The following is a 130,666-nucleotide window of genomic DNA, read 5'->3' as shown; positions in this document are numbered from 1 at the left end:
CAGAAGGTCAGAGGCAAGAGTTTTCCCCAGGGTTTATGAGTAGTATTGATGAACTCATAGTGGGTGTGTGCTGGCTTAGAGGAGGAGTGGAAGCCACGAGGTGCACAGAGGCATGATATAATGGAGGGGTTGGGAGAACTGGATGCCTCGGTGAGATGGGTGGGGTAGAAGTTCCAGAGAGCTGAGATGCATGGGTTTGGGTTTAACATTACACAGGGGGACCTGTTCTGAGGGATGACAAGGCTCAGGTTATTTTCACAAAAATTGGCTGTTCAAGCGGAGTAGAATGCAAAGTTCATCTGTTAACAATTGATAGAAAAGACAAGAAAGGATCATTTTGACAACGCTGGGCTTTTAAAAATCATTGCCAATGATTCAGTGGGGAGGGTTTTTACCCATGGTCTTCAGGGGACAGCTGTTATATTGTACACTGTCCAATTCATTAGTAAATTCTGTTGGCTTTGAGTTCAAAATATGTCCAGATCCTACTATTCTTACTGCTTCTATTGCTACCACCATTGACATAGATACCTGCAGTCACATCTGAATTGGTCTTCCTGCAAACAGCTTTGTTTCCCTATAGTCTAGTCTCAGTAAGTATAGCAGCCAGAAAGATTCTTTTAAAGCATAAGTTCAGTACTCTCCAGTAACTTCCCATCTCATTCAGAAAAAGCCCAAGGGGCTTTCTAGACCTAAATATCCCCCCACCTCCCATCTTTTCCCACCTCTGCCCACCCACTTTATTCTTTGCTCTCATCTTCTCCTTGCTTGGTAGGCTTCAACCTCACGGTTCTCCTTGCTCTTCCTGATCACTGCCTGAATGATTTTACAGCAGGATATTTTCACTCACTACTCTTTCTGCCTGGTAAGTTTTCTCCCATGAGTCTGTGTTGTTTACGTCCTTACCTCCTCTGGTCTTTGTTCACACATCACCTTCTTCCTAGGGCCTTCCCTGACCGTCCTATTCAATATCGACTTCATCCTTTTCATAAATGCCACCCTCCCTCTTCTGATTTATTTTTGCCTTAGGACTTCTTATCTGACATCCTATATGTTTTTCTTACTGTTTGTTGTCTCTCTCCTTCAACTTGTGGGTAAACATCATTAGAGTAGGCATTTTTTCTGTTTTGTTGTCTTCAATACATGGAATGGTGCCTCGCACTTAATAGGCAATCAATAAATGAATTACTGAAGAAAGATTTGTTCATGACTATAAAGTGAAATTTTAATTGAGTGCAGGCCTAGATAAAGAGAAAAAGGATAAGGCTACATGATTAAAAAGTCATTTTCTCTGGGAAAAGAAAGAGAAAATGAAAAAAGAAGGAAGAGAGGAAAAACTTAAAAACTATTGTTTACTGGTAGATCCTGAATAGTCCAAAGACTGACACAGATCAAAGGTCAGAGATAGATTCAGTATGATAGTGATACTGTAGAGAAAAAGGTCAGAGATGAAAAATAAAGGAATAAGATAAGGATTTAAGAAATCAACTGGGCGGGGTACAGTGGGTCACGTCTGTAATCCTAGCACTCTGGGAGGCTGAGGCGGGAGGATCGCTTGAGCTCAGGAGGTCAAGACCAGCCTAAATAAGAGCTGTAGTCCAGCTTGTGGTGTGTGCCTGTAGTCCCAGCTACTCAGGAGGTTGAGGCAGGAGGATCACTTGAGCTCAGGAGTTTGAGGTTGCTGTGAGCTAGGCTGATGCCATGGCACTCTATCCCGGGCCACAGAGTGAGACTCTGTCAGAAAGAAAGAAAGAAAGAAAGAAAGAAAGAAAGGAAGGAAGGAAGGAAGGAAGGAAGGAAGGAAGGAAGGAAGGAAGGAAGGAAGGAAGGAAGGAAGGGAAAGAAAGAAAGAAAGAGAAAGAAAGAAAGAAAGAAAGAAAGAAAGAAAGAAAGAAAGAAAGAAAGAAAGAAAGAAAGAAAGAAAGAAAGAAAGGAAGGAGAGGAGAAAGAGAAAGAAAGAAAGAAAGAAAGAAAGAAAGAAAGAAAGAAAGAAAGAAAGAAAGAAAGAGAGAGAGAGAGAGAGAGAGAGAGAGAGAGAGAGAGGGAGGGAGGGAGGGAGGGAAAGAAAGAAAGAAAGAAAGAAGCTTGTACTCCGAGTACATATTCTAGGAAAGCCTGTAATCTAATTTAATATCCCTCCACATTCATATAAATTTAGATTGTAAGGAACTGCAGAACATCATTAGAAAGGTTGTTTTTAAAATCATGGGATTAGATTTAAGTAGGTCAGTTCTTTAAAGGGGGCTAAACACAGATTACAAGATACGTTTTGGTAAAATAGGTAATGAAAATGATTACTTCAAAAGAAGTTTTCTTAATATAAAAAAGGGGAAAACGTTGTGTCTGTGCTTATTGAAAATGTATAGTGAGAAAACTGTTAGGAGGAATGGGCATGTTGGGGAGGATGGTGGGGGAAGGTAGTTAAATATAAACCTACTTTTATTTGTGAACGGATTTAATCTTGATAAATGGTACCTTTTAAAGCAAATATCCTGTTATGACCTTTAAAGTTCAAAACAACATATTTATGTTTCAAAATCTAGGTTATAGTCCAGATGATTTTGAATCTGGGAGAAACTGTTATACTGACTATTAATATGACAACAAACCACACAATATTAAAAAGCTAGTTATTAAGGAGAAAATAATATGTAATTACTCAAACCAGGCTTTAATAACTAGAAATTTGTAAATAAATTTGTTCTTTGGGGGCTCTGCCAGGCAGTATTCCTCACAGTAACTAAAACTTCCTTTTCTATTAATTATTAATAATAAATATTTGTTTTACTGACTTGAAAGACTCTAAACATGTTATATTTATTTTTAAGATATATGATTATCAGAAAGGGTTAATCTGTACTCAATGAAGTATAAATAAGAATCAGATTATGTCTATACATATAATATTTCAATGTTGATATCTTCACCATAAGAATGGTTTTCTTTTCCAAAATAGCAGGAAAGAAATTAGATTATTAGAAATTTTCTCCATTTACATTTTTTACCCATTAATCACTCTGAAACATTTGGCTTTCACTGCTGTTTGCTTGTAATAGAATCTGGTGCAAGAACATAACTTTGCAAATGTGCAGTTGTTACACCTTGCAGAGTGTACAATCTTGAGCTCATTGCCACAGAATATCAAAATCATGAATTAGAGAAACAATATTTATTATATGAGCCATTGCCTGAAAGAAAACTAATTTTGAGACTAAAATTCTCAAAGGCAGAGCCAGAGCAGCAGAGAGCCATACACTTGGACCACACAGCACTGGCCTTTGAAGACTTGGTTTTACTGAACTGTGCTTTGGGGGGGAAGCTTCAGCCAATCTTCAAGGCTACATAGGAAATAGCCCCATAAAATCTGTTCTTGTTAGAGATATTCTGTACTTTACATGGTGGCCTCTTTCTATAGACCTTCAGGAGAAATTTATTTTTAATTTCAGCCTCAATAAAAATGTGCTTCTTTTGAACATTTTTAGGGGACACTATTGTATAACCTATAAGGCTTTTCTTTTTGCATTGGCTATTAAACTTTTGCTAAACCCAAGGCCACCCATAGCAAGGTCAAGAGCTTTATGGTATGCATTTTCATGTTAGCCTTTTTCTACTTGCTGTTTAGGTTTCTATCTCTAGTTTTCTCTCCTGCTTCTAACTAACATATGTTATCAGGTAGTATGTTATATTTTCTTTTAAGCAACCTTAAATCTTGGTGGGACAAGATGAGAAATAAATATATTCATTCATACATACATAAAATTATGTTGTATTTAGTCATTTGGGTTTTATTTTGTGCTTTCCAATCACTTTGTCACCTGAAGAAATATGAGACCTTTGAATTTAGAATATTAGCTTCCGGGAGGGCAGAGAGGATTCTTTATAATATCTGGTAAACATCAAACCACACTATCATCACCAGCCAATAATTAACTGTTAGTGACCTATTTGGTACATTGCAGAAAAATAGTCTTTGTAATGTATACTATGATCTATCATGCTGACCATTCTTTCTATAATAATTTGGTCTCTGGCACAATTTATTTACCTCTCCCTCCTTCTTTTGCAACCAATTGTTTATTCTTGCAGAGAAAATTTTTACTTAATTTTGTTTAAATTTTCTCAATTTGTGGATAATCTACAATAATTTCTGAATCCCATCCTAGGCCTATGGGCTCAGGATGTAAACTAATGTTAATAGTCCCTGCCCCTGAGAAAAAAGTAATTAGGTCAGTTAAATCCACTGAAAAAAGGTCCATGCAACCTGTTCAATTCTTTGTTTAGCCTGGATAAGTAAGGCTTGACCTCTGTGTGAGAGTCCTTAGATCTCTGGCTAAGTACAGTTGAACCAGACACGCCACCTACTGGGAAAAGCAACCTGGAGAAATTAGGGCAACAATTAAAAGGAGAGTGGATGGTGGTGATGGTTGCACAACAATGAGAATGTACTTAATGCCGCTGACCTGTACATTTAAAAATGGTTAAAATGATAAATTTTATGTTATGTACATTTGATCACAATTTTTAAAAATAATGACTAGCATTAAAAAGTGTAAGAGACAAAGAAGAAATTAATACTGTTATATTCATATTTATATTATTTTTATGTTCATGATTATATTTATATTATTATAATATTAATAATCGATACCTACATAGTTCTTACTAGGTGACAAGTACTATTCTAAGGATTTTACCTAGAAATATAGCCTTTGTTACTGTTTCCCTCAGACTACTCACAAAATAAATGTTTTATTTACATTTTTGTCTGTCATGTCTGTAAACAAGGTTGCCACATTTCAGACTTTCAGAAAGCCTTTTAGTTAGTAAGGAGGAACTTTGATACAAGGGAGTTGAAATAAATAAAATGGTAAAGCCATTACCAAATTTCATGACGATAAAAAGCAGGTGAGGGTATGAAATTATCTGTACATCATTCCTGAGACATTGAGAAGCTGCCCCTAAGTGTAAAACATGAAAGTGCAGATGAACTGGAGGTGGTTTAAATGTGGACCAGTGGTAAAACAAAACAAAACCATCACATAAGCACTTTGAAATCTTGCCATTCTCTAAACATCCCCTGTAATTGTCTAATCTCTTTATTAGTTAATTTCCCGCATACAACATACTCTTACCCATCTTCTCCATGCTCCAGTGCCATTTTCCTATCATCCCAAGCAAGTCAGAACCCTGTCCCATGTGGGCGTCTTCCATAACATTTCCAAAGGCAACCCACTTATAATCTGTTCACCACCATCTATCATTCACAGTTTGCAAATTAGAGACATGTTTTGTATCTGTGTGTCCCTTCCCCCCGCCTCAGATTGTTGGGTCCATCCAGGGTAGCTGCTGCCGTTATTTCTTTTGACTTGGCAAACACACTGGATCTGTAGACAGGTTGGAGGAAATGGAGGGAGGGACGTGGGTAAGTCATTATCAGACTGTACAGAGAGAGAAGGGAGAAGAAGTAGGTACATCAGGGAAAGCATACAGGAGTCTGAGGATAAAGGTCTTACACTTCCCTGGTTTTCATTGACCCTTATCCCAATCCTCTCCTTTGGGATTCTGCACAGATTTCCTTCATATACATCCACCATCCTCTTCAAATCATCTCGGTCAAATCTTCTGCTCCAAAAGCTTCCACAGTCTCACTCCATCCCACATGGGCTATTCCTGTCTTTTTTCTACTCTGGTTGTAATCTGTCACACTTACTAGGCTCATAGTCTCTGTTTGCTTATTATGTTTGTCTTCTCTATTCAACTAGATGATATATTTGAAGGGACAGAGACATGTTTTTGATTTCCTTTATATACTCCCCCTACAATATCTATCATAGTGCTTTTTTGTGTAGCTAGAATGAGCTTAATACTTTTTAAAAAACAAATTAAAATGATGGTACATCTAGGGAGGTTAATATTAAGTTTTCTTTACATCTACCAAATGCAAAATACATGCATGTGTTTTGGTGGGGACAGTTTATATAAACCAGAGATATCAAAATCTTAAAGCTCTATAGTCTCTTCCAATACAGTAAATATCTGGATATGAAAATCCTTTTTGTTATCTGGACAGTTACCATGTAAATGTCACTCCACACACAGTCATGTTATTTATGTCCCATGACGTTCACTATCTCTAGGCTATGAGAACATAAGAACTTGGGAGAATTAGGCATTCAGAATTTTCTGTAAGATACCTCTCTATTAGGGAAAAAAAAACAAGAAAAATGGTAACATGGAATTTTCAGATATGTTTAAGTATGTGTTAGGTCCACTGCATTGGGGCATGTGCCAATTGTAGAAACAAAATCCACTGCCCTGGGAATTGCTCCTTCTTGGTCTATCCAGAGACGTAAATAATGAAACATTCATGGCTCTTGGGATGACCCAAGGTATTTGACCAGTGGTTTTTGCCTGAGTTTGCCATAGTGGTCCTGAACCCAAAATATGGCTATTATAAAGTTATTCTAAAAACTGGAATGAAGTTTGTTATTTCTTTTAACAACTTGAAAAAGATCATTGAGAGATAATTTCATACTTCTTCTCACCCTTTCATATTAGTGACATGTTCTCAGCTACACTCTTCCAACTTTGAATTAGGATAACTGATAATGTTTAGGATTTTATCTGTTGGTTTCTCCTTCCAAGTCATAATTGCACTATGAGTCATTTAACTGCTTTCCATGGCAACCAGTTATGATATAACAAACATCGGACTATGTTATGTCACTGGAGTATATACTGTGAAGCCAAGTTGTGATTTTATCTAAATGACTTCAAAGAGAGGGAAAAAAAGTAGAAATGCTTTTTATTTCAAAATAAGAGAAGTTGTAATATTTCTACATAGCATCAGATATAGCCCAAACATCTCATTGATTCCCAAACAAGTATTTTCTAGATCAATTAATAGGCATCAATTAATATTTATGTCTACTTGTCTGGGGTAGGATGAATTATAAGCATTATAATTTCTATTTTATGGAAGAGAAACCAGACTGAAAGAGAGGCTGGGAGTATGCTCATCTGGTTTCTGGTTTTATTTCTGACACTAACAAGCCTCAGCCTTGGGTAAGTAGTTTAATCTTGAGGGCCTTATTTTTCTCATACATAGGCTAATGAAGTTGGGTCTTATGCTCCACTCCCATCTAACCCCCTGCCTATTACTCCACATGGTTTTCTTGCCTCTATTATACCTGAGTTAGATTCTAGATCAAGAGAGATTCGGTCCAATTCTTCAATAGAAAGACCCATGACTAGCTGCATAATTTTGGGGGCTCATTACAAAATCTTGGATTCCTTGTTGAAAATTATTAAGGATTTCAAGATGGTGACAGCAGAGCATTAAACTAAGCATGGGAATGAACAGATTGCACATCTATGAGGCTGGCCCTGGAGAGAACAAAGGAATGTTTTCTTTGTCTCTTTTGTTTTTAACAGAATGAAAATCTCAGAAATGTTGGTGGAACAATGACATGAGCCATGAAAAGGAAGAAATAATGGGAATACAAATATTAGAAAGCCAATGTTTTGTGGATATTTGAAATTCTCATATATATTCACAGGGCTCACCATACCTATAGGTGCAATAGTAACTCTGGCAGTTAGTTTTTAAAGATGTTCCCAATGAACTATGCCTCCTGTTATGCATGCCCTATGTAGTTCCCTTCTACATTGAATCTAGGCTGGCCTGTACCTTATATTAACCAACAGAATGCAGCAGAAGTGAAGCTGTACCAGTTGTGGGCCTAACCTTTAAAAGTACTGGCAGCTGCTTCTTCCAACCTCTTGAAAACTTACTTTTGGGAGGCTGAAAAACCATATACAAAGTCACCCTGTTGGAGACATCAATGGATAGACGGTGTAGGAAAGCCATATAGCGAAAGAGGACCAGCTGTCTCAGCATTCAGTTATGCCTCCAGATGACTCTGGATGTGGCCATTGTCTGACTGTAACCTCATGAGAGACCCTAAATGAAGCCAGCCGTAGAAACCACTCAGTTTAGCCAAATTAACCCATAGAACCATAAAAGATGATAAATTTATTGATGTGTCTTAAAGTTATTTTTAAAATTTATGTTTTAGTTGAAAAATAAAAATTATATATATTTATGGTATATATGTTTTGATATATGTACTTATTGTGGGATGATTAAATCAAGTTAAGTAACATACGCTTCACCGCACATAACAATTTTTGTGGTTTTAAACACTCAGTGTTGGGGTGGTTTATTTCACAAATATAGATAACCTCAACAGTGACTGTCTATCCCATGTGACTTCAAGGGTGCCAGTTCCACAATGTCTGTAGGACCATTGGATGCCGAGTTCCCGGGGAAGAGAGTGATGAAAGGGGACGTTGCTGGGGGAAGAGAGAGGAGGAGGTTGAGGCCTCAGAGAGAAGGGCACTGAAAGCAAACTTCACCTGCTTCCCAGTTTGGCTGGGGGGCTGTTCTAGCAGGAATGGCTCTACATTTGGACCAAAAGTTCCAGTGTTCTGTTTTACATGTATTTAGCTTTCCCTTAGGTGAACTGCATGCTATGTAGTGCCAACTAGAATGAAGCCAACGTTACATGTTCAGTTCTCCCTTGGTTATTTTGGTTCTGTTCCACATCTAATGACCACTAACCTTGAACATAAATTTGTGCAATCAGTCCCAAGGGGGACCAGGATAGATTCACAACTTCAATGGCACTGCTGAAAATGTGCTTGCCTGTTTCTTTACTCATGGAGAGTCAGAAGAATCATTGCCATCAAGGAAAGACAGGGCATTTTAGGCACTTATTTCATATGGTAAGATTGTTTTTCTCTCCACTGTCAAGAAAAAGCATTTAAAAGTATTGTCTTTGTTTCCTTTGCTCTTAAATCATAATTCTTTTAAAGCAAAATGTAGGAATAAAAGTTATCCAGGTCTATAAATGGTTTTCAAAAGTACCTATTTTATTAATGTGTATAGGATTTAAAAGAGCTATAATGAAGCATGTTAAGGCATTTTTAATCATTGTGAAAGATAAGTCATTTTCTTGTTGGTTCTTGATATTTTCCCATCTATATTCAAATTAATGGAGAAATATAGCCACCATCTCACTTAATGGTAGCAAGGAGTTATAGAAGTTTCTTATAAAATTTTATTCTTTAATAGAAAAAAAAGAGAAATAGTAGGAAATTGTTAACATTTAAAATAGTCACAAAATACATTGCTCGCTCTAAATGGTTTGATGTCTTAAAGATTCTTTCCTGTGCTTATGAATATTCAATTCTAGTAAATATCACAGCCAAAGAGTTCCAGGCGAAGTGCAATACTTTGATTCCATGTTTTAGGAATGATGCGGATAAACCTAGAAATGATTGGGGGGTTGAAAATGTTCTTCACGTGTCCTTTGGTATTACTATTTCCTTCGAAAATCTAGAAGCAAAATAATAAGAAAAATATTTAATGACAGTATAAGTGGGTATGAAAATCTTAGATAATTTTTTATACTTTCAGCTCAAACAGAAGGCATCAAAGAACACTTACAACTATCCCAGAGATAGTCGTCAGTTTATGAAATCACATGCCAGATAGACCCTTGGAGGGATTTCATCCCACCAGGGATCTGAACCAAGTTAGAGAACAATAAAGAAATCTGCCGTGACGCTGTGGAGCAGCTGCCAAGCATCTCTGCCCTTAGCCCCTTTGTAGCTATGTGACTTTGAAGAAATTACTTATATTCCCTGATTCTCCAGCTCCTCAGACAAAATGAGGACAATAAAATTTTACTTCACAGAAATTTTAAAGATGAGTGTAAACATATGACAAGGTAGTGGCCACCAAGAAATGGTTAACTATTACCGACATTTAAAATGTGGCCATGCATTTTTATTTACTTACTTAGGCATATACATTATATTCTTAACTGTTTTATGGGTTTCTTTTTCCTCCATCCTCAGCAAGCTCCTCAGGATTTACACACCACAGAAGCAAAATCACTATTTATTTATGACAATGACCCTCAGCCTGTTATGAAGACAACCTGGTATAGTGAGAAATAAAACAAACCAAAACAGACAACCCAGGAGTTTAAAAAGGTGAGAGTTGGGTTCAAATGTATTAACTGAGATAAGTGCTGAGCATTTGATAAGAATTAAGTAAATATCAGTTTCCTTCTGTGTGCCTCTCCTACTGCCTTTAGCACAATTCTCATTCCTGGAATACTAGGCACATCGCCTTAGCTTTGCCTCTGGTAGTATTTTTTAACCACAACACTAGGAAGTAGAATTATTTAGGAATGTAACGGAGTAGTTCATTTTGCAGAAAATCTAGTCTCCTCATCAGTAAGGATACTAATTGTTTTCTGTTTAATAACAATATGATGCAAAAAGATTTATGGCTTGGATTTGATCAGTTCACAAATAACAAGTATATGTAAGGCAATGCCAACATGGTGTTATTTCACATAACCCCTTCTGGATGCCTTCACTATCTTTCTCAATTAGAGCTAATTAAGCTTTGCAACATCCCCTAGTGTTTTGTCCTAACTATTTCATGGGAGGCTTTGTCAAAGCAGAAAGGTGATGTGCATGGTCCTTGTCCCAAGACCAGGCACCTGAAGAACTAGGATTTAGAAGACTTAAAGAGGTGGTACAGGTGAGTACATATTTGTCAAATGAAAGATATTGTTATTGTCATCATAGCACAGTTTTCAAATTGCTCTCTCTTTGCCAAAGTGCCACTTTACCTTGTCCACCATGGCGGATTTCTGCCTGTAAGGTTTCCATTCCACTCCCTGGTCACTGTAGTGGATGGTGTAGCTCTTCACATACATTTCAGAGGACAGAGACTTGCAGCCCTGCGTTGTCATCGCAGTTATCTTCTTGATTTTGAGTAGATCAATTTGTAACCACTGTTTGTTGTTGTTTGCCTATGAAAATGACAAAAACACATGGATAAGAAGGATGTTAAAACCTTTGCTTTTTTTTTTTTCAGACCAAGATACTCAGAAATGCACAGAGCTCAGAAGGATTTTGTTGTCACATTCCTTATGATTCACTGTCTCCTAGAAACTTCCAATTTCTTGTTTTTTGCCACAGCATTTCTGTTATAGTATTTCATACGCCGCACACAATTATTTGTTGTTTGTATCCCTTACTGCGTGAGGGAGAGGTTTACTTAGTTTCACTCCCTGGTATTCACCACAATGCAAGCCACATAGTTGGTGTTCAATAAATACTTGTTGACTGAATGAATAAATTTATTTGGAAAAATTATTGAAGTACTAAATTATCTATAAGTATTCTCTTAAGCAAGTTTGTTTAAATACTATGATGATATTACTGCAGGGTTATCTGGGAAAGATTTGGATAGCATTGTCTCTCTAATTTATTTTAGAAAAGCTTAACTTCTCTTTTCTATCCCTTGCTAATGTCGAATATCAGAAATAGTCCAATTTCTTCTTTTCTGATATTTCAAATAAGTGGGATATTTGAGAGACCTGTTAAAACCATAGTAGTGGCTTGTACACAGAAGTTGTCCTATCTCTGGCCTAACAAAATGCCTAATCACATGTTTGATGATATGTACTTGGAGAAAGAAGACCAGAAAGACTACCTGAGTTTTGGAGTAATCTGAGACAAATTCTCACCTTTGGGAGATTTATCATGTCTCATAGTTTCATTCACTTCTATATGAAATGAGTAGTTTCTCAATGTCACCCATACGTGCATGAGTGTATGTGTATAAATGCATACACATACGTATATCTTCACATAGCATATATATTTTTAAAGCAAATTAATTGAATTAAAATGGTTGTAGTAGAAAATTTAAGTCTGTAATATCCTCTAATGACATCTGGATGGTGTCTCAGTGTGTCTTCAAACCAAGGTTGCACCAGTGATACAAGGTATACAAGGGCTGTCCGGAAAGTATCCAGCCATTGTTAATACAACAAGGACAGTTATGTGGTTGAATACTTTCCAGACAGTCCTTGTAGGTAGCTAAAGGATTTTTGTAGGCATAAAAGAGGTAGAGATGCTTTAGTTGTAAAGAGACAGACATAAGTATATGTGCCTGTATATGTCTGGCTTCAATTTTCAGCCTCTCTGAAGAGACCCTATAAAGATATTTCATGCAAATGGAAGGCTAAACAAAACAAATATTTCTAACTCAGAATACCAAATTTAAGATGACAGCATTAAACATTAAAATTGGCGTTTCATCTTTGGGCCTTTATTACATTGCAAAGAGTAAGAGCAAATTATGTGGAGAGCAAATATTTTTAAAGATTATAAAATAAAGGGTGTGGTGACAAGGTTAAACCATGAACAGGTCTAAAGAGCATCTGAAAAACATTGGATGTTATAAAGTGTATAAACATACTGCAATATAACATTATTATTTTTATTATTTTAACTAGGTGTCAGTTTTCCCCTCTGCAAAATTACAAATGAGGTGTTTGGGCTGCTTCAAATGGAGGAAGGAGCCATTGGCCTGTTTACTGGAAGAATAAGATTCCAGTTCTGATTCTGCTACCAGACTAAGCTAAAATTACTTAATCTCCTGTGTATTTAGACTTCAAAGGAAACGTCTGGATCAGATGGATTGCTAGTTGGTACTCGAACATTTCGTGATTCTGTGATGGACCAGAATGAGTTTTGAGATACAGACATTGGTTCTCAAAACTATCTGTGTGGGGTCCAAGCTTTCCTTTTTACCCCATTAGCACCACAAATCTTTTTTACTTTCTAGTGGTCTACTTTAAAGATAGGTCCTGGAATTCTATAGAAAGTCAGGGAATCAGAATGTAGGTGTCTTTTTCTTTCTTTTTTTTCTTTTTTGAGGCAGAGTCTCACTCTGTTGCCCAGGCTAGAGTGCCGTGGCATCAGTCTAGCTCACAGCAACCTCAAACTCCCGGGCTCAAGCAAACCTTCTGCCTCAGCCTCCCAAGTAGCTGGGACTACAGGCATGCGCCACCATGCCTGGCTAATTTTTTCTATATATAGTTTTAGTTGTCCAGATAATCTCTTTCTATTTTTAGTAGAGATGGGGTCTTGCTCTTGCTCAGGCTGGTCTCGAACGCCTGACCTACAGCAATCTTTCCGCCTTGGCCTCCCAGAGTGCTAGGATTACAGGCGTGAGCCACTGCTCCCGGCCTAGTGTAGGTGTCTTAAGGGAAGGAGGCAGTATGCAATTCAGATTTAGTTGGCTGACGGGATTGTAAAGTTACCCATGCCATTCTGATTTCTCAGGTTAGTTGAAGAATGAAACAAAAATGAGTCAACTGTTGATAGTTACCCTAATATTAAGTTATCTGAAATACTTAATGGGCTAATATAAGGGGCAATACAATTCTTTGGAAAGTGTTTAACTTAGATCACTGATTTATAACCCTGGATCATCTCACTTTGCCTCCAATTGTTTCAAGGAATGTCACAAAGCTCTTTAGAAATGGAAATAAAAAAGTTTAAATAGCACTCTTAAGAAAATGAAATATTGGTCGGGCGAAGTGGCTCATGCCTGTAATACTAGCACTTGGGAGGCCGCGGTGGGAGGATTGCTTGAGCTCAGGAGTTTGAGACCAGCCTGAGCAAGAGCAAGACCCCATCTCTACTAAAAATAGAAAGAAATTAGCCAAATGACTAAAAATAGAAAAAATTAGCCAGGTATGGTGGTGCGTGCCTGTAGTCCCAGCTACAAGAGGATTGCTTGAGCCCAGGAGTTTGAGGTTGCCGTGAGCTAGGCTGATGCCACGGCACTCTAGCCCAGGCAAGAGAGTAAGACTCTGTCTCAAAAAAAAGAAATAAAGAAAGAAAGAAAGAAAGAAAGAAGGAAGGAAGGAAGGAAGGAAGGAAGGAAGGAAGGAAGGAAGGAAGGAAGGAAGGAAGGAAAGAGAAAGAAAGAAAGAAAGAAAGAAAGAAAGAAAGAAAGAAAGAAAGAAAGAAAGAAAGAAAGAAAGAAAGAAAGAAAGAAAGAAAGAAAATGAAATGTGGCTAAATTGTGAAGAAAAAATAAGAGATGATGTTGCAAATCTAAATCATTTGTTTATCACTAATGTAAAGTGACTAAATCAGGAGTTGGCAAACTATGGCCTGTGGGCCAAATCTGGACCACTGCCTGTTTTTTGCAAATAAAGTTTTATTGGAACACAACCATGTTAGTCCATTTACATATTGTTTATAGCTGCTTTTCTGGACAACGGTAGAGTTGAGTAGTTATGACAGGGAATGTATGGCCCACAAAGCCTAAAATATTTACTATCTGACTCTTTGCAGAAAAATTTCACCACTCCTGGTTTAAATCAAGGCTAGACCAAGAATCACAGAGATAATAACTCTTGTGAGCCAAAGTTAGAGCTAAAGTTATCAAGTCAACAGATATGCTAGATTCTTGGACCTAGGATTTTAATCTGCAGAAATACGAGATGATATTCCTGCTCCCTAGACACTGCCCCACACCCCCACCATGTTCCCTGTAGTGAGGGCCTTTGTTTCCTTCTGGAGAGCTGAGAGAATTCCGTGCATAGAGCATATTTCACCTTGGCTTGCCAGGCATTCACACGTCCCTGGGCATTAAGACGGGCACGGGAGGGTTCCCAGTAATCTCCCCACCAAGATTTTTTAAAGGAGGAAGCTGTGATTTGCTTGTTTTCTATCTTTCCACTTTCCATACCCAGTGGTGTGGAGCATCCTGTCAAGAGAAAAGTAATGTAATTAATTATGCACTATCAATATTCACTACATAGCATTTCGCACTGCAGAGAAGACAAGAAATAATACAACAAAAATAATGATCACAACAATAAACATTTATTGAATCCAAGTGCTAAACACTTTTTAGATTTTATATGTAGTATTTAACGCTCATATCTCCATTTTACAAATTAGAAAACAAAATATAACAAGAAACAATAACTTGCCTAAAGTAACAAAGCCAGAAGAATCAGAAACTGAATTTGAGCCCAGAGTCTGACATCAAATACCACATTGTAAACATTTAAATGGAACCTTCTTTCTATGCTTTGAAGTAGACAATAATCCTAAACTAGCCATATATATATATATATATATATGTATATTTGTATATATATATAATATACTCTGTTTCTTCTTCTTAAAAAAAGCTAGAAAGAAGATATAATGGACCCTTGGTAGTCACCATTTAATATTTTCCTTTTCAACCCTTGGAAGGTAATTCATGTTATATACCCTTGGGAATTTTGCCAAGGTGTAAGTTGAGCCTTATAGGCAGCAAGACTCACCTGTGACTATAAGAAACATAGCTAGTGAGTAAGACTAGTTGACTGCCCATCACCTCTGTGACACTTTGTCCTTGCTAGTAAAGCATGAACAAATTTTCTTGAAGTGATACCTTACTTTTTCCATGAAAAAAAGGCCCTAAAAAGAACACCTATTACTAATGGTAATTATAAAAGTATCAAGAAAGTGAAATAAGAAGAAAATAATGTTTCTGGTATAGAAAATAGATGTTTTCAATAAATTAAGAGTTGAATGTCACATTTTAGGGTAGCTTGCCTATGATTTGAACACATCTGTCATTTATACCATATACCATAGGGAAACAAACAAACAAAAAAACAGTGACTTATAGAACTGTTTTCAAGGCATGCTCCTGCCTGTATAAGATTTGTGTTTTATATGGGAGATGTTATATACTACTTACTGCTAGCTGGGCATTGGCAAAATGCCCATATCCATATCTCTCATGAATTTCAAGGGTATGTATGCTTTTCATATCTGCTTTGATAAGAAATTGATTCCAAGGTTCGGCTACTTTCTCCACTGTGAGTCATGGCTGCTTCTCTCCACCCTGAGGCGAGGTGCTCTAGCTCCCCAACAGATGTGCCTATTTATTGATCCCCCTACAAAGAAATGTTGAGAAGCCAGATGGGCCCTTGATAAACCAAGCCCCACCTGGCTTGAGGTGAGCCCCATCACCTTACCTTTTTAACCCGAGAATGCTATTTTTTATGTGTGCTTTGAAGTGAAATATATTGAAAAGCATTGCTTTAAGAGTCCAAGAAGAATAGTTGATAAAACTCTTAAACATCCTTATTATATATGGCAGAATTTTATTATGACCATTCATGACTACCTGGATTTATGTATACCAAGGGTCACATTACAGCCCCTGAAATATTGCAGCTTACATAGAAAAGATTTGAGTACCTACATAGGGTACTAAAGAGAATATAGAGTACAGTCTTGATTTAGGAAGTCGGGAAGCAGACTCAGATTTCAAAAACACTCACTGAACACTAAATATATGCCAGTAATGTTGCTAGATACTTTCATTACACTAAGTCTGAGTGACCTGGAGGATTTTGGAAGAGTCAAGCCTAGGTTGAATCTCAGGTAGTTTTTATTGAAAATGGGCTGATGGAGGTAATTCCAAATTAGAGCCTTTACTTGGAGGGTTATAGTGGTTCATCCATATCATCCAGGCATTGCTCAGAAAGGTAGTGCCTGTCCTCTGGCTGTTAGAGCCACTAGATCATATGGAGTGTTGGGAAACAGGGCTAAGAGACATGAGAGGTTTCAGGAGTTTGGCCCCTTGAAGGAATCTGTGGGCATGTTAGTTCACAGACTAGAGGCTGTTTAGCAACAAAGGGAGGCATTCTCAGAGGATGTCTGCAAAGCAACATTTCTTTGAAGGTGCAAGCTATCGCCTAAAGCTTATTACAAGGCAGAGCTCGGTTTGGGCCCAAGGCTAAGAAGCTGATTGAAATGCCTGCCTAGCAGACAACGTGCAGCTGGAACTATCTTAAACTTCAAGGCTATTCCTGCTTCACTTCTGACCACATGTCTCTGTATTTAGAGAAATAGATTAGATTAGTATACAGACTCAGTGTTCCTGCTTTATGCATTTTTATCTTTAATTTGTATGCTCAGCTAGGTCTATTCTTAACTTTCGGCTTAATGTGTTTATCTTAGAAAAATTTCATGACCGTCTATTCTTGTAGACAGAATTAGGTAAGGGTCCCTTGAAACCTTTGGGGAGCCTTGAAACCTCAACAAATGAACTGTACACATATTCTTTAACCAAGGACAACTGCTTGCTGTAATAATAAATACTGATGTGGGATTTCACTCAGGGCCTCACAGCTCACAGGAATGCTGGAGGACCCCTGACTCATCCATTACTTTAAATTACACTTTGTCTCTGTCTCTATTATTTCCCTGTCTCTATTATTTCCAAATCTCTTGTGATGATCCTGCCTGGGACCTGTTTTGCTGGGAGAGTAGCTAGCTCCCAGCAACTGAGAGTTTACTTGAATGGAACCTGCATTTTACAAAGGTTTTTCTAGGAGCCTAAGTCATTGAAAAGAACTAAAAATTCTACTCATTCTCCCACACCTCCCAAATCTTAATTCTGAGTGGCAGTGAGAAAATAACACATCTTTCTTCCTTACCATTCACTTCACAACCTTGCAGTTCCAATCGAAGGGTAGGTCTGTTATAGGATCTAGTTGGAGAGATCCTAATATATCTAGCCACAATAGGTGGGTCAAACTGATTCTCTTTTATTGAAGATGCATCTGAATTGCCATCAAAATACTAGAAGAAAAGAAGAAAGCTTAGTCATGTAACAATTCTCAATAAAGTGATTTTATAGTAAAATTTTAATCTAGAGTTTAATATTGTGATATTAAGTTTTCATGGGGCCTGAACCAAATCAATTTGGTCTGAAAATATAATTGGGGATAATTTTAAGAAGATGGTATAGATGTAGTTTGTCCTATTTCTCCTGCTAAGTACATCTAAAAACCCTGGACAGTATACCTAAAAGAAACATAAGAAGACTCTGAAAGGAGAGAAGAAGGCAGACTGACTAGGGTTCTTAGAAGGAACAAGACAGTGGTGAGTTCCCTGGGTGTTTCTTGTTTTTTGCTTTGCCTCATCTATCCCAGACTTAGAGATGAAGAAGGCAGCAACCTGGAAATACCAATGGGTACAGACAGAAAAAGCCCCAACAAAAGCCTGCTTTCTGTAGCCAAAGGACCAGGTAAGGGCAGCCTTAGCAAGACAGAAAGCTTTTGAGACAATAACTTCCCTACTTCAGCCAAACACCACCCAAGCCTGTTGGCCCTCCTCCACCCACAGCAGCAGAGGCTGAGCGGGGAGCCTAGACTTCTATGTTCATGAGACTAAAGTGGCATCCCGACACCCTCATTGGGGTTGTGTCAGCAAATGCCACACAGGGACCCAGGACTCTCATCCCCTCCAGCCCTTAATGAAGCTCCTTCCCCTGCAGTACCAGTGGAGGCCACATGGGGAACTCCCATCCCCCACCCATTAGCAAAGAGGAGCAATTGCCTCTAAGGTGTCAAGGGAGTGGGAATCTGGACTTTGACTGCCACCTGGCAGTAACCAGGCTGTGCCCTGTCTCTTTCCCTACCAGAGCAGTGGTAGAAAAGCCAGCTAACACAGACTATAAGGACAGATACCAGTAAGATTGAAAACAGAAAAAACAATAGAGAACAAAAAATCAATGAAAAAGCTGGGTCTGTGAGAAGATAAACAAATGGACAAATCTCCAGCAAGACTGACAAAAAAAGAGGGGGTGCAAATTACATTATCAGAGATGAAACAGGCAACATCCCTGTACACATCAAAAGGACAATAAGGGAATGCTACAAACAACTCCACACACAAATTTAACAACTTAGAGGAAATGGACTGATTTATTGAAATATACAAAATATCCCAACTCACCCAATATGAAATAGATAATTTGCATAGCCCTGTAACCATTAAAAAAAATTAAATTTGTAATTGAAAAACTTCCTCCAAAGAAATCTCCAGGCCCAGATGGCTTCACTGGCAATTTCTACCAAATGTTAGAAGAACTAATACCAATTCTAGACATTCTCTTCCAGAATGTAGAATAGAAGAGCATGTTTACCAATTTATTTTATGAAGCTAGTATTACTGTAGTATCAAAACCAGAAAAAGACAGTCCAAAAGAATAAAACTACATACCAGTATCTCCCATGAATATAAATGCAAAAAACTTTGAGCTATGGACTCAATTGCAATCTGCGTTCTCATTCCAAATACTAATTAGTAAGAACCATGATTTAAGATTTTGCATGATTTGTTCTAAGATATATTATAAATTTATTAGAAATAACTAAATTATAATGTGGATAATAGTAAATGATTTGCATAAAATAAAAATTGAAACAGATTCAATGGCAGATAGATCCCTTGCACTTAGATAGCTTTCTTTGGGGGAAGGGAGTTTAGGGAAGATGGGGAGAGTTAGGCCTCCTGGCTGAGCCAAAGGAAGATCCAGCAGGGGAATGTCATTCCTCAGGCATGGACCCCCAAAAAGTCTGAGAATCACACTGCCTCAGGGTATTATTGGCATTAACACTACTATTTCCTTCAGGTACACTGAAATAAAGAACAAAATAGAATGTAATAGTGAAATCAAAGCTCTTGGTAACCAGTTTTTAGCACAAGCTCCTTAAGGCATAAGACCAGATACTCTACTCTGCTGTGCACCATCTGCCAATCCGAGAAGTCTGAGTATTTTTTGTTTGATGATAAAGTGATGTTTTTCAAATGTTGTAGGGTTTTGAATTTTCAGTAATCCCGCTTATCTCTTTAATTTGTGATGCATAGACCCATCATATTAGCACTTTTCTCCATAAGACCCTTAGAAAGCCATTCGCATTTCTAATACCCAGAAAAGTTTTTATTTTTTTTAAAGACGGCTATTAGATATAGTCATAATAACCCCAGACTGAGTCTTGAGATTCAGATAGAAACATGCACACAAACCATCACATTCCTTGTGCTGTTCCCTTTGAAGATCTGCCAGTTGGTGTGGTCAGAACTGTAGGCCACATTGAACTCTGCAGTATACAGGGACTTCAGGTAGTGTTTGGCACCTTGGGTCTGGATCCCTGTGATTACAACTTCCTTTTGCATGTCCACCTGCAATACAACAAAGCCAGTAAACACAACAGTTCTTGTCTATGAGTCACATACTGTCCTAATGAATTATACAATTAATTTTCTTTAGAACTAAAGAACCAGCACCTAAGGTCTTAGCAAACTGATAAGTGACTAAATGAAATCCATATTTGAATACAGAGTACCTGGACTTGAATCCCAGTGCCAGCACTAACTAGCTGCTTGTTACTTTGGGAAGGTGATTAGCATCTCTCTGCCTCAGTTTTTTTCATCTATAAAAGGGTATATTACTAGAACTAATCTCAGAGGGATGATTTTGAGGCTGTAAAGTATGTAGAATAGTCCCTAGCACCTAGCAATTGCTATTTCCCTTAACAATATTACAAGAACAACAAGAAGAAATTACTAAATCATTGTCATTTTTATTACAATAGCAGTAAATATTATCAGGCTATTAAGACATACCTGGATCCAAGGGTTAGAGCCAGATTCTGTTGCAGGTTTTTCTACACTCCAAGCATTATATGATCCAATGTTGTTTAATCTTGCCAATCTAGGCTCCCAATACCCTAAATATAAAGGAAGAAAAAAAATTATCCTGAATTTAAGAAAACCCAAACAATTAGCAATTTCTCAAATGAGTTTGATCAAGGGGAAGACCAGATCCCTGGAGGACCTGTGTTGCAGTTAGGAGATGAGGCAGTTGACATGGGCCTTAGCTGCTGAGCCAGTCCTTGATGAGCTCTTGGCTTCAGATCTGTGTTTGGTCAGCTGTCAGCCACTACCCACCCGCTTTCTTGCACATGAGAGGTGTTTGTCTTTTCTCAGTCATGTTGATGTGTCTGCTGCGAATATGCCTGCCTCACAGGAACACATGGAAGAGGATCATGAGCCATGGGAGTTTCCCATGGCTCATGATCCTCTTATCATGACCTCCTGATCTTGGGAAAGGCTTTGAGGCAGAATGAGGAAACTTAGGAGGAGTTCCTGACACATAGTGGGTGATCAACAAAGTTTCTTGAATAAATGAATGGTTGGCACAGGCAAAGGGCCATACTAATGGGGACTGTATTTGCCTGGCTGTTAAGACCCTGTAAATCTGGCTGGAATGTTATATGTGCAATAAAACCCATAAAAGATGAATGCGAAGAGTTTTAGGAATGGGCACACGGTCATAAGAGTAAGCTATCTACTTCTTGCCAAATCCCTACTGCCTATGTAGAGATACCAATAAACTTTAGCTCCTGGCTTTCCCTAGAAGAGACACTGGGAACATTATATACCAGAGTGGGTGGTGGTGATAAGAGTATGCTAACAGGCTTTTAGATCCTGCCATAGTGTTCCTTCCTCTACCAAATGATCACCCCAAATGGAATTGCTTCACTATATTGTGGTAGAGAAATGCCTGTAGAGAAGAACTGGCCCATAGGCAGGGTTGTCATGTATAGTTTCACAGGTTATGTACTGCACAATTGTAGAGGATGCCATTCACAGGATATGGTGCTATAACTTACCCAGATGCCCAGAAGCCTTGATCTGTGTATCAGATATGATACCAGTGCTTAGTCCCATTGGCATCTTACATTCTATGAAAAACAGAAAAATGAATAATTTTTGCTTATAAAATTTTTGCTTACAAAGTAAAAGCTCCATGGCTAGATATTATATCTCTGATGGGTCAGTAATTAGATATTTTTCCCTACCTTGTATGACACTGACTTAAGCATGTCTTATCATAAAATGGTAAATGCCCTAGCAAGACCAGTGCTTTAATAGAAATAATGACATCCTGGAGGAAAGCAACTGAAATCCTGAAATACAATTGGTTTTTACAGTGATTTCCATCTGCTTTTATCTTAAAATAAGCTATTTCACAATGTTAAGTAAGTACTATCCCTCATGAGACTGTGTTCTCAAAAGTTTTCCTGGAAGTTACAAAGTTATTTGTATATTGATCAAGGAAGGGATACCAGCCTCTGTGCTACCTGGATGTTGGGCACAGTGCTTGGTACTCAACAGGTGCTTAGTAAAGCCTTAATGAATGGATAGATGGGCTGGGCATGGTGGCTCACATCTGTAATCTTAGCACTTTGGGAGGCTGAGGTGTGAGGGTTGCTTGAGGCCAGGAGTTCAAGACCAGCCTGGGAACATAGTGAGACCCTGTCTCTACAAAAAATAAAAAAGTTAGCCAAGCATGGTGGCTCATGCCTGTAGTCCCAGCTACTTAGGAGGCCAAGGCAGGAGGATCTCTTGAGCTCAGGAGTTTAAGGTTACAGTGACCCATGATTGGACCACTGCACTTCAGGCTGGGCAGCAGAGTCAGACCCCATCTCTTTAAAAAAAAAATGAGTAATGGATGGAAACATTGTTTCTTGAATACTTGAATACTGAAATGACAAGTTTAGTGACTATGTCAGTCATTGTTGAATTCCTGTTACCTTTCCCTCCTCTACCCTAGGAACCTATAAAATTTCTTACATCCACTTTCTCAGGGATTGTAAATCATGAAGAATGCTCTACATTGGTTTCCCAATTAAGAGGAATGCGTTTGATCTGCATGATGTGTTTTCAGTACAATCAGACCAGGGGCCAGGATAAAAGCAACTATGGCTACAGATTATGCCTTTATCACATCAGAGTTCTCACAGTTGAATATTTGCAATCTAAAAATTGGTAATATTCTAGTAATAGGCACTCTCCTGCTAAAAAAAAAAAAAATCACATGACTATTGAGTGATACCTTTGTCTATGACAAGAAATGGTGTTTGCATCCCTGCTTTCTGGTTTTCTCCAACCTCTGTGTTTAGGAGCCACCAACCAGGTTTTGATGGCTTCATTTCAAGAGTTTTAAATGCACCTGAAATAGAGAGTTAAGGACATTACACACCCAGAGCGTAACAAGTTAACATTGTGGCTGATAGCTCTCCAAGAATCTTAAAATCCCTGTTTCACAAGAGGCTTTACAATAGAATTTAAGAGTTAGTTATCCATGTCTGTTTAGGTAAGACTACAGGTATAACAGATAAAAACAAAACAACAACAGCAATATACACACACAGATTACTAAAAATCAATTGCCCTAGGATTTTAAAAAAAATCACTACCACACCTCACTAGAAAGAAACTTTCACTTATCTAAATATGTCACAAGTTAACTCATACATAGTACAGCTTCACAGTCCTAAGTATCAGAGTGATCTTGAATGATTCATCATTGGGTCTCTAACCTCTTGTACATGTTTCCTTTCTCTCTCTTCATTTTGCTTTTTTCTGTTTTTTTAATATGAGAAAATCAAGATAAAACACTCTTCCTCTATGTTTTTGACTTTTCTGTAAAGCTCTTACAGATTTGGATAAAGATTTGCATAGATTGTTTCAGAAAATCACTGAAAGAATGAGATTTCTAAAACCTCTGATTGTCCATTCTGGTATTTAATATTACACTCTGCCAGTTAACATTTAAATTTTGTTAACTATAATTTGTGACCGTTTCCAAGATTGTGGGTGAAAATTAATAGATGATGGTCATCCCCTTCAACACACTGAAAAAAGATCTCCAGTTTTCCTCTCTCCAACGCAAATATTTAGGTTTGGATATTTAGATCGAACAGCCAGTCCCAGCTTCTCAGTTTATTTTGCAGGCTCATGGGAAGGACAGCTGATCTGCTAATACTTGGTAAAAAGATAAGGAGTAAGGTTGCCCTAATCCTCTCTCTCTCTGATCTTAATAGCGTGGGTCCCTCTAGATGTATTAGTGAATCACTGGCATGTGTAAACCAACAAGAACCCTCTTCTTCCCTTCCTTTAACCAAACTAGGCCGGTTTTAACTTCTGTGCCTACACCTAAGGCAGGCTCACAGGATGACTTCCCCACCCAAAGTCCTGTCAAGGGGTGGCCTTCGCTAGATGATCAAGCAGCATTTGTGGAAAGGAGGCTGCTTGTTAAAAAATGCAGACTCCTGGGAATTCTGTCCAATATCTACATTAAAGTCTCTGAGAACAAAATCTCTGCTTTTGCATCTGCATTTGAACCTGCTTCCTAGGATTTTATGATGCCCACTGAAGCTTGAGAATCTGGCATCTGGCACTCACACACCTATTACACAAGCAGGGAGATCTACAAACAACTCATTGCCACATAAACATTTTTTCTGATGATTGTAGTTCGTTTAAATCTATACTTATCATTTTGCACATGAAAAGCTCTAAATACTTTTGTTCTTATTTAGCTTTTATACAAAGCTTTTTGTATCCTTTAAAAAAATTTTTTCTTTCCTCTTCAAACAGCCTTATGAGTCAGTTTAAGACTATGATTCCCATGGTCACTTGCTCAAAGATATTATTAGGGTGATAGAGCCAGGAGTAGAATTCAAGAATTTGGAAATCCTAATAAGTTTCTAATCTCGCTCCTGACAGAGATAGCCTCAGCTGCCTGAGACCTGTGAGATTCATTGCGTCACCTGTTGAGATCTGATCTTTGTGACAAATAGTGGCTTGGCCTGCATACAGCATAGCATCTCTATAGAACCAAGTTGGGCCACACATTTATCCTGTGTGGTACTGCAAACAGCACACACGCTAGGTGATGTTTTTGTGCTCTGTATACAGTTTTGGCATATAGCTTTGCCTAGGCTTTGTGCCAGAAGCTTGTGTTCTGATCCCGTAGAAGGACAATGCACGAGGAGGGAACGAGGTAGAGTTACAGATGCTCAGATTGCCTTCTCCTGGTCTTTCTTAGCAGTAACCTTTTTCCATCACCCACTATTTACCAGGCAGAAGGGGCCAGACCCCTAACTGGTGCTGTTGATGGCCATTTTCCAGCAAGGTCTGCCCATGGAAGTGAACCACGTGAATGTCTTGGGAGCCGCCCACATTCAGCAGGTGGAACCTCACCCACTCTTGCTCGAACATTCTCAGGCCAGGCAAGTTGTAGATCATCCCATTAATGGCTGAAAGATAGAGAGATACAACCAATTCAAAACCTGTATACATCAGGTTGGCTGGTAAGGAAACATGGTGCAACCCACTCACTGCCAGTCTTCCTCATTTCTCCGCATTCCCGGGCCCGCCCAGGATAGAAAGGGCCCTACTAGATGTCATATCGGTGAGAGGCTGAAGCAGAACCACCAGCCCTTCTCATGTCACTCCCACCAGCCTATAGTAGAGGTGCAGGTGAGCTCCCTTTCTAAGTCATTCATCGCTCTTTTCCCCAGACTCTGTGCTTTACTCATTTATTGTTCCCATTAATGGTCTGAATTTTCCTTTGCTACAAAAAAATAAGAACTAATATAGGCAGACAGAGCAAACTCCAGGGGTTAGAGTAAGTAAAGAGATGTCCAGCATGTCACCCTAAGGCCTCCTACATTCAGAGATCGTTCCAGGCAAAATTAGGAAGTTGGCATTTATCTTTGGTGTACGCACCAACCATAGTGAGTCACGTTTATTCTCTGATTGATATGATAGCTCCTCTGCCCCCTTCCCAGCTTAGATGTCTAGGATTCCCAGGTTTTACCACTGTCGCCTTAGTGAAATATGTGGGCTTTATAAAAAGGTACCTGATATACTTGATCATTGAAGAAATGTAACACAAAACTTTAATGATAAAGCTTAGTGCTACCAAGCGTTTAACTGGAGCTAAAATGAGAGAAGTTTTTTTAATTCCTTCTTAAGTTAAATCCTGCTGTGGAATTTCAGGAACCAGACAAGTGAATTTTTGGAAGGGGAAGAGTTTAGATCATTTGGGCACCCTTAAAATTATATCAGGTATGGGAACACCTATCTACATACTGATAACACCGGCTTGTACCCCTCATCTTGGTTACTGTTTCAGTTTCCAATTTACAGGCCACATCTGGGATGGATTTCTGAGTAGGCATACTTTCCCCAGTGTGACCACCAAATGCTCTCTTGCCACTATCCTCCCACTGCCTGGCTACCTAGTTTCCTATCTCATTTTGTTCTCATGTGCTTTGGAGCCACCTGGTAGCTACTAAGAGCTAGAACTGTTAGAGTCATGCTTATTTTAGAAAAGACACATGGGTGATCATTTCCTCTATACAAACACTACTCCTTTAGCGATCAAGAAATAGGTTTATTAACTTTTAAAACTGCAGAATAATGTTACTTCCTTTTCAATATCTGTTACCGCCTGAGGCACACTGGCTTCTTTTGTTTGCTGGTTTGTTTTGCAGTAGCCACTGTGTGCTACCTTTCAGACTCTCTCTATTCTCCTTCACCTGCAGTGTCCCCTGCCAGGTTATGTCAGCCCTCTGAGATGTTAGGGAGCTGGTTTTACTTGTAGCCCCTGGTTCCTCAGAAGCATCTCATGTCTAATCTTGTGAATATCTAAGGGCAGGAATCACCATGACCCAGTGTGATTTAGTTCAGAGATTAGATCAAAGTCAGAGGAAAATACCATGAAACTCATGGGAGTTTTTTACTTCTGAGGATGCAAGTCTCCAAGACCTTTTGGACTTCTTTTCATAGTACCAGCTCTTCTTTTCATCAAAGACCATAAAAAGTAAGACAAATTCTCTCATGTCCATGGGCATGTTGCTCTCCTTATGAAGTGTTCCTTTATGGCAGATCAGAAGGGGCCCTATCAAGCCCGAGTGGATATCTTTTTCCTGGAAGGCAGGAAGAGTAAATTGCATGTATTCTCCCTTTCTCAGGATTTTCTTTGCTCTCTGACAATCACTGATTATACAGAAAAGGAAACTTTCTTATAAGCTCTGAATTTGAATTTTATAAAGGAATAGCTTAATAAGCCTGGATATTTATCATCTAATTCTGTTGCATTCATATTCCCTTCCTCTGACTGATCTTTTATCCCAATAATGATGATGGTAATATTGATAATATAATGGATACTATTTATTGAGCATCTACTATATTAAATGCTTTGCCTATAGTATCTCATTTAATCCTGATAATTTCATATGATAAATATAAACTCATTCATTGAATAAATATTTACCAAGTGCTTACTACATGCTATGCACTATTATCTCATTTATAACTTTGGAAACTAAGGCTGAGAGAGGTCAAATGATTTTTCTAGGGTCATGCAATAAGTGACAGGGTAGAACTTTAGATCTAAGTCTGTGATCTTTCTACTATGCCTTAAATGAAGGAGTCTTTTTAAAAAATTGACATATAAAATTGTATGTATTTTACTGTATATATTCACAACATATTGAAGTATATATATATTGTGGCATGATAGACAAAGGAGTCTTGACTTTGCAATTCTTTCATTAAGAAGGAAAATTGCAAATAAATGTCTTCCTCTGTAAATGCAGGCACTCTAACTTGGGGCCAACCATTTAAGGGATTCTCCCTCTTCTCCACTGAATAAATGTCTCTCTCTCTTTCTCTCTCTCTCTCTTTCTGTCATCTGAAGAGCTGCATGGAGAGTCCCTGGTTACAGTAACTGCAGACTGTTGTTCACAACCCACACATTCCTCATGAAAAGCAAGACAGATATTTAACAGGAAATAGCCCCAATCCTTCCATTTGGTGGACTCAGTTTATAAAGTCAGGGGAATGACAAACACTATCGATGGAAGTGCCTACCGGGTTCACAGCTGAGTAGTAGGCCCAAGCCCGGCAGGCGGAGCCAGGGCTTTCTGGCCCCGATCGATCAGTGGCGTGCCACACGTATGTGTAACTGCTGTTTGGTGGGACAGCATTATCTTCCTTAAACCATTCAGGAGAGTCGTCTTCATAAGTCTTTCCCTCTGATGATTTTTCATAGGAAAGTCCGTGAGCATGAAGAGAATATGGTCTGGAAGCTAAATTTTTAAAACGAACCTAGGAAAAGGAATGATCCACAAATATACTCAAGCTTAACAAAAATCTAAACCTCAAAATGTCAGCATTATAGGCCAAAGTGGATGGTTGTGAAATCAGAGCTAAGATATATTGAGTGCTGACAATCACAAAATAACTCGTGTATATTATTTCATTTAATTTTCACAACCATCCTGTGAGATCGGGCCCAAGTAGTTTACCCCAGAAACACTACAGCATGTTTGTTCTTAGGCTCCAGGATGACATGAAATAACAGTGATAGGTGCTGGAGATGTGAAGATGAAAGAGGCGTGGTTCTTGCTCAAAAAGCTTTCAAGCTACTGGTGAAGAGAGACATATACATGTAAATCCAGCTACAAATCCGGAGACAATAGGTGCTACACACAAAGTAAGAATGCGTTGAGATGAGAATGCCGTGGAGGAGCAATTTCGTGGAATGTCTGTGAGAGGTTGGAACAATTTAGGAAAGTTCTCGGGGGAAACAGAATTGGTCCTTGTGGAATGAACAGGAGCTCAGCAGTGGAGAAAGAGGAGAAAGACATTTCAGGCTCCTGAACGGGCAGAAACATGCCTGTAAGGAGAGGAGTAAAGGAAGAGTTTGGGGGACAGCAAGGATCTGGGTATGGCTGGACTGTGGAACACACAGGGGTGGGTGGAACCTGGTGAGAAATGAAGCTGGAAAAGGACCAGGTGGGGGCCAGATGGCAGAGGACCTTCAATGCCGCCCGAGGAGAGTCAGACCCACGAAGCTCCTCCTCATCTTCTCTATTAATATAACTTCTAGTGATTAAAGACTCCCTAATCTTAAGAGAGATTATTGCCTCCGATATCTTCATGGAACATCTAGAATAATTAAGATTCTCATATCCCTATGCACCTATTTGTCTTTTTAAAAAGAGCAAATGTTCACTGAAAATTTGGTGAATGCTTAAAATAGGTAAATTAGATTATGTGTTTGGATCTACAATAATTTACTCTGGATTCCAGTTCTTTCCTTTTTTTGTAAGTGAGAGGCTAGAAAGGATGGGGAAATAAACTTTGTTATAAAAAGCAGCTGTAGATCTGAAACTGGACACAGGATTTTGAAAGAAATGACCAAGACTGGGAAAACCCTTAGGAAACCTGCTCACTTTTGGAGGGCATGGACAAACTTTTACTTCCCTTACTAATTTTCTTTAACTTCACTATCTTTTAAGAACACCAGGAGATATTTCTAAATTGCTATTACTACCCCCACTACTACTGCCACCACCACCACTACTATGAAACTCAATTGAAGTGCTCCTGAATATATTAATTTTCTGTGTTAACTTTACATAGTAATGTTAGCTTTAGATAAAAATAACTGTGATTTTCCCAAGATTATACAGTTTTCAGCACTTAAAAAAATTATGAGACCACTTTTCTTTGCTTAAAATTTCCAAAATTTCCAAATTGCTTGGGAAGGAGTCTATGAAAAGAAATGTAATTATTTATTAATCCTGGAAAAGGAATAAATCACCCATAGTTCTTTTGCCACCTTCATCTTTACAACCTTCTGGTGCTTGTGAAAATTCCTCTGATGATCTTAGAAGTGTTCCCAAAAGATGACTTACTTGGATGACGTCATCCACTTCGGCTCTAATAACAGGACCAAGAATGCCAAGATGCTCCTCATACTCTCCCTGAGGATCACGTTTGGTAAAAGTGCTGTCAAGGTACTTTCGAAAAACTACTTTTTTGTATATGGCACCCTCTGGAATATCATCAGTGTCTTCATTATCCATTTCACTGAAATAACAATAGCATTTGTTTAAAAGAAGAAATTAAAGACTGTTCAAAGAATTTAGAAAATTATCTCTGTTTCTAAATATATAGGTTATTAGGTTATTAAGCATGAAATGTCTGATTTCCTTAAGTACTAAGTTTGACAGTTGATACATCTGACATTTCACTTTGACCCTTGTTTTATTTTTATTGTGAAGTTACATCCTCAGTCTTTCAAATGCATGTTTTGGTGTGATTATCTTTCAAATTTTTTTAGAACAATTTTTGTGAAACCATGGATAAGTCAAAAATTCATGTTATTTTCTAATATGAGTTCTGTTGTGGAACCAATGCAGCTCAGACAGCCCCAAATGTCAACGAAGTGTTTGGGAGGGCTATAGCTAATGAACGCGCAGTACATAGACAGTTTGAGAAGTTCCATTCTGGTGATTTTAACCTTGAAAATGAGCCATGTGGGCAACCTGAGACCAAAGTGGATAACGATGAGCTGAAAGTAGAAGCAAATCCATCTCAACCTAAATATGAATTAGCAGGAAGGTTTGACATTCCTATTCCAACAATATTGGACCATTTGAAACAAATCATCAAGGTAAGTAAGCTGGATAGATGATTTCTGCATGAATTAAATGAGGAGGGAAGCTTGCCTTTCTTTGCTGTCATGACACAAAGGTGAACCATTTCTGCACTGTACTGTTACATGTGATGAAAAATGGATTCTTTTTGACAATCGCAAGCATTCGGCACAATGGTTGGATAAAGATGAAGTGCTGAAACACAGTCCAAATCCAAATGGTCATCAAAAAAAGCTACTGGTGTCTGATTGGTGGTCCAGTGCTGGTATTATTCACTACAGCTTCACAAAAACTGGTCAATCAATCACAGCAGATGTCTACTGCAACCAATTGGATGAAATGATGATGATGCTTGTGATTAAGCAGCCGAGATTGGTCAATAGAGAACAGGCCAATCCTCTTGTAAGACCCCATGGTACAAAAACCAACACTGCTCAAATTACAGAAGGTGGACTTGGAAACTCTGGCATCCACCATATTCACCAGACCTTGCACCAACTGACTACCACTTCTTCCAGGCTTTGGACCACTTCTTGCAAGCAAAAATATTCAATTCTCAATAAGCTGTGGAAAATGCCTTTGGCGAATTCATTGCCACTCGCTGTGCAGGCTTCTTTGCTGCTGGCATAAACAAGCTACCATTAAGATGGCAAAACTGTGCTGAGAGTTTAGGTGCATACTTTGATTAATTGTACCGCTTCTTGTTTGAGATATAATAAACTAAATTTGTGATTCAAAATCAGACATTTCATATTTAATGACCTAATAATATCTAGAGAAGGTCTTCAATAAATACATGATGGCCAAATGAATGAATATGTAAGAGAAAAAACTTCAAGCCAGTAAATATCTTTCAACTCCCAGCTCAAATATCATTTCTTACATATGTCTTCCTATGATCCTTTAGACTAGGTCAAGTTTCTCTATATCATTCCTTATATGTCTATAGTAGTAGTATATATAGTAAATTCTTATAGTATTCCTATGGTATATATAGCAAATTATATATAATTTATTTGAGATTATTAATATCTGATTCTTTCACTAGGTTATAAGTCCTATGAGGTCAGCTATTGTGCCTAGTTTGTTCACAATACTTTCTTCAGTGCTTGGCATATTTTCTGGCACATAGTAAACACTTACTCAATTTTTGTCAAACACATAAATGAATGAAAACATATAATCATATATTAACATGGCAAATTTTAACATCAAAGGCAAACAAAGCCATGCAATAGGACAGTGCCACAGCTTGAGGATATCAGGTGACGACTGATGGTCAGATGAATTAGAAGGTCACACCTGTGAAGGACACTGGATGGATGAGTGTTTTGTACCCTGAAAGTAGCTACTCTCCTCAAATTTGCTTTTGCTAAAGACATTTTTCCCAAGCTTATTAACACTGGACTGGACAAAGATATTTTTGGATATGGCCCCAAAAGCACAGGTAACAAAAGTAAAAGCATACAAATGGGGTGTGTCAAACTAAAAAGTTTATGCACAGCAAAGGAAACAATTAATAGAGTGAAGAAGAGACTTATAGAATGGGAGAAAATATTATTAAACCACATATTTTATAAGGATTTTACATCAGAAATATAAAGAACTCAACTCAATAGCAAAAAAACCAAATAACTTGATTAAAAAAGGGCAAAGGACCGAAATACACATTTCTCAAAAGAAGACATACAAAAGGCCCAAAGGTATATGAAAAAACACTCAACATTACTAATAATCAGAGAAATGCAAATTAAAATCACAATGAGAGATCAACTCACATCCATTAGAATGGCTATTACAAAAAAGACAAGAGGTAAGCAATGAAAGGATGTAAAGAAAAGGGAAACCTTGCACACTGTTTTTGGGAGTGTAAATTAGTACAGCCATTATGGAAAACAGTATGGAAGTTTCTTAAAACATTAAAATGGAACTACCATACAAGCCAGCAATCTCACTCTTGGGTATATATCCAAAGGAAATGAAATCAGTATGTTGAAGAGAAATCTGCACTCCCATGTTTATTGCAGGATTATTCATGATAGCAAAGATATGGAATCAACATAAGTATCTGTCAACAAATGAATGGATAAAGAAAATGTGATACATATACACAGTGAAATACTATTTAGCCTTGAAAAAGAAGAAATGTCATTTGTGACAACATGGATAAACTGGGAGGACCTTGTGTTAAATGAGATAAGCCAGGTACAGAAAGACAGGTATCACATGATCTCACGTGTGAAATCTAAAAACATTGAATTCATTGAAACAGAAAGTAGAATAGTGGTCAACAGGGGGTTCAGGGGAGGGAAATTGGGAAGATGTTGGTCAAAAGATACAAAATTTCAGTTAGAAAGGATAGATTCAGGAGATCTATTGGATAATATGGTAATTATAGTTAATAACAATGTACTGTATACCGGAAAATTGCTAAGAGAGTAGATTTTAAGTTTTCACTAAAAAAATAAGTATGTGGGGTAATTCATGTTAATTAACTTGATTTAGTCATTTCACAATCTATATATATTAAAACATCATTTATACCCTAAAAATATACAAAACAACAATAAAAAAACTATGGTATAACCATACTATGGAATACTAAACAATAAAGTGAATGGACTATTGATACATGAAATAACCTGGATGAATCTCCAGAGAATTATGCCAAGTGAAAAAAAATACCAATCCCCAAAGGTTGCATGTTGCACAATTCCATTTGTGTAATATTCTTAAAATGACAAAATTACAGAAATGGAGGTCACATTAGTGGTTGCCAAGGGATAAGGAAGTGGTATGATGGTGGGGAGGTACAAGTGACTATAAAAAGGCAACAAGAGGGATTTTCCTGGTGATGGAAATGTTTCTTATTGACAGTATCAATATCAATGTACTGGTTGTGATACAGTATTACAGATTTGCAAGATGTTACCACTGGTCGAAGCTAGGTAAAGGAAACAAGAATCTCTCTGTATCATTTCTCTCAACTATATATGAATCTATAATTATCTCAAAGTAAAAAAAAAATTTAAGAATATAAAAAATAAGGCACATCTTTCCCCATGTAGCTCATCAGCTCAGTCTAGGGCCAAAGCACGTCAAATTCTCCCACTGACTCTCAAATTTCCCAAGCCTATGGCAACAAGCCAAACGCTCATCCAGTTAACCCATAATATTTGTTATATACTATGAGACATCAACAGAGAATCTCTTTCTGCCTTTCTTCCAGTCTTTCTCCCCTACTAACCCCATCTTTCCAGACTCTGAGCACAGCATACAATCTCACAGAGCACATGGGGATTGGCAAAGGAACTTTGACTGCCATAAAAGTGAGTTGTAGGCCTGGGATGGGACACGAGACTTTGAAAGAAGTGGTTCTACCCCTTTCCACTCTGGACAGGCCCTAAATCCCATCCTCTCCGGGCCTTGCTTAGAAATCCTCAGATAACTAGTTATTCTCACATAGTAATGGGTGTTACCTTAAAATTGGAAGTCATGGAAACAGAGTTCTAATGTGGAAATGTCAGGCATCAGATTAATGAGCTAATTTGTATAATTCACAACATAAATTGTGTTTGCCTACTCTAATTATACTTTGGTTTTTAATTGATTAGTGTAACAGCTTTTGTGAAAGTGGTGGGCCATGTCTAGGCAGTTGATGCATAGTCACCATGCTAGATCCCTAAGAATCTATAGTTGACTAAGCCTTGCTCCTTTCCTTCTCTCTCTGTATCTTCATCCCAGAATAAAGAACCCAGCCCAAGTGACTGTCTTTTTAAAAAATTTCAAGATGTTAGGGGGGTACAAATGTTTTTGTTACAGGGATAGCTTTTATAATGCTTTGGTCAGGGCTATACATGTGCCCATCACCCAAATAGTGTTCATGGTACCCATGAGGTAGGTTTTTACCCCTCTGCAACATGACTTTCTACTCCTAAGCAAAACTGAATTGAAAATGATCTAAAAAAGAGATCATTAGGATCCCTTAGAAACTCTAATGTAAACAAGCAAATACAAAAAGAGACTTCCACGTCACAAACTTGGATTTGATGCCAACTTCAATTAAATCATATTGATTAGTATATAGCTATGGATAGATTGAGTTCTGCACTGAAGCAAGAATAAGAGGTAGGAACATGTGTAGTAAGAGAAATGGACATAGGAAAAGGCTTATTTAACTACAGAATAGCATAGACTTCTTACAGTGACTGTTGTTATATTGTCCAGGTATCATCTAAAGTAGAGAAGCTAATCTTGGAATTAACAAAGGAAATAGTATAGGTTAAGTTTCAATAGGAGAATCAAACCATACTTAGCATAATTTGCCCAGAATTATCTCCCTAGATTGTTGCAGCTACTTTTTTCAGCAATAGTAGAAAACTGAGACTATAAAAGGAGAAAACTAGCCAAACCTTTGTGCAAATTTTGAATAATCCCAGGATATTTCTTCTGCAGCAATATAATAATTTCTTCTGTTTCCATTGTTGCTGCGGAGGTACCATGCTGCGATGTTGTCAGGATTTCTGGAGGAGTTGATGTCTGTCCTAATATCAGTTTGGTAGGGGTCACTATAGGCCACATAATCAATTTCAACATAGTCTTCATCACTGCCCTGGTCCTCCTGCCTTGGAATAATCTCAATATAATCTCCATCATCTCTACTGAGGCCTACTACAACCAGTGGATTCAATTCCTTTGATATAAAACTGTCATTGAGTGTAGGAGATGGCATCTGACCAAGGTCTGAATAAGAAAAAGTCTCATTAAATTCTGGAAGAGGTAATGACTGACTAGACTCAGAAGAGTAGAATGTGTGATCAAGGTCTGGAGGAGGTGATGTCTGCCTGAGATCTGGAGGAAGGGTTGTCAGACTGATGTCTGGAGAGAGAGCCACCCGCCCGAGGGCTGAAGAAAGGGGTATCTGACTGAAGTCTGGGGAAACATTTGTTTCACTGGGGTCTGGAGAAAGCGTCATCTGGCTGAGGTCTGGGGAAAGGGACATTTGACCGAGGTCTGGGGAGGGGGTTGTCTGACTGAGATCCGGGGAAAGGGGCACTTGACTGAGATCTAGGGAAAGCGTTGTGTGGCTGAGGTCTGGAGAAAGCGTTGTGTGGCTGAGGTCTGGAGAAAGGGGCATCTGACTGACGTCTAGCGAAAGCCTTGTCTGAGTGAGTTCTGCAGAGAGTGTCATCTGGCCAAGGGCTGGGGAGAGGGATGATTGCCTGAGGTCTGGAGAAATGGTACCTAGGTCTGGGGAGAGGGACGATTGGCTGAGGTCTGGAGAGATGGTACCCAGGTCTGGGGAGAGGGATGATTGGCTGAGATCTGGAGAGAAGGTACTCATGTCTGGGGAGACAGATGATTGGCTGAGGTCTGGAGAGATGGTGCCCAGGTCTGGGGAGAGGGATGATTGTCTGAGATCTGGAGATAAGGTACCCATGTCTGGGGAGAGGGATGATTGGCTGAGGTCTGGAGAGATGGTACCCAGGTCTAGGGAGAGGGATGATTGGCTGAGATCTGGAGAGAAGGTACTCATGTCTGGGGAGACGGATGATTGGCTGAGGTCTGGAGAGATGGTGCCCAGGTCTGGGGAGAGGGATGATTGTCTGAGGTCTGGAGAGATGCTAGCCAGGTCTGGGGAGAGGGATGATTGAGTGAAGTCTGGAGAGATGCTAGCCAGGTCTGGGGAGAGGGATGATTGAGTGAGGTCTGGAGAGATGGTAGCCAGGTCTGGGGAGAGGGATGATTGGCTGAGTTCTGGAGAGATGGTAGCCAGGTCTGGGGAGAGGGATGATTGAGTGAGGTCTGGAGAGATGGTAGCCAGGTCTGGAGAGAGGGATGATTGGCTGACATCTGCAGAAATGGTTGTCTGCCAGACTTCATGTTCCAAGTATGGGGACATTTGACCAATGTCAGCAGGGAAGGACTGGTGACTTAGTGCATAGTCGAGCATCCAGCTGAGCTCTGGAGGAGAGGATCTGTGACTGGAGTCTGTAGTAGAGTGCGTTTGATCAGGGTCTTGAGTAGGGAAAGTTTGATAGTGTTCCTCTGGGAGCACTGTCTGATAAAGATCTGGAGGTGAGCTTGTCTGACTAGTGTCATTTAGGGGATTCTGATTGTGGTCAGGAAGTGAGGCCATCAGGTCAAGATTCATAGAGGGCAATGTCTGATTGAGGTCTGTGGGAAGGGATGTCTCATTGGACTTACGGAGCAACAATGAATGATTCAACATTTGCTCTGAAAATGTGGCAGAGGCCTCACCTCTTAGAGGGTGAAAGCCCCTGGGAGATAGAAGAACATGGTATCCAAGCTTCTCTCCCTTTTTCTTTTTTCGTGTCTTAATGAAAAGTGTGCTTTTCTTCAATCCACTATTTTTTCCATCCTGTCTTACATGTAGGTATTTATGTCTAACTCTAGAGAACTTTGGTTCACCACTCTGATTCCCAGGCTTGTTTATAATGGGGGTGATTTCTGAACCCCAAGTACTTGAGACATTCTGGGGGCTGGTCAGTGGCTGATTAACAGCCATGTCTTCCTCAGTATCTTGGATTATTTCATAATTACCTTTCTGAGAAACCAAATGCCATTTCCCATTCAAAATCTTAGATGGATTCTTTTCTTTTAAGAGTAACAGATCATTAGGAAGGTCCTCCCAGGGCCCCATCCCAGAAGGAGAACCATTGTCTTGGCTGAAATGTCTCCCAGTTTTACGTGCTAGTAATTTCATCTGAGAGAACCTGTGCTTTGCTGCTTGGTCTCTTTCTGCCTTGGGTCCCTTATGTTTAGCCTGTTGTTGACGTCTGAATCCTCCTGCCCCACGTGGAAGTAGGCTTATCCTTGTGACATCTGACTGTAGAGGATCCTCACTGGAGTCTTCAGAATATGGACTGGAATGTTCTGCCATGGAAGAGTTGAGAACTGAGTTCTTGTCTAAGCCATCAAAGTGTCCCAGAGGGTGACCAGCTGTGGCGGCTCCTGGGTTGGGAAGGGTTTTCTGAGGTCCTGCGAGATCACTGACAATGAGACTGCTAACATTACTTGGGGAAGAAGAATTTGAACCCACAGCTGTATCTGTAATTGGGGAAATAAATTCAGAGCTGTTCTCCAGAGCTAGGGCAGTGAGATTGAACTTGTCTTCCTCCTGATTCAATGATGAGTTTCTGAGTGACCTAATTCCTAATTCTGAAGCCAATGTATACTGGTAATCGTATTCAGCATCACTCCCATCATCATTACTTTCTGGAAAATCGTGCATTTTCCTTGTAGCCAGGGCTGTAGAGGATGGAGGTTCGTAAATCTCATATGAGTCTTCATCATCATCTAGGATACATTTAACATCCCTGAATCTCAGCCTGAGGTTTTTGCTTCTTGGACTAGAATTCATAGTAGTTAACATCCATGTTCCTACAGAAGAAAGACAGAAGAGCAAGCTGAAAGTCTGGGAAAAGATATAAAAACATGAGAATCTGCTGTGAAAGAGTAAAATCTATACAATGCCAGATGTAATTTATAATGAACTGTAGTCAAGAATACTCAAGTGTGGTCTGTGGACCACTGCTAGTCTGAACTATTGATTACTAGTTCACAATGACATAAGGAGAGAAACCAAGAATAAAGTATTGAGGAAATTTTTTTAAAAAAGCAATTTGACATTGCTGTGACTTCTAAGCACATGATAAGTGCATTTACCTCATTTAACAGAATATAGACCAAAAGTATGGTTAGTGGAGATTAGGGAGGAAAAAAAGTCTTTCAGCACAGATAGTTTAAGAGTCACTGTTTTAGAATACATTAAGAAAGTGGTGAAGCAAGAATAAAACGGACTTTGAATATCATAAACATCTTGTTAAATGGCACACCTTGTTTGAGAATTGGAGTTGGGGGGATAATGATGAGGTATGCCCCAACAAGTAAGAGACATTTAGATATTTCTAAGGAATAAGGAATTCAGGTGGTCCTCGGGCAATTTTGAATCTCTTTGAAATGGTGTGAATTGCTGGCACACTGAAGAGTTCTTGGGAAGTCTCCAATAGTTACCACTTGTTAAGTGTCTAATGAATGCTAGGTACTTGACATATTATTATACAATTTTAATGCTCAGAGCAACTCTGTAATGTGTTACCATACTGTTTTTTTTAGATTTCAAATACTAAATAACTTGAGGTTCAGTGAGGCCAAGTAACTTGTGCGAGGTTACACAGTGATTAAGTGGCGAAGCAGGATTTGAACTTAAGTCTGAGAAGCTCCAAATCTGTCTCTGAGGCAACCTCTAAAGCACCACATCTAATGATTGCTACCCCTAGGGTGGGGTGGCCTGAAAAAACTGAAAAGGGAATTTCAATAAAAGAAATGTTCCTTTGTGGCTGAAATATTTATGTTTCTTCCTCAAAGTTATGCCTTATCTTTCCACTGTTGTATGTCTTCCTATTTTGCCTAGAGAAAGATAAATGGGACCCACATTAAATGACTGGACCCACTTAAGTCATTAATTTCTCAATTATAAATCATGAAAATCATTTAAAGGAAAGCTTTCAGGGGATCAGGGAAATAAACACAGGAGCCGGGGTAGTCTGGAGAGCTGGAGCAGACCGTATAGACCAGAGGTTCAAAGCTAGCTTCCTCGCTAAGTGTCCAGACTCTTACTCACCAACATTATCCATTGTGACAGTCACAGATTCTCCACGCATAGGGAAGAGGGTCAAGGTGTCCTCATGCCTCTTTTCATAGATGAATGAGTGCCCAGTGAAGTGAATGGTCAAAATGTCATCCTGGGTCCCCACACTGCAGAAGTGCCACTGGACAGTGTCATCAAAGCAGAATCCTAGAGTGGGTATGCTCTCAGGCACATAGCCATTGATAGCTGAAAGAGTAAAATATGCTAAAATGCCAGGCCTATGCCAACAGAAGAGCACATGTCTATACCTATGATAAATGCCCCAGTGTTGATTTGGTAGTGTCAAAGCAGTGATTATCCAAGATAATCAGCTTTGCCAGGTCTAACATCACTAAAGGTCAAACACAGAATTCTCAAATGAGATCATATTCTCCTAAGTTAGTTGAGTGAGAAATATTGGGAAAAAGATAAAGCCTTCCATTTGCATTGATTTATTCATTCATTTGTCAGATATATATTAAATATTTTGTACTCCACATACTGCCTGTAACAATATTCTAATAATTCCACCTGCAGGAAAAGCATAATATAAGAAATTCATCTTCTTGACACATTGGTCATTGGGCAAGAAGTAATGTCCCTAAAAATAAAGCCTATTTAGTACATTGTGTAATTTTCATTGTCCCTTCTTATCATCCATATAATCTATAGTCTTCATTCAAGTTTCCAGTTCATATATTTTCATTATCTATAAGAGAGATACTGCTTTAGGCAATATATTTATTTACTTATTTACTAAGCATGGTAATAAAAGCAAAGGTATAATTTCTATGAGGGCAGGGCTCATGTCTACCTGGGTTACCTATAGTCCTAGTAACTAGTACAGTGCCTGGGACTTAATAAATATTTAAGTGGATTCTTAACTGTTTGTTAAATCACTGAAATAATGTGTTGTTAGTTTGTACCTCATTCTAGATGTTTTCCTAAATGATCTATAGTTACACTGTCCAATATGGTAGCCATTGGCTACAAGAGGCTACTGAGTACTTGAAATGAGGGTAGTCTGGATTGAGATATGCTATAAATGTAAAATATACGTTGGATTTCAAAGACTTGGTAATAAAGTAAAACTCATTAATTTTTTAATATTGATTACATCTCAAAATGATAATGTTTAGGATATATTAAGTAAAACACACTATTAAAATTAATTTTACCCATTTCTCTTTCATTTCTAATGTGGCTACCAGAAAATTTAAAGTAACATATGTAGCTCATATGTAATTTCTATGGGACAGCATTGCTCCAGAACTATGATAAATTCACTGCTAAAATAAAATTATGCAAAGAAAGCTGAGGATAACCCCTGTTTGGAATTATCTGTAATGGCACCTGTCAGTTCTGATAGTGTTCAGTTGTCAGTCTTCTGAAGCTGTATGAACATACCTTGGAGAAACTGTCCTCCTAGGTATGAGCACCTATTAGAGAAGGTGATCAAGATGATGCTCAACTCTGAGAAACAGCTCAGCTATTGTGGAGAAGTTTGCTTCCAGTTAGTTCAGTGAAATTGCTGTCAGACTCCCATGGCAGTGGTTTTGGGCACTGATCTTTAGAACAGCAGAGAATGCCTGAACCCTGGCTCAGAGAATTCCTTCTGTTCTGAACTTCTTACTGCTCACTTCAGACTTCTTGCATTGCTTTTCCAAGAGATTCTTGGGTCCCCATACTCATTTTTCTCTGCTTTGATTTGACAATCCATCTTTGGATTACTTACCTTATTTCTGCCCTGACCATATAGAACATTTACCCTGTGCACGTGTTCATACGTGTGAACATGCACACATGCACACACACGCATGCACACACACGCAAACACTGAGCAGGAGACCAACCATGCTTCTAAGGATAACAAGCCCTTGATCTCTTGCATGAAAAGGTTGCTATGATGTCATCCAGGGATTTCATCACTAAGTCTTTGGACTGGAAGTGAGGATAAGAGGTGCTCTTTACTGAGTGGATTCTAACCCATATCTCTGTCCATAGGCACAGTCATAGTTCAACCACAGGAGTGAAAAATTTATGGACAAAAACAATGCTCAAACTTACTGCTCATGATGTTTGATTCATAAAACTTGGGGTCATCACGTTTCACCTCATCAGGATTTTCACAAAACTTGTTGATATTGTCTTCAATGTACCAGCTTTTGTTCTCATCAAACACAGCAAACACAGCCTGCTGTTCAATGTCTGCTGCCCTCTGGAGGGTGAAAGTGCTGTGTTCAGTGATTCATGTTCTAGTGGATTCCCTGCAACACCGAATTCTCAGAAACCAAAGGGGCATGGTGCTTGGGGTCACCGAAGCCACGCAGTTCAGGCATGTATGATATATGAGTGCCCATTGTGTACAAAGCACTTGTCAGAGCTCAAGCTACTATGTAAGAGCAAACAGAGAAGATCAGAAAATTTAGAGACTACAAAATATCCCAATAGAAAAAGTCTCGTTTCACCATAGCAACTGAAAGTCGGTTTATCTCTGTAATTGTGCACCTTTCAACATGAATGATGGACTAAACATGCTCCAAACAGTTGCAAAGATTAAAACAGATGACGGCAATAGAAAAGCCCTATGCCTCCCTGTTTCCTTTCCTAGCTCAATAAATCAGGATTTTCCAAGTGTTCATTTCTGATTTTTCTAGCCATATATTTATTTTGTATGCTTTTGGATAAAATCTCTTTTATTATAGCTTAGCATAATTGTTTGGTAATTTTGGGTTAATGATATGAGACTATTATTCTTTAATGGAGATAAACTCAGAAAATATTTTTTCCCACCCCCACCATCCTCCAAACTCAGAAAATCTTTGTTCACATTCTTATGTATAATTTAATCTCAGCAGAGATGGACCATTATCTGGGCCCAACTTCACTAGAAACTATGTCTCCAAATGTACTTGCTTTCAGAGAATCTCTCCTATTTGCTCCTATTGCAGGTCTCTAAAAAGAGCAAGATTGGTACAGAGATTTACACTTTTACCAGGTGGTATGTCACTGAGCCCCAAAACAACATTTCAAAATTTTTGGAGGGGTTTTACCCATAAGATGAAAGGAAGAAATTATGAGAGGCTAAGTGAGTTGCTCATCACACAGCCAATGCCAACAGCCTGGAATTTGAAACTAAAACAAAATACATTATCATACTGTAGACTTGCCACAGTTGTGCTAAAGAGGGACACTTGATAGTTATTGTTCTCTAGAAACAAAAGCCTCATTATTTAGCAAGGAGACCTATCTAATATATTCCAGCCAGAAGAAACTCCCTGAATTTCTGAAAGGTTACTTCAAGGACAAAATACCTGTATGCCTCGCTTGTCCAAGGATCTGCTCTTACAAATTAGAAGTAGTCCTATTAGCCCAGAGGCAATGTCCTTCATGATGTCCACGTCACTGTAGTACGGTCTTGTTAAGCACTGGGCATCATTTTCTGTGGGTTCATCAAACTCTAGGATGTTCCATTTATAAGTATAGGTTTCCCCTGGTTTTACTGCTCTGATCATGGTGTTACTGCCTGAAAGAAAATATGTTCAAAATTTTTTTCATTTGGAAAATTATTTCATGATAATAAATAAACAAATAATTGAGCTCTCATGACCAATGAATATTGCAAAAGTAATAATTCTTTTTATATTAAACTCTTCTTGAACCTAAGATAGCAGGTAGCCATTAGATATTTCTCCACTAGACGCCGCTATGACACTAATAAAAGATACCATGTTTTGTAACTACTAACAGAAAAGATCCCCAAAGTGAAAAGGGTTTTTTAGGGTACTCTTTACATGTATAGTACCTGACTACTCTAATTATACCACTGAGCAAGGAGGACAGTAGAAAAATATGGCAGCCTCTTAGAGTTCACTCGTTTGACTCAGCAGAAGTGAGAGATTCAAACCTGAGGTGGAGGAAGAGTTGACTTCGTCTTCATAAGGAGAGAAGGTCACTCCATGAGGGTAAATGCTATAGGGACGGCTGGCCATATTTTTGAATGTGATCTGCAAAGTTACAGCAAATTTATTTTAGGATTTAAGGTCGATCATTAGAACTAATATAGGATGCTAGCTTTGCACGTTAACCTTTCGGATGGTGTGTGTGAGTGTGTGAGGGTGGTGTGTGTGTGAGTGTGTCTGTGTGTGGGGGGGGGTGTGAGTGTGTGTGGTGTGTGTGTGTGAGTGTGTGTAGTGTGTGAGTGTGTGTAGTGTGTGAGTGTGTGTGTCTGGTGTGTGTGCGAGTGCGGTGTGTGTGAGTGTGTGTGGGGTGTGGGGGTGTGTGTGGTGTATGTGAGTGTGAGTGTGTGTGTGAGTGTGTGTGGTGTGTGTGAGTGTGTTGTGTGTGTGGTGTGTGGGGGTGTGTCGGGGGTGTGCATGAGTGTGCAAGTGTGTGTGGGGTGTATGTGTGTGGTGTGTGTGTGGTGTGTGTGGTGTGTGTGTGACTGTTGTGTGTGTGAGTGTGTGGGGTGTGTGTGTGTGGTGTATGTGAGTGTGTGTGTGTGCCGTGTGTGTGAGTGTGTGTGTGATGTGTGTGTGAGTGTGGTGTGTGTGTGGTGTGTGTGTGTGTGGTGTGTGTGTGTGGTATGTGTGAGTGTGGTGTGTGTGGTGTGTGTGTGAGGGTGTGAGTGTGGTGTGTGTGTGTGTGGTGTGTGTGTGGTGTGTATAAGTGTGGTGTGTGTGTGTGGTGTGTGTGGTGTGTGTGTGTATGTGAGTGTGGTGTGTGTGTGGTGTGTGTGGTGTGTGTGGGGTGTGTGTGTGTGGTGTGTGTGGTGTGTGTGTGTATGTGAGTGTGGTGTGTGTGTGGTGTGTGTGGTGTGTGTGGGGTGTGTGTGTGTGGTGTGTGTGTGGTGTGTATAAGTGTGGTGTGTGTGTGGTGTGTGGTGTGTGTGTGTGTGTGTGTGAGTGTGGTGTGTGTGGTGTGTGTGAGTGTGAGTGCACATACACACAGTGGGAAAATCAGTTCTGTTTATTTGAGCAGCAACATCCGTGCATCACCTGAAAGGAACATTTGACAGAGAGTTTCACTCATACATTAAGGTAGAGAATGGAAAGAGAAATCTGACCTTAGAGGACAGGTAGGAGAAATGACATTTGCCTCACAGTACCACCTCCCAAGGTGGTCCCCAGGCCCCCTCCACCCTCCTTCAGCTTGGACCACATCTCACTTTGAATCTGCTCCTTTTCATCTCTAGACCGCAATCCCCTTTTCCTGCCCCCCAGCTCTCCCAGGACAGTGACTTTACAGCCATGTTGCTGAGGGGCACTCATAAGTAGCCAGATCCTAAATTCCCAATAAGGTATTTTTATATTTGCTAAGAGCGCCTAAAAGGGATCAAAAGTGGGTGAAAGGAAAGAGCCACAGAGAAAGGCTGCTTTTATCCTTTTGTTATTTTTCAATGAATAGAATAGGCCTGGTCAGGGGCATTATTCACACAGGAGTCCTAGTTAGGCTCTTTAATCTTCAAAAGAGAACCTTAACCTTATCTTCTACTTGGTTGATTGTCAAAGAATTTTAATCCTCCTTAATCTGTAGACTATCTGCATACTAGGAGCTTGCCAAAGGTGGTAACCTTCCATTCTCTGCTGTCCAGCTATTATCTACCATAATATTTCAGGAGAATTGTCTGAGGAAAACTCCATGCTGTTGATACATAGCTAAGTTTACCTTCACCAGAGACTGATCATTAGAGAGCAGCATAGCTAGACCACATTAAAGAATCATTTTTGTTCCATTGTGTTTACTGATATGGTCTCAGCTACAACGAGAAACATTATTTTAAAAAACTACGCAACTTTTTAACTGTTATGTGAGTTACAGGAATTTGTCAAGGATGCCATCCACTGCACACACAGCACCCTCTTTTGAAGGATCCATGGAAGAAATTCCTCATCAGTATCTGGGAAAACTGTGCTTCCTTGATGGATGCTGTAAATCTTGCCCTGACATATTTCCTTTTTTACTTTGGCTGCTATAAAGCTTAGGAAAAAATTTGCAAACAGCCTTGTAGGATCATATGGTCTGTATTTTATTACACTTATCTATGGCTTTATTTTCTGTGTTCCCATATTATCCTTTACCCTAATTATTAATACATCAACTTTTTGTTTTATTCTTTTATAATTTGATAAACTGTCTCAGATACTGAGTAATATTGAGTAGGCTATAAATAAATGCAAATACTAAATATAAACTAAAAGCTGCATTTGAATTTTAAATTACATGAACATCTTTTTATTTTAAAAAATGAACAATTAACGAGATACTCTATAATCTTTGGCTATTTAATTCCTCTATGGTTCTATATTTCTGTTACTTACTTTGAGTGTGTCTCTGACCTGGGCTCTGATAACAGGACCCAAAATCCCATCTTCTTTGATATTGGGATTCTCTTCACGTTTGGTGAAGGATTCATCTTCGTACTGTTTGTAAACAACTTTCTTATAATGTTTTCCAATTTGGTTTGAGAAATTATCCAAGTGCAGAGACCTGTATTTTCTTAAAGTAAAATGAAATTAAAAAAACATCAAACTACTTTCTGAAACTCCAGTAGGATGAAGAAACCCTTGGGCTTAGAAATTCTGTTCTTAGACTAGCTAAAATGCTAGTTCTGTAAACATTCTTAATGTAGTTTGCAAAGTCCTGATGTTTTCTATCTAGTTGGAAAACTGGAAACCTCTGAGTTGTCTCCTGCATCACTGATAAAGTCACAGGTAAGTAGTTAGAAGTAGCTACTTAGATCTTCCTGTCACTTTCATTGCTATAGCAGACCTTAAATATCTCTGGGGAAAAGTGTACATTGGGTGAAAGGTTAGGATACACTAGGAATTTTTCTAAAGTCTTTCCTATCACTTAATCTGTGGTACCTTATTGGCTTTCTAAGTATTTCCCAATCTCTGATAGCACTTTTCCAGCCCAGGAAGCTTTCACTATCTTTATTAGTCACGATTCTGTGCTGTTGGGCTACCCTTCCACCATCCACCCAATCCTGGGTGCTGACTGAAAAGCAGCCCCTTCACCCATCTGCTGTAGCCCTGGAATAAATAATTTGGGGATAGCAACATGAACCACTTTTCTCCTGCCCACTTTATTGCCCTAGTTTGCAAAAGCAGAAGCTTCATGTTAGAGTAACTATTTTATGAATTTATTTTGCATAGTGAAAAACACTGACTATTGCCAAAAAGTCTTAGATTCCCATCTCAGCTCTGTTACTAATTATATAATCTTGGCCAAGTCTTTTTTTTTCTCTTTTTCTTAGTTTAATTTTTTGAATAGGAAATACATTCACATGATTTTTATTCCAGTGAAAACTCTCACGCACATCTGATATCCCCTCAACTTGAACTCCCTAACTCTCCCTGAATTTTCTTGGAATTCACTTACATTAATGTCATGTGTATAATTCTAGAATATCTTTACTCAAATATGTGCAAATATGTCTTTCAAACAAGCAAATATAAATATTTCATCCCCCATTCCTTTAATAAAATGCAGCTATTTATACACTCTATTACAACTTGACTTTTTAGTTTAATAATATATCTTGGAGAACCTTTTATGTTAATACATAGAGAGTGTTCACATCAGTTTTTGCAGATGTATTATATTCCATTGTATGAACGTGCAATAATTTATTAAACTAGCTTTCTATTGGTGGACATTTTGGATTGTTTCCAATCTTTTGCTACTACTAACAGCACAGCAGTAAATACCTTAAACACACATCATTTCACCTGTGAGCAAGTAGACAGATTCCCAGAGTGAGATTTCTGGGTCACAGGGTACATGTATTTATAACTTTTGTACATATTGCCAAATTATCCTCCAGAATGCCTTCACCAATTTACTCTGCCACCAGCAATGTATGACAGTGCTTATTTCTCACAGCCTTGCCAACAGATGATGTCATCCGGACTTGTGAGTCTGATAGGTAAAAAATAGTATTCCAGTGAAGTTTAATTTGCATTTCTCTTATTATGAGTGAACGTGAATAACTTTTCAAGTGTTTAAAAGCTATTTGAATCTCCAAATTTCTTAATTTTTCTAACCTATTTCCTTGTCTATAAAAAAAAGAGCAGCATCTAATTTGTAGAGTTGAAGTTAAGCTCTTAGAAAGGGTTTAATACAGTGCTTGGCAATGGCAAGCATTCAACAGGTGGTAGCTGCTGTTGTTATTACTATTATTATGCTGAATTCCCTTGGTGAGTTTGGGGTTATTCAAGATGAATTTTGCACCTGAATGTTTATGGCAGCACAATTCACTATTGCAAGGACGTGGAAACAACCCAGTGCCTGTCAATTCATGAGTGGATTATTAAAATTTGGCATATGTATACAATGGAATATTACTCAATTATAAGAAACGAAAGTGATCTAGCACCTCTTATATTTTCCTGGATTGAGCTTGAGCCCATTACCCGCAGTGAGGTATCACAAGATCGGAGGAATAGCCTCCACATGTACTCACTGTCAAATTGGCACCAACTGATCAACACTATGGTGCTCACACGGTAGTAATATTCTCCAGGGATTAGGGGATTGGGGGGGCAAACTCACAACTAATGGGCATGGTGAGCATTGTAGAGGGGAAGGGCAAGCCTCTAATCCTCGCTTGGGTGAGGCAAAGACATAAAATGTAACCAAAACGTTTGTATCCTCATAATATCCTGAAATTAAAAAAAAAAAAACTTGAATGGAAACCAATACACGTGTCCCTTTGAGAGCTGTCCACTCATGACATTTCATCATGGCACATCTAGGACCCTACGGGACATGTCTTGAACCTTTGCACAGTGCCACAAACCCCGACGACTCACTTGTCCATATTTGCTGGTACTATAGGTGCATAGTCCCAGATGACTTCTTCCGCAGCAATGAAGTATTCCCACCTTTTAATGTGCCGCCTTTGCTCAAGAGTCATTTTCTTAGGCATTCTGGTTTTCTTTGGGCAGTTTTTAATGTTGATGTAAGCCTGCATCCCAGCTGAGTTAGGATATAAAGACAGCAAAAGAATTTGAGAGAAGTTAAGATCGATCAAAATGCATACCTTTTAAATCAATTTTGGAAGGTTTACATAATAACAGAGAAAGTAATGCTCAGGTAACTTGTTGATTTGGAACACTTTTAGTGGAGTGCAGAAGGGGTGGAGAATAAAAAAGCAAGGCAACGGCAGAAAGTGTTAGGGAAAAAGTTTGGAAAGATCCCCTTTGTTTTTTTCTGGAACAGGATGATTGCTTAGCATTTCCAGCCCCTTAAAATTCTGTGACTTAGGGTCTTGTTGAATTCTCATTTTTCCTGTCATCTGTTCCCTTATCTGTAAAATGAAGATAACACTAATACTTTCTCAATGAAATTACTGTTTAGAATTAAATAACAATACATAAATCACTTATCTTCAATAAATGTTAGTTTTATTGTTATTTTATTATTATTAGGACCTCTATCTTCCAGGGATATTGTGACAATTTCATTATTTCAAGTATCATTTTGATTGCTCATTGTGAAAAACCATGAAATGTTCTCATGAAGTATCTCTTCCTCATATGTGTTGCTTATACATTCTTTTGGTAACAAAATGGTTTTCTACAGTGAAATCATTAACTTAGATTTTAGTCTTTGTTTACATCTACCCTCCTCCCAACAGTTTTAAGCCAAAAATGTGTAGTAAAGCAATTAGTTATTTTGTTTACATGATATCACGTAACAGCTTGGGCTGATTTTTTTTTTCCCACCTGAGTTCACTGATGATCTTTAAAGCCCACCCCTCAGCTGTTTAAATATTATGTACTATCCATTCAACACACATTCATTAAGTCCCTCTCTGTGCTGAGCTTTGTGCTTATTCCACCGTAAAGGCTAAATTTTTCATGTTAAAACTTTTATGCTTTCTGTAACTTGGTGCTTCCGTATATTTGCAGATGTTTGTCTTGTTCTAGCATCTAGGTCTTTCCCTTTGGATATGTATGACATATCCCCAAGAAAGAATACCTCTGTGTATGCATTTGTTTCCTGCCTCTTTTTGCTTTTTGAGGAAGTTGAGACCTATTCAGCTTTTACTGCATTTTAAAAAATCTTTGTCAATTCCTTCACTTCCTCCCTCCCCAACCAATGGATTGTAAGTCTAAGAGCAGAGTATCTAAACTCTGTTGTTAGGAACTTGGGCAGGTATGTGTAGGGGGCAGGTGGCTTAAAAGGGCAAAGGAGAAGGAGGGAGATAGTGCTTGGGAAGAAAGGAGCCTACGGCCCGGAGCAAGACTGTCAGAAGAGTTTCTTGCCTTGCAAATGTTTTGGGGTGAGAGAAGATATAATCCACTTTCCCTCTGTGCTCACAGTCATATTTGCAGTGGTGGATGTAGCACTGACGAGGGTGATGGCTGAGACCTTATGATGGTTCTGCTCCAGGACCTGGCCATTGAAATGAATGGAGAACATTTCCGGCCCAGAGCTCATTCCAATCAGATGCCAGCTGACGTGATCATGGGCACAAACCGTTATATCTGAGAGAAAGGGAGAGACAGAGGCCAAAACAGGTATTCAGTCCAGTACTCTGTGATCAAAAATTTACTCACCAAATATGTATTGAGAACCTGCTACATTGGGTCACACCAATCTGGTCTTAACGCGAGGGAGTCACCAGAACCTCCAATAAGGCTGAGCTCAAGGGCCTCATTGTCAAGGTTGGGTAGAGGTCAAAGCTCTGCCTCTGGGACAGAAGATGTGAAGATGATGTGAGGATTTTCTGTTGCTCCTTTACTCACTTTTTGATTGTTTTAATGACAAGTCAATGAAGTACCATGTGTGTTACACACTCTCCTTAAAATGCAGTGGACAAGTCCTCATCATGATGGGCCACTGGGACCTTTTCATGGATGAAGTAATGACAACTGAGTACAAAAGCTTGGTTTTGCTCCTTTGCTCCCATAGAAACTGAGAAAATGCTCATTTGTTCTATGGGAGACTCCAACCCTGGCTTCTTGGCTTAGGTTTTAAATTTCAGATCCATAATCCCTAGATACTATATAATGGGGCAGATAATCAGCCCCTTGCCCTGGCTGGGGCTTGTCTTTTTTAGGAGGCTATTGTAACAAAGCAGGCATTCCTGGTATCACTGCTGAAAACAGAAGGTAGAAGGTAGGAGGCTTTGGTGGAAGCATTTATCCAGCCCAAAAGAAATGCTCATATTGAATTCAGGGATGAACACATCTGCATTAGCATTGATCACATTTATTCAATTTATACTGCTCCATAAGGCAGATGGTTTTATAAGCATTAACTATTGTCAGTTTATACGGATGATGTTTCCCTACCCTGTCCCTCTTACCCCCAATTATTCTTTTTCAACTATGAGTTCATAAACTCTCTGCTCTGATCAAGTTATTAATTTTATTTTTGTGTATATGGCGTTACTTCTTTTTTGGCTTCAACATATTTATACAGATTGTTCATTATGCCAGGAAATAGATGTTAGGATAGATGGTTAGTCCACTTTTGTAAGTAAGCATATTGAGACAACTAATTTCCAAGGGTTACACTAGAGAAGTGAGTGAGGTTTGAACTCAGATCTCCCAAGGTAGAGGGCAGTTAACTAAGCCCCAGATTTGCAAACTCCTGGTATTAGAACTCAGAATCAATACCCAGAGTCATATGAGTATGTTTTAAATAATCCAAGTAGAAGATGGAGTCAAATGAAATATAATACAATTTAAAAGGAATACATACTCTTAATGATATTTGTTTTTGAGTAAGTGAAGCCATTTGTGCCTGTCAGATATTAGAGAACAACCTCTACAAAGTTTAATGTATTGAAATATGGTTTGTGTATTAATAAAGTGATATTTTTATTTTTCCATTTTTTCCCTCAGGCTGGTGCCATGTACACCCTGGAGCCTTAGTTATAAGTCAGTTCTACCAGAGAGGAGTATTAAATAGAAGTGGTGTGGTCTAGGTGGAAGTCAGTTGTTTTTCCTTTTAACAGTTGCTATGACTTTGCTTTCTCACAAGAGTCTACATGCAACTGGAAAGAGAAAACACCCTACATGCCATTGAATATTACTCATTCATCACTTTTTGAAATGCTAGCAGTATTTTTGTGTATATTTGGGGATTACTCCTTATCTCCTGTTATCTTCACCGCAAGTGTCTTCATTGCATTCTTCCTGTCAACCCTTCCTGCTAGGCATTGACCTTGAACTTCAGTAGAAGGAGGCATGGTCACCATACAGTAGGGACCACAGAGCTAATGGAGAGAGACTGAGCTGATATCCTGGAGGTCTTTTTGGAGGTGCAGGCCAAGGTGAAACCCACTCAGATCACTACACCTAAGAAGGCTGCACATTCCTTCTCTTGCATAGCTTCTGATTTGTCTGTTGTATTTTCTGCTTTTTTAAAAAAAAAGATGACAAAATCTTGAGAACTACTGCACTGGATTACATTACCTTTCTGATAAGGAGTTGCAAAACAGTGTGTCTGGTCAACTTCCCTAGTGCTTTGCAGAAAACAACAGGACCAAAGGTACTAATGATTCTACTGCTGTTGATGGTGCTCGGCCCACATGTTACCTGGCATTGTCCCGTTCACATAGCCATTGACAGTGTACATTAGCGATGATGACTGGCTCCAGCTCTTGCTTTCGTCAAACACAGCAAACAGCAGCACAAGTTGCTTCTCAAACATCTTCTGAGTCCCATCCTCACTTAGGGTGCCTGTGAAGGAAAATACATGTTTTCAATAGCATCCCAGGTAGAATACTCTCATCAGTTTTCCTAGATAACAGAGAGTTTCGGACAAGCAACCAATCACAATGATATCAATTTGAAGTAGTTCTTATTTTTAAAAACAGCATCTTTATCAAGTAACATGGTTGGAAGGTTATTAAAATTCTGGTGCCATATTGTTTTCTTTGGCACCTTGTAGGCTTGGAGAACAGAACTTTACAGGTAAATTTTATCTGGTGCAGAAAGAAACCATTTGATGACTGCCAAGCCTCTGTAAAAGTATCTGTTTCCTCCAGTCTCAATAGGCCAATATGTAGGTACCTTAGCTGAGTTGGTAAAAGTATCACACCTCAAGTTTAACGCTGTCATCTTGTTTGTACGTGAAATGGGGCACTAGAGGACTGGTTGGAAGTATCAGGATTAATCCATTCTCATATGAGGAAAAAATTCTGTTGAGAGTAAAATGAAAAAAGAGCCTTTTATAAGTTTTAAACTTTCTTGGTGCCATCACAGTATCTTTTATATATTGGGAAATGAAAAAAATGTATTTGTATAATGGATAAATACATCGGGAAGGTATGTGGATATGGTCTGTGTGGCGGTGAGTCCATCACATTATTTTCACGGTACAGTTCATTGTGGTTGTTTGCTTGTTTTAATGAAAGATGACCTGAATTCTCTTGGGGTAAAATCCAAGCTTCCCCATAAGAAACCCAGCCAATACAATTCCTTATAAAGCCAGTTGAGTATGTTTGAAACCTACCACTCAAAGTGTTCAGTTTGTTTATGAGAAAGGAAGATGGAGTTTCATGTATTTATAGACCAAATTACCAACCCAAACCTCAGATATGTCAGGTATGTTAGCAAAAGTTCTTTCCAAGAGCTATCCCACCAGAATACAGGCCAGTGCACTTTCAAAAAGACTTTGTCCTTGAGGTAAATGTTACAGATCATACAAGCCTGGCATCAGAACATACTCTCAAACAGGAATTTATTTGGGAGAAGCTTCAGGATTGAGATTAAGAAAGAATTAAAAGAAACAAAGGGGGATCCAAGTCCTCAAATATCAGGGGGATCCAAGTCCTCAAATATCAGGTGTTTTTTCTCTTGTCAAACAATGATCTGGTTTCTGCACCCTCTTCCTCTGCTTGAGGTACAAGAAGTTGTCAAGATGCTCACAAGCCTCGTTCCATTATAGAACTCCTTACCATTCCAACATCTTTGTTGTTAAGTCTTTGTTGTTGTTGTTGTTGTTTTTACCTTTTTTACAGATAAGCAGAGGTCCAATCAGTCCAGAGTTGAAGTCTTGTACCAGATTCTCATGGGAATAATAGATATGTGTGAGGCAGGGAGGGTCATCGTGGGTAGGCCCACTGTCCTCACTAATAATCCACTCATAGGTATATTCTTGGCCTGGAGCTATTGCATCATCCATCTTCTCCACAGGGGATGTGTGGTCAGGGTAGGAAGCACCTGGAGAAGTAAAAGCCATGAAGACAACTGGGCAGTTTCTAAGGACTACTTTTTTACCACCCTTAAATCTGGGGAAAACTAAGATAAGCTCTCTAGAGATGTACATATCTTTCCATAGTGAACCTTTATTATTTGGAAAGATTCATATATATCTACGTCTATGCCCATGTAGTTATAAAGTTGTTGATACCATGATGATGGGAAGAATAAGAAATGTTACTTGTAAATTACAGTTTAGCAAGTTAATTTTCCAGGGCCCTCTCTAGGACTCTGCCCTCCAAATTAAGAATTCCAGCCACTTTGGCTTATCTAAAGCCCAAACTCTGTTTTCTCAACTCACAGAGACTGAGCTGACCATCCTTATGCTATTCCCTGGAAACTCTCTTGAAGCACTGAAATTGGATACTCATAGGGCCCACCTGTTTTTTTACTCTTCTCTCACAGGTCACTCTCTTGACTTGCCTGTCATTCAATGTCTGAAAACTTTTGTTTCATATATTTTGTCTGCCTGACTAGTTGTTAAGAAAAAGGATAAATCTGGCCCCTCATGTTCAGAAGCCAAAGTCTGAGGTGCTAAATTTCCATATGAACTATTTTTATATTGCAGCAAAATCAGCTTCCCTTGTTTAACTGTACCTTCCCCCACCTTGTCTTTAGAAAATCTATTCCACTCAGAACACTCTGCATGAGTTTGCATGGTATCAGCATATGTTTGGGCTGTCCAAGTAGGAGTGGGGAAACAGGCACATACATTCATCAATGGGGCATTCAGGTACTACAGTGATGTGCATTATTGTACTACATGACGTTCTGAACATGGAAGCCATCAGATGCAAAAGTGGAGTAGGTATATCTAGACTTACTTATTGCACAAAATCCTTAACATGGACCTCAAGTCTATGTATGATTTGCCCCTACTTCTCTCTTCAGTCTTATCATGTGTGATTCTTTCCCTTGTTTACTATGTATCAGTCACTTGGGTCCCCATCAGTTCCCCAGACATACCAAGTTCTGTCCTACCTCACGGTCTTTGTGGATATATTCCCCCTGCCTAGAGCACTCTTCCTCCTTTTTTTTCCTTTTGATAAATGTGTGCTCATCCTTCAGATGTCAACTTAAATGTCAGCTTACTCCTTCCAATTATCTCTGATTCTGCTACATATTTTTTTCTTTTATAGCACTCAACACAATTTGTAATTGTTTATGAGATTATATGATGAATTTCATTTTCTCCTAATAGATTATAATATTTACATCCTGCATATTTTGGTCACCAGAGTGTGAGCTCCTCAAGAGAAAGTGCTAGATTGTCTTTGTCTAGTAGCTCTGGTGCCTTCCACAATAGCTGGAGAAGCATGGAACATGAGCACGGAGAAGATGCTCAATGAACATTTGTTGCACTCCTAAGATTCAAGGTCATGTGGGCTAAAGCCAAGGTCACCAAGTGATAGCTCTTGGGTGTGTTTTGTTAGGATTGCATGGTATTAAAACAGATTAAATGCCAACATTAAAAATCTGGAGATATTATCTAAGAATCTGGATTGTTGGTTTCTCTTTAACAAACAAAAACACAAAAAAGAAAAACCCTGGAGATCTGATAACAATAGGACCAAACTCCTGCACAGAATTTGGCTGGACCTGGGTCTTGGCTACTCTCTTCTTTTTGATCATCAGTCCCCACTGGACCCACTTTTTCATTGAATTACTCACCTGGCTACTTTAGCCATCTGACTTTGTGACCATTGCATTAGGGTAAAGCTTAACATTGGACTCTGTTGTGTCTTTTTTTTCCCTCCCCCAAAATGGCTTGACACTGAAAAAATGACATGCCCTATAGGCTGAACTTTCACTTTGATGATAAAAAGGAATTAATTGTTAAAATTATCAGAAGCTGAGAAATGATAAAAGCTTAAATAACTCATAAATAATGAGTTATAACATTATTCTAATCTAAAGAAGCAGGAAAAAAAAGTTTATGAGGAAGAGACTCCACTGATAAACAGGGAGCATAATCTCTGAAAAGTTACAAAAGAGCTTTGGTAGCAGAGCACAAACAGAACTGATAAGGAGAGCTGCCCTCTCAGGTCAATCTCGTGTATGAGCTGGAACTAGCATGGCTAGTTGTTGAGTTGCATGATCCTGAATCAAGTACGCCAGTCCTTATTCAACGTTTCATGCTACACGGCCTCGTGAAGTTAAAAAATCACGTTTCTAGACATGAAGCTTCCACTGATCCAACTATTAAAACATAGGGGGGTTGTATAGTAGAAAATGATATTCTTTCCACTGCCTTCACAAGCTCTTGAAAGGACAAACTGTGATGTTCTTTGCAGGGTAAGAGATAACATTTGAAGTTCTTCCTCCCTTTCTGTTTCTGGATGAATGCTGGCTCATCTTTCAGATGTCAGAATAAATGTCAGCTTACACCTTCCTTGATTTCCGATTGTGATACATGTTTTTTTTTTTTTTAACAGCACTCATCACAGTTTATAATTAAATATTTATGAGATGACATGATTAATGGTATTTTTCCTGCTAAATCGTGGGAGAAAGTACATGAACTTTGGGGGCAGAGTTGTAATGTCTTGGTTGTATCACTTGCTAACTGTGTGAACTTGGGAAAGTTTCTTCCCTTTTTTTTTTTTTGGTTTGAAAAGCAAATATTTATTTCTCACAGTCTGGAGGCTGGGAAGTCCAAGATCAAGGTGCCAGCAGATCCAGTGTCTGGTGAGGGCTCTGTTCCTGGTTTGCAAATAGACATCTCCTTGTATCCTCACGTGTTTCTGTTCTAGCCAAGTATTAGCTTTGAGCAAATCACCAAGAATCCAAGAATTCTTCCTGACTACTATGGACTCCCAGATGCCTTTTTAAAGTCCAGACTTCTCACTGGAGCCCCAGACTCCTTTACCAAGGCCTCCCTGACATGTCACACCTGTTCATTCATTTCACTTTGGCCCCATTTAGCTCTTTCTGTTCTTTGAACAACCAAGCCCATTTCCACCACCAGGTCTTTGCTTTTGCTGTTCCCTCTGCCAGAAACACTTCCCCTTAAAGTCTTAGCATGGCTGGCTCCTTCTTATCATTCAGATCTCTGGAAAGTTTCTTAACATCCCTTTTAGCCTCTGTTTTATCATTCATAATTTAAGATAATATAATCTTTTTTGTAGAGATAACATTATCCTTTTGATGGGTTATGAGGACTGGAAAATATATGGAAAATGTCTGGCTCCTAACAAATGCTGCCGCTGTCTGCGGGAATGTGCTTTAGCATTTTGGTTAAGTATTTGCTTTCCCAGCCATTTCACAATTAATACAGCCTCTTTCCTTTATGTTTTACTTTGGTTAAGATATATCTTAAGTGATCTGGAGTTCTTGTAACACATGTGAGAAAGATTGAAATTGGTGACTGTCTTGGTTTGGGCTGCTATAACAAAGCACCCTAGAGTGGGTGACTTGTCCACAACAGACATTGAGCTCTCCTGGTTCTGGAGGCTGCAAGTCTGAAACCAGGGTGCCAGCATGGCTGGGTTTTGGTGAGGTTCCTCTTCTAGGTTGCAGATTGCCATCTTCTTGTATCCTCACATGGCAGAAAAAGGCAAGAGACCTCTCTGGGGTCCCTTTATAAGGGTGCTAATCCCATCCTGAGGGCTCTACCCTCCTGACCCAAATACCTCTCAAAGTCCCCACCTCCTAATACCATCACATTGGGGGTTAGGATTTCAGCATATGAATTTGTGAGGACACCAACATCCAGTCCACTGCAGTGATATATCTATCCTAAAGGTGATAAAAACTGCTGATAAGACAAGGTAACTGCTCATAATTGCCAGAAAAATCAAGAAGTTTTAGAGCAAGGGGAAAATAAGGCATAGTCTGTACTTTCTGATCAGTCCTCAGTCCCTCAGTTCAGCAGTGATGAACAACATCATCATCACCATCATCACCCACTGTGTTCCAGGCTCTGTGCTAAGCGCCGGGCTGCAAATTTAAGAAGACACAGCCTGAGCTCCTGAGCGGCTCAGCATAATCAACAGCAGGGCACCTGCTGGTGTCCTTGCCGTGATGGGTTTTATTTCTAGATTTCTGCGAGGGTTGCTCAGTGCAGAGGCCACAATTAGAACACAGTGTTTATCTGCAATGAGGACCAAACAACATAAATATCTAAGAATTACCTAAGATGCCATAACTCTTGTGCTAGATATAGCAGTGTGACTGATTTTCTAATGATATCAAACTTATTTGTAAATGGTCAGTGTTTCGCACCTAGGTTTATTTTAACACCTAGTTTTTTTTTAAAAAAGTATTGTATATGTTTGTGTACAACATGAGGTTTTGATATACATGTGAATAGTGAAAGGTTGCTCTAGTCACACAAATTAATGTCCGTGTAGTTTACTAAGGTAAATTACTCAGAATTTCACATACCTGTCAATTAAATATAAGATAAATTTCAAATAATTAAATGGATGGTTTTAATTAAGCTTACTACTAAAAGGTGAATTACGGGCATCTTAAAACAAATAGTGTTTAGGATGATAGGGAACGTGGTAAAAAAACAAAAAACAAATAATGAACAATATAGATTTGCACATGGGGTATATTCTGTGATTATACTGAGGACTACTAATGAGATAGTTGGGGGATAATTTTAACAATGCTTTTATTCTTCTCACTTCAAATTATTTTACCTTTAGCCTAGAATAAAACAGGCATGTTGCATCTTTGATTTTGCAACCTACATAACATATGAAATATAAACAGCTATTTGGAGGCAGCATTTATGAAATACATTTTTGGTGAATCTGATTTTGACTTTGTAATCAAAATAAAAAGTTAAAAATCTAAGCTGAAAAGAGGGGGAAATGGACACGGACGACTACTGTGCTAGAGCACAAAAAGTCCTTGTTCAGCTTCTTGCTAGAATAAATTCTTTACACAAGAATAGCCCTTCATTTTATATTTACTCTGTTCTGTTCGTTTCCTGCTCAGTCGATAGTCAGCTTTGTAATTTATTTACTCTTGTCATGAGGTACTAATATTTGCCAAAAGGCTCTAAGTATTTTTTTTTAATATAAAATGGTATGTACAAGCTTTGGGAAAGCAAAGTTACATAAAGAGAATTTTGGTTACCCATTAGGATGCTCATTCAGTAAATCTTCCTTTGTTACTTATTTTTGTGAAAAACTCTTTTCCTCTCCATTTAATAAACTTAGTGAATGCTTCAGGGCATTCAAAGATTCAGAACATTCTTTTAGAAGCTACAATTTAGGCAATGGGCAATTAATGTGTTGTAAAGAGCTTGATTCCATTGCACAGGGCTTGCAAGTCTCTGGAAGGGGAGCTCATATATTTGTGATTTATGAGAATTATTATAGTAGCTATTACAGTTTGTTTCAGGTGTTTATCATATGCTCAAGGAAGTGTCTATAGAAGACCAAAGTATTCAGATGAAAACTGAAAAATATAATCACCTATGTTATATCAAGCATAGAATGTTTTGGAAAAATCTAGAAGACTAAGTTTTCAGGTGGAGAATTTGGCAACACTTAGATGCAAGGAACAATCTCTGGTGGCAAACATATTTTATTCAGAGAGTTGGCTTACCAGCAGATGGCTAAATATTATAGAGCTAATTTTGTGGTAGAATACATTTAAAATATGAGAATGTAAATCAAATAAAAGAATACTAAATTTACTACGAAACAAGCTTTTTAAAGGTAATTGACCAAAACAGCTGTGAAAATATTATTGAACAACTAAATATATGCAAAGATGTGGTGTTACAATTAAACAGTTCAATACATGCTAGTTACAGTTTCTGAAAATTTAACCTCAAATTGAAACTCTTTTAGTAATAAAATGTTTTAAAATGATTAGGTATGGTTGCAGATATTTTATTTTCTGCTTTAAAGACATATTCTTATTAATTATGTTATTAAAGGAAATGTCCTTGTAATTGTTTTTTCAAATCATGATTTGCCCATCCTGTCAAAAAAGACTACCCAGTCTTGTCTTATGTATCATTGTGGTTTCTCAAGCTTATTATCTCAATCCCCTACCATCCATCTCTTAAATATCTACCTTTGAGATAGAGAAATCTGGATTTTCATGTAGCTAGTTCAGCATGGAGTTAGTTTATCCCCACTCCTGAAAAAGTAGCTCAAACCGTAGAGGGAGGCTACCTGGAAGGGTGTCAGACATGAAGAAGAGGATGTTTTATTTTAACACAGAGGGCATGCTAAAATGAACAGAAGACTTGTCTTTTTCCATGAAGGACACTGTCTACTTACTAGATTTGCATCTCATTTCTGAGAAAAAATTTACTTTTCCTTCCAATATATATTTACCTTTCTTAGATTCATGGGACCAGAGGCAATATTGTATACCAATAATCAGATCTCCAGTGGAAGGAGTGGGAGGATTTTAAGCAATTTCTCATAAATGATTGCTGGCCATAGAGGGATATAGGGACAAATAAACAGTAAAGGAAAAGGGGTAGTGTTGCAAAGTTCATTCACTGTGCAAACAGTTCAGCTTGGGTACAAAGTCTACAACTCTTTTTCCCTTATTTAAAATGAAACCTGCCTGTGACATTTTGACATTTGGGGGTTTCTCCCCTCCTGTTCTATATTGCTAAACTACTGTGCAATCATCTGGAAGCCTCATAAGTAGGTTAGGTGGTTGTTCATTACATCACTGTATGATTTTTAGGAACACGGGAGAAACTCCTGTACACACCGTCTTGCCCAGAGTCTTACCAAATTCACTTTTGAAGGTGTCTGAAATTTCATAATTAATGCTTCATTGTTTTTCTTCAAGCCAAAGATTAAGTGCTAATGCAAATACTCCTGGGGAAGGTAATTCGCCAACCTATTATCAGACACTCATACCGTAGGCGGAATGAGTTTGATAACAATTTACATTGGGAATAATAAATGTAAAAATCACTTTCCAACTAACAAGTTTTCAGATAAATATTAAATTACTTGAACACATTTTGATTGAAGAATCATCTTTACTATCATAGATAATATTTACTGAGTGCTTATGATATGCTAGGTATTATTATTCTAAAATTTCATGACAACAAACTTGTGTGAGATAGATATGATTATTATCCCCATTTTTCAGATGAGAAAGATCAGGCACTGAGAAGTTAAATAACTTCCCACAAGTCACATAGCTAGTAAGTATCCAAGCCAGGATTTGTCTAGTTCCAAAACCTGCACTGTAAACCACTCTCCTACTCAACTCTCTCTCTGCAAAGGCATGATGGCTGGAACATGTGGGGAAAGGAAGGATATTTGTGAACCATGAGAAGTTTGAAGTTATTTAAAAATGTTATTATACCAACAACTATATGAGAATATGGATACATTTTTTTATACCAGTGCCTGACAGAACTCTACCAGGGTTATTATGATCTGATCATCAGCATAATGGGAATAATTAAAACAATATTAACAACAGGTACTTACTATCAAGTGGCTAATGCAGTAACTTTCATCACCATCATCTTTATGATCATTGCCATCATTGTCATCATTATTATCATCACTATTTATTGAGGACTTATCAGGAACCATGTTTAATACACTACCCAAATGATATCATTTAATCCTCCAGCAATCTCATGGGTGGGCATAACCATTTCCATTCTATAGATAAGAAAACTGAGGCTCCAAGATGCTAAGGTCATAGAACCAGAAATGATAAAGCTAAAATTTGAACCTAAGTCTGCCCTCAAAGCTTATGACCTTAATCAGTATGTTCAAAATTCCAATATTACTTCTGGGACCACCCCCACAAACACCACTTAATGAGTGTCATCTGTGTGCCAGGTTAGCCTATGTCAGGCTAGTCCTATGTCACTATGACAATGGCTCATGGGCCAAATCCAGCCAGCTGCCTGTTCTTGTAAATAAAGTTTTATTGGGACACAGCCATGCTTATTCACTTACATAGTGTCCATGCTTATTCACTTACATAGAGTTGAGTAGCTACAACAGATATTCTACGACCTGCAAAGCCAAAAATACTTACTATCTGGCTTTTTACAGATAAGTTTACTGAACCTTGCCTTAAACCATCTTGCAATGTGTTCATTATTATTCTCATTTTAAGATGAACGTATTGGAATTGAGGGAGATTAGGTAACTTGTCACCCAACTACTAAGGACCAAGAACCTAGAAAAAAAATGGATATCTACAGGATTCCAGAACCTTTTTGGTTTCTTCTCTTGAAACTTATAGCAGCAACAATTTTTACAATTAGCAGTTTCAAGAAAGGAGTTTTCTCTAACAATACGTGGTTAACAATATGGTTTTAAATGTTTGGCATTGGTATTAAAGAGTTGTGCATTTTCCCTTGTTAGAAGGATATTAAGTTCCTCTTACCTTCTGAGAATTTACTGTACTTAATTCCTTGAGGATGGATGCTTAAGGGCTTGTCTGCCTTATTCTTAAAGTGAATTTTCATGATGTCTCCAACTTCAGCATATAAAGTGGGCCCAAGAAGTCCTGTGAAAACAAGGATTTAAACTATGTCTATATTCAGAATCACCAAAGGCAGAGCTGCTAAGCAAGAAAAACATACAGACAACATCAAAAGTGATTGCTGCTATTACTTCTGGCCTAGACATTGACCTGTTTATCTTCAATCTGGAAGGTTTTACCAGTTATTAACTCTATGTTATGTGTAGTCAGATAAAAACAGGATGGTAGAAACATTTGGCCTGAACCCAAAAGAAGTCAAGAGAATAGGAGAAATAGTTCTGACTATGTCCAGCCTGCTCTGACCCACTCTCTTTCCTTAGAGATGGTTTTCTTTGGTTAAGAAGAGAAGGACAAGTTTTCAGTGATAGAGGGGGATGTAAAGGAGTGGCCACTTTAGATCTCTCTGAGGTGGAAAAGCTGAGAGACCTAAATGAAGTGAGGGAGGAAAGCACAGAGTGCTCTGCCCCTGAGGCGAGTCAAAAGCCCTCAAGGCAGGAGTGGGCTTGATTTATCTAAGGAACAGTAAGAAAAACAGCATGGAAAGAGAGAGGAGATGAGGTGGGTGGTGAGGGTGCAGAACCTGAGGGCCCTATGGGCCACCGTGAGAGCTTAGACTTCTAAGTGAAATGGGAAATCACTGGAGCTTTGGGCAGCAGAGGTGTAGTCTGACATGTATTAAAAGTTCATCTTGTAATAAAAGAGAAGAATTCATCTTCTGCTGTGTTGAGAATAGTCTGTGTAGTGACAAGAGCAGGAGCAGCGAGATCAGGTAGATGGGAAAGAGACAGTGGTGTACGGGGCCAGCACGTGTAGCAGGAAGGTGGTGAGAGTGGTTGGATTCTGGACATTTTTGTAGGTAAAGCCAACAGGACTCGCTGATGGATTGGATGTGGCTTTTTGGAGAGAGAAGTCAGATGACGCCAAGGTTTTGGATCTAAACAACTGAGTAAATGATGTTATCAGTTACTACTGTGGGGAACACAGTAGGGACAGGAGGTTAGGGGTACAGAAATAAAGAGTGAGATTCCACTTACTACATTTCAAGTGCTGTGTTAGGTTCTGGGGCTACATGGATGAATAAGACACAGTCCCTGTCTGGAAGGAGTTCACAAGCTGGTTTGGAGTTAGATGTATGATAGCAGCTACTGCTGAGATATGGGCAAAATACTGCAGGGCAGAGAGGATGAAGGATGGATTCTGTTTGGGGAGTTAGGGAAAGGGTTGATATCTGAGTCAGTTTGAGTAATCGTACATATAAATGGACCTCTGTATCCATGGTTCTGCATCCATGAATTCAACCAACTTCAGATTAAAAATATTTGAAAACAACAACAACAACAAAATAACAATACAACAATAAAAATCAATACAAATAAAAATATAGTATAATAGCTATTTATATACCATTTACATTGGGTTAGGTATTATAAGTAATCTAGAGATGATTTAAAGTATATGGGAGAATGTGCATAGGTTATATGCAAATACTGCACCATTTTATATAAGGGAGTTGAGTATCCTGCATTTTGGTATCTGTGGGTGGTCCTAGAACCAACCCCCTGTGGATACCAAGGGATGACTGTACTAGAACTTTCCAAAGTGCAGTCCTTGTAGTCTCTGTATCAGAATCATCTGGGGTCTTACTAAAATGCAGATTCCCAAGTACCACCTCAGACTCAATGAATCTGAGTCTCTGCAGGTGAAGCTTGGAAATCTGGACTCTGACATATGCTCCCTGGTGATGCTGGTGTCCTTTGAAGCTTGAGAATAAAGCCCCATTTCAGACAGGTGACAGGGATCAACTGCTCTCACTTCCAAGCTGTTGGTAAACTCTTGTGGGATTGGCTTCTGCCCATTAAGAGTTATAGAAGCAGAAAAAGGAAGTTAAAGTAGTCAGAGTTCAACAGCATTTATTTGCAGTGGTGAAGATGTTATAATAGAGCTTTCGTTTATTTCTACCCTTAATGCATTCAAACACTGTAAATCCTTACATTAATCATCACAACAAATCTTTAAGGAAGGTTCTAAGATCCTCATTTCATAGATGAGGAAACTGAGCCTCAGAGAGTCTAAATATCTCACCTAATATCACACAACTATAATAATAAGAGGCAGGGCCAAGATTTAAACTTAAATCAGTCTGACTCTAGACACTGAGATTTAAACCACCTCTTTATACTGCACCTCCACCTTGTATTCATTCATCATTCAACAAATATTGAGTGTCCACATTTCCTAGGCATCAGAATTGATATGGTGCATAAAAAAGTAAAATATATACATTCTATACCTTCATGGAGTTTATAAAATTAGAAAAATTTTATAATTTTTATAACTTTATATGTTTTGTATTAGGAAAGACAGGTTTTTAACAGATGGTCACATAAATATTTAATTATTAACTGTGGCAAATATTATGAAAGAAAAGCATAGGGTACTCTGAAGAGTATTTGACAGAAGGATCTAGTCTAGTCTTGGAGGCAGGGAGGCAGTCAGATCTGGGAAATGCTTTCCTGAGGAATTGGTGCTTTAACTGAGTTTCAAAGGCAGAGGGGCAAAGGGATGGGCAAGGGCATTCTAGGACGCGGGATTGGCATGTGCAAGTGCCCTGAGGGGGCAGAAAATGTGGCCTTCTCAGAGAACTAGCAGATGTCATGGGGAAGGTAGAGCGTAGTAGGTAAGAGGGGGAGGCAGAAGGTGAAGCTGAAGGCATCAGCAGAGGTTCACATGCAGGGCTTTGTAAGCCTCTTAGGGTTTTGCCTTTCACTTAAGAGCATCTGGAGGCCATTAAAGAGTTTTCTTCAGGGGTGCAACATGGACTGGATTTTCTTTTTGAAGTCTCTGACTCCATTTGTGGAGGATTATCTGAGGGGAAACTAGAGTGGAAGTTGCGAAAACAGACAGGCTCCAGGAGAGAGATGCTGGTGCCTAGGATTAAGGTTATGGTGGTGGAGCTGATGAGGAAAGAACACATTAGAGATGTGTTTAGGAGGTTAAATTGTCAGGACTTGAGGATGGACTGGATATGGGGTGGAGGATGAGGGAGATCAGTTGCCATGGTTCTGCTTTGGGGAGATGAGGGCACCGTTGTCTGATATGGAAGACATTGGGGGGGGGCTTTGGTGGGTATAAAGGGCAGAATAATGCCCCCAACCCCCAGAGATACCAATGTCCTAATTCCTGGTACCTGTGAATATGCTACTTACATAGCAAAAGGGACTCTGCCTGTATGATTAGATTAAGGATCTAAGCTAAGGAGATTTTCCTGGGTTAGCCAGTGGGCCCACGTAATCACAGGGTCCTTATACGAGGGATGCAAGAGAATCTGAGTCAGGAAGAGACTGGAAGTGCCACCTGCTGGCTTTGAACATGAAGGAAGGGGCCATGAGCCCATGAATGCTTCTAGTAATTAGAAAAGGCAAGGAAACGATTCTCCCCTAGACCCTCTAAAAGGAGCACAGCTCTGGCCAACACCTTGATTTTTGACCCAGCGAAACCCATTTTGGACTTATGACCTCCAGAAGTGTAACCATAGGAGAATAAATTTGTGTTGTTTTAAGCCACTCCATTTGTGGTCATTGGTTATAGCAGCAACGGTAAACTACGATCTCTGGGGCAGAGGTCCTATCTTTCCCTGCTCCTATTTTTCCACCCACAGTTGTCAGTTGTCCTAATTCTTTCCCTGAACTCCCGGTCCTGGAGTTTATACTGATCTTGTGCCTGAAGCTTTTTGTTTGTTTTCATGTGAGCTCTGCACAGGACTGTGGAGATCACACCGTTCAAGCCTCATTTTAGTGAGGGTTAACAAAGCCTGGGAAGGGGGGAGGGATGACAAGGGCAGCTTGCCCAAGGTCATCAGTGATCCGGTAGCATTGCTGGGACCAGAATTCAGAGTTCTGGACTCCTGAGCCAAAGCTTCCTCTATACCTTCCACAGGGCAGGTTCAGAACCCTCACCTTTCTAGAATAGTCCAGAGGTCTACACCTTTTTTGGCTCCTGACATGTCTGACTCCACTGGCTGACCCTGTCTCTTCTGGCTGCTGTCCTCAGTCTTAGAAGTCCCCCTGACTACTCTCACCTGCCTAGGCCACCAATGAGCCCAACAGCATGCTGACTAACCTGTCACATTGTGTGCTGCATTTGGTTGCCATGGTTCCTTTGCTTGGTTGATTTGTTTGTTGGTATCACATGGCTGCAAATGCCAGATGCCAAGAATAAGTCTCCTAAGTTATTTAACCTAATAAGACCTCTTACTTCAATGGACAGTTTGGAGTATTTATTCAGCCTCCCATCCTGCTTCTTCAGAATTAAGGCAAAACAAAAAGATGTTTTCATAAATGCAAAGCAAATACCTTCACACACGTGGGCAAACACATAGCTAACTGTTTTTTGAGTTGTTCTTTAGCTCCTCCAACAGCCTGATGGCCTGAGACCTCTCCCACCCTCTCCTCAGTGCCCAAAGCTGGATTGGAGAAAGGAATGCTCTACCTCAGGGCCTGCGGAAAGCAGAGCAGCATGTACCCAATTCTGTGCAGTTGTGGAATTGGAAAGAACTGCAGGAGGTCAGCTAATCCAGTCCCCTGCTCTTAGGAGAATAACGCGTTACATAACATAAGGCAGTGCATTGTTGCAGCTATTTTAAAATTCCTTTGGAGACAAACATTTGGAGTGTTCCTTGAAAAGATGCAGAGACTCAAAACTAGCCATTTTAAAGCCCAAGACAGGATTCCTGAATATGTGCCCAGCCTCCCAACCAGTCCACATATCCACAAAGCTTATTGGACAGTCATCTTCAGACCCCTAGCCCTGCAGCCTCAGCCTAGTCCCCACCACAATTATAATAACTTATAACAATAGCTCATGCTGCAGCACTGAGGCCCATGACTTATTCAGGCCTCAGCTAGACTCATACCCACCAGATGGGCGGAGTAGGAACCAGGGGAAAAGTACAAATGACACAGGACTAGGCTGGGAAATGGGAGAAGTCACATAGCTATTGGTAGTGTTCAAATCCAGATCTTCTCAATCAAAATCTAAGGCTTGTCCTGCACACCAGTCTTGCCTCCTTGTATCAACTACCACAGGGATGCAAAGATGAGTCAGATACCATCTCAGGGGGTCATAAGTAAGCGACGTTGGAAGTTCAAGAAGGGGCTATATTAAAATGGACATTGAAATGCCTTGGTTCACATAAAACAAATACACCCTGAGATACACGGGGGTTGACAGAAAAGTAATGTTTAAGGTGCAAAGGACTGGAACGTAAATCAGAGGCTCTTCTTACCAACTATCAAGGTCCACTTCTAATTAATAAGGTTAAATCAGGAAGTCACTGTACAACTTAATCATCTGCAAGGACTTTCATTACAGCATTCTCCTCTTCAAAAATTATCAATGCCTCCCTAGTGCTTGAATGTCCTGGTATGACATTGGTCCTTTCTATCTCTTATGACACTCAGCACAATGTCTTATACAGCAACAGCATCAAAATTTTGTTAACCTGGCAAAAGCCACAAAAAGTACTGCTCTAAATACCTGCCCAATTCCTCTTTTCCCAGGGCTAGTGAATATATTTCTCAGCTCATTTTCCCTTTACCCACCTACATTTAATTAAAGTTCTCAAGTATCCATTGTACATGCTAAGCTTGGAGTTGGAGCTATGAAAATGAACAAACTGCAATAGTGGGCAGGAGATCTTTTAAATCCCTGCCCACTGTGATAAACTTTGAATCTGAAACCTTTGAATCCCAGCACTTCTTGCTGCTTCTGAGTCTGGTTCCATCAATTATCCTCTTTCAGATGTCTTCATCTTCTCCTTTTTTATTGGATTCTTCCCTTAAATATTTTAAGTCTCTCTTTTTTTATAAAATGCGAAAGTATTCTTAAATCCCTCATTCCCCTTCAGAGCTACCCTGTCTCTCCTCCCTTTTAAAGCCAAGTTTCAGAAAAGAGTTATCTGTAAGTTCCTTCTGCTTCAATTTCCTCACCTTCCGCTTACTCCTTAACACGCTGTCCTCTGATCTTGACCTACTATTCCATAACAAAAGACCATCTGTTGGTCCTTCTATTACTAGCTGTTGGTAGCATTTGACCCTTTGTTTCCAGGATGCCACATTCTCTAGCTTTCCCCTGGCTTCTCTGGACAGACTTGGTGGACTTTTCTTTCTGGGCCAATCCCTTGGACCTTGCTGCTCCTTCAAGCTCTGTCTGCAGCCTTCTCTTCTCATCATACTCTCCTTGGCTGAGCTCACACTCTCCTGAAGCTTCATTTACCATGTTTGTTCTGATGTCTCCCAAATATTTATAGCCAGCTTATATCTCTCTCCTGAGGCCCAAACTTCTATGCTTATCTGCTCATTGGACACCTTGAGGCAGATGTTTCACAGACACTTTAAACTCTAAATCTGAACTCATCACCTTCTCTCACAAACTTTCTCCTTTTCTTCTAATTTCTTACTCACTGAATGGCACCATATCCACTCTGCTGTTCAAACCAGAAACCTTGACATCAATCCTAATTCTTTCTCTTCCTCATTATCTGCATCCAGTTAGTCACCAAGTTTAATTGACTTTAGCTCCTAAGTATTTTTGGACTCCATCTGATTTTTTCCATCCCAGCTTCCCTGCTGCTTTCTTACCCGGATTGACACAACAGCCCCATAACCGGCTTCTCTGGCTCTGGACTTGTCTTTTTATGATCCATTCTCCACGTTTGGACAGAATGATCTTCCTAAAACACAAATCTGGGTCTGTCTTTCTCCTGCTTAAATCCCATCAGTGACTCCCTATCTTCCTCAAGATAAAGCTCAATACGGCTCCCTGATCTGGCCTGTGTCCCCATCTAGCTGCATCTCTTGTTAATTCCTTCCCCAAGGTTTGTACTCCAGCTGTGCCGATCCAGTCACAGTTCCCCAGATATACCATACTCTCTCACCCCTAAACCTTTATATAAACTGCTTCCTTGGCCTAAAATGCATTTCCCTCCCCACCCCCCACCTCCCTACTTGGCTTTCCAAGATCCTATTCTTTTTTCAGCTATCAACTTAGAAAGACTTTCCTGACCACCAGACTGGACATAGGTCTCTTGTGTCCAATTATAGAACCCTCATCATAGTTCTTCCTTAAAACTGCACTGTAATTGCTCGTCTTCCTGTAGGTCATCCCTAATAGCTGGTTGGCTCCTAGAAGTCAGAGTTCATCCCTTATTCACCTTTATATCCCCAGATCCTGGAATGTGGTAGGTTCTCAATACATAATTATTAAACAATGGAATAAAAGAATATTTAAATGCATATTTATTTAAAATTAAATGAATATATAAATAAGCATATACAAAGAATGTATAAATGAGTAAAGAAATACAGATATATAGATATCCACAGTACCATGACATATATGATCTAATAGAGGTATAATTAATAACAACACCAATAATAACAATAATATAGCTAACTTTTATTGAGTGCTTATTATGTATTAGCATTATTATATAATAATTACTTTTTACTAACTCAATTGATTCTTGCAATATCTCTAGAAGGTAGAGATTAGTTCAAGGTGCTGGGAGTGTACAGAAGAGGGAAGAGTTAATTCTGCTGGTGGGAGAGGGGAGTTATTTATTATAGCTTCAGAGAGGAAATGACCTCTGGGTGGGTTGTAGGGAAGGCCATGGTTATGGGCAGAGGTTGGAATCCTTGGGGAGAAGACCTGGTGGGAAGACTGAGAAGGAATGGTAAGAGAAGTCTAAGAAAAACAGGGGAAATGACACTAGCAAAACCAGGAAGAGAGAGAGAGAGATTCAAGAAGGGAGAGCATTAAAAGTCCTAGTGATGTCCAGTGGTAGAAGAAACTATGGGTTCTAGCGTCTCAGAGGTCATGGGTCCCCTTTTGTGAGGGTGATTCCAGTGGATTCACTCATATTAAAGCAGATTAGGGAAGTAATGTAGGAGAAGAAATGTAGAGAATGATATAGAATCCTCATACAGAAAGTTGGCAGAGAAGGAGAGAAAAGAAAAAGGCAGGCAGGGTCAAGGGGAGATATTTTTTCTTTTCCTAGATAGGAGTTAATCTGAATGTGTTTTTGTTTTATTGTTGATTTTTGACCGAAGGGAAAACCCCAGTTGAGGAAAGATAGAAGGCAAAGGGAGATCAGAAAAGGCAGGACAGACTGGGATGAATAAGAGAGGTGGAAGGACACGTCTGGGGAAGATGGCAGGTCTTCACCTGTTTGGTGGGAGGATGGGCGAATTACTGACAAAGGGACCCAACTGGAGGAAGTTCTCCTGTGATGGCCTCTACCATCCCTGTGAAATACGGCAGCATAATTAAGATGCTAGATCCTAGTCAACCAGTTTCTTCAATAAAAGAAGAGTGAGGAAAAAAGGAGAGATTTTCTTTAAAAGTCATAGCCATTGTACATACATGACACTAAATAAACAGGAGACTAGATAGGAAAGACAGATGCAGAAGAATCAGCCATACCTAGTAGTTCCTTTGAACAAACCTAGGGAGCCAGATGGAAGCAAACAAATCATTCAGTTAAGGCACACCTGTGCTCATTAAATTAGCCCACAGGCTCCACAAGGGCAGGATATGAGTCTGTCATGTCCGCTGTTACATCTCCAGCGCCTAGTTCAATGCCCAGCACAAAGCAGGTACTCAATTAATAGTTTGTTAGATGAATGAATAAAAATTCAAACATTTAAGAGTTTTTGTTTAGCTGTTTTGATCAAGGTTAAAAACAGAGACTGCCTCATGGGCATGTGACTTGTGCCATTTCACAGGGCCCCATGCTCAGAAGGGGCCCCTGCTTGGTTTAGCACATTGCAGTCATTGTTTTAAAATTCTCAATAATATGAACAAGAGGCCCTGAGTTTTCATTTTGCACTGGCCCCCACATAGTATGTAGCCAGTACTTGTTAAAAACAATACCATACATATCTATAAAATGTCACTAAGTACATATTTTAGATACATATGAATGTCAAACTATCCATGGAAATTTATCTTATTAAAAAATATATTTCAGGCCTACCTGAAATGCTAGATCGTGGTTTTTCTTTCTTAAAATATGCTTCATACTCTCTGTAGACAATTTTCTTAAAGGAAGTTGCAAAAGGATTCAAACTGGAAATAAAATCAAAAAACTAATTTGAAAGGTATATTTGACATCTACTTCTCACATTACAAAAAAGTAGTCTCTCACATCTTCGGACTTCCAGTAGAATACCAGTATTTTTATTGTATTTCAGAAACCCAATGTTTTATAAATATGATCAATAAGTAAAGCTAACAAAATAATTATTGGTCTCTTCAGGAATATTCTATTGTGCTAACCACTCTTTCATAAGTTAGGCTGCCCTATTACTTCTTCTCAGAATCAATTTCCTAAAAAGAACCCAAGATTATAGTGTGAACCCAAACTTTTGGTTTATGTTTTAATTGAGTAAAAATAAGACAAAAGCCTTTATGAATATATACGTGAGCTGTTTTTTAACTGATCAATCAAATATAGTTTTACTTTATGGGGCAACCTTGTAAACAAGTAGCGATACGGTGGACCTTACTTATTTCTAGCTGAGAGGCAAGAGTGGCTAATGGGGTAAAAGCCTTGCAATTAATAGTAGAAACAAACAAATGAAAAAACTGACTGGGAAAGATTAACTTATCGAGGGAGATACAGTTGATAAATGGGAGAACCAAGATTCAAAAAGGTAAAACTACTGCCTTCGTGGTAAGGAAACCCAGAGAGAGCGGGCAGCAGGGAGAGTGGTGGGATACTTTTCTGTTCTTTCTTCTGTGCCTCTAAGGATGGGCACATCATTCCTATCCGTGATTCACAGACGAAGGTGAAAGGGAAGAGAATTGGGGGAAAAGATCTTACAAATACCTAAATCAGTTGGCCACATTGGCTGTTCCACTTCCTAAAGCAGAGAGTGTGGCCCAGTCATAATCAGGGCATATCAGAGTGGTAGATCACCTGCACTTGCCATGACTTCTATGTAGCACAGTGGCTGGGGCCACAGGCTGTGGATTCAGCATCTGGGTTTGAATCCTGTATCTATTATTAACTGTATAACTTTGAAAAGCTTACTTAGTCCATTTATTGCTCAGTTTCTACAACTGTAAGATAGAAATCATAGTAAAATCTCCCTCACTGAATTTTTGTGAGTATTAAATAAGTTAACACGTGCAAAGCCTTTAGAGCTGGCACATTATAAATACTCAATACATCTAGTAATGTTACTTTCAAAGTTTAATAGAAGTTGGTCTTTAGCCTCCAGGTTTTCCCATCAAGCAAAAAAACCTATAGTTCTAGCAATGCCCATAAGTTAATGTGTGAGATACAAGAACTGTGTTAATATCTGTGGACAGAATTAAAGGAGGCATGAGTTATAACACTTTTAGAATGGCTAGATATTGAAGGCAGGAGACTCTTGGTCACTGGAAGCATTCAAGTAGAAACTAGACAACTACTTGGGAAGGGTATTGGTGCTAAGGGTATGGGGAAAAGTAGGAGGTTAAAACATGGAAGTTGGAAATCAATCAAATGACTTCTTAAGACTTCTTAAAACCCAAGAATCCTAGGATTCTACATGATAGTTTCCCTAATGTTAAAGTCCATTTTAATCTACTTTTTTTAGTACAATTCAAAAGTAATTTTCCTTTCCTGCTCCAGATCTTTAAACAAAGAAATATAGATGTTAAATAAAATCTTTACTATGAAAAACCAGTCTTTCATGTGGAGTAATTTCAATAGTTATGTTTCCCAATATGTTTTACTGTGTATATTGTGTATTCATACTGAGGTATGTCTATTTGACCTAAATAATTCCTACTGGAAAATAATCTATCTGAATAGAAAATTAAAGATGATATGAATTCAAACAATATGAATGCCAAATTTTCTATTTATGATGACTATTTGAAGAATTTTTTCATAAAAACAAAATCATATAAAACTAGAACCCTAGAGGTAATATATACATATATATATATTTTTTAAATCTGTTAATATATACATGTGAATGATTGAACAAGTTTCCTTAAGGAAATTTTTGAAAGTGTTTACCCTTGCAAGAATAATAGATATATTTTACCTTTAAAAGGCATTGTCCTGCTAATATTAAATGAAATAAGTGGACAGATCTCTGCTTTGAGCTAAAATACACTTTGGGAAAGTATGGAGTTGTCTATGTTGATATTCCCCTAGTGAGTATCATTGAGCTCTAGGGGCAGAATAAGTTAGAACAAGTTCTTAAGTTTAAGTAGCCAGATACACAGATTAGATTTTTCATCTGACAGTACTACAGAGAAATGATATAATTTGAAGTTCAACAATTTTGAAAGCTTCCCTGGGCTATCTTGCTATGGTTTTGACTCAATAACTAATATTGGAGGAGTGACTCTTCCTAGAATCTTGGAAACTCAGCCACAGAATGAGGGGACATGTTGACCAGTCATGGCTCCCTGTGGACTCACCATGTGAATCAGACCTTTGCCCTTTGTGGTTCTGCCTCCAGCATTCTGCATGTCATTGTCAGTGTCAACCACAGAAGAGAGAACAAATTCCCAAGCATAAAGACAGCATGCTACAGGAAAGTCAGCAACCACGTTCACGTTCTATCCACGAACAGGCAAGATTAATGTTGGAAAGACTGATATTTTCTTTGAGGTTTTAGTTTATGACAGTTCCCTAAGAATGTGGGAGTGACCTAGATTATCACCTTGAAATACAATATTTAAAATGATTATTTTTTAAAAGGAGGTACTTCTTCTTATTATAAAATCAACATGGTATGTAATGTCCTCCAAAATAACCCAGTTATAATGAAATTTTTAAAAAGGTTAATGCCGTTCACTGAAAGGTCTCAAAATATTACACTATTTCTTGGCAGATCACTTGTTTTTGTAATTATAAAAGAGGAACATGTCTTTCACAATCACTTAAACTGTGGTGTTAAGTAAAAAAAAAAAAATGAGTCACACAAGGAGGTTCACCACTGAAAATATAAAAATTTAATTAACTGGAAAGATAGACTCCATGATTTGGTTAATTTCTGGCATGTATTATTTTTAAACTTTCAATTAGAAAAAAATAGTTTGCAACTCAAAAATAGAGTTTTGTATGACTTAGACCTGATCTTAGTTACATATGCCTTTTAATAGAATTTACCACAATAGCCAGTGTAAACCATATATATCCCAGGAAGTGATGAAGAGTGATAAAAAATGAAGAGTCACATTCAATAGCATAAATAAGTCAAATATGAAGCAGAAAAAAAGGTGAAAGTACAAAAGTGTTATACTTCCATGGACTGATGATATTTTGAAAGTCATTTGTAAGAAAGCAACAAAATTATATGGCAATAGTTATTCAGTTATTTGCTTCTAATAAAACACAAGGTGTATGTCTTTAATTGTAGAAGATAAAACTACGTGGACAATGAATAAATAATATGTAACTAGAAGGTCCATAAAAATACTAGACTACTAAAAATCTGAATGAGGAGTTCGCAGGAAGGGCTAACAAGGGAGTTAAGCGCCTGGTACTTTTGAATCAGTCAATATAGTAAACCAACAATCAAGCGTACTAACAAAACTGTATTGAAAACTGTATTGAAAACAGTATTGAAACTGTATTGAAGAAGAAAGTGCCTAACCAATCAAACTGAATGTTTTCTATACCCTCAAGATGATAAACTATATTATTGGAGGCAAAATTAGCATCCACCAAGTTTATATCATTCATTATACTCTATTAGTTGTATTTGATTAACTGAAATGAAAAGAATAAATGCACAGAAATGCCAAGAGAATGTTCTCTAAGGGAAATAGCTCATCCTCCTTAGGGAAGCCCACCCGGATGCCACACCCGAGTTACCTTAGGTTTGTGGGCTCAGGGCGGTAGCTCCAACTGATGTGCTCAGCGGCCACGTAGAACTGCCTTAGCTGCGCTGCCTCGGCCCCTGGGCTCCCCCAGCCTGCCCGGCTGGTGCCCAGGACCACCAGGACCCAGAGGGGTGGGCAGCCTGGGAACATGGTTCTTTTCCTGCTCCTGTGGCTGCCACGGCCCCGGCCCTGGGCAGGGCTCGCGCAGCCGCTGCCGTCTGCGCTGGGGGACCCGCTGCAGTGAGCTCCCGGGGCTGTGGGTGGCAGCGTCCTCCCGCCCGGCAGCTCCTCCAGACTCCGCAGCCGCAGCTGCCGCGGCTCTCGCTCCCTGCCTCCCTCCCTCCCTCCCTGCTTTCCGGGCAGGGGCTTGGCGAGGTCACTGTTCCCGGTGAGATATCAGGGAGAGTAACTGGATTAGTGACTGTTTTGCTACAGGTGAAGAAAGGGCAGAGATCAGAGGCTTAACAGGTGGGACAATGCCCAGATGAGCCGCCAGACAAACCTGTATTCTTCCATTTGCACCGGCTAACACCCCTGGAGCAGTAGCCCCTGGAGCAGTAGCCCCTAACTGTCCACCGTAAAGTCCGCCTGGGTCAAAGAGCACGCTTGCCAAACTCTCTGCGACTCCCCGTGCAATGGAACCTCATGCCCTTAGCCAGATGGCTCTCCTGATCTGAGGAGGAGGGAATTGTGCCCTGCTACTGCGCACACAAACACTATTTGCAGGTGGTGAAGAAGGAAGGGACTAGCACATGAACAGGCCCACTGCTCTGAGGCGCTTTCCTGGCTTTTACCAAGGCACACCTGTCTTGGCAAGAGCCTGTCGCCAGCTATACAGCAGCATAGCACAGGGCTTAAAAGAGCTTGACTGAGAAAAGCAGTCATACGATTTCAATTCCACTTACTAGCTGTTGTCTTGGGCAAGTTAATCTACCTCTGGAGTCAGTTTTGACATCTGCAAAATAGGCATGGTAATAGTGTTTCCTGATAGGATTGTTGTGAGGATAATAGGATACTGTAACTCTATAATTCCCAGCACTTAGAAAGTACCCAGCACATGAATATCACTATGATTATATTTTCCTGCCTTCAGGGCCCCTTACGTTTCTTGGAGGATCTGGCTGGTTTTACACTGTCTTAAATCTTACTCTGCTGTTGATAGGGGATCTGAGAATTATATTGTCTAAAGCATCATTGTGACTTGTCCCAGGTTCCCTGGGTCTGCATGCCTCCTAGCTTCTGCCTGGTGCTCTATGCACTCGATACATTTTATAGATTGTAATCTGGCACCTCACATGAGGTCTCCATTAACACTACCAGGCTCATCAACAGCCTCTCCCCACACCCTACCTCCAATATTCTGTCTTTGCTCCTTTGCTGATATGATTCTACCAATTTAGAATGCTCATTCTCTTCCTCTTTGGTTGGCCGTTCTTTTACATTCCAGAGTTTTACCTATCTCCGTGATTCTGGGCTCCAATGGACATTTCTATTTTATGAACTCTTAACAATGCTATTCAAATTATATATATTCATGTTGATCACTGTTTATTATTCTATGTGGGTGTTTATTATCTCCCTAACTAGAACATAAGCTATTCCAGAGCAGGACAACGCCTTATACTTCGGTATTTACAGTATCAGTGGTTCCCACAGTTAGTAGGCGGTCAGAATTCCCTGGGGAGCTTTCACAAAATTCAGATTCTGATTCAGGAGACAAGGTTGGGAACCGCTGTCCTATAATACCTAGCCTAGTGAGTGACATGGCATAAGCATCAGAGATGCCATTGGCAGTGTATCAGAGAAACTTTTGAAAAACAGTGTTCCTAAATCCCAAGGCTACTACCAAAATTCTTGCAAAATTATTGTAACCTTTAGTTAGACTGCCTTACCGTTTTTATTTGCATGTTCGTGTGTCTAGTCTATATGGCATATTCATTGCATTACATTTCACAGGGACAAGATAACTATAGTTTGGTGCTCTCTAATTTTTGGCACCAGTTTCTGGTAAGTACTATGTAACTTTCAATGACCTATTTTTTAAATACGAGATTTAAAAAACATGTAAAACATATCTGTTCTTCTCTGTAGAATATGAAAGTGATGAAGACTTTTTTTGCTTCTCTGGGTTTTCTCTTGGGGTAGGGGTTGTGCAATATGTATTTGCAGACTGATTGAAGGGTCCAGCTGTAATTGGAACAACTGGAATTGTGTATTTAGTTGATGCTAAATGACATGATGGATACAGACCTTATTAAATAAAACATCAAACAGAGGAACATGGCATTTGGGGAGAATCCTTTTAATTATACATTTGAATATTGGTCTTTGTGTCCATTGAGGGGGAGTGACGGGTGACAGGAAGGTCTACGGTGACATGTGGCCCCCTGTCTTGATTCTTGGTCTTCTGAAACCCCTGGTGCCATTCAGAGGCCTCTCTGGAAGCCTCAAAAACAGCAACCACTGGAACCCCCAGAAGATTCTATAGGAATTCCCTCAAGTTAGAAATGTCACCTGCCTTCCAACAGAGTAGAGAAAGCTTTCCTTCAACACAAAAATAAAGAGGTATTTTTATTTCTCCACGGTCTGGTCTTCTTGTGAGTCAGTTGCTCCAGTCTCTTTGGGAACTGGCATTTCAGGTGACAGCTACGTCAAAACCCACAGACCACTGTGGAAACATCTGCTCCTGGTCCTGTGGCTTGCGTTGGAGGAAGAGGAGAGGTGGAGCAGGAAGGGGTGGTGGGTGGAGAGTTTGGGATTGTGGTACAATCCTTCTGTTCTGGTCCAGAGCTAATCTAAGGAAATTCCATGTCCTTTATTCACAAGTATTTATTGAAAACTGTAGCAAATACACTACAGATAAGTCAAGTCTAGCAGGAAGCTCAATGTTCACAAACAAGATTCTGTGGAGGCTGTTGAATGAGGTGACCAGGAGAAGGTGAGGTCTCTGAAAATGAGACAAGGGTAATTTCAATAATTATCTTTTCCTTAAAGAAATCGGAGAAAGAAATTTCTCATCATATCTATCCACTAAGGTTCAATATAATCTTCTCTTTCTAGATTCCAGATATTCTACCATCCAGGCTACTTTTTGTAGGTAACTCAACTACTCACTGAGTTTTTTGGGAGAGGGATAGTACCAGATTATTTTTGTTTCCCCAGCAGGTAGCATAGGGGATTGACTCCATAAAGGTTTGTAAAATTTTTCTAGTAGTCCTGACTTCTTCTCAGGCAAGGCCATAGTGTCAATACCACCAGGCAGCCAATAATGGGAGTGTCACACATTCTGAGACAAGCTATGCCTTGTTAGAACACTTCTGTACTGGAGGAAATGGGAATCCTTATATGAACTCTCTGTTTATTGTCCCTTAATTCTATTGTCACTTCTCTATTGTCATACCTGTCCTTTGTTAACACAATTTCCTTCATGGCCTGAAAATTTAATACATGCTTAAAATTTAATACATTATTCTATAAAGAAAAGTCATGCTCTGTATTCTTCGTTTTTCCTCTACTGATCTATTTTCTTCAAAATATCATCGTAGGTTAACTTACCCTAAGGACTTGGGTCAAATGCAGCATTTGTAAAAACTCCGTATGTTCCCAGGTGGCTAAAGAATAGAAATACAAAGATGACCTGCCATATAGCGGTTAGTCCTCAACAACACAGTCTCGCACATAGTATCTCCAGAAACTGTGGATTCCCACCCCACCACTTGAATTCTGCTTTAAAAACGAAAGAAAAATAAATACCAAAAGAAATATTTGAGATCCCACTTAACAGCTCTGGGTAATTTGTATTGTATTTTATACCCACGCTAAGTTATTGTTGTTGCTTTGTGTACTGAATACTTGCTCTGGCCTCTAAGGGGCTGTAGCTTCTTCTTGGTGAGAAGAAATAGTTCCAAAATTCTCAGCCTTGATATTTGATAAGCTAGCAGTTTTCAAAGGGGACAGCCTGCCCCCTAGAGGCATTTTTTAAAGATTTTTGTAATGATCAAGAGTTCTGATATTTAGTGGGCAGGCATCCCAGGTGCTGGATGTCCAAATAGGAGTAGGACACAAAAGAATTGTCCCACACCCCACATATTTTGGAATATCTGCTCAATATTCATATATTCATATAGGTTAAAAATCTCTGAGCCTGGAAGTCAACTGCTTTATGTATAAAGTGGTTTTTGCATCTTTTAAAATGCAATTACCATATGAATTGAGGGAAGTTTATAATAGGTTTTACAATTCTTTATCAGAGTCATTCATCATTTTGAAAAATCAGGTTGGTGTTGGCAACACTTCTGATGCTCTCTGAGTCTCTCATACAGTGTTGTCCTGGTCTGCTGCGTGGCTATCGCCTGCACAGCGATTCTACTGGAAGGTGAAAGCTTCTCGTGACCTCACAGCATCTGCTAGTGTAGCACCTAAGCTTCAGCATTTTGTCTTTATTATAAATCACTTTGCCTTTTATTTCTACTTTATATTATAATTAGGGCATTTGTTGATTTTAAAAACATTATGTATAGTTAGGATATATTATGTGTATGTTTTACTTCAGAATAGAAAAGAGGATGTTGCAAAAGACTTATAAAAAGGAGGCAGGCATTGTGCATGATCATTCGGACATGGAGTGAATTAGAAAGTCAAACAAAATTTATTCATTGATAAAACATTTTCATCTTACCTGTGAGGGTTCAAGGGGCATTTCCCATCTTCTGAAAAAAGTGAGAAAATATAAATGATTAATTTCAAAGAAAAAAACAAGATGAAGGAGAGGGTCATTAATGACAGAAATTATTGGTAAAAGTCGGTAGACTAAATTTAAGATAGGCTCATTATGAGAAGTGTATTGGGAACAATCTCTCCCTGAAAGGTAGGACCTGTTCTAGACTAAATTAAACATTTGATAATATTTATCTCTAGAGTTGTCTTATTTTCTTCCTCCTTCATTTCAGTTAAAAAAAAAACCCCGGTCCCCACCTCAGCCTCTTGGATATTTTGTATCTATGTCTGTATCTATATGTCTGTCTATATATCGGATTGTTTTGTTGTTGTTCAGAATCTTGCAATAGATTCCTTTGGTACTTGGGGGCCCTCTGTTGCTGTGTCATGCTCCCTGAGTCCTCAGCCAGCAGGCTAACGGCACAAACAACTCCATACCAACACAACAGTGGATGTTTTTCCTCTGAGGTAACATATGTGATCAGGCACCGCCTGTCTTAATCCAAACAACAGACTCTGATAATTGAATCTGCCGACATGGCTGTAGCATTTTCATCTTATTTGGCCATATAATACTGGGAAATCTGAAATAAAATTGGGATAAGCCCAGGAAAAATGCCCTCTCGTGGAGAAATGAATTTATTTATTATTTAAGATATTGGAGGACAGGTGTCTGCTGGTCCTTTTCTATTGTTCAGAGGGTTTCCTGGAAATATGTGAAAACCAAAGAAAGGGCCGGGCACGGTGGCTCACGCCTGTAATCCTAGCACTCTAGGAGGCCAAGGCGGGCGGATCGAGACCAGCCTGAGCAAGAGCAAGACCCTGTCTCTACTAAAAATAGAAAGAAATTATCTGGACAACTAAAAATATATAGAGAGAAAATTAGCTGGGCATGGTGGCGCATGCCTGTAGTCCCACCTGCTCGGGAGGCTGAGGCAGGAGGATCGCCTGAGCCCAGGAGTCTGAGGTTGCTGTGAGCTAGGCTGACGCCAGGGCACTCTAGCCCCAGCAACAGATCGAGACTCTGTCTCAAAAAAAAAAAAAAAAAAAAAAAAACCGAAGAAAGAACTTGAGGGGGAAAGCAGGAATAGTGTGATTCCTACTCAATTATGGAGGTTAGGGTCTAGGTTTTAGGAGCTCTTGCCTCTATCTTCTGGGTTTGGTTAAGCAAGCACACGTTTTGCCTGGAGGGATAAGTTCTGGCTCTTCGTATATCTCTTTGGCCTTTTTAAGCAGAATATCGTCTTGAAGCAGTCTATTGTCTTAGTTACCATTCACAGGAAAGTATGTGAAGGAGCTTTGGGAAGATGGCCTCAGTGCAGTGGTAGCTTTGTGCATGGAGAGAGAAAGAGTAGGGAACAGGTGGTTCTGCCCCTCAATTCAATGAGCACCCTGTCAAATATTTTAACATAGCCACTTTCAGTTACCTGCATTTGAGCATGAATGGCCCCTCTGATGTCCCCAGTTGCTTTTTGTGAGGAGTGAATGGAGAGCCCCTGAACTTATGAGCAAAGCTTTATGAATTTATGGCTAAGTCTCTGGAGCAGATTGAAAAAGATATTTTAAATATTAAGAGACAAGCTGTTCCTTCTTTTATTCCTAGGCCAAAGTTCTTTTTCTGATGAACAGTCTAATGAACAGTTTCCCTTATAGAGAGTCTTCATCCATGGTCACTTTCTTGTTTAAATACTGCATCAATTCAAGTTTTCAGGAGAAAATGCAGATCTCTTAGCTGATCGCACCTGGTCACCAATACAGTGGCAGCTCCTTACGCCCCCAGGTTCATCTCCTGCCTCCTCCACAAACCGCTTTTGAACCAGATGCACGCAACTGCTAAACACACCATATGCCCAGCGGTCTCAACCTTTCATGTCTTTCCACATGCCATTTTTTTCTGTTGGAACTCTATTTCCACTTTTTCTCCTGGGATAAATCCCTCTCATTCTTCAAAGCTAAGTTTGAAAAAGACTTTCTGACCTTTCAGTCTGGTTTAGGCACCCTTATTCTATGTTCCAATAATATCCAGGTTGTATTTGTGTCTTAACACACTTACGACACTTCAGTCTTAGCATTGATTTAACTTGTTTATCTCCCCTACCATATTATACCTTCCTTAATATTGGGGACCACCATGATGGTCCCACTGCCAAATAGAGTTGATCCCCAAATGGCCATTGCTTGAAGGAATGAGGAAGGGGAAGAAGCAGAACACTTTTCCAATTAGTTTAGTGATAACTTCAGGTACTTAGACCAGAGGCCCCCAAATGCCAAACTGCAAACTGGCCTCATCAGAATTTTAGGAGAGGGTTTTTTAAAAAGTCCGATTTCCAGGCCACCCCCAAGTCTCCCTGTAGGAGGATATATTTTTTTGTAAAGTTTCCCAAGTGATTCTGATGGGCAGTCAGTTCTCAGAATCACTTATCTTGACCTTGTTTTCTTTAAACGCAAATGTTTTCCCACATGAACTACTGAGGCTGTGGTTTCACTGCCCCACCCCAAATCACATGAAAAAAGAAAGCAAGGAGCAGACTCTTTCCTATTTACCTTTTTGTCTGAAACGCTTTCTTAACAGAGCCAGGAGTGTCCCACCCATTACCAGACCTGTTGCAGAAGCCACCGCGCCACCGAAGTAAGTCAGGGCTTCCTGGATAGTCAATGGCCCTGCTGCAAAACAAACACACACGTAAGACATGAGAAATGTGTTATGCAAAAGAAGAATCTTTCCCTCCCAGAAAAGTACCAAGAACTCTGAGGTGTGAGATTAAGTAGAATTATCAAAGGTCCTGGCAATGTTGAAAAGCCAGTGTGAAAAGTCTGGACGTCACAAATCCACTGCAACAGAATGGGAAGCAGGGCCTGCTTTTATTCCTAAAGCTTAAATACCGACTGCCATCTCCAAAGAAATCAGCGTAAGGACCCAGTAAAAGGAATTAAACTGTAGACACAAGAAGCTTACATATAGAAGTTTGGGCACATAAAATAAGCATGGGCAATGATTTTTGGCAATCAAAAATTCAGTTATTCCACAAAAAGTAGTCATAACAAGCTGATAGGGAAAAAAAAGAAGAAAACACGAGATGGATAAAATACACATCACAAACAGATGGAGCTTAATTAAGGAAGATCTGTGGGGTTTTTAGAGGGAGGTGGTAAACAAAGGTTTTCTGAAATAATAAATTAGAAATCTGTGTAAAATAAATCCTAGTTTATAACCCTTATAATCAAGATATGTTAAACAGAGATTAGAGGAACAAATCTGAGCACCGAAAAGGAGTGGTGATTAGCCACACAGAGTCACTGAATTTAATTCCCATCATTCTGTGTTAGGCAAGAAAATTCTGCCTGATTCATTATGAAACATTTATTAGGTGCAGGGGAAACCCAGTGATAGAAAGCAAGACCACTGTGAGAAATACAGAGAAGAAACACAGATTTTGTTATTTTCCTTATCGAAATGACACCCTAAACCATATGAAAAGTGCACCATGGCAGGCTGGCGTGCTGGTTGACCAGTGGCCGTCCTCTCGGCATGCTGTCCTCGCTGAGCCGTTAAGCGACTGACCCTCCGGGCAATGGAAGGTGCAGGTTGATCCATAGCTGAAATCACCCCAGAGGTTGGAGCAGTTCATCATTATTGGCTTATTAACATGCAGTTCTGAGCATTTGACAGCTGCAAATGCAGGAGAAACGAACATTTAGAATGAAAGTAAAAAAAAATTATGGTTTCATTTGTAACCTGACTAGCATTTCCAGTAGATGAAGCAGAATCTAAAAGGTCAGAAAGGATATGAGCCACTTCCAGTGCTCACACCAACTCTTCCAATATCACATGTACTAAAATATCCACTCCAAGAATCATAGCCAGAGAACTAGGATGGACACGTAGTAGCATCCACTAAACACCTGCTAATGGATTGAACAATCTTGCCTCCCAAAACACTCTTTACAAAATTTTTCTTCTCAAAAATACTATTGTTATAAATGTTATTATTACTACGTTTGTGATCAACTGGCGTTCCAGCATGTGTTTATTAAAATACTTATAAGTGTTCAGCATATCTGGACACTAGAAGTTTGAAAGAAGTGGAGACTATCATACTCTTTAAAATATTAAAGTAAGTACTCTTTAAAGTATTTTTCAGGGAACCTCAAGTCATTCCTATAATTTATGGATAAAAAAAGAAAGCTCAGGAAATCGATTAATTAAATTGATTAGTTCAAATAAATGTTATGGATTGATAGTGACATTTGCAAAGCACTGTGCTATGCTTTGTGGGGGGTACAAAGAAAAAAAGAGCCATAAGGCTCAATGCTTCATGTATACAGTGATAGCTCTTTAGGGGCTTAATGTGGCTTAACTTTTTCATTAGGTTCCAATTATTATGAAAATATGGAATTTTTATACTGTCTCATAATTATTAGAATTACAATTGGTATTTATAAATTCATATAGCTGGTTTCATGTTTAGCATAATTATTGTTCTAAAACATTTTGGACATCTGCAAATGTTTCCTCCTTTAGGTCTTTGAGTACTAGAGCATTAGCTTGTGACATGAGGAAGGGCAGAGGTGATGGGCCCGCTGCACATTACTTCTGGTTGGGATTGGTGTGGATTTCACGGAGGAGCTGACACTTGCAGTGGTTGTTGTGGGTGGGAGGGATTTCAACAGGCAGGTGCAACCGCTAGCTTGAGTACCTGCAGGAAACCAGCATCAGAACTGCCTGCTCCTTTTCACATTACCTCTGCATGCTGGAGTTACTGCTGTCCATTGTCCTGAAGGTCTGCATCTGAGAGTGCTATCTCCCACGAGCGTGAAGCCAGCTTTGCATCCAAAATAACAGGTGGTATTCAAACCGAAGGTTCCCAGATGATGGCTACAGGACATGGTTCCCTGCCCAGGAGCGATGAGGGCTGGGCATTGAACCTCCAGAGCAGGAACCGATGCTCCACCTGTTGTGAGAAAATGTTTCAATTTAGAGAGCTCCCAATTAAAAGGAGCACAACAGAGTTAAGGTTGACATGGAATAACTGCCTTTCGCTCCTTTTATAACAAGGGAGGCTCTGTGATATCTATAATATTTAAGGAAGTTAAGAAAAACTATTAATCTCAGGTATAAAAAACAGATGAGGAAAATTATTTGAAATGTCCTTGAAGAGATGATTCTCCTGGCCAGAAGAAGAAACTGGGGGTCAATGTTACTGATACTAAAAAAAAAAAGAAGCATCAGCATCATCATCATCAGCAGCAGCAGAAGAGCTCGGGCAGAAATATAAGAAATTCAGCAGAAAGCCAAATATATATGGGCCAGTTGCCTGCCCACCCCTGCTTTATTGGGAGGCGGTATTGTTCTCTGGCCAAAGGTCAATATGAAAGGTGAAATGTGAAAGATGCCACTGGCTTTGTCACTAACTGCTGTGTCGTAGGAAGATGATGATTTATTGTTCTGCATCTCAATTTCTTGGTTTGAAAAGTTGGACCAGTGACTCCACCCTTGTACTCTGTCTTGGGAATAAAATGATGGAGACCAGTCAGTTGGCTCACCAAAGCTCTTTAAGAGGCCAAAAACATGAAACAAAATTTCTGTGTAAGAATCAATATATCTTTTGTTCATAAACATAAAAAAGTCCTGTCACTCTTTAGAAATTTGTTAATCCATAGCCTGTGTTTGCTAGACCCAAATAATAACATAATATGTAACTGTCACATACAAGAGCTATTTAAGTATTTGTTATTATTGTGGAAAAATTTTCCAAAAGTAGAACTGTCCCAGCAAGTATATAGTATTACCATTGCAGGTTGGTGGAGGTGCTGACCATCTTCCAGAAGTTGTGCATTCCACATCGTTGTACCCCTCCAGCTTAAAGCCCTTGTTACAAGAGAAGTGGCAGGTGGAGCCAACGTTGAATTTTCCAAGAGTGTCAGAACAATTCAAGCTGCCCTGCTCTGGGGCAAAGAGTTCTGGGCACTTGATGGCTGCAATATCAAATCAAGAGTGTCACAATCTCCAGCTTTACTCAGAAGTTCTGTGTTATTCAAATTTCATTCATTTATATATTTACAAATATTTAGCACCTACTATATTCCAGGTTTTTTGCTAAAAGTAGCATTTCACAACATATAAGACAGGTTCATTACTGCAGAGGGCAGTGGGGGGGATGGTGAGCTTGCAGAGAGGAATATAGGTAGAAGTCACAAAGGCAAAAAAGTTAAGGACTTAAGCAGCCACACTCAAGAAGTCACAATGTCATCCTGTTTTCCCTATACCTATTTTCTACTTCAGGGAGCCCCCCACAATCCCACTATCTTATCTGAATGGGTGCAGTCCAGGGTTTCACTTCCTCCTGCCTGACACTACTTCCTCTCAGATATCCTTCCATCTCCTCAAATTCAACACATCTAAAACTGCAATGATCACCTCCATTTGAATCTCCAGACTGTTTTTTAAATGCCATAGTTCCTAGCACAGGAAAGCTTAAAACCTCCCAGTCAAGTTAGATTAGTTCCTGGGAATTCCCTAAATGGACCTCACATGTTCTTGCTTCTGGTTCTTGGCTCACACTACCCTGAATTTTTTTCCATTGCACTGGATAAAATCTTACCAATGCTCCAGGATCCAACTCAACACACAGCCTCTCTGAAGCCTTTGCTGATCGTTGCCGAACTTGTCTCCTCTGAATGCAACAGCTTTTTGTTTGAACTCATGTGCTGTCATGTCACATGTCATATCTTCCTTCTTCTTCTTCTTCTTCTTTTTTTTTTTTTTGAGACAGAGTCTCACTCTGTTGCCCAGGCTAGAGTGAGTGCCGTGGCGTCAGCCTAGCTCACAGCAACCTCAAACTCCTGGGCTTTAGCGATCCTACTGCCTCAGCCTCCCGAGTAGCTGGGACTACAGGCATGTGCCACCATGCCTGGCTAATTTTTTTCTATATATATTTTTAGTTGGCCAGATAATTTCTATTTTTTAGTAGAGACGGGGTCTCACTGTTGCTCAGGCTGGTCTTGAACTCCTGAGCTCAAACGATCCACCCGCCTTGGCCTCCCAGAGGGCTAGGATTACAGGCGTGAGCCACCACGCCCAGCCCATATCTTCCTTCTTCTACTGAACAGAAAGCTTCTAAAACCCAACAACCCTTAATCTTTGTGTCTCTCATAATTCCCATTTCAGTATCTCAAGAGGTGTGCTCAATAGTCACTTGCCAAGTAGATGAATAAGTGAATTTTTAATTTACTAACCACAATTTCCTCCCCAAATTGTTTTTTTTTTTTTTACAAATTATTGCAATTACATATTTCTTTTAGCCTTATGTCTTTCTCCCCATTAGGTTCTCTGATATAAGGCTATTATTTATCAACAAATATTGGGTCATGAACAAACTGGGAGATTATTGTTTATTTAAATCCAAGGCTATTCTGAAGGTATTATAATACCTTGGTTAGATAAGACTCATTTTGTTTGGTTATTTTGATTTTAAAAAACCTCTTCAAGGTCTTATGTGCTCCCTTGTGAAAAAGTGATGTACTGTATTTGGTTTTTATATGCTGGCTCATGTGATTTTCAGTGGCAGCCTGTTCACTGAAGGACTGTGGATTCTTATTACATGAATCCACTCAAATAGCCAAAGTAACATAATGAATTTCAGTTCAGTATTCTCAAATTGTTGAGTAATTAATAACTCCACATCAGGAAAATTAATTCTATTTACCAAATATCTACTAAACATGTCTATTTGTGTAAGTCCTAGATGTCAAATCATTTGTAAACGTTTCACTAAATACCTTTTTCAGCCTTTCTCAGGATTACATCTTTAAGCCCAAGAATGTTCATAATGTTGGCTGCATGAAAGCAGGAACCTTGTCTGTTCCTTCAACATGGGATCCCAGGGGATAGGGCCTGGCACATAGGGATTCTAAAAATATTTGCTAAATAAATGCATAAATTAATGAGTACAATTTAATTTAGATGCATTCTAATATGTGTTTTTAACTGATTTGAAAAGAAATAAGAGGAGTTCCAAAAAATTCATTGAGGTAAGTATAAATGAGAATTATTACAGCATTAAATCCACTTGGGAGATACTGCTTGGCCAAGGTTACAGATCCAGCCTTTTGTATTTATGACATTCTCTGAACCCTTTCAGGTAAAAATTAACCTATTGACTAGGTTGAAAGGCCTTTAAGTAACTTTAAGGGCTTAACTCTGAATTGTGTAAGGAAGCAGGTTTTCCTGTTTCAGGGCCAGTCTTTGATGAGATACACAGAAGCCTAAGCCAGATCTGGCCTGTGGTGGGCACTCAGGAAGCATGGGACGAGTAAATGTATGGAGTTAGACTGATGCGGTCGGAGCGGAGGGGCTTAGTGCAGATGTAGAAGTAGAGATATACATACCAAGGAATGACCTCTGTGTGTAACTTTAAAAAGTGGTTATTTTTAAGTGTACTCTAAACTCTGGCAAAATAACTGAGTAATGACAAGAAGAATAGAAAACAGATAAGGGTTGCTTTTATTGCATGCTTAGTGCTCTATTTTCACTGACTTCCAGGGCAGTTCTGTCACAGAGGGGTCTTCATTGGTGTTTTTCTGTACTCTATTAAGTAGGTATATACATGATTGCATGCGAATTCATGAACATATTGATTTACGTTATTTTAAGTAAATTTAGTATATTCATCTATGTTTCTTTTTATTATCTCATTTTACTTGAGTTGGATATAGTTTGCTCAATAACTTTCAAGAAAGAAGATATAGTATAAATAATAAATGCAACTGAGTTGCCTATTCTAAACACAAACTTTAAAATTAAACTAAGAACCCTTATGGGGTCAGAGAAATGGTGGGCAAATTAAGGAAAGAAATAGAGATGTCAGCCATGCCAGAGCTTAGAGGGCATGGGTTTGCTAAATTTTAGGACATGGATAAGCAGGAACAAGGCAAAAGTGTGGAGTTGGGGTTGGAACTTGGAACCAGGACTACTTCTCCCACCTCAAGGTGAAGATGGACATAGAAGTTGGGTCCAGCAGCCAGACATGGTCTTCAAAGGGTCAGTGATGGAATGCTAAGTGATTAGGAGATCAGTAGTCTGTATCAGAAAAGAGGCCCAACAGGCAGGGCCAGGAAAGACACAGCAACTGGATACAAGCAATCCAACATGCAGATGGTGTCATGACAGTTGGTGAAGAGCCTCCGAGACTGCATAGGTTCACCGATAGGACTTCGGGCCCTGAAGGGCAAAGGCAGGGAGGATAGTGGAAAATAGAGTTGGCCCTCTGTATCTGTGGGTTCTGCATCCATGAATTTAACCAACCCTGGATGGAAGATATTTGGGGGGCAAAAATCCACAAAGTTCCAAAAAGCAAAACTTAAGTTTGCCATGCACCCAATGCTACATTGAATCCATGTGAATGAAGTGATGTGTATGCATTATATTAGGCATCATAAGTAGTCCAGAGATTATTTAAATTATACAGGAGGATGTGCATAGGTCACATGCAAATACTGCACAATTTCATTGTATAAAGAACTTAACACATCTGCACATTTTGGCACGTGTGTGGGTACTGGAACCAATCCCCTGTGAATACCGAGGGACAACTCTATAAGTAGAGCCCAAGTCCCAGAGGGCCCAGGGAACTGGTGTTCTAACTAAAAGGGAAATATTTGTGGAACAACCCCCCCCCCCAAATGAAATCTTGCATTGCACTCTGCAGAGAGAGCCCGCGAGCTCCACCTGCCACACTGCCCCTGCTTACTTGGTGGCCCCTAAGCTCCTCTGATGTAGCCTAGCACTCTGCAAAACAGTATGCGAAAGTCAAGGTTCTAGGGGCTGTGCTGAGGGTTAAAAATTCATGGACTCAGGCATATGTGAAAAGAAGAGGAATCATTTGCCTAAATCTGGAGAACAAATTTGGAGAATGAGATAGAAACACTGGTATGAAAACCAGAGCTCAAGATCAGGATCAGACAAGGTTGACAACTCTGAGGGCCACAGTGGGCTGAAGCTGCTGTCTATGGTCAGTCAGGGTTGGTTCTCAACACCGGGTGGGGGCTGGGCCTGCAAGGTGGGAGGCAAGTGCTGCCTCCTGTAGAGAAGAGAGGGCTGGAAGGGATCGAGGGGAGACAGGGGCTTCAGAGATTACAGATTTAACAACCATGTTGGTTGCATATATGATTTTAAACTCTGATGAGATTTGTTTAAGGGATTTTTGATTCTTTAGCCTTAAAACAGAACGTGAGAAAATAGAGCTGATAAATGTCAATGGAAGAAATGAATGAGAGCATGATAAATAAATGAATGAACAGTAAAGCACAAGCCCTAATGCTGACCCCCATAAATGTTCTAGATTCCTCAGGTGGCTTGTAGCATATCTTTCTGACGGCAGCAGGTAGCATTTTGTATCTTTTAACCTACAGAATTCTTGGCCAGGGAAGAAACTTCAGGGGTGATCTTGTCCACTCCTCTCCTTTTGGAATTGAGAAAACTGAAGCCTAAGGATGTGAATAAGACTTTCTTAATGGCACAAGTCTCTAGATATTATTCTAGTGCTCGTTCCACAAGAAGGAATAAATAATATTTCAGCTGTTTTTTAGATAACACTAATAGATTTATTCCAACACATTTTCTCATCTAATCACCAGGAACTGCCATTTCTAAAGGTCATTTCAGCAGTAATAGCTGTAACCTGTGCAATGGAAAAGAGTCAACAAGTGATTGCCCCAGGATTTGGAAGCCCTGACACTGGGTGGCAGTGTAATGCAGTGAGAAAAACACTAGCCCTGGTCAGACAAGTCATCTGAATCCTGGCTCTATCCTTCCTAGCTGTGTGACCTTTGCCAGCTACTTATCCTCTCAAAATCTCAGTTTCTTCACCTTTAAAATGGGAATAGTGATAACAACCATCTTAAAGATTGTGTCTGTGCATTGAATGTGATAATGTATAGGAAATAGCTGGTACAACATAAGCAAAAATATTACCTATGATTGCTGGTCTCATCATCACTGACTACTATACTGAACAATAAGCTGGAACAATGGTGACTTTTGAAACTAAACATGAGGTACACTAGGATTAAATCACATCCATCCATGAATAAGCTTAGTCTGAGACTTAGTAGTACTCAGTGAAGGCGACTGTAGGAATGAATGAATGAATGAATGATGAGTGTAGCAGAAAAAGACTCTATAAGAAAGTAAAAGTTCCAGTGACGTTGCTGAGCTTCATCCCTTCCTGATGGTGTGACCTTGGACAAACTACTTAACCTCTCTGAGGCTGTGTTTCTTTCCCACCTATAAAATGGAGGTGACATTGCCTTTCTTCATTATTTCAGAATCATGGTAAACATCAAATGCTATAATGACATGAAAGCACTTCATAAAACTGTGCAATGTTTAATTAAAGTCATTAAAAGACTATTCAGAGAGAGAGAGAAACTTTTGATCTAGATTACCATGCTTTGTGGAGAGTGTGTTGTTTGTTTTAGCTCAGGTACATTTTTATATAAATCCCTGATGATGGTGCTCCACTCTGCAATGTCATCTGAAAAGCCATAAGAAAGGACAGATCCAGGGGCTTACCTTCACACTTTGGTGGGAAGCCTGTCCAGTGTCCAGATGGAGTACAGTCCAATCTTTCTGGTCCAGATAACGAAAATCCCTCATCACAGATGAATTGACATGTGGATTTATAACTGAAATCTCCAAGAGGTTGGATGCAGGTCACTGTCCCATTCTGAGGACTTAGCAAAGGTGGGCAGCTAATGGCTACCGTGAGCATGGCAGAGGAGGAGAGAAGAAATCATTTTAGAGCTCAGCAACCTGAAATCAATGGTGTGTGTGTGACCTCCTTAATACACAAGTGCAGCACTTGGCTAAAAATGATTGTTCAAACTGCATGGTGCTTTATCACCAGTTAAAAGTTATGGGGGTGCAAAATAGTAGCAGCTTACAGTTGACTAATATCCTGACATGATCTCTCACAAACAGCTTCCGAGGTGACTTTAAAAGGAAGCTGGGGTTCTGTTCATAAAGAGAGTGATGCAACTCATTTCAGTTGCCCCTGGAGAGGAGTGGAAGTGATTGCTCCCTTGATATCTTCTTCAGAAACAAGCCTAATGACCTTACCAGAAAACAATGCAAATGCTGATTGGAAACAGAAAAATGAAAACGGAGTAAAATAATTTCTCCCCCTTTCCCTGACTAGGTAGTGGGAACAATGTGGGTGGAAATTCAGGCTCTGTTACTTACTAGCAATGTATCTCAGGACAGCAACCTTCATGAGCCTTGGTTATTTCATCTTCAAAATGGGAAAAAGTATAATCCTTGCCTTGTAAGTTAATTAAATGTGAAAATTAAAGATATAATTAAAACTCATGGACATAAAGTAAGTATATAATGTGATCAGCTGTCTGCAAATGGTGGCTTCCACTTCTTTCCCATAGTCTCATCCTACAGCAGTCAGCCACAAATGACTCTACTTGTTCACTTACCAATAAAAAAGTTAAATTAGGCTTCATAGTTCTTTGCTACAGTTTATACATGTAGAGTTTGAGGTGCTAGGGGACTTGCCTGGGTCGGAGATCATTCTGTGTGACTTTTGGCAAGTTACTTAACCTCTCTGAGCTGCAATATCTTCACCTTTAAAACGGGGAGATAGCAATACATAGCTCCCAGGATTTTTACTCTGATCAAGAGTGAAAACACTCTGTATGCAAATGTTAATAGCTGTCAAGATGTTCCTCTGCAAATTAATCAAACAACAAAGCCCAGATTAAACATGTTGACATTAAAAAGTAAAGACTAAGCAAATACATGGTTTAGGGTATTTCTTCTTCGCTATTTGACCTGGTTGAGCCATGTATGTGGCTTTAGACCAGAGACAGTGGCAGTGTGGCTGTCCATGAGTCATTTTTCAGCCACTGACTTGAATGGCATGAGGTTTTAAGAGCATTTTCTATACCTTTCTCTTCCCTTCATTCCTTCTCCTCTCCAGCTACATTCCCCTCAATCTGATCAACTTGTCCAAAGCCCTCGTTATTTTCTGCCACTTGAAAATTCTTTCTGCATTAAGTGTTTATGTGGGGTGGGAGAGGGAAGCCTGCAAACTGTAAGGACCAACAGGGGAAGCGCTGGGAGTGAGGACCTTGGTGCCATGGAGCCCGTTTCCAGCTCTTTTGTAGCTTTGCCTTCTGACAGCAGGGTGGGTGTGGAGGAGTCGGACACATTAAAAAGGGAAATTGTCTGATAGCACTCTCTCAAAAGTGTTACAACATCTAGTGGGTTGCAAGCCTCGTGGTACCTTCCTGCCCAGCTCACATTTTGGTATTTCACTTGACACCTACCCAGCAACAAGAGGACAAAGTTCAGTCATAGTAAACAACTAAAAGCAGAAGGGAACTGGAAGGTCACAGGAAGCCGTGGTGAGTGGCAACCTCCTTGCTGTGACACACCCACAGGCAGGACAGTATGGAGCAATGAACTGTAATCTGTGCCCTGCATGGCCCAGAGTTGCCTGGACAAGTCCTGATTGCTGTGATAACGGTAATCATGCACTCCAAGTTCTTCCCAAAAGCTGAGTGAACTTTGTAACATACCCAGGCTTCAGTGTAGCCAGGATGAGCCCAGAGGGGGCAAAGTCACAGCACCACCCCGTTTTCCCAGACCCAGCTCTGAAGGTGCACCCAAACGCGATAACACTGGTCATACTCTGACGCCAGGGGATGCACATCAGTTCTTCTGGGTTTGTTCATTCGTTTGTTCATTCATTCATACACTTACTGTTGGCCTAGGTTACCAGTGGGGTGGTGGGTGCATGTGTATGCATGCTTGTGTGTGACCTAAATAGAAAGTGGTTTCCTCTTCATAAAAACATGTATCTGCCTGCTTTCACTTAGGTGTCGAAAGTCTGTACAAAGTGAAGGGCATGGCAAATAATGTAGAAATGTCTAGTATTTTACCCATTTAACTTTGTTATTAAAAGTATATACACATCATAAAATACTAATTGCACAGAGGGGAAAATGGATGGGGAAAACATTGAAAGAATTCATACCAGAATGTTGTTAGTATCTATTTTAGAGTTACAGTATTTAAGAGGATATTTTTTCATTTCTTTATTTTCTTATTTTTCTGTAAATTTTATAAATGAATATTTTTTATTTATTTATTTTTTTGAGACAGAGTCTCACTTTGTTGTCTGCGCTACAATGCAGTGGTGTCATCATAGCTCACAGCAACCTCAAACTCCTGGGCTCAAGCGATCCTACTGCCTCAGCCTCCCGAGTAGCTGGGACTACAGGCATGTGCTACCATGCCCGGCTAATTTTTTCTATATATATATTTTTAGTTGTCCAGATAATTTTTATTTCTATTTTTAGTAGAGACAGGGTCTCGCTCAGGCTAGTCTCGAACTCCTGACCTCGAGCGATCCACCCGCCTTGGCCTCCCAGAGGGCTAGGATTACAGGCGTGAGCCACCGCGCCTGGCCTAAATCTTGCTTTTTAAAGGCAGTATTTCCTATGAATGTAACTAAAGAGTTGGTTGCACTGAGAGACAAAAAGAATGCGAATATAAAAAAAAATACATCTATCCTTCAATTCACAAATATATATGATTAGAACCAGTTCTATATCATACAGGGTGTTACAACATTGACAGAATACACTAGATTTTTATGTCAAGTACAATGCAGATGTAAATGCTTATGCTGAATCTGCACATTTTTTTCTTCTGTAACCTCCAGTTCATAGAGTGGTTTTATCCTCTTTCCATCATTCTCCACTCTATTCTAAGTATATTTCTTCATTATTACACAGATCTTGGAGTATGTTTGCAACTAGATACCTATAAATTCCGTCCCTCTCCCGCATTTCACCATTACGCCCCATGGTTCCTCAGAGTAAAGTGCCATGTCAGCCTTGGGACAACCACCATGAAGCAATTTTTGTCCTTCTGGTCTTCTTTCCAGATACTGTTTTTAGCCAGGTGAGAATAGTTCCCCAGGTTGGTGACAGGAGCCTTCAGGTCCTGGTCCTGATAAGGAGTTAGCAAGGGCCATTCCCTATTGCCAAACATCCTCGCACTGTGTTACTTGCCTAGCCCCTGAAGACATTTACATTTGGGGTCCTTGGGTTACAGGATGAAACAATGAGTGAGAGTATTTATTAATTTTCCAGTCCATTTCAAGATGGACCCTACGCAATTACCACCTTTAAAATACTGCCTATGATTATTTCCAAGATGCTGGACAGAATGGACCCTTACCTTGGCATTCAGGAGGAGCAGCACTCCAGCTTCCAGTAGCCAAGCACCGTAGCACACTTGCACCCACCAGGAGCAAGCCTTCATCACAGGTGAAGCTGCAGACCGACTGGTACCTAAAGGCACCGAAGGGATGGGAGCAGTTCACCTTGGCCTTGTTTGGAGCCGGAAGATCCTGGCACTGCAAAGCTAAGTGGTGAGGAAATAAGGAGTAAAGAAACAGTAATATGCAAGTACTCATTGATTTTGACCCATTGGCCTTTAAGAACAGGTATTCTTAAATTGGGCTTGCTTATCTTGGAAGATTAGAAGGGTCATTTAATTACAATGGCACATGAAAGATTCTATTAGGAAAATGCTAAGCCATTATTGAGCATTTTAGCAATATTTATCAATAATTTTTAAGCTATTATACTTTTGGACCCAAGAATATATGCTAAGTATGCAATCATGATGCAGATAAAAATCAATTCAGGGATTTTTATCAAGACATTATCTGTAAGAACAAAATATTGAAAACAAACATAAATGCCACTAATCTGGGGCTGAAAATAAACTATGGTGGATCCATGAAATAAATATTAAAGGTTACTAAAAATGACATATAGTTCACCTTGGAAAGATATGAGAGGTGTCTCAATGTATAATGTCATTAATACTTGCCTAGAGACAAGAATGGCTCAAGTGATCCCTTATGATTTCCTTTAAGTATATATATCAAAGGGCTCTTCGACACATCCACGATTCATCCCCTTACCTTCACTAGTTCTCATCACCGTGGTGCATGGCTGTATATTCCTCCATGGCTTTTTTTGTTTTAATTTCAATTTTTTTATTATGGTAAATATTTATGGCATAACATTTACCATGTAACCAATATTAAGTATGCAGTTCAATGGTATTAATGTTAAGTACATGTTGTTGTGCAACCATCACCTCTATCCATCTCCAAAACCCTTTTCATTATCTCAAACTGAAACTCCGTACCCATTAAAACATAATTCCCCTTTCTCCCCTCCCCAAGCCCCTGGCAACTACCATTCTGCTTTCTGTCTCCATGATTTTGACTACTCTAAGTTTTTCATATAAGTGGAATCATACAGTTTGTTCTTTTGTTACTGGCTTATTTCACTTAGCACAATGTTCTCGAGGTTCACCCACATTTGTAAGATATGTCAGAATTTCCCTCCTTTTTAAGGCTGGATAATATTCCATTGTAAGTGTATGCCATATTTTGCTTATCCAGTCATTCATTGATGGAAACGTTCATTGCTTCCACATTTTAACTATTGTGAATAATGCTGCTACAAACATAGGTGCACAAATGTCTCTTCTAGACTCTGCTTTCAAACCACTATCTCATTTTAAAATCAGGGTATATTTGGACCCAGGGGAATCACATAAATTGCCCAGGGCTTTCAGTAAACAAAAACACAAAATGTCAAAATTGCACTTCTGGAACGTGACTTCTGTGTGAGGTACCCCTTGTAAAAATATAATCCTAATGATTCCCTGTGCCTTAGTTTTGTAAGAGCAAAATATTGAAAACCTGAAATATTAAAAGAGGATAATTTTGTCAAATCACACCAAAGACATATGATTTATAAGGTAATATTATCATCATCAGTATTTTCCCTATAAAGCTCATGGGAGTTTTGTAGTAGCTTTCACAACTACTAGTGAGCAGGTAGACAAGGCAGATAATAGTACCCCCATTTTACAGAAGACATTGAGCCCCAGAGAGTCCACAAGCTTACTGACAGGAAATGACAGGGCCAGACTCAACACCTTGTCCACTATTCTTCCCGTCCCACGCTATTCCTCATGCACATGCCTTCTGCCTGCCACACCCCCTTCATGCCACCACACCCATTACGTGTCGCTCAATGCACCCCTCACCTTGACTACACTGTAATGCACATGTTGTGTATTCATCCCTAGTGCCAGGCCCACAGGGGCCAGCACACAGTAGGTTCTTCGTGAATGTCTGATGAATAAATACATGACAGGGCTCAGTGAAGACACCGATGTCTTTGATTAGCAGAGACACCCAGAAGAACATTTCAACTGTCACCGTACCTTGACAGACGGGGGCTGGCGCTGTCCACCATCCCACGTCAGTGCATTGAAGGACATCAGCCCCTCTCAGCGTGAAACCCTCAGAGCAACGGAAGCTGCAGTTGGTGTTGTGCTGGAATGCTCTTGATGATGGGGAGCAATCCATGCTTCCATGGGTGGGCCTCTCCAGTGGCTCACAAGAAATGGCTGAGCAGAAAAATGATCTTCTAAAACCGAGTCATGGAAGGACCCAGTTCTTTCTCAGAAAAACCTCCCAGGGATGCTACATTTTTCCTACCCACATTGTCAGGATGTTCAGAACCCCAAATCTTTCATTTTCCAAAGGGAAACTGCCTGGAACACCTTCCCATGACCCTCTTTGCCTGGCTCACTCTCACCTGCCCTTCAGGTCTCAGCTTAGACTTCACTTTCCTTGGGAAGCCCTCTCTTCCCGTCCCAGCTCGGGGGTAGGAGCACCACCAATGTGCTCCCACAGCCCCTGTTCTTGTGTTGTTCATACACGACTGTAATTCTTCCTCACTACACCATAGTCTCCCCGAGGCTGTGATCAGTCACTCGGAGTTGTATTCCCAAGCCAAGCACAGTGTTTCCCACATCATTGGTGGTCATTAAATATTTACTGACATTATCTGTGAAATTGAATCTGGAAAGAGTAGATACAGGGAAAGGCTGGACTTGTAGGGCAAAAGCTGTACTAGCATAGCTTATTGTTGACACTACTACCTGGCCCTATAAAATGATCCGAAAAGGGCTTTGTCTCTGGAGCACAGGATGTCATCCTGATTAGGCTTCAATTGCCAAGTGAGTGCAGCCCGGGTGAGTTCCTGAGCACAATTAAGCCCTGAGTGACCTCAGTTCTGATAAAGATTGGTTTCCTCATGCTCTTCCTTGATAAACTGTTTCATCTCCAGGCTATTCCTGGGGTTTTGCAGAGTATACAGACCACCCTTTCACTCTGGGCTTTGACCTCTGGTTTTTACAGAATCAGGGCATTTAAGAAGAAAATACCCTCTGGTGCTTCTTTCTTACATCACAGATGAGAAAAGTGAAGTTCAGAAATGTTAAGTGACCTCCCTAAAGTCTCATAGCTAGGCAGTGGAGAGCTGGGCTTGTAATCTAGGTCTGGTCTGGGAATTCACTAACTCGCCTTTAATTTCCTATTCTCTCATGACCCCTCTCTGCCTTACAAGTTGAGGGTGTGAGACAATTGCACAGAATTCAGTTTTGTGGTGTTATGTAATTGCCTAGGATTTCATGACACATTTTTTTGATGCAGTGTTCCTTTGCTCCTTTGTCAAAGGCTGCCACCAAAGACTACGGGGGAATCACTCTCTTTAGCCACTGCTCTGACTCCCTCTCAAGTATAGGCATTGTTCCACAGCTTGGATAAGGGGGAAACAACAAAGAAGCAGAAACTAAGGTTGAGCAAGAGCCCAGCTCTATGCTAGGTACTTTAAACATGCTGTTTAACTATATACTTTTAATACACTTAATGCCCACAAGGAACCTTGCAATTCTTAGCTCCATTTCACAGATGAGAAAACTATGGTTCCCAGAGGATGAACAACTTGCTCCAGTGTCACAGCCTAGCAGAGGTCACCCTGACATCAAGAGCCGTTGGTCTTTCTACTCTGCCATGACTCCTTCTTGGACTGACTGGGCGCTGTCAAAAGAAAATCCTACCCTCACAGGCTGGCAAGGGTGCAGTCCAGTGGCCAGAGCCAGTGCAGCGGAGTGTGTCCAACCCCCTCAGTCGATAGCCAGGCTGGCACTCAAATTTACAGCTGGAGCCATAAGCAAAGGCAGAGAGTGGATAAACACAGTCCATAGTTCCATTGTTGGGGGCTTCCAGGGGCTGACACTGCATAGCTAGAGAGAACAACCGAAGATAACAAAAGACAAAGTTACTCAGAAGGAGAAAAACCCTGCCCACAGCTGGAGAGCAATGGCAGAAACTCTGGAAATGGAGGTGGAGCTAGGAAGATGCAAGGGGCAGGAGACCCTAATTATGTTTTTCCAGACTTGGAGTTCCCGTCCTCGGGGCAACCTGAATCTCTTAAACATGAAGATTCCTCCAAGCTCTATTCTGAATGTCCTATCTATAAACCTGTCCTGGCAGGTCTTCTAATGTCTACTTATGGATGCAGATGCCACCATTCCCACCTTATGTGAGAATCATGAATGAGGCCATTCTGAAACTGTCTGTGGATTGTGAATTTTGCGGAAGGAAGGAGTTTTAATTTTGTTTCTAGTAAATTCAGCCTTTTGTTTTTCTAGACTTTGAAACACTTTTCTCCTCCCAGGTGTACCCCATCTAGCTGGGTAGCAGGTGGAAGGAGAGTTAAATTTTGGCAGTTCAGGCCAGCTTGTCCATAAGTGGCTAGTTTCATCTCTATGCCCAGTAAGGACAGGGTGCAGTGGACATTATACACCCCTACTGCCTGACACTCGCTTTTGCACACGAGCTGGGCTGTCCACCCCCCTGAGGCTGTGCATTGCACCACCTCTGGCCCAACCAGTACAAATCCCTCTTCACAACTGAAGCTACAGCTAGACTGGTGCTGAAATGCTTTTGCAGAGTGAAGACAGGTCATGCTTCCTCAGCCAGGAATCTGCAGGGGTGGGCAGTGGGCAGCTAAAAACAACCACAGGACAATGGTGTGAGTCCCTGGGCAAATGATTTCCAGCACCCTGGAAGTCTTCGGATCCTGCAGCAGCTATACCTTCCTAAAGCGGCAGGCAGGGTGATGCACTCGGTTGGTTAAATGGTACTTTCAGTCACTCTTGGAAAAAATCCAAACACCCTTGTTTTTCATTTAGAGAAGCAAGGCAAAGTGATCATATTAATAATATTCAACCCATAAGTCCTCATCATTATAGTCTGTTCACTTTGTAATTAATAGGGGGAAAGGGGTCCCTTTGTAAGGCTTTTGCCTGAGAATCAAGAATTAAACTTACTAAGTCACTCTACAGATACAAAATACCATGAAAACCAAAATTACAGTTAGTCTGGTAGACAGGTAACAGCGATAACCAGAATTTTCCATTAAAAATTCTGAGAAAAAGTGAGAAATAATGAAATAGATCCTCATTATTCCTCACTTTTTTTAATGAAGATAGCTCATTCCGTCCCTCTTCCCCCTACCCCACCCCAGCGAAATTCTAGCTGTTAGGATGGAAAGAGTGAGGTCTACACACCGACACACTGCGGGGGCTCGTCTGTCCAGACTCCAGAAGCCAAACAGTCCAGCTTGCTGGGCCCGCTCAGCTGGTGCCCCTCAGGGCAGTGGAACCTGCACTGGGAGTGGAAGGAGAAGCTTCCCAGTGGGTGGCTGCAGTTCACAAACACGTGTGGGGGGAGGGCAAATTCTCCACACTCTCTGACTGCGGGAGACAAAAATATTGATTTATTTTTCATTGTCGACTTAGAGATGATGTCAGATTTGCTGAAAGCTGGAACTATACTGTAACCTTCTTAACTCTAACTTTCTAAGCTTCCAACCCAAGCTGTCCATCTTTACTTGGTGCCTTTGTATTGGCTGCCTCTTGGGAAATAATCATTCTATCACTGGTTTTTATTTCAAACAAGTAAAATAGTCTGAAAGAGTTCTCTTTGTTTTCCTTTCTTTGCATTTCCCTTTTCTCTTTTGAAATTTTATGAGTTAACAGTCTCTCCAAGAATAAAATGTTTTTACCCCAGAGTGTGTGTCTCGGGACAATTTGGGTGGAGTAGACAACAGATGGTAGAGGGGGCCTAGGGCCAGCCTGTACTCACTGGAGAGTCGCCAATGTGATCTACTTCCTGGCACCACATCTAGCATAAGACCAATGACCAAAATAATATCCACAAAATAGAGGCCTGACCATATTCACACTCTGGCCCGTAGAATCCAGGGTAGCAGGAGCAGGTGTAGTTCCCGATGGTCTCAATGCACTCCCCTTGCTTGCTGCAGGACATGTCCTGGCAGGAGGCTGCATAGACACAACAAGGTCAGAATCATGGACATTCATAGGAGACATTAAGAAAAGCTGGATTCTTATTCTGAGCCACAGACTCAAGCCCTCTCAGGTAGGACTGAGCTAGCCAGACCACAGAGAACCACAGTGTTATCTGGAGAGACAACCTGTTCCCTGCAAGAGACATTGTAGGAGTCTGCTGGAGCACTGCATGGCTCTTATTTCATGCTGCATTTAGCATTTCCTAAGAGGGGCATTGCTATGTGTGGACACAGAGGGACAAATGGAGCCACTAACAGATGTGTGGACAGAGAAGCTCCTCTATATGGGACAAAATGGGTTGTGGTTTTCTAACCAAGAGTTGTACTCATTGAGTTGAATTACCATGGAAGCTCTCATGCCATGTGTTACAGCATGGAGATTAGGAAGCAGATGTCGGGGGCCAGGGTCGCATAGATAGGATCTGAATCCTGGCTCTGCTGCCTGCTCGCTGCGTGGGCCTTAGGCAAGTTAATTCTCTGAGTCCAGTTTACCCAGTGTCAGGGCCCAGACCCTTCCACCTTTTGCATGCTTCAAATCTATGCCCACTGCCATATGGGCATTTGGCGGAGGAGCAGAAGAGCAAATGAGATGTTTAAGACCTACATCTGGTAAAGGACAAACAACCCTAAGACAAGCCCTAAGTTTCCCAAGGTAAACATGCCAGACTTAGAGGGTACAGACCACAGCTCAAATGCCAGGACCTCCACACTAAGTCCATGCCACTGGGGTGACAATAAAGAAGGACCGGGGCTTCTTTCCTGCAAGGAAGTCTTTGAGGGTATATGTACTTGGTGGAGGATCATTACTGGAGTTAATACTATGAAAGAACTGAGAACGTTTTCACTGATTTTTTTTTTTTTTGATGAGATCATGGTTGGGGGCAAGGTCTGGGTTGGACTGCTTTCTGGTGGTCATTTCCTCTGCACTAAGCCCTGGCCACATGTTGGTCCACTTTGGAGTATATTACAAGAGAAAATCCATATGTCACATAGAGGGTTCTGCTAGTGCTAGAAGACCTCTGTGTTTCCTTTCAACTCTGAAATGCCATCATTCTATAAACCACGAAAACTTCTACAGGAAGAAGTTACCATGGCAGCCAGTGAGTTTGGTGCAGCTGCGCTGGGGCACAGGGAAGGGTTCCAGATAAAGAGAAGATGCAGAGGCAACAGCAGCTGGTGGATGTAGGATTGGTCCACATCTTCCATTCTATCCACTTTGCCCCTAACCTTGACCCCACAAGTGCCCTACAGTAGTAACACTTGCCTGTCTTATGTTCTTGAAGCATATAAATTTTGCCCTGATTGTAGCTTCCTGAGGATCTCAGAATTCTAGGAATAAAAAAAAAAAAAAAGACAGAACAGGGAACATTCTGTATTCTTTCCCATTTCAGGGTTGTCAGGCAGGTGAGCAACTTGTCTATTCCTTTTGGATGGATCTCTAGGAGGAGAATAATGATGATTCAGTGAGTAAGTCTTTTTTTGACAGCCTGATTCTGAGGTCTAACAAATCCTGACATGTAGAGAATTATTCCAAAAATCACTTAATCATTTCTTACAGCAGTATACAAATCAGTTTGTTATCTATTTCCCACAGAGAATTGATGGTTCTACATCCTTTACATTCTGGATGGCAAAATGCCATTCAGTAGTAGTGGCTGTCTAGACTATTGTGTTGGTAGAGATGGAACCCATCTGTGTTCAGGTGAAATCGTTCCAATAAGTGATGTCTGCCATTATTGCAGGTTAAAGGAATGGCGTCATTTATGACAATAATTTTCAATATTGCCATTTTTGGGCAAGCTTTATTAGTGAAGACTGTCTTACAGAAATGGGTGTTGAAGTTTGGGTGAGGAGGGGGGAAATCAATGGCATATTGAAGCAGCTAGTGGCAGTCAAGATAATCTGATAAAGGACAGCTCTAGGGAGGCATTGGCCAGAAAAGGTAAAGAGCCAACCGGGAGAGCAATCCAATGAACTAATGTAATGCCCACCCTGGTGCATGAATAAATGTCCATTAATTAATTAATACATAAATGCATTGTTTATAAAATGAGATCTGACTACATGACAAAGCACTCGTGGATATGCTTTCCTTAGCTAGGAGGTTTGGGTGAGGAGAGGGAAAATGTAGAAGGAACATGCCATGTATTCTGTTCCATATGTGTATTACTGAAGGATTCTGAAAGGGAAATATTTAAAATCTAAAGAATTGAGAACATACATAGCAAAATGTGGCACGTGTAAGGTGATTTTGCAGAGATGCTCTAGAGTACTCAGGACCCTCTTGCTCAGGGCAGTCCGGACTCTCCCTCGCCGCAGTGTGTGTGCTGCAAAGTGCAGGAGGGGCCCCTCTACACAGGAAGCAACATCAGAAAGGTGGGATCAGCTCTGGCACTGGGCTCATGACTACAGGAAGACCAAGCTTTCGTGCATGTCTGCTTACTCTGGAACTGGAAGAACTGAGAATCAAATATACCCCCAGGATCTCACTTTTGGTTCCTTCTTCCTTCTCTGGGCTCCCCACCCTCCCAAAGTGTCCATTGGATATGTTGTTGTAGAAGAGAAATTATAAAGCATTTGCCATCCTTAGTTATGATCTCAAATTGTCTCACAAAAATGTAAAGAATGTGATGGCATATGTGAATGAAAACCACCAGCTTTGGAGTAAGCATGAATTTGGAACTGGCTCCACCACCAACTAGCTTAGAACCTTGGGCAGATCACTTAAAAGCTCTGAGTCTTTCCCTCACCAGCAAAATAAGAGAAATAGAAGGACCTGATTGATGAGGTTGTCATGAGGACTAAATGCAACTAATACTGAACGAACAAATGACACACGCACTCAATGAACTAATAACAACGCCTGGAACACATGGGCATTCAAAAGCTATTTGCTACAGCTATGTCTCCCAGGGCCCAGAGCTGAATTCCCCCTCAGCTTATACTCTCTCTTATACCAAGGCATAGCGGGGGCGGGGTGGGGGGAGCTCAAGACCTAAAATTTAGGAGACTGGTTTCTAGTCATAACTTTGTTTGTCCTGCTCTACAAGCAAAGTTAGGAGAAACTAAAACTTCTGGAGTATCCATTTCATCAGTAACAAGGTGAGAAGGGTGGGCCAGATGATATCAAATTCTCCTCTAGTTTTAAACTGTTGTTTTTCTCTAATCTTGATCTTACATTCTTCAAGGTGCTCACTAAAGCTGATTGATTAAGTTTACTCCTTGACTTCATGTCCCTGCCTTTGTGACTCCACAATGTTAACCCAGAGTTTACATTGACTAGGGGAAGGCGTTTTGTTTTTTTTTTTCTTTTAACACTCAAATTTCAGAGTCGAGAAGGCACTACCTGTGTAGCACAGGGCCCGCTTTCTTTTCCCGCAGGGCTCATCATTCCACTTGCCGGGGGCCGACGCACTCTTGATGTAGATCTCCACACAGTCCTGGTTGTTTTTCTTGTTGTTGGGCTCGTTGTCAGCCCAGTTCTCTGCCTCCTTGGTGAGGGTCTTTTTGGTTCCCACCCAGGTCCAATTATTATTAATCTTTCGGATCCCAATCCAGTAGTAAGAGCTGTAGTAGGGTATGACGTCATTGAGGTAAGCAATTTCATTTTTATTCTGGATGGCCACTAAATCCGTGAAGTACTTCTGGCAGAATGACCTGGAAAAATTCCATGAGTATGCGTTTGTGCTGTAATGATAGGTCCACGCTGCCACTTCTTTCTGATTTGTTAGTTCTAGACGAAAGAAAAGGAGAGTGAGTACCAGGTTAGCATCCCCTGCCAGGAGGTTGTAATCCTAAGTATACTTCTGCAGAGTCAGATGAGCCTCTGACCAGAAGACGAATATCCAACACATGACTATTTTATGTCGAAGGTAGTTGTTTGAAGGGAAAAAGAGTGCTTTCCACCTTTCACTTGAAAGTATACATGAAGTCAGAATAGGAAAATGTCCTCTTCTGAGGATCCTTGGTGTTAAAAATTTGGAATCATAAGATATCAGTTGGAAGGGGCCATGGAGGTTGTCTAATTCCCTCTTCTCCTTTTATAAGCGAAGGAGATAGATTGGGTACTTTGCCCAAGCCCAAATTAAATGACATGCAAAATGTCTTAATGACAGGTTCTCCTCACATGGAAAGTAAGATGCTTTATGATCTGGACCCTGCCAGCCTCATTGCCCGCCATATCTGCCTTCTTAGCAAAACAGAAGTCCCACTTACACGTCTTTGCACATTGTCTTCCTGCTCTCCTGGCTGCCCTCCCCTCTTCTGCCTGGTAAACTTGACTCCCTATGCTTTCCATGACCTCCCCAGGTAGGCTCAGAGTTCCTTCCTCCAGGCTCCTGCCGCACCTGGTCCCGGCCTCCACTGCCTTTACTGCCGGGTATCATCATGTCTCTACAGTGTAGTCCACATCTGCTAGATCGTAAATCCCTGAGGGGCGTCTCTCTTTAGCTCTGGATTCTTAGCATCAACCATAGAGTTTGGCACCTAATAGGCATTCATTAAATACTTACATAAACACATAAATATGTAAATAAAGAAACAATCAATAAATACATAAATAAATGCAGCAGGTTTGTGGCAGAGCCAGGGTTAGAAATTAGATCTCCTGATGTGCAATTTTATACTCATTCTATTTCTCTTGGTTGTTCTCTTTGATCAATTACTCTACTTCCTCCACCTCTGCTTACTCACTTACTAAAATAGGGCACAAAACAGCCCTACTTTAGAAGTGTTTGTGATATCAAATGAAATAAAGAATATGCCCTTTGAAAGTATAAAGATACTATGGTGCAAAGTATTGTTATCATAACCTCTGGGAGCTCCCCCAGGGCAGAAGAGGCCAGTTCCCACAAGAAGAGGTGTACAATGCAAGCAATCAGGCCTGGAAATGGCTCCCTTTCCTGTTTATAAAGGCTTGTTTCTATTCAGCCCTCTCCTCTGCAGCCTGCATGAGGGTTGATCCTGTTTGTACCTCCTTCGCTGACACCTCTATGGCATTGTTTTGCCTTAAGACTTTATTCTGATACAGCCAGGGCTGCGTTATAACTTTCACGGACTCTAGGCAATTTTATCTTTGTAGGCCCCTTCCTCCATAATAATACGTCAAAAATTATATTTTGCAATTGCATTGGCATAAAGATGAATATATTACTATATATTAAAATATTTTCTTTGACTTCAAAGAAAATTATTATAAAAGAAATTCAAACATTTTTGTGGGTCCCTAAAAGTATTATGCACCTGTGCCCAAGCCCAAAGATACATTGGTCCTGAATATATCGGTTTAAGTTCTTTCTGAAGCCTTTTCTACCCATACAATTGTGTTGGATACATTTCTCTTCCAGAACTCTGGGCTTGAACAGTTTTCCCATGCTTCCCCACAACTGGCTACAGTCCTTAACTCCTCCCATTCAGCTCTGGGATCTACCCTAATTACTCAGGGCTAAGAGAAGGGGTAGCATAGAGTTTACCAGAGATCAAGGCACTGAAGAAAAGGAGTTGGGTAGCTCCAAAGACTACTTGCTGGAATCCCTGATTCCAGATGGCTTTGAGGCAACTGGCCTGTAACAAGAAAAAGGAAAAAAAAAAAAACAAAAAACTTCCTTTTAGTATTCATATACTACCAACATGGCCAAAATAATTCTAGTTGATAATTATTATGTTGAATTATAATTCTGCCTATTTCCACGAGGAGGGTGGATCAAGCCCTCTGCTTCCTTCTTCTCATTGCTCTGCTTCCGAGTCCTACTCTAGATGGACGCTGTAGCAAGGCCCAGGACAGAGTTCATTTCTTCATTCATTCAACAAATATTTATTGGGTACTTTGTGTCACCAATATTTTTCTTTTGCAATATATTTTTAATATGTATGTAAGAAAAATACTAAACATATGAATATGGCTGTCATTATTATAATGTAATAATCTTCTTTTAAGAACTGGCATATCACACCCAAGAATAATAGAAAGTCACTTGAGAACTCCTTGATTTACATAAATAATGTCTAACCTATACTCTGATGCACAGAGCATCAACTAACTGTACTATATGTTACCATCTAGTTTGTAATATTGATCTATATTTTATCTTCTTGCTTTTCCATTTCAGCATATATCTGTAATTCTATTTAATAGTTAATAATATATATACTATATAATGTTTCTTTATTATATATATAAAATAAACTTATTCCCTTTGGATCTACAGCAACTATTATTTCTCAGGAGCTCCCTTCTGTTGGGATTTAATCAAATCTATGAACATTTAAAAATGTTTTTAAACAAGTAAGTTCTGGAAATACCCATCTTGTCCAACTTCTTCATGTTGTACTTGAAAAAACTGAAGCTTAGAGCATCTAAATAACACATGCAAAAAGACAGTGTCAGAGCCTAACTCTGAAACAAGAATTCTTTCCATTCTACTCTGTTACCTTTATAAATTTCCAGGCTTCCAAATCCATGCTGTGTTGCTCTCGTGAATGATAGAGTGTGCAACATGACCAAGCCTAGCTGCTGCACCTGTTCCTCCAAAGCCCCCTAAACATTACCACCAACATAAAAACAGTACATTTGCTATGCAATTGCAGCTTTACCACTCTTTCAGTGAGATTGCTACCTAAAACCCCTTCTGTATAGAAATTCTGAATTGCCACAGACCACACCCCAGTGATGGTACATGGGATGGTGTAGGGCGATGTGTGTGTGTGTGTGTGTGTGTGTGTGTGTGTGTGTGTACATGTGTATATGTACTAGTGGCTACAGCCTGACCAGATCCTGGTAAAGATACAACTCAAATTAGTGCAAATTTCCCAGATAGCAGGGTTATCTTAGTATAAGAAGTCTGGCACTTTTCCATCTAGGAGTTTCTTTAAATATTGGCTTTGATAAGTAGGCATATTTTGTGTTCTTATAACCTATGACACGAATCAGCTGACCTCTGCAGGAACTAGGATTAAACACTAAAAGCGTCATAATGTTATGATTTATGGTGTGTTTATTTGTGCAGGAAGTAGGATGATAATCCCTTAATGGTGACTTAACCCCCATTGTTTTCTCTGCATTGTGTTGTGTCACCAGCTATTATTACTACCACATTTATACTCAATACTCAGAAAGTACCATCCCAAATGACGGAGCAGAAATCTTAAAACCAGGGTATGCCTGACTTTCTAAAGGGTGGCAGGCAAGGAGAGTATTAATTAAACCTATATTCAGATTCTCAACTTTCACGTGTGTATTTTCCTAAAACCAAGGTGACTAAAAACACAACCTTCTCCTACTTTACAAGAGAAAATCATACCTTTTACTAATCTAACTCTTATTTATCATGGATCCTTGCCCTGGCCATAAAATACATGGGTATGCCATAGACAATTCAAAATATTGGTATAGGTATTAAGAATTTGAATGCTTCAAATGATAGTGTAACAAGTCCTTTTTTAAGTCCAGTGATTTCCATTTCTCTCTTTTTATCATTTTTAGGGAGGACCCAATTAAGTTATCAGCTTTGATTAAATTTTGGTAATAAATCAGTAAAAAATTTGGGACATATAACTTGGAAGGAGTTCAAAGAATTGAGAAACATTGCTAAAATATAACTTCCATTTCCATTTACTTATTAATGTGAATGAAGCTTCTCCATGTTTAAATCCTTAAAAATGAAATATAGGAATAAGGCTGATGCTGAACTTGTCTAATTTGGCTGATTAATAATGTTCATTCATGGATATATGAACAAATACGGGAAGAGACCTTCCTTTCATTTAGAGATGCACCTTCAATAGCATTTTAAATATAGAAGTTGAAGTTACTTATCAAAACTTGCAGTATATTTAATGATAGTTTATTTGTGTACTAAAAGCAATTGTTAAGCTAACTCAATCAAAAAGAAACAAATTTAACACAGAGACCTATGGCTTCAGAAAATTAAAATCTTTTAAATTATGATTCATTATATTTTTATTTTTACAAAGAAGCATGATGGGGTAATCAAGAAAAGACTTTAAACTTAAAATGTATTACATGAGGCTAAAATTCTGTAGGAGAAATAGAATAGAAATAAGTATTAAAGGAGAGAAAATGAATAATGTAAAATTTCTTATTATGAAGAGCTTGCTGATAGTTTGTGGTGAGGATTATCAGATCATGCGAGTATTTAGTTCCATCGGATAAACTTAAAGAAATTGTATAACAGGTTTTTTTAAAAGCCAATCCTTATAATACATTGGAAATTCAATCTTTTCTTTTAAAATTTATGATGAAATTTTTTAGTTCTCCACTTAGAAAGGTGCAAGAGGTTACATAGTTTGCCAGAACACTTTTAGAGGTACAGAAGGGCTGCTGAAGGGCACAATCATGTAGCCTTCATGAGGGGAGCCTGGTGTTTGCCTTTGAACCTGTGCTGGGTTTCTACTCAGGCAGACTGGAGGAGTGCAGCGATTTGAAATCTAGTGGTATCTTCCTGTGTACTTAGGAAGTGGTTTTCTCCCTGAACGAATTATTTCTGGAGGTTTCTCTGGCTTTGGGGCCAGGTCAGGGGACAGGGTGGGGAGGGTGAGTGGGTGAGGCTCCTGACCCCCCGTCACTGTGCCCAGCTCCACTCACTGTTTCCCATTTTGACTTGTTTGTTTAAATAAGATTTGGTTTAAACAAAATTTCCTCAGCAAGCTGGTTTTAAACATTTTAAGGTTTTAGAGGACTGGTAGGTGCTTTTGATCAAAGCAAAACATCTAAGAAAGGAAAATGCAAGTCCCTATGCATCCCCTGCTTTAATCTGACCATAGTTTTCTGCTTCTTTTAATCACCAAATATTAATACCAGGAATCACCTTTTTGTAGATTATTTCAGAGCTGTAGGAGACCATAAAGATTACTGCCAAATCAACTCAGCATGTCTCTGCCATTCTGCAGTCCTTTGGACCAAGAATGCTCAAGATGAGGCAGCCACCACTCCCCATCACTGAGACTCAATGAGTCTAAATTATTTTTCCAAGCTTGCTCACCTGAATGTGCATTGGGTTAACACAGTGATTTTTATTCTTGCAGGGCTCATCAACCTTGAATGTCTGATAAAAGCTATGATCAGACTTCTTCAAAAAATGTACACTTGCAATTTTTTAGACAATTTCAAATGGTTCATGGACTCATTAAATCTATCCATTTGTTTAATGGATCCCAAGTTCAAATCTCTGTGTTAACTGTAAGGCAGCACCTTGACTCATTGGTGACTGACAAGGGCTTGGGGTGGAGGTATGGAGGACGCATGATGCTTAAACATCTTCCTTGAGTAATAATTTTCCTCTGAAACTTGCTGGGGGAGGGCGGGGAGGGCAGGTCTTCTCACATCTGCTCCTGCTCTACAGTGCAGTCGTCAGGATGGTGCTGGATCTAGAAGGCTAACGAGTTAAGAACTCTGTCCTGTGTCACTAATCAAGTTAAGTGTTGAAACAAGAGGAAATTCCTCTCTAGGAGAAGCAGCCACATGCTCTGCTAATTTTTAATGTTCTCTGGCAGCCTGGTTCAAACTGGAAGTCACTGGGAAGGAGTCCGAGACTGGGTCATTAGAATAACATCCTGCGCTTGTGTAAACCTTCAGTAAGCATCGTGGTTATCTTTGATTTTTCTTTTCCAAAGAAGTAAAAGTGATTGTGGGTTGAATAAAGAGCAGAGAGAAAGTAGAAGCAGGAAGTGTTTTTTTCCTCTGACCTTACATTTCACAGAAAGAGGTACCAGAGGCCAGTAGACTCCTGTCCCACGGCTTGCCAGTGTTCCAGGTGGCTTACAAAGTGGGCAAGAATTGTGCCACAGAAAGGAGATGCTGTCTGCTTTGGAGACCACAGCTTTGTACTTCTAGAAAGGCTGAATCAATGTCCCTCCCTCTATCCTTTGTCCTTCTGCTCAGACACTGGGGGAGGAGAAAGCAAATTTCAATCTACCCTCTGAACTGAGTGTGACTGAAAAGCTTTAGCACCACAGGGGGCTTATATAAGGAATGTATGTTCTTACTAACAGGCAGTTTCACTGACCCAAGCCCCTTCATCTACTGCCCGCAGAGACCCGGAAGTCTTCCATCAAATGGTAGCAGGGAGGGAAGATCAAGGGTCTCTCCCTTGTTTGGACCCTTCACATCAATCTGTCATCAAATTCTGTTGACTTTACCTTCTGATGAGATACCTGGCCACTCCCCAAATTTCTACAGCAGTGCCACACACTAGCTTAGACACAGTCATTTCTTTCCAGACCAGGGCAATCATCTTCTAATGGATCTCTATTCCTCCAGATCATCTATCTCCAATTCTTTCTCTAAAATGCATGAAGAATGATATTCCTAATACAAAAATACGATCATACTGCTTCACTGCTTAAAATCCTTCAACTGTTCTCACTCACTGAGCAAGACATACAAACCCTTCAAGATGACACATTCAAGACCCTTCAAGACATGGCCTCTTCCTGTTTGTCTATTCTTGTCTCCTGCCATTACCTCTCAGTCAAGCCCCACAACAAAACATCTTGTAATTTCCAGAATGCACTGTATATTCCCTGTGTTCTTATGCCCAGAGTGCCATCTTCTTCGGTATCTGCTCAGCTCCTTAAGTCCAAATATGTCCTTCTCAAAGGTGCTTTTCTATCATAATTACTTCATCTCCCACACCAAGATAGGTGCTCCCTTATTATTATCTTTGTTTTTCCCCATTATTTATTTCAATGACTGTTGATGAAGTGCCTGCAATGTGTCAGGGTCATTATGTTGGACCGAGATGTCAGGGTAGACTTCTCCAAGGAGGTGATGTTTAAGTTGAGAGCAGAATGACCAGAGGAAGCCAATCAGTGAGTAGCAGGAGGAAGAGCATTAAAGGCAGAATGAAAAGTGAATTCAAAGGCCTTAAGGTGGAAGCAAAGTGCACAGTGTCAAAGGAACATGAAGACATTAGTGTGGCTGGAGCAGAATGAGCAATGGGGAGAAGAATATGAGCCGAAGCTGGTGACAGATCATTCCAGGCTTTGGGCTCCAAAATAAGGGGATGAGATTTTATTCTAAGTGCAATGAGAAGCCAAGAGAGGTAGTAATATGTTCCTGTTGATGTTGAAAATTGGGAGGTCTGGGGCCAGATATTGTGGGTCTGAAATTACAGGGTTCTGAACATGGGAAGTGTCATGCAAAGATACATCTAACAGTGATGTTTTTGATGAATTAGAAGCAAGGAGCCTGAATTACAAAAGGAGAAGGTGCTGTGACCATCCCAGTGGGAGTTCAAGAGGGCCTGGCTGGGGCTGGGGTCAACAGGAATGCAAAGAGTGAAGGTGGGTAGAGTCATTGAGAACACAGAGCTATACAACTTGCTGGTCACAAAGCCCAGATGTTGCAAGACATAACAACTGATACAATATTAGTTCCCTTAACTTCCTGGATAGCAGTAGTGGTGGTATGGCACAGGTATCAGTAGCCCTAGCTTAAAGGTAGAAGAGAAAACACAGTGAGAAAAAAAGGCTTTTCTTTAGGCCAAACAGTGAATTACAAATAAAGAGAGGAAGGGGCCCAGGACATCAACATTTAGAATCAATGCATGTATTTAAATTAGACTACTGATTGCCATTATTTAGGGTGAAATATTAGCATTAAAAATAAAATACTACTCCATAATAAGCTGAAATTAAAAAAAAAATAAAGTACTATATTTACAAATTTTTAAAAAGTCTGTTGTACCATAGCTGAGTTATATCCCTATAAATATAAAGGATTTGATTTGTATTTTGAATTTATAAGATTTTTCTTTGGTTTTCAATCAGAGAGGTTAGATACCTAGAAAAGAATGTAATGAATTTCCTTTATGAAACCACCACGTACTTACTAGCTAGGGTTAGGTCCAGGGTCTTTTCTCAGTACCACCTCTTCTGTAGTAAATCATTCTGATTTTTGAGGATTGATTAATAAGTTTCCACTTACAGAACTCCAAAGGTGCACAGTTTAAGGGCTAGTGGCCAGCCCAGGGAGTCTGAACAATTTAGTTGCATTTCGAAAAACAGGTAATTCAAGGAACATTAAGGATTGGAAACCACCGACCTAAGATGGTTAAAAGGTATAAACGGAAGAGAACCCAGGCCTGCTCCTTAGCCTGCTAAAACCTTGACTAACATCAGCATAATTTAAATGTAAGTTCCCAATCAAGAGCTCCTCCTCTGAGATCTATCTGATTGAAAACACCTCACCAGACAAATCTTAACTTCATTTTCTCGATTCCTAGAAGTTAATTGAAACCACTTTCTGAAATTGCGGCTGAACTTACACAGGCAGTTCCTGAATCTTAAGGGCCAGAAGTGCTCAGAGAAAAAGGAAGAGGTCTCATCTGTGAAATATTTTTTTTTAATGCCAGGAGTCCTTAGTACCTCATTGTAGGGTTCCAGCCTAGCTCCAGGTACGAATTGAAGCATAAGGCATAGGAGACAATGGAGTTGGGTTCTTACCCTGGGTCCACATGGAGGCCTGGGAGCCTCCTGTGGCTGTCTGCAAAGGCTGGTGTTTATGTAGGTGTTTACATTTTCGTCTGGGAAAGAGGAGTTGTAGCTTTCATCAGAATGCCAAAAAACTCCACGATCCAATATGTTTATACCTTTGAAATAGAGGAGGATACCAAAGAGAATAGAAGGAAGAGAGGAATAACTGCTCATTAAGTTGACCAATTCAGAAGTATGACAGGCAAAAAGATAAAACAAAAGGAATCCACATTCTTATGTCATCGTGGTTCAAACTTAGGACAGGCTCAAAGTCCTTTCTCTTCTCTTCCTCCTCCCTTATTCTTGTTTTCCCCAACACAGAAAACCCTCATTATAAGTATTTGAAAAGTGTGCAAAGAGGTGAAACAAATCAAGCAGAAGCACTACTTTTTTTGGAGTCCCACAAAACGGTGCCCCAAAGTAGAGACCTGTCTTTTTCCTCCCTAGCCACACAATACAGGATTTTGGACCACAGGACAGGGTAGGATAGTCTAGGAAAGTTGGGGATAAAATTAGAAGTAGCCTAACCATGTGTATCTTATCTAGGGTAACATTACTGAGTTCAAAATGCCTAGTTATCCTTGGATCTTCCAGGGATCCGAAACCCCACTATACCCCAAGAATTTTCTCTGTCTTATAACAATAATAGCTTACATTTCCTAATCACTTACTATATGCCAGGCTCAGATCTAAAGACTCTTCAGTATAATCTTATTTAATCCTCACAATGACATTATACAGTAAAGTATTATTATATCCATTTTACAGAAGAGGAAACCGAGTCACTAAAAAGATTGGGACATAGGGCAGAAATTGAAACTATGTAGATATTCATTTCAGATCAGTCCCAGAAGACTTGTAGGGCTCACAAATGAAATAGGAGGGAAAGGGCTGAGAAAGCGTTCCACTGTAGCCTTGCCCCAGGGCATTGCTCTGCCTTCCCTATTTCCCAGAGAGAAAAGTAATCTTGGAAAAGGGGGTGGCAAGTTTACCAAGATCTACTCTCAGAGGGTCCCTGTAAGTTCTAGCAGGAAGAATAGCAGCTGTGGAGCCAGAGGGCAGGACCCAGATCCCAGCATCATCTAGCCTAACAGTGCAGCCCAGCTGAAACACCTACCTGGACTTTGTAAGCTACAACAGCTTCTTTTCCAAAATGGAAATAACTTCAACCAACAAGGATGCGGAGGGTCAAAGTGGGCAGCAGATTTAAAAGTACTTGCAAACTCTAATGTGCTATTCACCACAAAACTCCATGTCCATTGCTGTTCCTCACTTTCTGAACCTTTACCTGCTCGATTCAGCCCCAAATGACTTCAACTCACTTCGACCACTTCCCATGCAAAAGAAAAATGAACTCACCATTTCCTCTGTGACTCTGCTGGTTTTCTGCCTTCTGCCCAACCCAGACTTCTTATAGTCTTGCTGCCTTCCCTCAGTGTCAGGCTGTTTAGAAAAACAACTTCCTATTCATGTTCCAGAAATTCACCCAGCCCTTCCCATGAAGTTAGAATGGTGATAACGCAGGAGCAAGGTTGGCAGCTAAGCAACGTCAGTTGCCAAGGGAGTAGGGCTCAGCCCCTTCCACAGAGATGGTCTGGAGATAGGGGCAAGTGTGAATCACTCTGGACATCCCAGACTGAGCAATGCAGGAACAGCACTCACGCCCCCAGGGGTCAGATTTCCTTTGATTATGATATGAGCCCCAAATTAAGGTCATACATTTGGAAAACATGCTTTGTCCATAATGGCCTAGCATAAATTTTCCAATTATCATGAAAGGTCAGTGAATGTTTACTATTCCAGCAGTCTTCTGAGGGAAAGGAGCAAAAATGATAGCAAATAATAGTCATAATAATAATTCGGTAGAAAAAGAAAAAGCCACTGAGGGTTTTCTGACACTTGGGGAAGATTTTTGGTAACAGTTCTGAAATGGTATAAAACGGACGTGGATCATTTAAAAGGCACTCTGCTTCTTATGTCAGGAAAAAAAAAGGATATAAAATGAAAGGGTTAGTGTTCTTCTTCCCAGGGAGTGTATGGGACTAAAAAGCTGTTGGCACCGTGGTTAAGATGGGGCTGTGTTAATAAACTGCCTGAGACCCACGCTGGCTCCACCTCTGGCCAGCCCTTGGGCAAATTGCTTAAACTCTCTAAACCTCTGTTTTCTCAACTGTGAAACAGAATGGTAGAAGAACTTCACAGGGCTGTTGTAGTATTAAACGAGTTAATATGTCCAGAGTGCTTGAAATAATATCTGCCACACAGATGGCACATACTCAACAAATGGTAGCTATTATTAACACTTTTCAGATTGGTCTCAGACAGCAAAATCAAGCATCAAGTATTCAGTATCAAGTCAGAAAGCCATGACTCCAATTTATCCTCTTGGAATTCTAGTTGTGCGTTAGTGGGTGTTATTCCTCATTCACTCCATGATTGTTACAGCTTGTAAACAGGCATCTCATAGATTAAAAACGGAATAAAATGGAAAGATCTGGAAGAAAGTCCGAAAGATGAATTAAGGAGGCTGCATTTGCACTTTGGAATTTGGGAGCAAGAGGAAGGGATTCATTACACAGAAGACGTAGAAAGGCCAGTGAAGGAGGTGGTGGTGAAGGAGTGACCACAGGGGAATATGGAAAGCTGAGGGAGAGGAAGGAGTGGGGAACTTGGAGGCAGCAGGCTGCAGGGGTTCAGAGTTCACAGCCTAGAGCCAGACGGCATGGCTCCACCACTTACCAGCTACGTGATGGGGAAAGTTATATTACTAACCTCCTATGACTCAATTTCTTCAGTTTTGTGAGCAAATAAGGATATTAGTCACCAAATGCATAGAAAGTTAGGACAATTAAATGAATTTAAAGTGTTTGAAATAACAGCTATTACACTGTAAGTGCAATATAAGTGCTGGGTATTATTTTTATAAGACTTGCCTCCATTTCTTTCTGTTTCATTTTTACTCCCCAGCCCCCTCTTTTTGGCATTGCCCCATTTAAAAATTTTTTTTTATTTTAGCATATTACAGGGGTACAGATGTTTAGATTACATATATTGCCTTTGCCCCACCCAAGTCAGAGCTTCAAGTGTGTCCATCCCCCAGACATTGCCCCATTTTTTTAAAAATCTCTCAGATGCGCCTGTAATCCTAGCACTGTGGGAGGCCGAAGCTGGAGGATCGCTTGAGGTCAGGAGTTCAGGACCAGCCTGAGCAAGAGTGAGACCCCGTCTCTACTAAAAATAGAAAGAAATGATCTGGACAGCTAAAAATATATATAGAAAAAAATTAGCCAGGCATGGTGGCGCATGCCTGTAGTCCCAGCTACTCGGGAGGCTGAGGCAGGAGGATCGCTTGAGCCCAGGAGTTTGAGCTCGCTGTGAGCTAGGCTGACGCCATGGTACTCTAGCCCGGGCAACAGAGTAAGACTCTGCCTCAAAAATAGATAAATAAATAAATAAAAGATCTCTCAGATGAGAATGCAGGAGGGTACTGTCTAGACTGATAGGTTTTTATTGATAATAAGTTTGATTGATACTAAGTGTTTTTAAGTTTGATAATGTTAAATATTAGTGACCATGAAGAAAGCAGAAAAAGATTCCTAGGGTGATGACATCAGCAAGGTGGTGGAGTAGGAGATAAAGCCTTTATCTTCCCACAAAAACGCAAACATAGACAGCTATCCACAAACCAAAATATCCTTAAGAGGGCCCATGGGCTCATTTAAGAATCTGCAATACCACAGTGAAGCAAAAAATCAGAGAATAACTACACAGAAAAGATCACTCACTGGTGAGGTCAGATCAGCATACCTGAGGCGCCTGGAGATGGCTAGGAACAAAGAAGCAAGGCCGAGACTGGCAGTATCAGCCATGCAGTGTGAGCTACTGTGGCCCTCAGTGGCCTGCTCTGCACAGGACACTGATATCTTTTGCCACTGAAGTAACCAATAGCCCTTCCCGCAGCAGAATCCTGGAGAGGGAGATATGGCTGCACCCCCAGCCCTGCTAAGAAACATCTGCTGTTGCACTGCCCCAGGACTGGGGCCATGGTTTTCACCTCTTACAACCCCACATGTACCCCTGATCCCTGAGCTATGGCTGCTCTGTGAGTGCTCACACTCCAGATTCTGACTCTGGGGCTGCACTATACCTGCTTATGGCTCAGATACTGGGGCCACTGCCATTGTGAGCTAGCTCTCACCCGGGGACCCTGCGCCAAGGTGTATCTGTGAGGGTCTCTGCTCCAGATACCAGCTCAGCCACCATAGAGAGTTAGTTCATGTACTGGACCCTGGAGCTACTGTAGTATTGTGTATTCCTGTACTTCAGACTCTGGCTCTGAGACTATGCTACACATACCCACACCTCAAATACCAGAGGTACTTTTATAGTGAGCTACTGCACACACACAGGGGCCAGAATCAAGGTCTCTCTGTACCTATTCAGGTTTCAGTTACCAGCTCAGCCACCAAGGAGAGCTAGACCACACCCTGGACCCAGACAGCTGTAGCTCTGCATGTGCCTATGCTCCAGTCGCTGGCTCCTCAGATACTTTACAAGCACTTGCACGTTACACACCATTACCAGTCTGGCAGTAAGGGTGCCTGTTTCCTGGGCACTGGTGTCACTGCTGTTCTCAAACCCAGTGCTGTGGTCCTTCCACATGTACCTGTTCTTCAAGCCTTGGGTCTGTGGCCACTCCATGGACACTGACCATCAGACACTGATACCACCACCACCATGAGCAGGCCCACAAGCTAGACCCAGTGCCAAGAGGGATGCTCTCAGTCACACCTTCCCAGGTGGGAGAAATGAGATCTGGAGGACCCCAGTAGTCTTTACCGCTGAAAACCTCAACAACCTCATTGCCACTGCAGATTCCCACAGCGCTGGCCTCTGAGGACCCTTGCAGCCTTCACCAGCATCAACCTTAGCTGACAGATCTGCATGAAGACTACACAGCTGTGCCCTCACTGAACTGCTACATCCATCCCAGCCAGTGCCCTCAACCCTCCTATACTTGAAGGTATTTTCTGACCAAAAGTAGACCATAAAGCCTGGAATTGGTGCTAATCTACCAAGTGCCCAAACATCAATGTGAAGAAACCTGAAAAAGCAAGTTAACATATCACCACCAAAAACACACAATAATTTCCCAGTAGGTGACCCAAAAGAAGTAGAGTAAACTGCCTGATAGATAATTTAAAATAATTGTTTTAAAGGATCTCAGCAACTTTGAAGAGAACACAGAGAAACAATTCAATGAAATCAGAAAAACAATAAATGAACAAAACAAGAAATTTGACAGATTGAAATAATAAAAAAATAAATCTGGAGCTGAAGAATATAATGAATGGATGAAGTGAAAAATGCAATGGAGAGCATCAACAGCAGACTTGATCAAGCAGGAAAAAGAATCTGTGAATTGAAGACAGGTTATTTGAAAATATAGTCAGAGGGAAAAAAAAAATGAAAAGGAATGGTGAAAGCCTACAGTACTTGTGGGATAGCTTCAAGAAAGCTAACATTCACATTATAGCAGTTTAAAAAGGAGAAGATGGAGAAAAGGGGCTAGAAAGCTTATTTAAAGAAATACTAGCTGAGAACTTCTCAAATTTGAGAAAAGATATAAATATCCAGGTACAAGAAGTTTAAAAGTCTCCAACCAGGTTCAATCAAAATAAGACCCCACTAAGCTATATAACCAAACTGTCAAAAATCAAAGATAAAAAGAGGATCCTGAAAGAAGAAAGAGAAAAGAAGTATATTTTAATACATACAAAAGAATTTCAGTAAGGCTATCAGAGGATTTCTTGGCAGAATCCTTACATGCCAGGAGAGAATGGGATGATATACTCAAGGTGCTCAAAGAACAAAAAAAGCTGTTAACAAAGAATATTTTATGTGGCAAAGTTGTCCTTCAGAAATAAAGGAGAGATGACTTTCCCAGGCAAAAGCTGAGGGAGTGCATCACCATTAGACTCACCTTACAAGAAATGCTAAAGGGAGGTCTTTAAGCTTAAAGAAAAGATCCTAATTAGTAACATGAAAATATATGGAAGTATAAAACTCGCAGGTAAAAGTAAGAACATAGTCAATTTCAGAATATTCCAACACCGTACTCATGTGCAAATCACTTATATCTTTAGTATGAAGGTTAAAAGTCAAAACTATTAAAATAATTATAGCTACAATAAGTTGTTAAGAGACACATAATATAAAAAGTTGTAAACTGTGACATCAAAAATATAAAATGTGTGTTGGAGAGAGAAAAAGTTTAGAGGGTTTTTTTATGATTGAAGTTAAATTTTTCAGCTTAAAATAGTCTGTTATAACTATAAAATGTTTTATGTAAGTGTCATGGTAACTACAAAGCAGCAACAACACATTAAAGGGTTCATTCACATGATCAAGTGAAATTTATCTCTGAGATGCAAGGATGGTTCAACATATGCAAATCTATAAATGTGATACACCACATTAACAGAACAAAGGGCAAAAACCATATAACTATCTCAATGGATGCAGAAAAAGCATTTGGCAAAAATCAACATCCCTTCATGACAATAACTCTTAACAAATTAGGTACAGAAGGAATATAGCTCAACAAAATAAAGGCCGTATATACAAACCCACAGTTAATATTATACTCAATGGTAAAAAGTTAAAATCTTTTCCTCTAAGATCAAGAACAAGATAAGAATACCCACTCTTGCCACTTCTATACAACATAGTACTGGAAGTCCTGGCCAGAGAATTAGGCCAGAGAAAGAAATAGAAGGCCTCTAAGTCACAAATGAAGAAGTTAAGTTGCCTAGACTTGCAGACATGATTTTATATGTAGAAAATCCTAAAGACTCCGCCAAAAAACTGTTAGAAATAATAAATTCAGTATGCTTGCAGGATAGAAAATCACCATACAAAAATCAGTAGCATTTCTATACACTAGCAACAAACTATCTGAAAAAGAAATCAAGAAAACAATTTCATTTACAATAGTTACAAAAAAATAAAATACTTATGAATGCATTTAACCAAGGAGGTAAAAGATCTAAACACTGAAAACTATAAAACATTAATGAAAAAAAAAAAATGAAGAAGACACAAACAAATGGAAAGATCCCATGTTCATGGATTAGAAAAATCAATACTGTTAAAATGTCTATACTACACAAAGTGATCTACAGATTAAATGTGATTCCTATCAAAATTCCAATGGCATTTTTCAGAGAAATAGAAAAAACAATTTTGAAATTTACATGGAACCACAAAAGATCCCAAATAGCCAAAGCAATCTTAACCAAAGAGAACAAAGCTAGAGGCATCACATTAGATGATTTCAAAATATATAACAAAGCTCTAGTAATGAAAACAGCAGTACTAGGATAGAAACAGACACATATACCAATGGAATATAATAGAAAGTTCAGAAATAAATTCATGCATTTGCACTCAATTTATTTTAGATGAAGATGCCAAGAATACACAATGGTGAAAGGAGGGGATTTTTAATAAATGGTATTGGGGAAAATGAATATCTGCATGCAGAAGAATGAAATTGGATCCTCACCTCACACCATATACATAAATCAACTGAAAACGCTTTAAAGATTTAAACATAAGACCTGAAACTGTAAAGCTACTAGATCTATTGTACTACATGGTGACTATAGTTATTATAATTACAATGTGTTATATATAGATGGTACCCAACTTCCTGTGGTTCAATTTATGATTATTTAACTTTATGATGGTGTGAAAGTGATATTCAATCAGTATCCTCCTGGACTTATGATGGGATTACATCTGGATAAACTCATCATAAGTTGAAAATATTACAATGGGCTTATCTGAACGTAACCCATCATGTGTTGAGGAGCATCTGTACTTGAAAATTGCTAAGAGAATAAATTTTAAGTGTTCTCATCACAAAAAATGAGAAGTATGTGATGTAATTAATATGTTATTAATAATTAGCTTAATTTTGCTATTCCACAAAGTAGAGATATAGCAAAACATCATGTTGTACACCATAAATATATATAATTTTTATTTGTTAATTACAAATAAAGTCACACACATACATACACACCCACCAAAAATAAAGAAAAAAGGAAAAAAAGGGTTTCTAGGAATAGGAATGGGAGGAAAAAACTATTTGAATTTGTTTAAAAGCTGTTCAAGATGAATTGCATTTTCTCATATGGATATGATCTATGTAGCAAATTTAGGTTGTTTCTAATTATGTTGTCATTAAAATATATAATTCCAGTATAATTTAATTAGTACTGTTATATATTTGTATATATCTCCCAAAGTATCCAGCAGAGAGCAAATGGACACTCAGCAAATACTTGATTCATTGGTTAGATTGATGACTCCAGGTGGACAAAGTGAAGATGCTCCTTCCCATCTTCCTTTCTGAATTCTATTTATCTTATTACACTGGTGCATTCATATACACAAGAAATATTTAAGATCCTCTGAGGCTTCTGGTAGTATGCCAGCACTAGGGATTGAATAACGAGCATAACCCTCGTGGAGCTCACAGTTTTGTTCTGGCAGGAGACATGAGATATTAAATAAAAATCACACAAATAAATGCAGGAAGAAAAGAATGTGGTGCAATGAGAGAGTACGATGGAAACTTGACTTGGAAAAGACTCCCCTGAGAGAGTAGTGACTTTGGAGCTAAGGTCTGGGTGGGAAGAACATTCTAGACTAGTCAAGGCTTGGAGCAGCTTGGAAGCCCAGAGACAGCCAGAGTGGTTGGCTGGAAAAGAAGCTAGAGAGGTAAGGAGGACCTTGGCCATGTCGGGTCCCACAGGCCACATTGAGATTGTGTTTTCACGGGTGCCATCTGTTGAATCAGAGCCAGTCAACTCTTCAGGAAAGTTCCACCTGCATAGCTGGTCCCTCTACTCAGAGAAGACCAGGGAACTTTCTACATAATTGATTATAGAATGACAAATTATACTTTAAAATAAAAGAATATATAGCTTTTCCCTGTTATTATTAATATGAGTTTATTATAAAAAATATTGAAAATTCAAAAAAAGCACAAAGAAGGGGGAAAAATCACTCATAGTCCTGTCATGAATGACACTGGAATCACATTATACATTGTTTTAAAATCTGCTTTTTCATTTGATGATATAACATAAACCTTTTTGATGTTTTAAGATTTATTTCTGCTCTACTTACAACTAAAAAAGAAAACCCAAATATATAAGTATAGCTATAGACGTGGAGTTATAGATGCATAGAGAAGATACAACATAAATATGAAGAACGAAGGATAAATTCAACCTCCCCACAGCTTGAATGTCCTTATCAAAACTTCCCAGAGAAATGGAGCCCTTTCAGCTTATTTGCCTGAAGTGTCTGCCCCTTTCCCAATGTTCTCTTCCCTTGTCGTGGGCAAAGATGTCAGCTTTCCCCATATAGCTTTAGGAAGATGCCTTACACAGTTCCTTGAACTTCTAACTCTCCTGGCTGAAATTCTATGTAAATTGGTCAGCAGTGTTATGCTCAAGCATCCCTTTTCCCTATCTTTGCTCTTCAGTTTTTTAAAAGGAAGGAAAGGCAAGGAAATCAGTCAGCTTAATGAAGGTTCCCAACAGCAAACATGAATTTTCATGAAACTGTCCTCCCACATATCCTTACATAGAAATAGGATGCTCAGAAAATGCTATACATTTCCGTATTTACACCTACTGAGCTTTACTTGGGGGATCATTTATTCGTCCTACACATTTTTGTGAGGGCCTCCTCGGTGCTATTAACTAAGCTATGCTCAGGACATACAAGGATGAATAAGACACAGTCCCTGTCCTGAAGGAGCTCAAACACCAGTGGAGAGATGCGCATACACATAGATAATTATAAGCCATGTGGAGGAAGCAGTACACACACAGTCTTGTGCAAGACCCACGAGAGGACATCTGACAGTCTGATGGTGGGAGTGGAGAGGTGGTCGGAAAGGGTGCTGGAGGAGATAACCCTTGAGCTGACTGAAATAAGCTGGATTCTTTTGTGCAAGCTCAGTGGTTGGACATGCACATGCAGAAAATGCTCTAAACTGCACAGATGAATTAGGAAGTGGTTTTTCTCATAAACAGAATTCTGACCCTTCCAAAAGCATATTGTCTGGGTCCTTTGATTACCAGAAGGCTGTGATAACCACAGAAGGCTTATCACCTACACTAGAACACTAGAAGCACAGTTAAATGGGTGATCTGTTTATAAATAAATACCATAGATAGACTATTTAAGTCATGGAGGAAGTGAAGCAGAGATATTGTTATATTTATGAGCTACCATTATGAAGCACTTATTCCTGGTCCAGACCCTGGCTAAGCATTTTCAAAACTGTCTCATTTAATCCTCACAACAACCTCATGAAGCAGGTCCCATCTGCACAATTGGTCCATCTACTCAGAGATTGTTATGATATGTATTTTATTAAAAAGGAAATTGAGAATAGAGGGTTAAATGTTTTGCTCAAGATGGCATAGCTGATAAGGGGAAAATGGGATTAAAATTCAAGTGCACCTGAAATGACACTATAATAAAATGTGGGTTTTTTTCCTTAAACTCACTAAAAGCTGCTTCCAGAAAAAGAAGCAGCCCTTCTAATCCTCTTCTCTTGGTTTTCTGGTGGATATTCTATGATAGAAATCTCTGGTAATTAAAGATGAAATAAGAGCTAATCTATATCAAGGTACTCTTTGATATGTGCCAGGACACATAAATCATGTCTCAGGGCAAAGTGTTCTGTTATTGAGTCTGCCTGGATTCAAAGTCACCTTGATCACAAAGGGAAGTTTTGGGGAATATGTTTTTGATCTGAAAGTGTAAGGCAAACATGAAAATGCCCCAATTCAGACGAAAAAAAGGTGAGGTTGGATGGGAAGTAGAACTGGCTGATATCTGAGTCCCCAAGCAATCATCGAAATGTAGATTACATGGTCCAGAGTTTCCTGTAACCTTCCTAGTTAACTTACCCTGCTGTTTCCCATGATCAAAGGTAATAAAAGATTAAAGAGCTGATAATATTTACATAGGATAGTTGGTCTTCTTTTGATGCATGCAAAGGAATGTTACCTCTAATGGCAATTATGCCAGCTCTCTGCAGTCATTCATGTATTTAGGGATACATCTCTGAAATTACAAATAAACATCAAATTTATAGAAACCTGAATAAATATTTTTCATCGAAAAATTTTTAATAAAAGTAATAACATTCAAAAATTTTATCCAGTAGAGCCCATTTGATGATCCAAACTGTTATTGAAACTAATAATGACCTCACATGTTCTCTAGGTCTGTTTCCTCTACAGTGTTCTAGAGGCAAGACAACAAAATATAGAATTAAAATGCAAATTAGGCATTCAGAGGCATGTCCTATGGTTCAGAATAGTGTTTCTCCAGTAAAACTTAAAAAAAAAATCAACTCAAAATGGGTAGGAGACTTAAACATAAACCTAAAACCATAAAACTCCTAGAGTAAAACATACAGGGAAAGCTCCTTGACATTCGTCTTGGCAATGACTTTTTGCATATGGTACTATTAATAACAGCTCAGGCTACAAAAACAAAAATAAATAAATGGAGTAACATCAAACTAAAAAGTTTCTGTACAGCAAAGGAAAACAATCAAGAAAATGAAAAGGCATCCTACAGATTAGGAGAAAATATTTGAAAACCATATATCTAATGAGGAGTTAATATCCAAAATACATAAGGAATACACACAAATCAATAGCAGAAAAACAAATAACCTAATTAAAAAATGGGCAACGGACTTGAATAGACATTTCTACAAAGAAGACATAAAAATGGCCAACAGGTATATAAAAATGTGTTCAACATCACTAATCATCAGGGAAATGACCACTATGAGATATCACCTTACACCTGTTAGATGGCTATTATTAAAAAGACAAGAAATAAGTGTTGGCGAGGGTGTAGAGGAATGGGAAGCCTTGTACAAAAGCTTTTTGTTTAATATAGCATTAAGCAATTTATGCAATAAGACCTCTCAGACCAGCATCCGTCAATGTAACAGCAATACCTGCAACAATGTATTGAGTGTTTCCTTTTTGTAGGGCATTGTTCTAGGTCTGGGAACTTCACAAAAATATTAGACTCAGTTTGCTGAATCTTCAGTCTAGTTAGAGGTATAGGTCAGACAAAGAAAGGATAAATAACCACATGAGACAGTGCATGCCCATACAGATAATGAAAGCCACCAGAGTTCAGGGAGAGAGTGAGAGACTTGACACTGAGAATAAAGGACACAAGGAGCATCTTGTGCTTTCTGCCCAACCCCATAAGTCTAGGTAAGGTCAACAGCCTCCCAAAAAGCTGTGAATTCTCCTAGACAGCCAATTCTATTATTTCTCAAAATTTATTAGGTTTTAGAAATCAAACAACTTCAGTTTAGACCGACAGGAATTGCAGGGGAGAAACACATTGTACACTTCCTCCCCCACACATGCACTGAACATCCACTTTAAAAATACATGTATATTAATAAAAGAGTACTATTTATAACCTAATGAATTTCTTATGAATTTTGTGAGTATGGAATTTTTTCTTTATTCTTTAATATCTATCCCTTTTATAGGTTCCTAGGAATTACATTTTCTACAGAGCCCAAAGTGGAGACAGGCACATGGGTAAAAGTGAGTGTAGGCAGCTGCAGGCTCCGTAAGGGCACCAAGGCTATGGCCTTTTGTCTGGGTGACAAATGTCCTATGCACCCAAACCATTGCCTCTGCCACATTGGGCCTGAATGCCAGTGTCCCTCAGTAGACTGCACATTTCTTAACTGCAGGGACCATGTCTTAGTTATTTTTATTTCTCAGGCTGTTATACTCAATAATAGTCAATTCAAGTTGTATTAGATTCACTGCATCTGAGACAGTCTCTCTTCCAAAAAGCTTTCTGTCATACATGTCAGCGCCGTGATATGTCCTCTGCCTGTAACAACCACTGCTTCCGTGCAGCCCTCCTGGGGGACTGGCATTCTCTCCACAAACCCTATCAGACCATACCTCATAAAATGTTATCACACTCAAGAGCCCTAAACCCATGTTCTTGTCCCATCACACATAAGGGATGGATGTTATCCATCACACGGCTTTTCATTTCACTTGAATACAAATATAATAGAACTGAAGAAATACTAGATTTTTTTTCAAATATATTTGAAGATACAGTTTTGGAAATGGCTTCCTGAGTAGTATTTCTGCTCTGAAGTTGGGACTAAGAGGAGTTTCCTTGTGCAATCTAGTCAAGGAGGTTCTTACACAGAAAATACATATTCTCCAGGTGTGAATAGAACACAGGTGACTTTAACTGCATCTACCACTGGGCACGGTGTCCTTGAGTGAGTTCTACAAGTGGATAGTTAATTTTGAACGATGTTTCAAAATTTATATATCTGTTTAAAAATTGTTTTCTTTTCTTATAAACATCTTGGTTACTAAAATGTATAATTTACTGAAATACATATAAACTCCAACTGTGATGTTAAACAATAGATTATAATAAAAAAAAGAAACGGAAAAATAGCAGCTGTATAAAGTCACTTAGCTGGAAGTAATCAAACTAAGTCTAGTTTTTTAATCCTCAAATAATTCTATGATCCCAGCTCCTGATAAGAGGGAATTGTCTTACCAAGAGGAATAATAGCCTCCTAGGGATTTACTTTCCTTTGAACATAATGAGGCAGGAAAAGGCGTCATTGGAGATTTGAATTTGGGTGACTTGTTTGTACTTAAACTTGGCTTAATAAGTGTTCTCTTTCTGTAACTAGAGTTTAGTGTTTTACTTTTTGTTAATAAAATAAAGCTTTTAAATTTTGTAACTCATCTGTCAATGTAATTAATAAAAACAAGTTTCCAGAATAGTCTTTTTCTAAAATAAAAATAGAAATGTAATATATTCTCTTATAAAAGACTTATACCATGTGGAAAGGCATAAAGAGGAAATAAAAATCATGCACTATATCACCTACCCAAAACAACCACTAACATACTGGTATGCATTTAGAATTTTTCAATTCATATATTCACAAATAAATTTCAACAAAAATAGGTTCAGATTTTATTTTTGTATTAAATGGCTCACCCTTCCACCATGTGAGGACACAACTGGAAGTTACCATCTATGAACCAGAAAGCAGACACCAAATCTGCTGATGCCCTGATCTTGAACTTTCCAGCCACCAGAACTGTGAGAAATAAATTTCTGTTTTTTATAAGCCACTCAGTCTAAGGTATTTTCTTAAAACAGCTCAAGTAGACTAAGAGACATATATGGAGAGGCAAAAGACCCAAAAGAGCCAGCACAACATTGAAGGAGAATAGAGTTGGAATAACAACACTACCTAACCTCAATACTAAAGCCGCAGTAATCAAGGGAGTGTGGTATTGGTGGAAGTGTGAACAAATGAATGGGACAGAATAGAGAGCCCAGAAATAGTTCAGCATAAAATCAACTGATCTTTGACAAAGGAACAAAGGCAATACAATAAAGCAAAGGTAGTCTTTCAGCAAATGGTGCTGAATCATCCGAATATCCCCATGCAAAAACGGGTCTAGACACAGACCTTATGCCCTTCACAAAATTTAGGTCAAAATGGAAAATTTAATGCAAAACCATAAAGCTCCTAGAAGATAATATAGGAAAAAATCTAGATGACTTTTTGTGGGTATGGTGGTGACTTTTTAGATATTAATACATCAAAGATATGATACATGAAAGAAATAATAAGGCTTGATTTCAGTAAAATTAAAAACTTATGCTCTGTGAAAGACAATGTCAAGAGAATGAAAAGACAAGCCACAGACTGGGAGAAAATATTGCCAAAAGATGTGATAAAGGACTGTTATTCAAAATACATGAAGAACTCTTAAAACTCAACAATAAGAAACAAACCACCCAATTAAAAAATGGGCCAAAGACCTTACCAGATGTGCCACCAACAAATGTATGCAGATTACAAATAAACACATGAAAGATTCTCCATATAAAATATTATCAGGGAAATACAAATTAAAACAGCAATAAGATGCCACTGTTTAACCTATCAGAATGGCCAAAACCCAGAACACTGACAATACCAGATGCTGACAGGGATGTGGAGCAAGAGGAACTCTCATTCATTGCTGGTGGGAATGCAAAATAGTACAGCCACTTTGGAAGACTATTTGGCAGTTTCTCACAAAACTAAACATAGTCTCATCATCCAACCCAGCAATTATGCTCCTTGATATTTACTCAAAATTTGAGTTGAAAACTTACAACCACACAAAAACCTGTATATGGATATTTATTCCAGCTTTATTCATAATTGCAAAAACTTCAAAGCAACCAAGATGTCCTTCAATGGGTGAATGGATAAATAAACCGTGGTGCATCCGGACAATGGAATATTATTCAGTGCCAAAAAGAAATGAGCTATCAAACTATGAAACGACCTGGAAGAAACCTAAATCCATATTACTAAGCCAAACAAGCCAATCTGAAGAGACTAGATACTGTACAATTCCAACCATGTGACACTGGGAAAGGCAAAGCTATGGAGACAGTAAAGACACTCTTGGTTGCCAGAGGTGAAGAGGGATGGAGGAATGAATAGGGGTAGAACAGACGATTTTTAGGGCAGTGATAATAGTCTGTATGATACGAAAATTGTAGATATATGTCATTATACATTTACCCAAACACATACAGTGTACATCACCAAGAGTAAACACTAATGTAAACTATGGACTTTGGGTGACGATGTGTTGATGTAGGTTCATCAGTTGTAACAAATGTACCCCTCTGGTGAGGACACTGATAATGGAGGAGACTCTACATGAGTGGGGGCAGGAGGTATATGGGAAATTTCTGTGCCTTCTGCTCAATTTTTCTGCAAACATAAAGCTGCTTTAAAATATAAAATCTATTAGAAATAAGTAAGTGATGAGATAGTGTCCAAGACCCAAACATTGAAGGCTCCCTGGGTTTTATGGCCTCTGCTTTGGTAGTTACCCATCTTCTAACTGCCTTCCTTCTGCAGGATTGCTTACAGTTTAGAAAATTAGGGTTTTTTTTCATAACCCTGTGTGTTATAGATGGCATTGCTAGAAACTTGCTAAATTCAAAGAGGGGAATTCTGGTAAACATGTGAGCTTGAATAATAAAAACTTCCCTAAGTACTCTGCAGTAATATTTGACATCTAAACATCTTGGTTATCAAGTGTTCATTGAATGAAATACATATATACTCCAACTATGATATTAAATAATAGGTTATAATATAATAAGGAAATGGAAAACAGCAACTGTGTAAAGTCACACAGCTTGAAATAATCAAATCAAGTCCAATTTTTAAACAATTCTATGATCCTGGCTCCCGATAAGAGAGAATTGCCTTACCCAAAGCTTAGGCAAGTAGCCTCCCTGAGGACTTACTTAAGAGATAATAAGGATCCTGAAATGACCCTAAATGGAACCTTGGCATCCCAGAGAGCAGTGCTGCAAGACAGGTTATAGTGCCATTATCCAAAGCACATAGTGGTTCTTTCTGAATGTGGTGGTCTTCTGGTAATACCTAAACACCTTTTTTTTTAAATTTCAGCTCATTATGGGGGTACAAGAGTTCAGGTTATATATATTGCCCATGCCCCCCAACCCCCCAAGTCTGAGCTTCAAGCCTGTCCATTCCCTAGACAGTGCTCATCGCACTCATCACGTAGGTATGCACCCATCCCCTCTCCCCCATCCCCCCCACTCAGAACTTCAAGGGTGTCCATTCCCCAGACAGTGCGCATCACACTCATCGAGTAGGTATACACCCATCCCTTCCCCCCAGCCCCCACCTCTGTCCGATACCTAATTGGTGTTATTCCCAAATGTGCACTTAGGTGATGATCAGGGAAACCAGTTTGCTGGTGAGTACATGTGGTGCTTATTTTTCCATTTTTGGGATACTTCACTTAATACAATGGGTTCCAACTCTCTCCAGGAGAACCAAAGAGATGCCATATCACCGTTATTTCTTATAGCTGAGTAATATTCCATAGTATACATATACCACATTCTAGGCTATATTACTCAGAACTTCAAGGTTTCAATCATTTGCTTTTTACAAATACTTGGGTTGTGTAGCCTTAGGCAAGTGGTTCAACTTCTCTGAGCTTAATTTTCCCTATCTGACCTAGGTATACAATGAAGAGATTGCACAATGCACCATGGACAATTTGAATTTATCTCAGGAATGCAAAATTTATTTAACATTAGAAAGTCAGTTATATAATTATCCATAATAACAGCTTAAAGAAGATTAAAAATGTAATCTTCTCAATACACAATGAAATGTTCAATAAATTTCAGTATCCATTCATTTTTTAAAAATTTATAATGACAGGGAACTTCCATAATGCCATAGATGGTATCTATAAAGAATACCTATAACAGGCATTATACTTAATGGTGAAAGACTATAACCATTCCCTTTAAGATCAGTAACAAGACAGGATCTCACTATTTCCACCTCTATTCAGTATTGTACTGGAAGTCCTAGACAATGCAGTAAGGAAGAAAAGAAAAAATAAAAGATACAAGGATTGAAGAGTAAGAAATAAAATGGTCTTTATTTCCAAGTTATATCATTGTCTGAGTAGAACATCTCAATGAATCTATAGATAAATTACTGGAACTAATAAGAAAATTTTAAAACGTGGCTTGTTAAAAAGCAATGTATAAATTTAAGTTGCATTTCTAAGTATCAACACAAAGAATTTAAAAATGTGATGTTTTTCTAAATAGGCTTTTACAGT

The 130,666-nt window shown here is 39.5% G+C and overlaps 2 protein-coding genes across 7 annotated transcripts; both read right to left on the bottom strand.

Moving 5' to 3' along the window:
* Positions 1-8,973: 8,973 nt before the first annotated feature.
* Positions 8,974-74,573, bottom strand: F5 (coagulation factor V). Of its 4 annotated transcripts, XM_045547416.1 has the most exons (26): positions 74,284-74,551; positions 70,435-70,526; positions 61,302-61,424; positions 52,692-52,904; positions 51,276-51,419; positions 48,993-49,214; positions 47,535-47,700; positions 45,039-45,216; positions 42,626-42,725; positions 42,033-42,244; positions 40,786-40,936; positions 38,713-38,925; positions 36,803-37,469; positions 34,478-34,609; positions 29,322-29,496; positions 27,490-27,726; positions 26,330-26,540; positions 24,684-24,863; positions 22,655-22,771; positions 21,429-21,500; positions 20,380-20,483; positions 19,780-19,935; positions 17,403-17,547; positions 14,508-14,659; positions 10,713-10,895; positions 8,974-9,400 (listed from the first exon to the last, which is right to left on the bottom strand). In XM_045547416.1, the coding sequence occupies exons 1-26, from the start codon at positions 74,439-74,441 to the stop codon at positions 9,254-9,256; spliced, it is 4,650 nt and encodes a 1,549-aa protein (XP_045403372.1). In that variant the 5' UTR covers positions 74,442-74,551; the 3' UTR covers positions 8,974-9,253. The 4 variants fall into 4 exon arrangements, with proteins under 4 accessions (XP_045403372.1, XP_045403369.1, XP_045403370.1 ...); XM_045547413.1 differs by having other exon boundaries at positions 34,478-37,469; positions 74,284-74,573; XM_045547414.1 differs by lacking the exon at positions 70,435-70,526 and having other exon boundaries at positions 34,478-37,469; positions 74,284-74,365.
* Positions 74,574-76,577: 2,004 nt separating this feature from the next.
* On the bottom strand, positions 76,578-114,281 carry LOC123635330 (selectin P). 3 transcript variants are annotated; one of them, XM_045547411.1, is made up of 16 exons: positions 114,189-114,281; positions 105,809-105,899; positions 103,684-104,070; positions 100,204-100,311; positions 99,538-99,723; positions 98,023-98,208; positions 96,340-96,525; positions 94,264-94,449; positions 90,580-90,765; positions 84,798-84,983; positions 83,750-83,959; positions 82,492-82,677; positions 81,552-81,668; positions 78,970-79,000; positions 77,847-77,902; positions 76,578-77,238 (listed from the first exon to the last, which is right to left on the bottom strand). In XM_045547411.1, the coding sequence occupies exons 1-15, from the start codon at positions 114,189-114,191 to the stop codon at positions 77,848-77,850; spliced, it is 2,304 nt and encodes a 767-aa protein (XP_045403367.1). In that variant the 5' UTR covers positions 114,192-114,281; the 3' UTR covers positions 76,578-77,238; position 77,847. The 3 variants fall into 3 exon arrangements, with proteins under 3 accessions (XP_045403367.1, XP_045403366.1, XP_045403368.1); XM_045547410.1 differs by having other exon boundaries at positions 81,552-81,671; positions 114,189-114,280; XM_045547412.1 differs by lacking the exon at positions 114,189-114,281 and adding an exon at positions 112,800-112,894 and having other exon boundaries at positions 81,552-81,671; positions 103,684-103,994.
* Positions 114,282-130,666: the final 16,385 nt, after the last annotated feature.

This window comes from Lemur catta, chromosome 3, assembly GCF_020740605.2.
Source record: "Lemur catta isolate mLemCat1 chromosome 3, mLemCat1.pri, whole genome shotgun sequence".
In the NCBI taxonomy this organism is placed as follows: domain Eukaryota; kingdom Metazoa; phylum Chordata; class Mammalia; order Primates; family Lemuridae; genus Lemur; species Lemur catta.
This window is presented reverse-complemented; position numbering and strand designations above follow the sequence as displayed.

Coding starts and splice junctions, on each gene's coding strand:
- F5 (XM_045547413.1), bottom strand. CDS start 74,441: ATGTTCCCAGGCTGCCCACCCCTCTGGGTCCTGGTGGTCCTGGGCACC. Junction 49,215..51,275: donor TGTGAACGGGACAATGCCAG/GTAACATGTGGG, acceptor CCTTTCTCTCAG/ATATAACGGTTTGTGCCCAT. Junction 45,217..47,534: donor GTACCAGCAAATATGGACAA/GTGAGTCGTCGG, acceptor TTTTACTTTAAG/AAAATACAGGTCTCTGCACT.
- LOC123635330 (XM_045547410.1), bottom strand. Junction 104,071..105,808: donor CTTCAGTGCCTTGATCTCTG/GTAAACTCTATG, acceptor TCTTTCGTCTAG/AACTAACAAATCAGAAAGAA. Junction 79,001..81,551: donor AAAGCGTTTCAGACAAAAAG/GTAAATAGGAAA, acceptor CACTTTTTTCAG/AAGATGGGAAATGCCCCTTG.